At 55.2% G+C, this 138,545-nt stretch overlaps 2 protein-coding genes and 1 long non-coding RNA gene across 3 annotated transcripts; 1 reads left to right on the forward strand and 2 right to left on the reverse strand.

The window, feature by feature from the left end:
* Nucleotides 1-4,117: 4,117 nt before the first annotated feature.
* Nucleotides 4,118-5,961, reverse strand: SSTR2 (somatostatin receptor 2). Its single transcript, XM_068209961.1, has 2 exons — nt 5,782-5,961; nt 4,118-5,325 (listed from the first exon to the last, which is right to left on the reverse strand). Exon 2 carries the CDS (start codon nt 5,268-5,270, stop codon nt 4,155-4,157), a length of 1,116 nt encoding a protein of 371 aa, XP_068066062.1. The 5' UTR covers nt 5,271-5,325; nt 5,782-5,961; the 3' UTR covers nt 4,118-4,154.
* A 6,254-nt stretch (nt 5,962-12,215) lies between these two features.
* SLC39A11 (solute carrier family 39 member 11) lies at nt 12,216-99,061 on the forward strand. Its single transcript, XM_068209962.1, has 10 exons — nt 12,216-12,349; nt 13,543-13,656; nt 14,859-14,897; nt 20,454-20,612; nt 38,124-38,259; nt 61,316-61,486; nt 77,297-77,366; nt 95,910-96,008; nt 97,081-97,239; nt 97,625-99,061. Exons 2-10 carry the CDS (start codon nt 13,549-13,551, stop codon nt 97,701-97,703), a joined length of 1,020 nt encoding a protein of 339 aa, XP_068066063.1. The 5' UTR covers nt 12,216-12,349; nt 13,543-13,548; the 3' UTR covers nt 97,704-99,061.
* Nucleotides 99,062-103,785: 4,724 nt separating this feature from the next.
* On the reverse strand, nt 103,786-104,732 carry LOC137485303 (uncharacterized). Its single transcript, XR_011005259.1, has 2 exons — nt 104,340-104,732; nt 103,786-104,084 (listed from the first exon to the last, which is right to left on the reverse strand). It is a non-coding gene; the product is annotated as an uncharacterized lncRNA (long non-coding RNA).
* Between the last annotated feature and the right edge of the window lie 33,813 nt (nt 104,733-138,545).

Here is a 138,545-nt window from a genome sequence, read left to right on the forward strand (position 1 = left end):
GCTGTGTCAGTGAACAGAAAACCCCCCATGGCACATCCAGTATATACAATTTACATATATTTACAGTCAGCCATCCCGTCCCTCCTCCCTGACACGGCGTTGGGTGGGATGGATGGATGGATGGAGGGGACAGGCTTTGCATCTCTCGGCATCTCCTGGCTGGATCGCTGCTGGAGGAGGATCCTCCCAGTCTGGCCCTCCTGTTCTGGCTTTTCACAGTCCAGGTCCTGGAGCAAGCAGAGAGTGGAGCTGCAATCCCTCAGGATAGCCAGGTGCCAGGCTGGATGTCCGAGGCTGGCAGGGAAGGGCAGAGGTGCCCTGGGCTGGGCAGCAGCAGGTCCCGTTCCAGACTCGGCAGTAGGAAGGCAGCTTTGGGGTCTGCTGTGTCCTTTGCTCGTGCCTCGCTGGTGATTCCCCCTTGAAGCAGCAGCAGGGAGGGGATGGAGACTCTCCCTGAGCACTTTGGAATCGGCTCTGAGGCAGGATTGGAGCCTGGGAGCTCTCCTCACCTGGGGTGGGGCTGGATGGGGACCTGGGCAGTTCTGGGACCTCTCGGTGGAGTGTCCCACAAAGACAAGGCTCTTCCCACTGTGGCAGGGTGGGGAAACCCCCCGGACCCACAGCAGTGCAGTTCAGGAGGAGATTATTTCAGTCCAGGGCAGCGCTGGAGCCGGCACGAGGAGCTGCAGAGATGCTCTGGGAAGGCTCCAAGTCCAGCCCCAGCCCCTCCTGCCCACCCGAGCAGGATTTGGCTCTGGAGCACAGCGGGGCACTGGCCAGCAGAGTGCCCAGAGCCAGGCTGGGTCTGAGGGGACACCGGATGATGCCCAGCCCAGCCACAGCCCTGCTGAGGAAGGGGACAGCAGGGGGCCTCCATGCAGGTCAATCCCGTGGGACAGGGGAGCAGGGGAGCCACCCCTCAGCCTCTCTGGGGGAAGCAGCAGTGAGGAGGAAAAGGGGGAATTGGCTCCCATGGGCTTTGGGGAGGTCATGCTGGGACTGAAAGGCTGGTGCAGGAGTGACCCAGATCCCTGCACCAGGCATTCCGGGGAGCTTGTGGCACACCCCAATCCGTGCTTCCCATCACCTGGGATTTGGGAAATCTTCCTGCCTCTCCAGGCAGGAGCTGTCAGTACTCCCGGCTGCCCAGGCCAGTCTGTGTGTGAAACACTTGCAGGCTCAGTCTCTTGGCTCTGCAGTCACCGGCAGAGATTTCTCATCCCACTGCCAGCAGCCCTGCGAGGCTTTGCAGAGCAGATCCAATCTGAGGTCAAGTTCCCACTAAAATCAAGTGGCTGGGAAGGAAAACTTCGTTACCGGCAGCAGCAGCAGCGGGGCTGATGTTTATTAGTCAGCAATGAACAGCAGAAGGTTTTATTTTGCTGGTTTTACAGCCGCTGGTGGGCCGTGGCTGCAGCTCCCTCCCAGCACTCCAAGGCAGCACATTTTGCTTTCCTGCTCTTTTTCCTTGGTGAGCTGTGGAAAGATGGCCAAGGAGAGCCCTGGCAGTCCCCGGGAGCCACCTCGTACCCCTGCCCTGCTGCATCCTGCCTCAGTGGCCTTTGGGATGTTGGTGGCAGCGCCCCACGCCCCTCATTCCTCACCTGCAGCCCCGTTATCCCCATCCCAGAAAAGTGGGGACACATTTCAGATCCTACTCTGAGCACCCAGAAGTGTCACTGCCTGGGGGTTTGCCAGGGCAAAGCTGGCCTGGGCAGGGAATTCCTGGGATTTCTGTATGAAACCAGCACAGAGGGAGGTGCTCCCCGCTGGAGGCTCCTGCTGGGGACTCCTGTGGCGATATAGTTGGGAACAGGTGTCCCCCCCTCATCCATCGGGATTTTGCTGGCAAGGCTTGCACGGACACGGCTGGGCTGGAGTCAGACACGGGCAAACCCGGGTTTGGCCAGGCTGCAGCTGAGAGCTGGGGGCTCCACACATCCCCTCCCCACTGCACGCCGCTCTCCACGCACACACCTCCCCCACGGAGTGCCCACGGTGGCACTGACGCATCGCTGCGGCGGTGACACCGAGCCCAGCCCCGCTGCCGGCCCTCTCCGGGCGGCGTTTCACCGTGCCCCGAGCTGCTGCTGCAATTCCTGCAGCGTCAGCAGGGACCCGCCGTGCCCCAAGCCCGGGGTCAGCCGCACTCCCCACGCCAGGGCCATGCTCGGTGCCCAGCGAGGAGACAGGGAGGTGCCACACGGGCACCTGAACGCTGGCACTGCTTCTCGGAGGAGCAGGAAAGAGTTAAAAGCTAACAATTGCTGACATGGCTCTGCTTTGTCTTGCAGTAAATGCAGCGTCCGACAGAGGCAGGAGCAGGTACCCAGCCTGGCACCGAACCCTTTCTGGGGAGCGGGCAGGGGTGGCACAGCAGGATGGGATGCCCCAGGCTGGGATTTGCTGCAGGAGCTGGGCAGAGCCATGGGAAAACTTCAGCCAGAGGTGGTGCTCTGGGATGGAGCATCACCTGGCTGAGCAAGTGGGACCCCAAGGCAGGTGGCACCTGGTGCAGCCTCACCTCCCACACTGTTTGTACTGCGGGGTGAAGGCTCCATTCTGTTGGTGACTGTGGCACCAGGGTGGGCTGGCACAGGGCGGGGTGATGGCTTCATTCTGCTGGTGACGGTGGCACTAGGGTGGGCTGGCACAGGGCAGGGTGACCGAGCCCCGGCTGTTCCCTCCACCTAAACCCCCCGCGTTCCCACGGCTCAGCTCTGGAACAGGGGCCTGTGAACGGATCCGGCCTCTGGCGCAGCAGCTGCTCCGGGTGCTCCGGCAGGAAGCCGGCACTTCTCCCTCTCCCCTGGGCTTTCCCCGCAGCTCCCGCAGCGCCGGCCAAGGAGGGGCTCTGCTGGGGGGTCAGAGCCCCGGGTTTGTGCCGAGCTGGGAGGGCAGCCAGGGACAGGGACAGAGCTGAACGCTTCGGGACAGTCTTGGGAAGGCAAATCGAGCGGATGTGGGGCCAGCCCCGCCACCCCTCACACAGTGCAGGATCCAGGGGGATGGATCCACGCTGCCCTGCCCTTCCTCATCCCCTGCTGCTGGGAGCCCCGTTGTCTGCTCTGCCCGCTCCCTTCGGCTCTGACAAGGGTGGGGACCGAGTCCCCAGCACCCCCTGCCCGTCCCCATCCTCTCCAGCGTGACTTGCCTGGAAGGAGCAGGGAGGTGTCACCCCAGAGATCCTCGGAGCCGTGGTCGGACAAACCCCGATCTCAGCCGGGTGCAGGAGCCGCTGGCAGCGCGCGGTGCCCGTGCCAGGCTTCTCCAACGTGTCATCGCTGCTGAAACACTTCCAAGGATTTCCCAGCAGGGAGCGAAGCGCTCGTGGTGCCCGGAGCAGCGGTGGCGGCCGCCAGCGCAGCGTGGGACCGGCCGATGCGGGCGGTGGGAGGGGCAGCGGCTACCGGGGAGGGCCAAGGGGGACATTCTCCATCCGAGGAAAAAATCTGCGGGCGGGTGACGCCGCGGCAGGGGCAGGGAAAGGGCTCTGCAGCAGCGGGACACGGCAGGGCTGGAGGAGGAGGGTGGCGTCAGAGGGGCTGCTGCGGGGGCAGAGCTGCTTCCCGCGGGGAAGGCACCTCCGTGCTGGCGTGTCCCCTCCGGGCAGGGCGGCTGCGGCAGTCACCCAGCACGGGGAGGCGGCAGGGCACACGGCGGAGCAGGGAATAACCCGGGGAAAACGCAATCCCAAACATCCTGGTCTCCTCGGGAGGGACATTCGCCGGCAGCTCCCAGCAGGTCGGTGCGTCCCCGTGTTGTCACACACCTGTGGCCTCGGCTCCTCCTGAGGTGCCCCGGTGTGTCCAGGTGCAGAGCCCCGAAGCCAGCCGGCCGCGAGGGTGGCACGGGGGACCCAGCAGAGCCGCCCCGGCCGTACCTGTGCCCACGGTGGCACTTTGGTGTCGCCACGAGTTGTCTTTGTTTTCCTGGCGAGGCGGCTCCTCCTGACCCGTATCCTTCCCAGCACTTGAAAACCAACCCAGCAAAGAGGAGCCCAGCAGAGGAGCCCCGAGGCCACCGTGCGCTCACAGCCGTCCCCTCAGGTGGCATTCCTGCCCTGACCCCGTGCTGCCACCCCCCTGCTGCAGCCGGGAGCCAGCGGGAAGGGGAGGGGCGCAGGCAGGACAAACCCCGCCGTCCCTGTCCCCTCAGATGCTCGTCTGCAGGTCACCGTTGAGCAGGGTCCTCTGGGTTTCCGTGGTCTCGTTGAGGCGGGATTTGTCCTGCTTGCTGTCGCTGCGGTCGGCCTCGTCCATGCCGCTGACCTTCACCAGGCACAGGACGTTCTGAAAGCTCTTCTTGAAGTTGTCGGACAGGAAGGCATAGAGGATGGGGTTGGCACAGCTGTTGGCGTAGCTCAGGACCACCACGAAGTCGAACATACCCTTGAGGACGGGCGTGGGCACGATCATGACGGACACGGAGGAGACGTTGAAGATGTAGAAGGGGAGCCAGCAGAAGATGAAGACAGCGACCACGATGGACACCATCCTGGTGACTTTCTTCTCAGACTTTTTCCTCTTGGAGGAGCCCACCCTGATGCCAGAGGACTTGACTTTGATGATGATGAACAGGTAGCAAAGGCAGATGATGGTGAGAGGCACCAGGAAGCCCAGGATGAAGGCGTAGATGATGAATCCCGTGTACCAGGCGCCCGACTCTCCCGGCCAGATGATGGTGCAGCTACTCCTGCCGTGGTTGTGCTGCACCCCAGCATAAATCATGATGGGCATGATCACCAGCAGGGAGACGCCCCAAACGGCCACGTTGATCATTTTGGCTGTCCTGGGCCGCCTCCACTTGGCAGATTTGATGGGATGGACCACAGCCAGGTAGCGGTCCACGCTCATAACCGTCAGGCAGAAGATACTGGTGAACTGGTTGATGCCATCCACCGTCATGACAATCCTGCAGAGGGCTTTGCCGAAGGGCCAGTGCACCAAGGCCACCTGCATGGCCAGGAAGGGCAGCCCGAGCATGAAGAGCTCGTCGGCGATGGCCAGGTTGAGGATGTAGATGTTGGTGATGGTTTTCATCTTGGCATAGCGGAGGATGACGTAGATGACCAGCGTGTTGCCGCACAGCCCGATGATGCAGACCACGAAGTAGATGAAGGTGAGGATGGCGTTGCTGGTCAGGTCGAAGTGCTGGCCTGTGGTGTTCTGGGAGGTGTTGGTGGGCGTCTCCAGGGAGAAGTTGTCGAAGGGGGAGACTGGGGAGAACCAGAAGGCGGTGGCGTTGGGCAGCTCGTACTCCAGCTCCATGGCTCTCCCTGGGCACTGCTGGCTCAGAGGAGCTGAGATGTCATCTTCCCTGGTTCTGGGGAGAGAGGAGAAGATTCTAGAAATCGGGGAGTAAATAGGAATGAAGGAATTCCTGGGGAGGATCTGTCCATCCTGCTGCCAAGCTCAGCGGGAGAGAGGCTCCCTGCAGGGGGGGTTCCCAACCCACCTCCCCATGTCCTCTCCTGGAGCAGCCTGCCCGAGCACGCCACAGCTCCTCCTAGCTCTGGCGATCCCGGAGCCTTTACGACTCCACAAATCCAACCGGTGCGTCCCGGTGCGTGCGACTGATGCCCGGGAGCACCGAGCGCGGGGGGAAAGCCTCCTCCTCTCCCGGCCGTTCGGCGGGTGCAGCCCCTTCCCTCCCAGCCGGCACCGGCACGCCGAGCCCGGGCGGCTCCGGTGGGCGACGAACTCGCCGCGAGGAGCCCCCCAGCCCCGGCCCCGTCTCTCCGCTGCAGAGGGCACCGGGCGGTGCTGCCCCGCCGCTCACCTGCTCCCGCCGCCGCCCGGCCCGGCCCGGCCCGGCGGGCACCGGGGAGGCGCCGGCAGCGCCGGTGCTCCGCTGGGCTCCGCTCGGTTCCGCACCGCACGGCTCCGCACGGCTCCGCGCACCCGCTCCCGGCGCGGCTCCGCCGCTGGACCAGCGCACCGGCTGCGCCCCGCCCCGCGCGGGGCGGCTCTGCGGGGCCGGGGCGGGGACAGCCCGCAGCGCCCTGCGCTGCCCACCCTGCGCTGCCCACCTTCCCCTCACTGCCCACCCTGTGCTGCCCACCCTGCTCTGCCCTCCTTTGCCCGTGCTGCCCACCCTGCCCTGTCCACCCTGCCCTGTCCACCCTGCCCTGTCCACCCTGCTCTGTCCACCCTGCCCTGTCCACCCTGCCCTGTCCACCCTGCTCTGTCCACCCTGCCCTGTCCACCCTGCCCTGTCCACCCTGCTCTGTCCACCCTGCCTACCCACCTCCCCACACTGCCCACCCTGCTCTGCCCACCCTGCCTGCGTTCCCTCTCCTGCCGTGCCCAGCCTGCCTCCAGCCCCACTGTCCAGCTACATTTTGGTTCCAGCCATGGCCTCAGCTTCTTCAGAGCCACCAGGGAGAGGGCAACGTGTTGGCCATGCTGTGACCCCACTAGAGGGTGACCCAAAAGGCTTCTGAGAGCCCCAAAGGAATGCTGGAAATGCCTTGGCCCCAGGAGTTTGCGTCTTGCCTCCACATCCAAGCCAAGGCAGGTCCTTGCTGGTCCTCCCATCTGGGAGAAGTCAGAAGGTGATGCTGAAATATTTGGGGTCTCTGGGGACTTGTGCAGTACAGGTGGCTCCTGCCACAGCCTCTCCCTGGACGAGGAAGACCAAAAAGGAGAGGTTTGGGGCAGATAACCTCTGCCCTGGTTTGTTTAGGATCTTGAGAGCAATTAAATTATCTCTATTCCTGCCCCCCTTCCCATCACTTGTCCAGGAGACAATAGAGAGCAGGAAATTAAGAGTGGCTGTGAACAAAGAGCCCCGCGCTGAGGCTGCCGAGTGCGGCCGGGAGCTCCTCGTTTTCACTTCGCCATCCACTTCCCCAGGCGGATCTAAAGACATCAGGTCCTGGAGCACCGGCAGAGTCGTTATCAGCCTCATTAATCTTTAGGAGGCAGGAAAAAGCTGCTTCTGCTGAAGATGATGTGGGAATTAATGTCCCGGTAATAGTGGGAGAGGAGGGAGGGGGTGAAGGGGATCTCGGCTGGTGTGAGGGGGATCGGATCTTTGGGATGTCCCGAGGAATGGCAGTCCCTGGGTGGCTGCACCGGCCCCCCGGAGGAGAAAGGAGAGCCCAGGAGAGGGGTTTGGTGCCCTGTGACCTGTTCAGAGCTGTTTTATCCTCTCCTGGCTGGTTCCTGTGCCCAGCAGCGATGCCCTTCTCTCGGCAGTGGTGACCGTGAGCATTCCCAGCGCTGCCTCCTTGAATCTCTCCCCGGAGCAGGTGACACTGCCGCGTCCCTCCCCGGGTTCCTTGGTCACCAAGCCCTGGCACCGAGACCACCCCAGCCCGGCTGGCAGGGGCCTCTCCCGGCTGGAGAGAGCCCAGAGGGCTGGAGCAGCAGGGCAGGGGGAGCACAGGGATCCCGGGGTGCTCCCAGCTCCTGGGGCTGCCTGGGGAGCAGCAGGGCTCCAGGCTCTCCCTGCTTTGCACTTCCACCTCGTTGGGAAGCCAGGGCCAGGGAGCTGGGGGAATCCAGCCAGTTCAGCCTGGCTGAACCCAGATCTGATCTTCATTAAAAACCCCATAAAATTAATGAAATGATGGCCCGGTGGGTGTTGAGGAGCCGATCGGAGCTGATTTCCATCCAGGAGGAGGGCAGCGGCAGCTGCCTGAGTCAGGAAGCCATCCTTGAGCCTTTTGAAGTTTTGTTTTTTTTTTTTTTTTTTCATTCTGTCTAGATTGGGGCTGAATTAAAGCCCAGTGCAGAGTCTTCTCTGCATCCCTGGGTGGTCCCTGGTTTGGAGGGATGCTGTACCAGCAGCTGGTTTGGTGCTGGCAGATAAACTCCTCTTTGTCCTTTTGCCTGGGAAGCATCCACAGCGCTGAAAATCACTTTACTGGCAGGGCTGGAGAGACGAGGAACACACAGCCCCTTCCCACACGGCCGAAATAAACCCTGGGAGAGGGGCACGGGGGTTATGTGACCACAGAGAGGCTTTAAAAGTGCTTCCAAGCTTTCTGCCATCCCTTCCCAGCTGTTCCACAAGAGTCCCTGTGGAAAACAGAGCTTTCGACCCCTGTCCTGGAAATGAGTGTTGTAAGGAGCTGGGGCTGGGATGCCAACGGAGGGGTAGGGTGAGCTGGCCTTTCTCCTGGATCCATGGCAGGAAGGCAGGAATGAAGGGGCTGTGTTGGGCTGGGAGGGGGTGCAGCTGCTGTCCCCCAGCACGGGAAGGATTTGCTATGCAGCCAGCCCGAGGATTCCTGTGGCTCTCTCGGATTTGATGATCTCTCTTCAGAGAGCCGGCCCTGAGCAGCTCTGTGATGCCCCGGCCCCCTCCTCCCCACTGCCCTCAGAGGGACCCCGCTGTCCCCTGCGGCCGTGGGGACAAAGCCAGCCCAGGCAGGGGTGACCGTGCTTTTTCTGTCCCAGGGACACTCGGGCTGGCACTGCCCTTTCCCTGCCTTTTCCCTTCCCAGCTCCAGCTCGGCAGCCCCGCGTGGCTTCGGTGGCTCTGCTGATTCCTGCCTGGAGGCGGCCTGGCTGCGTTTCAGGGATGCCCGGGCTGGGGGGAGGCTTCGCTTTCTGCTAATTAGCCAGACAAGCAGTCTGGGCCATGTCCCCGCACCCCGAGGCGCGGCAGGACCCGGCTGGTGGCTGCCAGATCTAATCGGGAGCGTCTGCAGCGCTGATGGATGGCGGGGGAGAGGCGCTGGCGCCGTCACCTGCGCCTGGGGCAGCATCCGCACCTGCCGGGATCCAGGGCAGTGCCCACCCCCCGGGATCCAGGGCAGCATCCAGACCCTCCTGGGATCCAGGGCAGCCTCCACACCCAGGATCCAGGGCAGCACCCACAGCCCCGGATCCGGGGCAGTGTCCACCCCTCGGGTTCCAGGACAGTGTCCACCCCCCGGGATCCAGGGCAGCATCCACACCCGGGATCCAGGGCAGTGCCCACCCCCCGGGATCCAGGGCAGCATCCAGACCCTCCTGGGATCCAGAGCAGCATCCACACCCGGGATCCAGGACAGCCTCCACACCCGTGTTCCAGGGCAGCATCCACACCCGGGATCCAGGGCAGTGCCCACCCCCCGGGATCCAGGGCAGCATCCACACCCGGGATCCAGGGCAGTGCCCACCCCCCGGGATCCAGGGCAGCATCCAGACCCTCCTGGGATCCAGGGCAGCCTCCACACCCAGGATCCAGACCAGCCTCCACACCCAGGATCCAGAGCAGCATCCACACCCGGGATCCAGGACAGCCTCCACACCCGGGATCCAGAACAGCATCCACACCCGTGTTCCAGGGCAGCATCCACACCCGGGATCCAGAGCAGCCTCCACCCCCGTGTTCCAGAGCAGCCTCCACACCCAGGATCCAGAGCAGCCTCCACACCCGGGATCCAGAACAGCCTCCACCCCCGTGTTCCAGAACAGCCTCCACCCCCGTGTTCCAGAGCAGCCTCCACACCCAGGATCCAGAGCAGCATCCACACCCGGGATCCAGAACAGCCTCCACCCCCGTGTTCCAGGGCAGCCTCCACACCCCCCATCCCTCTCTGTACCCCGGGGCTCTCCCCTCCACACCCCGTCCCGGCTCCTGCTGCTTCCAGACCTCCCCGCAGCCGGTTCCTTCCTCCCCCTGCCTCCCTCCCCTTCTCGCCCCGCCGTTATTTGCCTCCCTAATTGGTTTATTGATCTCTGGAGGGCCGGGCAGGGCTCGGCCAGAGCCGCCGCTCGCCTTGCCGGTGAATCATGTCCCGGAGCGCTGACACTAATGAGCCTTTGGCAGCCGCGGCCCGAGATCCCGGCTCCTGCGCCGGCTGTGCCTGGCTCGTTGGAGGGTCCTGCGATTAAACCGGGGCTGAACAGGCTGGCTTTGGCAGCCGGGCTTTGTTCCAGCTGGAAATGTCACGGCTGGTGACAGCACGCACTGATCCGCTCCTGCTCCCGCTGGGACTCCGCGCTCGCCCGGCCCTGCAGGGCGATCGTCGCGTCCCTCCCGGCCAGCCCCAAGCCGGAGAGAAGGACAAAAGCGTTCTTTTGTGCCCTGTGACCAATAGGGGACCTGAGCCCGTGGCATGGGACCGTGACCCCGCCTGGACCTGCCCGGCTGCTCCCCTGCCCCGTCCTTGGGGACGGCCCCGCGTGTCCTCATTCCCTGTCTCGCCATCCAGGCTGGCTCCAGCCGCCGCCCCAGCCTGGCACAGATGGATTTGGGTTGGGCAAGAGCCCAGCCTGCACGGAGGGGACACTGCAGGGACACGCTGGCCGTTCCCAGGGACATCCTCAGCCGGCAGCGCGTGGTGCCAGCCCTGGGCGGGATGTGCCTCTCTGCCCCAGACAAAAAATCCCAAAGGATTTGGGTCCTGGCTGCCCCAGAGCTCCCTGGAGCTGCCCCTCGTAAGGTCTCGGTCACCCCGATGGGAGATGGCAGCGGATTTGTCCCCTTTGGGTGTTTAATGTGCATTTTAGGGGCTCTGGGTCTGCTCCTTCCCTGCTGAACAGGCAGGGCTCAGGGGGGAGCTGCCAGCCCTCCTGCCCTGGGCTGTGACACTGAGGGGACAGGCAGGGCTGTGACACTGGCACAGGCAGGGCTGTGACACTGACACAGGCAGGGCTGTGACACTGGGACAGGCAGAGCTGTGACACTGGGACAGGCAGGGCTGTGACACTGGCACAGGCAGGGCTGTGACACTGAGGGGACAGGCAGGGCTGTGACACTGGGACAGGCAGGGCTGTGACACTGAGGGGACAGGCAGAGCTGTGACACTGACACAGGCAGGGCTGTGACACTGAGGGGACAGGCAGGGCTGTGACACTGACACAGGCAGGGCTGTGACACTGGGACAGGCAGGGCTGTGACATTGGGACAGGCAGAGCTGTGACACTGACACAGGGCTGTGACACTGAGGGGACAGGCAGAGCTGTGACACTGAGGGGACAGGCAGGGCTGTGACATTGGGACAGGCAGAGCTATGACACTGGGACAGGCAGGGCTGTGACACTGGCACAGGCAGGGCTGTGACATTGGGACAGGCAGGGCTGTGACACTGACACAGACAGGGCTGTGACACTGACACAGGCAGGGCTGTGACACTGACACAGGCAGGGCTGTGACATTGGGACAGGCAGGGCTGTGACATTGGGACAGGCAGGGCTGTGACACTGAAGTGTCCCCACACACAGAAGTGACACTGGGGAACACGGGTGGCAGTTGATTTTGCTGATGCTCCTGCACAGAGCCACCACGGCTGTCCCCATTGCCACCCACACGTCCCCAGGCAGGGCCATTGCTGCCAGCCGCCCCCAGCCCGGTGCAGCGTGTCACCGTGTCCCCAGGGCCAGCCCTGCCGGGTCACAGCTGTCCCCAGCCCTGCCAGCACGCCGTCACAGCCGGCCGGGGACCCCCAGGGTGGTGGGGGCAGCTCTGTGTGTCTGTCCCTGTGTCCCTCCCAGCTGGCAGCTGGCCCTGCAGCTAATGAGGGATGCAGCAATTACGGGGCCAGATTGATTAAATCCTAAATCACGGAGCTTTCAAACGGCCCTGACCTTTCCCAGCTGGGGCAGCGGGGCTGAGCGGAGGCTGTGTCACAAAGCTCATGAAAACGTGTCCTTGTGCCACCCCTGCTCCGTCTGGCGTGGCACAGGAGGGGACACCGGGCTCTGTGGCCGGGGGCAATCGGTGACAGCGCTGCCTCTGCCCCCAGTTTGGGGGTGTCCAGCTTGGGCATCAGGAGGAATTCCTTCACGGAAAGGGTTGTGAAGCGTTGGAGGAGCTGCCCATGGAGTGCCCATCCCTGGAGGTGGCACTCAGAGCTCTGGGCTGGGGACAAGACCGGACTCGGTGACCCCAGAAGTCTTTTCCATCCTCAGTAATTCCGGGATTCTGTGACACCCATGAGCGGACAGGCGACACTGGCTGCACCCCCCCGAGTGACAGCGACGGCCGCTAGCCACGGAGCCAGCTCTACTCGCCCCTGTGCGCTCCCCCACGCTTCCACGTGCTGCTCATTAACGTTGCTAATGAGCGGCGCTGATCACGGGCGCGGCCAGCGCGGGGGTGGCAGTAAGGGAGGGCTCTCAGGGCACTCCAGTGCCAAGGCGGGGCTGTGTCCGGGGGTCTCTCTGCAGCGGGGGGGAGGCGGTGACGGTGACAGTGACAGTGACAATGACAGCGCCGCCTTGTCGCGCCCGCCCGCGCCGCCCGCCCGCCTCGCTTCGTGCCCGGCGCGCCCGCGCCAACCGCAGAGCCGCGGGCGGCCCGCCCCCGCCGCGCTGCCATTGGCTGAGCGCCGCGGGGGGCGGGGCCAGCCCGCGGACACGTGTGCGCACCCGGAAGCGGCGGCGGGACCGGCCCGGCCCGGGCGCAGGTACCGGGAACGGGGCCGCACGGCACGGCACGGCACGGCACGGCACGGCACGGCACGGCACGGCACGGCACGGCACGGCACGGCACGGCACCGCACCGCACCGCACCGCACCGCACCGCACCGCACCGCGGCCCGGGCTGCTCCAGCACCCACCGCCTGTCCGCGGGCCCCGGCACCGCCCCGGAGCCCCAGGTGAGGGGGTTCGGGGGTCCTGGCAGCGGCCGGGGCGTCGCGTTTATGGGGTTCGGGGGTCCTGCGGTGAGTCGGGGGCTCCCGGGCTGCGGGTTTTGGGGGTCAGGGGTCCTGGGGAGGGATTGCGGGGGTTCTGGGGCTGGCTCGGGGGGCCCAGGTTTGGGGGCGTCGGGGGTCCGGGGGCTCCAGGTTTGGGGGTCCTGGGGTTGGCTGGGGGCTCCAAGTTTGGGGGTCCGGGGCTCCAGGTTTGGGGGTTTGGGGGGCTCGGGGGTCCGGGGGCTCCACGTTCGGAGGATTCGGGTGTCCTGGGGCCGGCCCCGCGGCTGGAGGGCCCGGGGGTGGCGGTGAAGGTTTGGGGGCGGATTTGGGGGATGTTTGGGTGCTCCTGGGTGGGCTGCAGGACCCCCTGAAGGAAGGGGAGTTTTCCTGGGGGCCTGGGGGGGGTCTGAGCCGGGCACGCACCTGCAGGGGCTGGGAAAAGCCCTGGGACAAGGCTGGGGGCTGGGAGAGCCTTTGAAGCTGGTGCATGTGTATTTCTTAGGTATTCACATATAAATCTGGCAATGCCTGAATATTCCGTTTATTTGGTATAAATGCATCCATGTAGGCGTGTGTCATAAATCCATTAATGTGGATTTCCAGCCTGGGTGTATTTCCATGGCACAGCCGCTCCCTGGGCCGTCCCGGGGGCTGTGTTGCCCTTCTCCCCTTTCCCGAGGTGCTGGGAGCAGGTCCTCTGCAGGTGTTCACCTTCCACACCAGGAAGACCGGGCTGAGGGCACAAAAAGGGGCCTGGGCGAGGTCTGACCCCAAATCCCGCTGGGGCTGTGCTCCAGGTGGGATGTGCTGGGTCCCGCTGAGCTCGGCTTAAGTTACAAAGCCTCGCCTAAGGGGGAGAGAGGAGCCTGGTTGAGCTGGCTGTGAGCCCTGCGGTGCAGGGGGGTTTGGGGGGGATTTGGGGGCTCTCTGGCTGTTCTCCCGAGGTCGGTCCTGTCTCCTAGGCCAGCATGATCCCGGGGCTGGGGCCGGTGCCGCAGGCGCTGCTGGGGACGCTGCTCACCTGGGGGCTGACGGCGGCGGGCTCGGCGCTGGTGTTCGTGTTCTCCAGCGGGCAGGTGAGCCCTGGGGACCCCGCAGATCCCAGTCCGAGGGCAGGTGAGCCCTGGGGACCCCGCAGATCCCAGTCCGAGGGCAGGTGAGCCCTGGGGACCCCGCAGATCCCAGTCCGAGGGCAGGTGAGCCCTGGGGACCCCGCAGATCCCAGTCCGAGGGCAGGTGAGCCCTGGGGACCCCGCAGATCCCAGTCCGAGGGCAGGTGAGCCCTGGGGACCCCGCAGATCCCAGCCCGAGGGCAGGTGAGCCCTGGGGACCCCGCAGATCCCAGCCCGAGGGCAGGTGAGCCCTGGGGCAGCGCCTGGGATCCCAGAGCTCCCACAGGATCCTGATTCAAGGGCAGGTGAGCCCCTGGGATCCACCCCTGAGCCCCCAGGGTACCCCTGAGTCCCTGGCATCCCATAGGATCCCAGTCCAAGGGCAGGTGAGCCCTGGCTTTCCTCTTCAGCCCTGGCATCCCACAGGATCTGGGCTGTGCCCTGCTCATGGCTGGCTTCTCCTGTCTGCTCCCAGCTCTGAGGGGCAAGAAGAGGAAAAATCCAGCTCCTCTCCCACCACACAGGAGGGGAAGGAAAGCGAATTGCTGAGCCTGGGATGTACCTGGGATGTGCTCCTGGGGCTCTGGAGCCACGGGCAGGGCTCTGGGTTGGGAGCAGCAGCTCCCCTGCCTCTAACCTGGTTTTGCTGCCACATTTCCAGGGCAGGATTTGGGTCAGAACAAGAAAACTGGGAAGTTTAAGTCATCCTGGATCCAAATTTAGAGGCCCCCTTGCCAGGGTGTTCCAAATTGCCCAGATGGATTTATTATTTATTATTTATGCCTTGTGATGATTTATTCAGGAGGTGGCTGCCAAGTGAGGCTCCCTTTGGAGGAGCACTTTGGTTTTCTTCCGTGGGGAGGGGGCAAAACCTGCCCTGGGGTGGCAGGGACACCTTCCACTGTCCCAGGGTGTCCCAGCCCCAGTGCCCAGCCCGGCCTTGGGCACTGCCAGGGATCCGGGGCAGCCACAGCTGCTCTGGGAATCCCATCCCAGGGAACAACTCCTTCCCAGAATCCCACCTAACCCTGTCCCCTGGCAGTGGGAAGCCATTCCCTGTCGTTCAGAGTCCCTCTCCAGCCTGGTGACCCCTTTCCCAGCCCCCCAGCACGGTGGCAGTGCTTTCACCACCAGTTCAGGGTGGTTTGTGCTTGTTTATTTTCCAGAGGCGGATCCTCGATGGGAGCCTGGGCTTTGCTGCAGGGGTGAGTGCATCATCCTCCTCCTCCCCTCCATCCCGTGCTCTCTGCAGCCCCTCCACGCTTGGTTTGGTTGCCCACTGGAGTTAAAATCCCTTGGAGGATTCCCTGAGGGCAGGGAAGGGCTCAGGCTCCTCCTGGCTGAGGGTGGAGGTGGCGCCTGGACAGGACGGTCACGAGGCCACCGAGCTGCCCGTGCTGCCTTTGGCTCCCTGCACTCAACCCCCCCCGTTTCCTTGGGGTTCTGGGGGCACTGGGATGGCCAGGAGAGCTGTGCTGGGGGCTGCTGGCTTTGTGCTTCCCCGTGGATCCTTTAAACCTTGGGAGGAGAGGGAAGAGAGAGCTGCAGCTCTCCGTGGAGCCTGCATGTGGAGTGTGGGGCTCCTGGCAGCTTTTCCTGGAGGAAAAACTGGAATTTGAGAGCTGTGCAGGGGCTTGGCACTGCCCAGGTGCTGGGACCTCACCCAGACTCATTAAAGATGAGTCCAGCTCCTAAACCCCACCCTGCAGGTGCTGGAGGGCACCTGGGATGTGCTCTGGGGGTAGGTGCCCCTCCCCACCTTTGTGCTGGGGTCACCTGGGCTCTGCCAGGTGCCCCTGGCTGTGTCCTGCCAGGGCAGGTGGCACCTGGGTGCCGTGGTGGGGGACAGCAGCTGGGTTTGCTCCCTGCAGGGGGAGGATCATTCCCCTTGGTGGCTCTAGGGGCTCCTTGGGCTGACATTTCTGCAGGAATCCCACCAGGATGAGAACTGGCTGTCCTTGCTGAGGCCACCAGGTCACCCTGCCAGCAGCTCTGACTCAGCCCTGCCTGGCCCAGGTGTGGCTCAGGAAGCAGAACTCCTGCAAACATTTGCTTTTCCCTCAGCCTTTTCAGCTGGCAGGGCTCGGGGCAGGAAGGGGGAATTGTTCCTGGGGTGCCTGGAGGGGCCAGGCAGCCCTGGGGACACTGGGGACTGGTGACACCGGGGCCAGGCAGCCCTGGGGTCACTGGGGACTGGTGACACCGGGGCCAGGCAGTCCTGGGGACACTGGGGACCGGTGACACCGGGGCCAGGCAGCCCTGGGGACACTGGGGACCGGTGACACTGGGGCCAGGCAGTCCTGGGAACTGGTGACACCGGGGCCAGGCAGCCCTGGGGACTGGTGGCACCGGGGCCAGGCAGCCCTGGGGACACTGGGGACTGGTGGCACCAGGGCCAGGCAGCCCTGGGGACACTGGGGACCGGTGACACCGGGGCCAGGCAGTCCTGGGGACACTGGGGACTGGTGGCACCGGGGCCAGGCAGCCCTGGGGACTGGTGACACTGGGGCCAGGCAGCCCTGGGGACACTGGGGACTGGTGACACCAGGGCCAGGCAGCCCTGGGGACACTGGGGACCGGTGACACCGGGGCCAGGCAGTCCTGGGGACACCAGGATCCCCCTGAGTTTGAATTTTCCCAGCTGGCCATTGTTGCCATTGCTTGGCCAACAGCTCTGTCTCATCTTTTCCCTGCCTCAAAAGGGTTTAACAGCACAAGGAACATTTTCCTTCCCCCTTTTTTTTGCTTTCCTTCCCCCTTTTTTTTTGCTTTCCTTCCCCCTTTTTTTTTGCTTTCCTTCCCCCTTTTTTTTTGGCTTTCCTTCCCCCTTTTTTTTTGCTTTCCTTCCCCCTTTTTTTTGCTTTCCTTTCCCCTTTTTTTTTTGCTTTCCTTCCCCCCTTTTTTTTTTGCTTTCCTTCCCCCTTTTTTTTTTGCTTTCCTTCCCCCCCTTTTTTTTTGCTTTCCTCCCCCCCTTTTTTTGCTTTCCTTCCCCCCCTTTTTTTTGCTTTCCTTCCCCCCCTTTTTTTTGCTTTCCTTCCCCCCCTTTTTTTGCTTTCCTTCCCCCCCTTTTTTTGCTTTCCTTCCCCCCCTTTTTTTGCTTTCCTTCCCCCCTTTTTTTGCTTTCCTTCCCCCCCTTTTTTTGCTTTCCTTCCCCCCCTTTTTTTGCTTTCCTTCCCCCCCTTTTTTTGCTTTCCTTCCCCCCCCTTTTTTTGCTTTCCTTCCCCCCCTTTTTTTGCTTTCCTTCCCCCCCTTTTTTTGCTTTCCTTCCCCCCCTTTTTTTGCTTTCCTTCCCCCCCTTTTTTTGCTTTCCTTCCCCCCCTTTTTTTGCTTTCCTTCCCCCCCTTTTTTTGCTTTCCTTCCCCCCCTTTTTTTGCTTTCCTTCCCCCCCTTTTTTTGCTTTCCTTCCCCCCCTTTTTTTGCTTTCCTTCCCCCCCTTTTTTTGCTTTCCTTCCCCCCCTTTTTTTGCTTTCCTTCCCCCCCTTTTTTTGCTTTCCTTCCCCCCCTTTTTTTGCTTTCCTTCCCCCCCTTTTTTTGCTTTCCTTCCCCCCCTTTTTTTGCTTTCCTTCCCCCCTTTTTTTTCTTTCCTTCCCCCCTTTTTTTTCTTTCCTTCCCCCCCTTTTTTCCTTTCCTTCCCCCCTTTTTTTCCTTTCCTTCCCCCCCCTTTTTTTTCTTTCCTTCCCCCCCCTTTTTTTTCTTTCCTTCCCCCCCTTTTTTTTCTTTCCTTCCCCCCCCTTTTTTTTCTTTCCTTCCCCCCCCTTTTTTTTCTTTCCTTCCCCCCCCTTTTTTTTCTTTCCTTCCCCCCCCTTTTTTTTCTTTCCTTCCCCCCCCTTTTTTTTCTTTCCTTCCCCCCCCTTTTTTTTCTTTCCTTCCCCCCCCTTTTTTTTCTTTCCTTTCCCCCTTTTTTCTTTCCTTTCCCCTTTTTTGCTTTCCTTTCCCCCCCTTTTTTTGCTTTCCTTCCCCCATTTTTTCTTTCCTTCCCCCATTTTTTTCTTTCCTTTCCCCCCCTTTTTTCCCCCTTTCCCTGCTGTTTGTGTTCTGTGGTTTTGCACAGAGTCCCTGGAGGAGCTGCAGGAGCAATCCCCCTCCTGGGCCAGCCCCGTGCTGGGCAGGGCTGTGGAAGGTGCCCTCACCTGTGTGTGCTGGGGCTGGGCTGCTTCTCACCCTCCTGGCAAACCCTGCCCTGCTCTGGGAGCTGCCAAGCCAAAGAATGCAGGATCAATTCCAAATGGCTCTGGAGCTGGGCAGGGCTGTCCAGGTGACCCCAGGGAGGGTGGCCTGGGGTGCAGGGAGCTGGTTTGGGCTCCAGGATGCTGCAGGTGCTCTGGGGGTGCTGGGGTGAGCCTGGGCGTGTGCTTAATTGAACTGGGCTGTACTGGGAGCATCCTGGCAGCTCAGGCTGTCCCTGCTGGTGGCACAGGTGTCACCTGGGCTGCTGCAGGGACCTGTGCAGCTCCTCCCTGCAGCCCTGCCCATCCTGCCTTTGCCTTTTCCCTGCCTCAGTTCCCCCTCTGGAAGTCCCAGCTGATCCGGGGTTCTGCATGCAGGAGCCTCCGAGGTGATGTGTTTCCATAGAGACAAAGCTTTGCTTGCTGGGGCATCTGATGGAAATTCTGCCTTTTCTCTTAAATCTTCATATCCTTAAATGAGATTTTTAAATTTATTTTCCCCCAGCCGTTCTCTGTGGTGCTGCAGGGCTGGGTTCAGACACCAGGAACAAACACCTGCAGCCCCTTTCCCTGCAGCCTGGCACAGCTTTTCCTCTGCCTGGGCTGCACTTTGGTTTTTCCCTGTCCCAGGTGCAGCAGGAAACCCTCCTCAGCCCTCCCCAGGCACTCTGGAATCAAATATTCCCTTAAAACAGCACCAGGGATTCACACAGCTCTGCTCAGGCTGCTTAATGGAGCCTTTATGAAGCCAAGTGGAAAAGTTTGGCAAGAAAAGTGCCCTGCCAATGTCTTCATCTTCCACCTGCCTTTCCCATCTCCTTTTCCAGGATTTCCTGCTGCCCACCTTTCCCTTGGTGTTCCCATTCCCACCCCAGGGATCCCACCAGGCCTTTCTGCTTTAATGCGGGATTTAACTGTAGCCCAGCAGGGTGCGTGGGCTCAAGGTGTGAAGGTCATGGCTCAGTTTATTCTGAATTTTAACATAAAAGCTCCTGTGTGGCTCCACAGCCACGGGGGCAGTGCTGGATCCCTGGGCTTGGGGGCTGAGGAGAGCTTGAAGCCCAGAATTTGGGGGATTCCTGCACTGAATCCTTGTGGAAGGAGATGCCCAGCCCTGGGAGAGGTTTGGGATTAAATCCTGCTGTGTTTGGAGGGATTCCTGTCTCCTGGCACTCTTCTGGGCAGGGTTTGGGCTCCCCCAGTGATGCTTTGTGTTCCTGAGCTGCCTCCTGCCTGTCTGTGTTTTCCCAGTCCTGCTGGATTCATGGCATCGTGGCATCTTTGGGGCACAAAGGCTGTGAAAATGCCCCAAATCCACTTTGGGTCCCTGGCTCCGTGGGGCTGGAGCAAGGGGAAGGTGTGGAAAACCCCCCTCTGGTTCCATGTTTGTTGATCCAGGGGGATTTTCCTCTTTTATTCCTGCCTTTGCCACCGGCTGGCTCGGGGACACTGGCGCCTGGGTGCTGTCCCTGGCTGGGCCCCTGCAGAGCTTGGAGATCAGCGTGGATTTGTCCCTTAACCCGGGTTGTTGGCAGGATTCCTCTGCTTTTGTCACTCCTGGGACCAGCCGGACCCGGGCTCTGACCCTGCCCTGGGTGGGCAGGAGCTGGCTGCTCCAGGAGATCCCAAATCTCCCTAAATCCCACCCTGGGCTGAGGGCAAGCTGCTGAAGGGCTCCCTTGCACCTTGGAGTGTTCTGTAAATCCATGACAAAGCCTTCCACCACCTGGGGTGTCGGGGTTGATCTGCAGATCACAAAGAAATGGAATAAATCCCTTTTCCTGCCCCTTGGGCTGGCTCAGAGCTGGCTCAGCTCCCCAGGAGCCCTGAGCTGTGGGATCCTGGCAGGATCTGGGGGCTGAGCTCTGTCAGGGCTCTGTTTGCCGTGGGGAAATGATATCTTAACGTGAGCTGACAACATAATTCTCCAGAGCCTCTCCCTGCAGCCTGTGTTGCCACGTTGGGGTGTGTGGTTGTTTTTTAAAGGAGGTGGCATTTGAAATATGAGGTTTGACAGCCGTGCTGAAGCCTGACATGACAACCCTCGTTCTTCTTACTCACAGCCAGCTCAGATTTACACAACCCCCCAGGGACTGGTGTCTGCAGCAGAGGCAGCTCCTTCCTCCCTCCTGAGGAAGGGCTGGGGCTGGCAGAGCTGGGCAGCAGCTCCTCTTTGGGGTCTTTCAGCTGCAGGAGAGGAGGTTTGGGTTGGAAGTTGGGAAGGAATTCTCTGGGAGGGTGTTGGGACGGTGCCCAGAGCAGCTGTGGCTGTCCCTGGGTCCCTGGCAGTGCCCAAGGCCAGGCTGGACAGGGCTTGGAGCAGCCTGGGACAGTGGAAGGTGTCCCTGCCGTGGTGGCACTGGATGAGCTTTAAGGTCTTTTCCAGCCCAAGCCATCCTGGGGCTCTGAGCATCCTGCCAAGGGAATTTCCTGTGGTTCAGGGGCTGCTGGGCAGAGCTGGGCTCACCTTTCCCCCAGCATCCTCCTGCTGCAGCCTCTGGGGTCCTTCTACTGTGTCCTGCACCCATTTCTCCTTTGGGATTTCAGCTTCCCTTTCAATCCCACGGGGTCTCACCACTCCCCCTCTGTCCCCAGGTGATGCTGGCAGCATCCTACTGGTCCCTGCTGGCCCCGGCCATCGAGCTGGCCGAGGAATCCGGGACCTTTGGGGCCTTCTCCTTCTTCCCGGTGGCCGTGGGCTTTGCCCTGGGGGCAGCGTTCGTGTACGGGGCCGACCTGCTGCTGCCACTGCTGGTGAGTGGGAATTGTGGGGCTGGGGGCTCCTCCGGGTGCTGTCAGTGGGAATTGTGGGGCTGGAGGCTCCTCCGGGTGCTGTCAGTGGGAATTGTGGGGCTGGGGAATCATCCCAGTATTCATCAGTGGGAATTGTAGGGCTGGGGAATCCTCCCTGTGCTGTCAGTGGGAATTGTGGGGCTGGGGAATCATCCCAGTATTCATCAGTGGGATTTCCCAGTCTGGGGGGTTCCTGCCCTTGCTCCAGCTGCAGGGAAGAGCAGCTGCTAGCTGGGCATGGATGGATTCTCCCCCAGATTTAATGATTTTGTGATTTCCCCTGGCTCTGGCTGTGCTGGATGCAGCTTTAGACTCGCTGAGCTCTGGATGTTTTTTTAATCTTCCTGTTTTCTTCCCCCTTCACACCTCTGCTTTTGTTCTTTTGGCTGGCAGCACTCCTCAAGCAGCTCAGGTGTGACCTCGTGTCCCAGCCCAGGGGCTTCATGTGCAGAGCTGCCAGCCCTGGCAGTGCTGCTCAATCCAAGCAGGCAGCCTGAGACTGCTGCTAAAAATATAAATAAATGGGGAGCTGGTGGATTTCTGCAGCTGGGAAGGCAGGAATGGTGCAGTCACTGAAGAGATTTCCAAACATTTCCAAGGAGATCCTTCCATTTTCATATTTAGCTGAGGGGGATTTTATTGGCCTGTGGCTGTGAGGAAGGAATGGGAGGTTTTTAGGAGTCTGTAGCACCAGAGGCTTTTCCTTTTTCCTCCTCCTTTTTTTTCCTCCTCCTTTTTTTTCCTCCTCCTTTTTTTTCCTCCTCCTTTTTTTTCCTCCTCCTTTTTTTTCCTCCTCCTTTTTTTTCCTCCTCCTTTTTTTTCCTCCTCCTTTTTTTTCCTCCTCCTTTTTTTTCCTCCTCCTTTTTTTTCCTCCTCCTTTTTTTTCCTCCTCCTTTTTTTTCCTCCTCCTTTTTTTTCCTCCTCCTTTTTTTTCCTCCTCCTTTTTTTTCCTCCTCCTTTTTTTTCCTCCTCCTTTTTTTTCCTCCTCCTTTTTTTTCCTCCTCCTTTTTTTTCCTCCTCCTTTTTTTTCCTCCTCCTTTTTTTTCCTCCTCCTTTTTTTTCCTCCTCCTTTTTTTTCCTCCTCCTTTTTTTTCCTCCTCCTTTTTTTTCCTCCTCCTTTTTTTTCCTCCTTTTTCCTCCTCCTGACAGGATCACAGCTCCAGTCAGGTGCATCCTCAGCTGGGAGGAGAATTGCTGGATGTTGTGGGGTCGCTGGATGTTGTGGGGTTGCTCTGTCTTGGTTTGAACAGACAGGTGTCTGCTAAGAAAGGCAGGATCCTCCCCTGAAATGGAAAATGCAAACCCCTTCCCTCTGAATTATTGTAATTTTTGAAATTAAGGGGCTCTCAGGCAAAGATATGGGAGCAGGAATAACAACTTTTTATTAGGGAAAAATAAAAATAAAATAAAAATGCAGTAATACAAACCCACACTGCCAGAGTCAGAGCAGGCCCTGGCAGCCTGTGGGTCGGGGTGGTGGCAGCAGTCCCATCCCATGGTGGCTCAGCCCTCCTGCAGTGCCAGCTGTGCTTCTGCTGGAGCAGGGATCCTGCACAAGGCTGGAGTTTTCCTCTGAAGCTCCAGGGCTGGTGTGGATGGGCCTGGGCTTCCTCTGGGAATGCAGTGGGGCAGAAAGCTGCTCCTCTGGGAATGCAGTGGGGCAGAAAGCTGCTCCTCTGGGAATGCAGTGGGGCAGAAAGCTGCTCCTCTGGGAATGCAGTGGGGCAGAAAGCTGCTCCTCTGGGAATGCAGTGAGGAAGAAAGCTGCTCCTCTGGGAATGCAGTGGGGCAGAAAGCTGCTCCTCTGGGAATGCAGTGGGCAAAGGCTGCTGTGGTGTTCCAGGAGTCAGATTGTATCCAGGTAGGAATGCTTGGCTCCTCCCCTGGGCAGAGCCTCTCCCCATAGGTGATGGAATTTTATCAGCCATGCAGGGACACCCACTGGCCCATGGACAGAAGATAATTAATAATTAATGGTCCATGAACAGAGGATAATGAATAATTATTGGCCCATGGACAGAAGATTATTATCATTGGCCCATGAACAGGAGATAATTAATAATTAATAGCCCATTAACAGAGGATATCTCCTCGAGGGAGGATTGGCTGTGGCAGAGATAATGAAAACTGCCCAATGGACAGCAGAGAACTGCCCCAAAACACACCCCAGCCTGAGACACACTCCCATCCATGCCAGTGGGTGAAATGCCCCTGCTGAGACTCTCCTTCCTCTCCTCGCCCTCTCTGGGTTTTTTGGGGCTCCCAAACACTCTGCAGGATTCAGGAGCTGCTCCTGGATCCCCTGGGAGCTCTTTGGCTCCGAGCTCTGCCCTTTCCTGCTGCTCTCCCCATCCCAGGGTGTCCTGCTGGGCTGGATGCTCTGCCTTGGGCTGATGTTTCCAGCAGGATGGAGAAGCAGCTGGAGCACAAACCGCACTTGTTCCTGGTGGCTGGAGTTGGTACTGGGTGTTTACTGGGGGAAGTGAAATTCTCATGTGGGGAAGAGCGGGGTGGAGTGACAAGGACGGGCAGGGAGGGTGCTGGCCTTGCAGGGAGCAGTGCAGGTGTAAAAACATCCAACATATCCTCAAATCCAGGTGTAAAAGCATCCAACATATCCTCAAATCCAGGTGCAGAAACATCCAACATATCCTCAAATCCAGGTGTAGAAGCATCCAACATATCCTCAAATCCAGGTGTAGAAGCATCCAACATATCCTGAAATCCAGGTGTAGAAGCATCCAACATATCCTCAAATCCAGGTGTAGAAACATCCAACATATTCTCAAATCCAGGTGTAGAAACATCCAACATATCCTCAAATCCAGGTGCAGAAACATCCAACATATCCTCAAATCCAGGTGTAGAAACATCCAATATATCCTCAAATCCAGGTGCAATGCTGCTGGGAGCTGAGCTGTTGTCTCCTGGCTGGTTTGCTCCATGTGGGACATGCTCATCCCATGGGAATTCTGCTGCCTGGGACGTGGCCAAGGAGGATTTACACCCTCAGTGGAGCTGGGGGAGGGTTTTTATCCCAAAATAATGCTGCTGTGTGTGTTTTCCTCCTGGAAAAGGGGCAGGAGCCACCCTGTCAGGGTCTGTTTGATCCAAACCCTGCTTTTCCTCCTCCCTGGATGCCTTGGGAAGGGTCAGGAGAGCTGGCAGAGGGTGGGGGGCTCTGTGTCCCCTGCCTGGAGCAGCAGGAATGGCTCCTGGAGCCGGGCAGTGGCTCCAGGATGGGAATTTTGGGATGCTTTGGGAAGAGAACGGAGACTCGGCAGGTTCTGGGGAGAGGCTCCAGCTGAGCGAGTTGAAATGAAAAACCAAAGTTTGGTGAGGCTTGAGTCAGCCCTGGGCTGGGAATGTGCTCTGGGGCCATCTCCCTTCCCCTGGAGCCCGGATTCCTCCCGAGGGCTTGTGACTCGGTTCCCTCTCTGTGCCAGTGGGGCTGGGATGCTGCTGGGGCAGCCAGGGCAGGAGGAGGGAGCTCTGCCCACCTGGCACAGCTCCAGGCTGGATATCAGCCACCTCTAAAAGCTTTTATCGACTCCCTGTCAGCCCAGCCCTGCTCTGCTGGCAGCCAGAAGGGTTTTCCTCCTGCCTCAGCCCCGCTGGAGCTGGGGCACCGCGGTGTTTGCTCGTGGCAGAGGAAGGGTTAAGCTCCCAGCCCAAGTGGTGAGGATCCCGAGCAGCTGGAGTCATTCCATTCCTCACAAAAGGCAGATCTAATCTATTACATCTCTATCTTTGCTTTTTCCCCGGGTGTTTGTTCATCCCCCAGCTGAGGAGGAGATGCTGGTGGGGCTTGGCAAACCTCACTGGGAAATTCGGGGGCACTTGGAGGGCGAGAGCACGGCAAAACCATCCCAGGGGGTTCAGAAATGGGCTCTCCTTTATTTCCCCAAGTCTCCTGGCGAGGAGCCTTCAATTTAACCAGGATTTTTCTTTAAACGAGGCTTTCAGCTGGTGCTTGAGGAGGTTTTGGGTGCTGATGGGGCTGGGTGAGCCTCTGGTGCCTTTCCTAAAAAGGGTTTGGGGCTCAGTGCCTTCACTGCCAAGACCCAAAGCCTCTGAGGCAAAGTTTACTTAAAAATGCAGTGCAGCAGGTCCCTGATGGCTCAGGAGCTATTTTGGATCTACTGAAAGGCATAAGAATGCTGGAATTAAGTGTTATTATTCTCATCCTTCAAATCTGTCTTGCAGCTCTGCTGCCTTGGGTGGGTTTTGTTCAGAGTTTGGTGTTTTATTGGGTTTGGGATGTGCTGCTTGCCCTTCCTGGGGCAATCCCAGGAGAGGCCAGAGGATTCCCCCAGCCCTGGCTCTGCTTTGCAGGCAGTCCCTGGCTGCTTTTGCTGCTGGATTTTCACGTGCAGGTGGAAATTGGAAGCACTGCAAGTGTCAGGAGCTGGCCCAGCTGCCCAGGGTGGATCCCCATCCCCGAGGAGTTCAGGATGTGGCACTTGGGGACACTTGGGGACCTGGCTGTGGTGGCCTGGGCAGTGCTGGGGTGGTGGCACTGGGTGTTCTCAGAGGGCTTTTCCACCCTGAGTGATTTTATCACTCTCTGATGTGATTTTATCACTCTCCCTGAGCTGCTGAGTCCCCAGGAGCTATTCTGAGGTGTTCCCAAGCCCTCATGGTTGGGGTCTGGGGGCTTTGGGTGCAGTGGAGCCCCCCAGGAGCTCCCTGGCTCCTGCTTTTAATGGATCACCGCCCCTGGGCAAGCAGGAATTCCCTGCTGGGACTGGGACAGGAGCAGGGAGAGGGAGGAATGCAGCTGGTCCTGGTGGGAGCTGCAAACCCCCACGAGCTGCCCCAGCCCTACCTCAGCTCCTGCTCTTCCCACTCCTCTGCCTGCCTCTGCTGCCATCATTACTAAATAGGATAATGAGGCTTAATCAGCCTCATCTCCTCTCCCTCCAGGCTTGGTGTTGCTCAGGAACATCTGTGTGCACAGGGAGGAGCTCCATCCCTGCCCTGTGGGGTCTGGGGGTCTCCTGGGGAGCAGGGGAGCAGTGCAGAGGCTGCAGGAGCAGCAGGAGTTAATGAATAATCCAGGCCCAGAGCTGCTGGGCCATCACTCAGCTCTAACCAGGAGCCTGCCAATACCTGGGGTGTAAAAGATGATCAGGGAGGGAGGATGGGGAGCCAGGGCTGTAATTCCAACCTGGAAATACCATCTCCATTGGATTTTAGTGTTTTTTTTTTTTTTTTCCTTGTCTGCTGGGTACAGGTTTGGTGGTTTTGTTTTGCTCCTGAGCACAGAGGAAATCAATAAAGCCTCGTGTGATGGGCAGAGCGTTCCTTGGATTTAAACAAACAGCAGCTTTGTTTAAAAGTGCCTTTTAAAAAAAGCCTTTTGTGGGGTGGGTGTTTATTCCATGGGTGCCCCTCATCCCACAGACCCAGCACAGCCAAAATCCCTCTCTGGCCACGGTGTCTCACCTGTCTTGGGAACAATTTGGGCTCTGCTCTGCAGCTGCCCCGAGGTTCCCCTGAGCAGGGTGAGGATCTGCAGGGTCAGGATGCTCCTGGTGGGATCTGAATCCCCTTGGCCCCCTCCAAACAGGATTTTTTTGGTGCTCCTGCCCTTTTCTGGACGTGCACATCGTGGCTTGAAGGCTCTTTGGGAGTGTGGTTTGGGACTGGATGTTTTGCACAGTGAATTTTGGGCTATTTTGGGCAGGAGCTCTTGGGAAGGCTTTGGGAGCTCGATGAAGAGCCCTGAGGATCCTTTCCTCGTGTCTGGCTCTGAATGTGCCTTCAGGGTGAAAATTTGCCTTCTAAATCTATACAAGTCCCTTTTTGGGAGGGAAAGCTGGGAGCTGTGCGCGGAGGAGGCTGCAGGAGGAGGAGGAGGAGGAGGAAGGACCATCAAGGCGTAGCTGCACATTGTTTAAAATTGCAATTTTTCCCTCAGGCCTAAACCACAGCTGGATTAGACCATGGGGAGCATCTTTTTTTGGGAGAGGGGGGCACTAGGAAGTGATTCCTGGTAAATACCTGCATTTTAGGAGGAATTTCTTCCAGGAAAAGGTGCCAGGCATTGGAAGGAGTTGGAGTGCCCATCCCTGGAGGTGTCCAGGGGAGGCTGGAGGTGGCACTCGGAGCTCTGGGGACAAGGTGGGCATGGGGCACAGCTGGGACTCTTGAGGCTGGAAAAGCCCTCCAAGATCTCAACAATTCAGGGATCTGGGGATTCTCCCCGTGCTGGGACAAGGCAGGGCAGTCGTGGGTGCACTTGGAGGCTGCCTGGGGTCCTCCTGTCCCTGCTCCTCCCTCCAGAGCTGGGAAGCTGCTCCTGCCTCTCCCCTTCTGCTCTGATGTGCTGGGTTCATTGTTGCAGGAGGCAGGGAGAGCCTGGCGAGCTGCAGGGTCTGTGCCTGCTGCTGATGGATCATCAGCACCCAGATTCCTCTGATGCAATCTGCCGGAGGTGCCCAGCTCACATTCCCATTTTAATGTGCTTTTTCCCCCCTCGGCTGTGACTCCCAGCAAGTTAATTAGCTGCACAGCCTCATGGCTGGGCTAGGTGGAGGGCTTTCAAGGCAGGATTTTCTGCTTTGTTAAGTTTTGGAGCGTGGGGCTGGGGTGGAGCTTTTCCTTGCTGGAGGGGGAGGATGGAGCTGGGGGCTCCTGCATTCCTGCTTTGCTCAGATTTCCTTTGCTCAGGGCAGAACAAACAGCAACCCTTGTGTTTGTTTGGTTTTGTGGAGCCCTGGCCCTTTTCCACAGGCTCGGGGAGGAAGGAGGGATCTGCCTCTGAGGATGAGCAGTTTTGTTTTTTGGGAATGCAGCAAAGCCTCCCATTGGGAAACGTCCTTCCCTTCCATCTCCAAATAACCCGGAGTTACCTGGGCGTGGGTTTAATTAATTTATCAATTAACCCCAAGCCAGAGGTTATAGATCCATGAGCGATTGATCCCTGGCTCCTGTCCCAGGTGGGATTTCTGCCATGAAAATCCCTGGTGCTGACCACCAAACAAACCCAGCCTTGGGATCCTGGGGAAGACTCAGAAACCCCAGAGGTTTCTTCTCAATCTGTTTTTCCATGGGATCCAGGGAAAACCTGCCTGCTTCCCACCCCTGCCCTGCCCCTGTGCAGCAGCTGGAATCCAGTGGTGGCTGGAGAGGTCGGAATTATTTGCCAAAAACCCCCCACAAAACCCTAATTATCCTAATTTCTACCAAAGCATTTCATTTTATTAATGGAGGTAAAGGCTTATTTACTGCCGCAGTGCAATTTGTCAGCTGCTCTTAATTAGAATTCTCTCTCATTATGCATCAAGCATTTCATAAAAGCATTATCATTTTCATAAAAGCATTATTTGGGAAGCCCCAGAGCTGGAGCTGCAGAGCTCCTTGATCCTGAGCTTGAATCCCCTCCCACCCTGGTCAGGTTTGTGGGATCTGGAGCACTTTGATGGGCTGGGCTGAAAAATCCCTCTGGGAAAAAGCAGGGACTGAGAAAACCTGGCTTAATTCTTCATTCCACCAGCTCCTGCTCTGCAGGGAGCCCTCTCCAGCATTCCCCTCTCCATCCTGAGCCTCTTTCCCCTGGAGCAGGAATTGCTGGGAGGCTGCTGGTATTCCATGGGCTTTTCTCCCCTCCCAGCTCTGATATTCCATGGGTTTGTCCCTCCCAGCTCTGTTATTCCATGGGCTTGTCCCTGTTCCTAGCTCTGATATTCCATGGGCTTTTCTCCTCTCCCAGCTCTGATATTCCATGGGTTTGTCCCTCCCAGCTCTGATATTCCATGGGCTTTTCTCCTCTCCCAGCTCTGATATTCCATGGGCTTTTCTCCTCTCTCAGCTCTGATATTCCATGGGCTTTTCTCTTCTCCCAGCTCTGATATTTCATGGGCTTTTCTCCTCTCCCAGCTCTGATATTCCATGGGCTTGTCCCTCCCAGCTCTGATATTCCATGGGCTTTTCTCCTCCCAGCTCTGATATTCCATGGGCTTTTCTCCTCTCCCAGCTCTGATAATCCATGGGCTTTTCTCCTCTCCCAGCTCTGATATTCCATGGGCTTTTCTCCCCTCCCAGCTCTGATATTCCATGGGCTTTTCCCTCCTCCTGGCTCAGCCTTTGCTGCCTGAATTTTGCTTTCTGCTTGGGCCTGGCTCAGAATGGTAAAAGGGAAGTTTCCCACGAGGAGGAGGACGGAAGGATCTCCTCCTTGCCCTCCCTCTGCCTCCTGCACCAGCCCCTGTTTATCCGGGGCCGTGGATGCTCCCCCAGCCGTTCTTTGATCTCAAAATGTGCCTTTGAATTTGCTCAAAGCATAACCCCAAATTAATTCCTCCACGGTGAAAGGCAAACCTGCCATTAAGGTGTCAGGGGAAGCAGCAGGAGAGGTTCTGTCACTGCCTGGGGGGAGGCAGGGAGGGGGAAGCTGCTTCCGTGGGGATCCCCACGGCTCTGGAGCTGCAGGGGAAGCTCTGACTCAGTGTGGAGTTTGTGCTGCTTTTTTTTGGGTTTTTTTTTGCCAGGGTTGGGATTAAATGTGTGAGAAGGTATTTCTGGTTGGGACTCAGGTGTTTGTTAGTTCTCATCTGTGTCACAGTCTCACAAACCCTGAGTTCTGCAGCACTTCACTCTGACAAACTAAAACTGGAGACACAGCTTTCTTTCCACAAGGATTTTTAAGGATAAAGTGTGTAATTAAGAAATGACATCTAAATTATTTTTACTTTTAACCTAATAACTAACTACCTGTGGTCCACAATGGGGGCTTTTTTATCCAATTACACAAAACCACCCAAACCCATGGAGAAGGAGGTGAAGGAGCAGCCTCAGCCCCAAAACCTCCACCTTGCTTTATATCTATTACTGCATTCTAAACCCCCAAACTCTGAGTTTTCCCCATGTGATATCACACACTTCTATTCAAACTCCACCCCACAATCCCAGTTCCATCATTCCATTCTGGAAGCTTCTTCACGGCCTCAGGTCAATGCAGTGTTCTCCTGGGGCTCAGTGCCTGGCAGCACAGAAAGCCTCAAATTCCTACAGGGCAAAATCCCACAAAGCCCATCCCTGGGCTGTTCCTGGAGCTCGGGATGAGGAGGGGGAGCTGGAGCTGCTCCTGGAGCCTGGGATGAGGCACAGGGAGCTGGAGCTGCTCCTGGAGCCTGGGATGAGGCACAGGGAGCTGGGGCTGCTCCTGGAGCCCGGGATGAGGCACAGGGAGCTGGGGCTGCTCCTGGAGCCTGGGATGAGGCACAGGGAGCTGGGGCTGCTCCTGGAGCCCGGGATGAGGCAGGAGGAGCTGGGGATGCTCCTGGAGCCCGGGATGAGGCAGGAGGAGCTGGGGCTGCTCCTGGAGCCTGGGATGAGGCAGGAGGAGCTGGAGCTGCTCCTGGAGCCTGGGATTAGGCAGGAGGAGCTGGAGCTGCTCCTGGAGCCTGGGATGAGGCACAGGGAGCTGGGGCTGCTCCTGGAGCCTGGGATGAGGCAGGAGGACCTGGAGATGCTCCTGGAGCCTGGGATGAGGCACAGGGAGCTGGGGCTGCTCCTGGAGCCTGGGATGAGGCACAGGGAGCTGGGGCTGCTCCTGGAGCCTGGGATGAGGCACAGGGAGCTGGGGATGCTCCTGGAGCCTGGGATGAGGCAGGAGGAGCTGGGGCTGCTCCTGGAGCCTGGGATGAGGCACAGGGAGCTGGGGCTGCTCCTGGAGCCAGGGATGAGGCAGGAGGAGCTGGGGCTGCTCCTGGAGCCTGGGATGAGGCAGGAGGAGCTGGGGCTGCTCCTGGAGCCTGGGATGAGGCAGGAGGAGCTGGAGCTGCTCCTGGAGCCCGGGATGAGGCACAGGGAGCTGGGGATGCTCCTGGAGCCTGGGATGAGGCACAGGGAGCTGGGGCTGCTCCTGGAGCCTGGGATGAGGCACAGGGAGCTGGAGCTGCTCCTGGAGCCTGGGATGAGGCAGGAGGAGCTGGGGATGCTCCTGGAGCCTGGGATGAGGCAGGAGGAGCTGGGGCTGCTCCTGGAGCCTGGGATGAGGCAGGAGGAGCTGGGGATGCTCCTGGAGCCCGGGATGAGGCAGGAGAAGCTGGGGATGCTCCTGGAGCCTGGGATGAGGCAGGAGGAGCTGGGGATGCTCCTGGAGCCTGGGATGAGGCAGGAGAAGCTGGGGCTGCCGAGGCCTCGCTCACGTCCGCAGGGGTGGCTGAGGATGCAGAGGAAGCCGTGTGTTTCAGTAATGGAATTAGGCACTGCTGCCACGCTCCTGCCTCTTCATTTGGGGGCTGATGGATGGCTGGCTGAGCCCTGTGCATCCTGCCAGAGCTCCCACACCCCACAGCTCGCCCTTCCCCAGCTATTCCCTCTGCAAAATCCTTGCTGAGGGAATTCTGGGGAGGAACGAGCTGTTAATTGAAGGTTTGTTTGCTTTTTCTCTCACCCTAGCAAAAAGCCTGTGGAAATCCACGTGGGAAGGGGGCAGGGAGTGGGAAAAGGGGTGGAACTGGTCCCTGCCAGGGTTTAACAAATGTGTGCAGAACGGCTCCTGTTGATCCCATCTGCTTATTAAAATCTCAAACAATTAAAATCTCCCGTCGTGGGGCTGCCTCCCTGGCACAAAGCTCTCTGAGGGTGCAGGGGGTGTGAGGAAAATAAATACCCCCCAGGAAAATACCCCTCGAGGTCTGCCTGTGGCTGGAAGAGGCAAATCTCCTCCCAGCACACAACTGGGAGTGCAGGTCCATCCTCACTGGTTTTGCTGGGCTCGGATTCTCTGCTCGGAGCAATTACTCCATTGAAAAATGAATTTTGCTGGTTGTGGTTGAGGCTTTTCCAGGGCTCCTGGTGGGAGGGAGGTTGGTGACAGGAAGCTCCTGATGCTGCAGGGATGGGGTTTGTTTGTTGTTTTGTTTGGCCAAAGCAGGGAAAACATTCCTGTGCTGTTGTTTTGGCCGTGGCAGAGGTTACAAAGCCTCGTGCTGTGTCAGAGAACCATCCCAGCTTTCCCGGGGGGCCTGGGAGTGTGTCCCCTCCTCCTGCCCTGCCAGCAGCTTTCCTGCTGTGTTCTCCTCCCTCCTGGGGAGGGAAAAGCCCCAGATGTGCCAGGGGGGAACCCCACGGGTTTATTTTTAATATTTTATTTGGCTCAAGTGTTGTTTGAGCCACAGGATGGGTTGGGCTGTGCCCACCTGCCTGGTGGGGCTGGTGCCAGTGATGTTCCCTGCCCCTGTTTTGGGGATCCAGCTGGGCTGGGCTGGCTGGCACAGGCTCCAGCACCCCTGGATTGGAAGGGCTTTGGGATTCTTTCCCCCCCATTCCTGATTTTTCAAGGTTTGGGGGGGATTTTTGGTAGCTTTGCCTCCCTCCTGCTGGTTCTGGGGGGTTCTGGTGCTGCCAGCTCAGGACACTGCTGCACATCTTGGCACTGCCAAGGCTCAGCTGGCAGCTCCCAGGGCTGGGGCAGCTGCAGTGGCACCCCCCGGGCTGTCCCCAGGCTGGGGGTGACACAGAGGGAGGGGAGTGACTCCCCCTGCCCTGCCAGGCTGCTGCCAAAGCTGCAGGGAAGGAGCAGCAGCCAGGGCTGATAATCAGCAGCGAGTAAAGCACCCCTGCCATGAGCTGCAGGGAAGCTGAGACCACCCTCCCCTACACCCACTTCACTTCCCCGGCTGCAGCTTTTAGGGAAAGCTCCAGAGCTGCTCCTGGAGCAGATCTGCTGCAAAACTCTGGGGTTTCTGGCTGTGGGTGCCCCTTTTCCCAATCCCCACGGCTCCAGGGCTCCTTCCTGGTGCTTGTGGGGCTGCAGGAGCCAGGCTGGGGTGCTCCACGTGGGAGGGGGAGAGGCTGCCTGGAACAGAGCTTGTTGGTGCTAGAAATGAAGGGATGGGACAATTTTCAAGCCAAGAACGATTGATTGCTCAGATAAACATCAGTCTCAGAGGCTGTGAGATTCTACAGGAGCAAGCAGTCGGCCATAGCTCAAGAGCAGTCACAAGTTTGTTCTTTACAAGGGGATACAGAGCTTTCTAACCCAATAGACAGTTGTTACAGGGTTCATTTTGCTTTTCTAACCTGTCACCTTTGCTTCTGCTGTACTGCAGATACCTTTGTCTAATGGCTTCTGTCTCACTTGCACACATATTATTTTATTATAACTTCTAAACTCCTATTTTATACAACCACACCCCTGCATTACAAACCCTTCACCCTCTTATCAATGCAGAGTCTCAGTTACTTTAGGCACATTTTTCTTACAACTACAGAAACAGAAGTTTGTGATTTTCCTGCTTACTGTCTGTGTATTGTATTTTTACATCAATCCAAGCTTCTTCCAAGGCTGCAGATCAAACCCTTCAGTGTCTGTGGAAGTTTCTGATTTCCACAGAGTTAAAGAACAAAGCAGGGATTTATTAAAAGGCCTCAAAGGATGCACCTCGGGCAGCACAAGAGCCCAGCCAGGGCTGCACCCAAGATGGATGATGGGTCACGAGTTTTCTCACTTTTATAAGTTCTGCTCCATTTCCATGTTGGGTTCATTGTCCAATTCCAGCTCCAAGTTGTGCAGTGCCATCCTCCCAGTTTGCTCTCCTCAGTTCCCTGCTGTTTGCAGTTTTGGGGCTGAAGCTGCAGCGGTGTCCTTGGATCTGGGCTGGAAAGGATTGTTCTGTGTGCCTGAGCTGTGAGGAGAACTGCTGACACTTGACGTGGAGGTCAGAGTCGCACACCAATGCACTGCAGAGTCTGGGAACTGTAACAGCTCAAGCTGAAGGCATCATTTCCCCCTTTAGAGGCTTTGCTGCCCTGGGCTCTGTCCAGATGTTCAGGAGCAGCCCTGAGCCACCCTCTCCTCTTCCCTTTCTGCTGCTGGTCCCTGCTGCGTTATCTCTGTGTGTTATCACTTACCGAGTGTGAAACAGGAGCCTCTGGGCCCCACCTGACCCAGGATTTTTACTGTGCCTTATCTCTGTGTCTGCTCCCTGGCAAGCTGGGGATATGATTTTTATTCCTCTTTTACAGAAAGCAGTAAAATGGATTCTGTTTCTCTTTCCCACCGTGGTGCCTTCTCCATCAGCTGGGGCTTTGCCGAGCCTTTTCCAGGGCATTTTTCCCTGCTAAAATCTTGCACAGGAGGAGCAGCAGCTGTGACCCTCCTGGGCAAGCAGCACCTCCAGCTGTGGGGCTGAGGGATCTGATCACTCTCAGTCCATCAGGATTTCTTTATGAATTCACTCTCCTCCCTTGGCCTGGAGGAGAAGAGCAGATTATTTCTCAGAGGTGTCAGTCTCCAATTCTTTTTAAAATTGCCTTCAGATCAATTAACATCTTGGGCAAGGGGACGTGATCCCAAATCCTTGCTTTGCCTAAAATGATACTATTATTTTAATTTAAAAGAATACCCATTTTGTATCAAAAAGGATCCCTTTTTTCCCATATAAAGGACACCTTTTTCCCATATAGAGGATTTTTTTCCCTCATTTTCTTCTCCACACAGGGTCAGGCCAATCCCACAACTTCACTCCATGAGCAGAGGAGTGCAGTGGGAGCTCCCAATCCCAGAATAGTTTTCCTCCAAGTTCTTCCTGTCCAAATCTCTCCCTGCCTCTTGCTTTTTGCAATAATCAACCCCCGTGGTTATTTCAGCTGACGCTAATTACTGCCATGAACTAATTAATGCCAGTTGCCTTTCCTCTTCTCTCTGCAATGTTTTTTAACCCACTGACACATTCCAATTAAGGGCCTCCTGCAGGCTCCGGGCTGGGATGACTCAGAGCAGTCTCGGCTGGGATCAGTCGTGTGCTTTCCTGAAGGTCACCAATATTGTCACAAATTGTCCCCGGCAGCAGGGAGGGCACCTGCCCTTCCCAAATCCAGCTGCAATCGCCTCCCTCTGGGTGCAGCTCTGTGGGTTTGGTGTTTTGGGGTGCTGCTCCTTCCTGGAGGTGAAAATCCGTTTGGCTTTAGCAGGAGCAGGGCAGGAAGGATGGGGAGAGGCTTTGGGTGAGGCATGGGGGGACAGGACACAGGGAATGGCTCCCCACTGCCAGAGGGCAGGGAGGGATGGGATATTGGGAGAAATCCTTCCCTGGGAGCGTGGGGAGGGATGGGATGGGATTCCCAGAGGAGCTGTGGCTGCTCTGTCCCTGGCAGCGTCCCAGGCCAGGCTGGATGGGGTTTGGAACACCCCGGGACAGTGGAAGGTGTCCCTGCCCAGGGCAGGGGTGGAGTGGAATGGGATTTAAGGTCCTTCCCACCCAAAGCATTCCAGGATTCTGGGACAGGATTCCATGACTCCCTCACCCTGCAGCAGGATGAGCTCCCATTCCCAGTCCCCTCATTCCTTATCCAGGCAAAACTCCCCTCTCCCTTTGCTGGCTCTCAGCACCCAGGTTTTGCTGGAGAACTCCTCCTTCCCTCCCGGCTCCCCCAGCTGCTGCAGGAGCTGCCAGCTGTGCTGGGAGGGGAGGCTCTCCCACATCCTGAGGGATTTCATCCCCAGCTCCTCAGGCTGGCCTTGCTGGGTCAGTGGAGGTGAGAGCTCCGGGCTGAACTGCAGATATGTCATTAGTATTAATAACCCCGCTCAGACTCGTTATGCAAATGAGAGGAGAGGAGCCAGTTGAGTAATTCATCTTTAACCTTTATTTTGGGTTCGTGTGACCCCCCCAGTGAGGCTCCTGTTGCTGCTCTGGCTCAGGGTGCTGGGTTATCTGCTGCCCTCAACCCCACAGCTACACCCCTGCTCCTGGGGGTGACTCCAGGGGATCCCACCTGGACATCCCTCCCTCTGGATGCTCCTGGGGGTGCATTCCCAGCCCTGCAGGGAGGAGGGGACTCGGGGTGACACCAGGTCACAAACCACTGCCAGGGACAAGTTCTGTGCTCCTGTGCCTCTAATCCCGAGGTTCCTCCTGCTGTTGTAGCTCCAGGTGGGTTTGAGGAACCTGAGGACATCCAGAAACACCGACCTGGATTCCTTTTTGTCAGGAGCTGCAGTGACAGGAAATAGGGAAGGGTTTCCCACTGCCAGAGGGCAGGATTGGAAGGGATATGGGGAAGGAATCCTTCCCTGTGATGGTGGGGAGGGGCTGGGGTGGAATTCCCGAGGAGCTGTGGCTGCTCCATCCCTGAATTGTCCCAGGCCAGGTTGGACAGGGCTTGGAGCACTGGTCTAGTGAAAGGTGTCCCTGCCTGTGGCAGGGGTGGCACGGAATGGACTTTAAGGTCCCTTTCTATAGTCAAAATGTGGCAAATCCCAGCTCAAGGAATAAATGATGATGTCTGGCTCCAGATCAGAAGGCTGAAGGACAGCTTTATCAAAAGGGATCCCTTTTTTCCCGTATAAAGGACACCTTTTTCCTATATAAGGGACACCTTTTCCATATATAAAAGACACCTTTTTCCCATATAAAGGATATTCTTTCCCTCATTTGCTTCTCCACACAGGGTCAGGCCAATCCCACAACTTCACTCCACGAGCAGAGGAGTGCAGTGGGAGCTCCCAATCCCAGAATAGTTTTCCTCCAAGTTCTTCCTGTCCAAATCTCTCCTTGCCTCTTGCTTTTTGCAATAATCAACCCTCATGGTTAATTCAGCTGACACTAATTACTGCCATGAATATACTATTAAATTAATATACTATTAAAATATACTATTTTAATAATATATTAATACACTATTAAAAGGGATAATATACTATTAATATACTATTTAAAGAGCTACTATCCTGTTCTACATACTGACTTTTTACTTACCTATCAACTAACTCAAACTCGTGACTCTGCTGAGAGTCTGAGCCACAGCTGGGTCCCATTGGTCACTGAACTTAAACAACTTTCACTAAAGTCTAATCAAGTAATCACTGCAGGTGAACAATCTCCACACCACATTCCATGTGGGGAAAACAAAGGAGCAGTGATAAAGATTGTTTTCTCTTCTCTCTGTGCTTCTCCTGAGAGACAGAATGGGAATGTCACATCTTTCCAGCCCGGGTGACACACCTCGGTGCAGTGGTGAGGAGCTGCTGCGACACATCCTTGTTGTGGAAAATGCATATTTTATAATTGGCTTTTCACAAATATTGCAGTGAATATTATGTGTGTGATGGTAGAGAGTTATGCTGTGTGGCAAGCACATTTCTCCCTCTCTCAGGATTTTTTCATAGAGGTGCACAGAGAGAAGAAAGAGAAAACAATTTCTATTTCTGCTCCTTGTTTTTCCCATGTGGAATGTGTTTGGAGAATTGTTTCCCTGGGGTGATTGCTTGGTTGGATTCTGGTGAGGATTGTTGGAGCTGATGGCCAACCCAACCCACCTGAGTCTGGACTCTCAGAGAGGGTCAGGAGTTGAGTGAGTTAGAGATATAGTTAGAACAAGTAGGTTTGTAGTTTGAATATCTTCCTTTAAATAGTATATTAATGTGTTATAGCATAGTTATAATAAAGAAATCATTCATCCTCCTGAGCTGGAGTCACACATCAGCATTTCTTCCCACCGGGTTCACCTGCATTTACAATAATGCTGTATTAATTCTCTTAAGTAGTGTGTTAAATATAGTTTTAGGTTATAACATATTGTTAAATTAGAAACTCTGCAATGTAAGATATTTTTACTAGCTCAAGAAAGGGATGAGATAATCAAGAAGCTTCACAGAGCTAACAGCGACAGGGCACACAAAGAGTTACAGCCTCCTTACCAGAAAAAACAAACATCCTTCCACCTCTCTGTCTTTATGGAACCAGCAGGATTAAGGGGAAGGAGTTGACAAAAACCAGAAAAATTCTTAATTTGCAAGGAATCTATGCATCATGTATGAGATATATGAATATGCAACAGGCTGTTGCATTTAAGGGTTGTTCCTTTGCTCACAAGGCAGGTTTTTGGCAGCTCAGTGCCCAAAAACATCCGGACATCCGAAATTCTTTGCTTTTTATTGTCTCATAGTGTCCTAATCCTCACCGTCCAAATGTTTATTACTCTAATTTTATTACTATTTTAATAACTATTTTATTACTAATAAACTTTTAAAATTTTAAAAACCAAGTGGTTGGTGTTTTTCACACCATCAATCCCCATCAGTCCCACTGCACGGGGCTGGACTGGGCTGGGGGCAGCTCTGGGATGTCCTGACGTGTCTGTGTTGCCTTGCAGGGGCTCTGGGATGTCCTGACGTGTCTGTGTTGCCTTGCAGGGGCTCTGGGATGTCCTGACGTGTCTGTGTTGCCTTGCAGGGGCTCTGGGATGTCCTGACGTGTCTGTGTTGCCTTGCAGGGGCTCTGGGATGTCCTGACGTGTCTGTGTTGCCTTGCAGGGGCTCTGGGATGTCCTGACGTGTCTGTGTTGCCTTGCAGGGGCTCTGGGATGTCCTGACGTGTCTGTGTTGCCTTGCAGGGGCTCTGGGATGTCCCGATGTGTCTGTGTTGCCTTGCAGGGGCTCTGGGATGTCCTGATGTGTCTGTGTTGCCTTGCAGGGGCTCTGGGATGTCCTGACGTGTCTGTGTTGCCTTGCAGGGGTTCACTGGCCCTTCCCACGCCGCCCTGGCCCTGAGCTGGGAGCAGCGAGCCGTGAAGGAGAAGCAGGAGCAGGACCCTGGCGGGGATCTCCGGAGCGAGCCGAGCGTGAGGAGCGAGCTGGCCATCAGGATAGGTAGAGCTGGGCTCCAGCCAGGCAAGCATCCTGTCATATACCACCCCCAGAGGGCACAGAGCCCCTGCTCCCCTGGCACCGGGGCTGCCAGCCCAATTCCCAGGGTTTGCCATGCCCAGGGTCCCGTCCCTTCCCTTCCCTTCCCTTCCCTTCCCTTCCCTTCCCTTCCCTTCCCTTCCCTTCCCTTCCCTTCCCTTCCCTTCCCTTCCCTTCCCTTCCCTTCCCTCCCCTCCCCTCCCCTCCCCTCTCCTCCCCTCCCCGTCTCTCCCTCTGCTGCCTCTTGTTCCTTGGGCTTCTCCTGCAGCTCTCAAAGCCACTTGCACTGTCTGGGCCGTGAATTATTGATCAGGAGCTCTCTGCTGTGCTGGAGGAGTGAAACCCTGGGGTTATTTCCAGCTCTGCCTCTGCCCCTGTGGCCTCTCCAGTCCCTCATTCCGGGGGTGAATCCAATCGCAGCTGCCAGAGGGTGGAACACACAGAACACACGGCTCTTTCCTCCTTAAACAGATTTTAAAGAAGGAATTTTGGGTGCCTCTTTGGGCTTCCCGAGCCCCCAGGGTGTGCTTGGGGCGGGTGGTGGGGACACTTGTCCCCAGCACAAGTGGCTCTGCCTCCACTCAGCAGCTTTCCAGGAGACAAAGCAAATGCAATTTAGTAAATGAATTTTATTTCTCCTCTGATTATTTGCTTGTAGTTGTGGTTTAAAACATCGCGAGTACAGCTGGGAGCAGATTGATTTGAAGGAATGGTCCTTCCTTTTGCCAGGAGCAGCACTGCTCCCCTCTTAAATCTGCCTCTTTTGTTTAACCACATTGCTTAAATGCACGTTTCCCTAAAACGCTGCAAATCCTCGGGACTGGAAGCAGCAGCCTGGCTCTTTCCAGAGGGATGGGAGGATTTTTTTCTGCTCCGTACAATGAGCTTTGCATCCTGTGAGTCCCTGGGAGGCAGCTGCAGGGGGGTTGATGTTTTTGTCAGGTGGAAACTTCCCATCTCAGGCACAGTTTAATTTTATTCTTGAAGGGAAAGCAGAAGTGCTCAGCCCTGCAGTTCTCAGCAGCTCGAGCTGCTGAGGTTTTTATGTTTCCATCTCCTTTTGGTTGCAGACAATAACAGTGCAAATGGTTTTGGGAATAGAAAATTTCCATTAGGCTGTGTTGTTTTTTTCCTCTCTCTGGGGAAATGGTATTAAGGCCCTACAATACATTAATTCTTTTATTGTCTTTTCCTTTTCCCCCCCTTTCTTTCTAGTGAAATAAACTCGGTATTTTCACAAGATAACCCCAGCCTTCCAAGAAAGCTGCTTTCCCCAGGGCTGGGTAGCGCCTGCCTGGCTCTGGGGAAGCTCTGGGAACATAATGGGTGTTTTCAAAGTCTAATGGGTACTAAGTGGAATATTTCAGGCTTAATCACTGTTGAATCATTGACCCTTCCTTCATATTTACATCTTTTTAAATCGCTAAAGCTGTGAAAACAAAGGAAAATCCCAAAGCAGCAGCTGCCTGTTCTGCCTCCGTGCCTGGGGAGGGATGGGGGTGAGGAGCAGGGAGCTGGGGTGCGAAGGGCTGGGAAATGTGGGAATGTGCCTCTCTCCAGGGCCCTGCCTGTGGGGCTGGGGTCTCTGTGGGGCTGGGGATGCATTTTGAGCCTGCCAGGGGGAGGCTTTGGGCTGTGCTCACACTCCGAGCTGTCACCAAGCCAGGAGGTTTCCTTCACACCTGGCGGAGGGAGGTGGGGGAAAGGTGGGAGTTACACCTGTCCTTCACCTGCTCTGGGGAGAGAAAAAGCCTCATTTGGGTTTTTCCCCTCGGTCAGCAGCGCTGTGGAGCAGCCCAGGCTATGGAAGGTGGCAGGGATGGAATGGGATGAGCTTCAAGCTCCCTCCCAACCCAAACCATTCCATGGCTGCTCTTCCCCCTCATCCCAAATCCTTTGGCTTTCCGTCAGTTGTTTTTGCTGGGGCTCTGCTCCAGCCCCTCTCCAGCCTGTCCTGAGTAGAATTAAGACTTTTTGGGAGTTGCTAAAAGCTGCCTGTGCCTCGTGGCTGCCTGGAGTAAGGTGTGTGTGCATCCCTGGGAAATGCAGGATGGGTGGATTCACCCTGAATTGCACTGAAAAGTCTGTCTAGACCGTTTGATGAGTGGGATAATCACCAGGCGTTAATTACTCCAAGGGAGAGAGAATCCAGCCTTGTCTCTGATAGCTCTGGGTAGGCAAGGGCTGTCATTTGTGCTTGGGAACAGCTGGGGATGGAGCTCCGGGGGTTGTTCCCAGCTGGTGGAGCCCTCTGGGGTGCCAGGAGTGTCCTGGCTGGGCTGTGCCCACCCTGCCCTGCTCCTAAAGCCCTGCGGGCAGCCCAGGGCTGGGGCCAGCCCATCCTGCTGCGTTTTCCAGGTGCTCAATCCAGAGGAAATGGCCAGGGCAGGGTCACCGCGGGGCTGGAGGCCAGGCTTGACCCCGCTGTGTCCCAAAGCAGTTCCCAGAAAAGAATTCCAGGCAGCAGAGCACCTGGAAAGCCGAGCTGTGACTCAGGACAGCTGGGTATGGAACAGCTGATGCCTCCTGCTGCTGATTCAGATCCCGAGCCCGTTCTGGAGCCGAGTGGGAGATGCTGCTGCCTGCAGCATCCTCATCCCCCTGCAGCTGGGAGAGCTCTGGGGAGCTGCTGGGGCAGAGCAGGGCACAGCAATGGGGGTGCAAAGCTGGAGAAAACCCCAAATCTCCCTTTGGTGCCCGGGCAGGAGCTCCAGGGAGGGAAGGGCAGTGGGAATTTCTGTGCTGGCTGCTGAGCTCAGCTCCAGAGAAATGTCTGAGGAAGCAGCAGCAGCTCTGCTGCTCATCATCCATCCCCAGAGCCAGGGATGTGTGTCTGGCTCCTGGAGAGAGATTTTACAGGAGCATGGAGCGACAGGACAAGGAGGAACAGCTTCAAACTGACAGGGAGTGGGCTGGGATTGATGTTTGGGAGAAATCTGTACCTGGGAGGGCAAAATCCATCCCTGGGAGGGCAAAATCCATATCTGGAAGGGCAGAATCCATCCCTGGGAGGGCAAAATTTGTCCCTGTGAGGGTGGGGAGGGGCTGGGATGGAATTCCCAGAGAAGCTGTGGCTGCCCCATCCCCAGAAGTGTCCAAGGGCAGGTTGGAGCCACCTGGGCTAGTGGAAGGTGTTGATCCCATGGATCAAGTGGATCATCTTTAATTTCCCTGATCCCTGGTGCCTGTTGTGCCTCTGGCTGCAGCAGTGTGAAGTCACTGCTGTTACTGAAGGCAGGCAGGCTTTGCTGGAATGACTCAGTTGGCTTTTGCTGGGCTGTGATTTAGGAGCTGGTGCCCTGGCATCCCTGCCTGGCTGCTCAGGGAGCAGATCCAGATGGATTTCGTGCCTGCAAAAACCACCCCGTGTCTGCAGCAGCGTCTGTAAGGAATGACATTTTGTTGAGCTCGTTACTTAGATGAGCTGGGAGCTCTGGGGGACCTGCAGGGAAACCTCAGTACGTAGAAATTGGTTTTTTTTCCCCTTAAATCTGAGGCCCAGGTGGGGATTTGGCTGGGGAAGCCCTGGAGCAAGGCTGGGTGGGCTGGGGACCCCCCAGGGCCAGCTCTGCTCTGGTGCCAGGACCTGCTGGGCCCCTTACAGCAGCATCACCCCCTCCCTAAGCTCACTCTTGCCTTTTTTTGCCCTATTTTTCCCCTCCAAAGGAAGTTTCCATGCACCAGGGCTGCCTGAGGGGGCTGCACAGGAGAGGAAGCAGAAGCTGCATCTCTTTTTCTCAGTGCACTGGAGTGTGCTGGGAGGAGCTGGGGAGATAAGAGGAGACCAAAAACCCTTGGGAACCAACACAGAGAGAGAGCACGAGCTGAATTTTGGGCTTGGCACTGATGCTTGAGGCAGCACATCAGTGGGGCTTGTCCTTAGAGCCAAAAAATTCCCACTTTCCCCTGTTTCTTCTGAGAAAGAAGGGAAACCCTGAGGGGAAAAGCTGCCCAGCAATGCCCAGCTCCCCTCGCAGGAGCAGGGGCAGCTTGCTGCTGCTCAGCCTCTGGATTCTCTCCTCATTCCCCCCCTCCCTGAGCAGAAGCAGTGGCTGTGAGGGAGAAATGATGGATCCAAACCCTGGGGATTGATCGGGGCCATTCAGCCAGAGCCTCCTGTGTGCATCCAAAAGGTTCATTAAACCCTTGTGGCTTATATAACGTGAAACTCCTGCTTTAAAAGAGTTAAAAGGGGGAGTTAAAAGTCCTTGTGACTTATGTAAGGTGAAACTCCTGCTTTAAAAGGAGTTAGAAAGGGGCTGTTGCCCAGTTTTCCAGGATCCCAGCTCTGTCTGGGATAACTTGGACACGTTCACACCGTGCTCCTTGCTGCTTTCACAAGCCATCAATCCATCTGGAGGGCTCAGAGCCAGCCTGGGTGATAAATGCCCGCGGCAGTGTCTGTATTGATTAAAAAACATCCTTAATGCCCCTTTCTGAAGCGGTTCAAATGGTTATTGACCGTCCCTGTCAGCCTGGGTACCGTGCCTGGCTTTTATAGCCCGGACTAAACGTGGATTTATGGAGCCAGAGCTGCAGAGGAATAAATGAAATGGGGGCACATCATTCCTGCTGGGGTGATGAAAAGCCTGCTGCACTCAGGGATCTGTGCCCCCATCGTTCCAGTCCCTGCCCTGCTCCTGGGATCAGGAGTTTTGAGTTCATTTTGAAAAGCCACCTGGTGGTTGCTGCCCTCTGCTTCTTGGATTTCCTTGCAGAGGACCCAGCTCTGCAGCGAGTGAAGCACCCAGAGCGGGTTTTTCTGGATAGAAAACTGTTGGTTTTGGGTGTTTTTTTTTCTCCTTTATTTTTGTTGAGGTTGGGATTGAAGGTATTTGAGATGATAGTTTGTGTTTGGATTTAGGTGTTTATTGCTTTTTATTAATGTTATAGTTGTACAGTAGTGAGTTTTGTAGTTTTTTATTAATAAGGTATAAAATGGTTAATTATTTTCTGTTATAAGATTTTTAAGGTTAAATTATCTAATTAAGAAATTATACTTACATTATTTGCACTTTTAATTTAATAATTAATTCTTCAAAGTCCGCACTGCAGACTTTTCTGTTCAGTTATAAACTACCACCTAAACTTATAAAGAAGGTAAAGAATAACTTGTTTCTGCCTTAAAACCTCTATTTTGCTTCATGTTTGTTACTACATTCTAAACCCCTAAACTTTAAGTTTTTCACCCTGCGATATTACACACATATTCATATTTGTTACTACATTCTAAACCCCTAAACTTTAAGTTTTTCACCCTGCGATATTACACACTCCTAACTAATGACACACTTGTAATTCTAGTGTCAGCAGTCAATTTTGGAAGCTTGAAATGAGGATTTCCAGCCCGTGATCCCTCAGGAAATGCCAACCTTCCAGTGGGAGCCCTGGCTCTGTGCTGGGAGCAGGGCTCTGGAGATGGGATCTGTGTGTGGAGCAGCCAATCTTTCATTCCAGGGGCTTTTGTTCATCCAGGAGCCTGATGAAACTCTGAGTGATGAGCTGGGGAGGCCCCACGCTCTGGGGGTTTTTGTGGGACCACTCAGGAGCCTTTTCCCGAATGGATCCTCACTTATCACCCCACTGTTATCAAGGAGGATTCGTTTCCTGGCTGCACCTCCCAGTCTGTTTAATTCTGCACCTGGATGAAATAAATTCCTCAGAAACTCCTCTCCGTGCCCAGCAGCTCTAGGGGCTCCTAGATGCTGAGTGTTTTAAGCAGACTATAAATTAAAATGCTCTAAACAGATACAAAATTCAAAGGTGAACTTTCTCAGCGTGAACTGTTCTGATTTACTTTTCCCTCGGTTCCTGTTTCGTAGCCTAACCAGTTTATCATCTAGATCAAAATGTCAGAGCTCCTGAAGAACAGGGAGTTTCTAGCTGACATGAGTGGCAGTTATTTTGCATTTAAAAACCCGTTCTAAAGGCAAATCTGACCTGTGATGTCTGGAGAATAGCTGAATTGGAGCTCACTTGCTGCTTCTTCTCTGAGTGGGGGGAAGTTTAAGTCTGCTACAGAGAATTAAGCACTCCAGTGCAGCTGCTCTGAGGAAAACCCTGAAATTTCAAGGTTTATTAAACCAAACCAACAATTGGTTTGCTGCAGCCCCTGGAGTGGAGCTCGGTTTGGCTCCATTCGGCCAGCACAGGAATTCATTTGTGTTCTGGAGCTGGTTCTTCGGCTGGGAATGATTTGGAGTCACCCTAAGGAAGGGCTGGAGGGGTGGAGTGGGAGAAGCAGGGGCTGGGAAGTGTGGGGAGCCCAGCAGCCCAGAAGAAAGGGTTATTGCCCAGATTATTGCACCTAAACAACACTGTGAGGGTAGTGGAGGGTGTGAAAAAGCACTGCCCAGCTGTGCCCAAGCACAGGGGCTGTGGATGCAGGTGTGAGGTGGGAAATGGGCTGCCAGGGGGGTGGGAGCGATCCCAAAGTGGAGCTGTGGGGGCACTGGAGTGGCCCTGAGCTCCTGGGTGTGTGTGGAGCAGTTTGGGCCATGTCCTGGAGACAGAAATATATAAAAGCACAGTCGTGCTCTGCCGGGTTCTGACCCCTTTCCTGTGCCCCGTGTCCTTCCCTGCAGCGGCACCCCATGGGATGAATTTAGGTCCAAAAAAGCCTGAGCTGCTTTGGGATTTTGACTCCTCTCCCTGTGCCTGCTGCTGCTTTGGCTGCTGGGACCACGCTGGCTCTGCTTCTGCTTCCTCAGCTCTGAGCACCCCCAAACCTCCTCAGCCTTGGGGTGCTCAGAGGGGTTTGGGGGCACCTTGGGCCGTGGTTTCATTCCCTAAAAGCACCCGGGGTCTTGGCCAGGCTGCACAAAGGGCTCCTGAGCTGCTGGGGGTGACAGCACCTACGGGCAGCCCTGGGCTCTTGGTGGAGCTGGAAAAATGGATGAATTTCCCTCTGCCCTGGGAAAACGGATGAATTCCCATCTTGGCTGGGATTTGGGGTGAGCTCTCCCAGCTGGTTTTGCTCTCACACACCAGTTTAACTCCAGTTTGAACCAGAGCTGGGCACTGGTGACTGGGGAGCTGCTGGGGTAGAGCTCATCCTCCTGGAGCTGGATGTTTTTTCCTCCTGCAGGAGCTGGGATCCTTTTTCCTCCCTGGAGATTGAGATCCTTTTTCCATCTGCAGGAGATTGGGATCCTTTTTGCATCTGAAGGAGCTGGGATCCTTTTTCCTCCTTCATGATCTTGGGATCCTTTTTCCATCTGCAGGATCTTGGGATCCTTTTTTCTCTCTGGAGCTGAGATCCTTTTTCCTCCTGCAGGATCTTGGGATCCTTTTTCCTCCTGCAGGAGCTGGAATCATTTTTCCTCCTGCAGGATCTTGGGACCCTTTTTCCTCCTGCAGGAGCTGGGATCGTTTTTCCTCCTGCAGGATCTTGGGATACTTTTTGCATCTGAAGGAGCAGGGATCCTTTTCCCTCCTGAGGAGTTTGGGATTATTTTTCCTCCTTCATGATTTTGGGATTATTTTTCCTCCTTCATGATCTTGGGATCCTTTTCCCTCCCTGGAGCTGAGATCCTTTTTCCATCTGCAGGAGCTGGGATCCTTTTCCCTCCTGCAGGAGCTGGGATCCTTTTCCCTCCTGCAGGAGCAGGGATCCTTTTCCCTCCTGCAGGAGCAGGGATCCTTTTCCCTCCTGCAGGATCTTGGGATCTTTTTCCCTCCTGCAGGAGCTGGGATCCTTTTCCCTCCTGCAGGATCTTGGGATCCCTTTCCCTCCTGCAGGAGCAGGTTTCCTCTCCCTGAGTGGCTGCTCTGATGTGATTTCTGCTGTGTTTTCCTTCCTATCTGATTTCCATTTCCACACGTTTATTTCCCTGGCAGCTCCCAGTGTCCTGAGCATGCTGTTCATGCCCAGGCCTCCCTTTTATGCCCTTGCACGTGGTATATGGCACAGGATGATGGAATATGCCTTTTCCCTAAAAATCAATGCTGTAGTTCCTCCTCCCTCCCACCAGGAAGCTCTCCCAGATACAAATATTGATTGTTGAGCTAAAAGCCATGTTTAGATCATAATTACCCTTTAAATCAGTGGGGCTGGGGGGTTTGCACCATAATTGCTCTTTAATTCAGTGGGGCTCATGGATTTGTGCTCAAATTGCTCTTTAAATCAGTGGGGCTGGGGGGGTTAACTTTAATTATTCTTTAAATCAGTGGGGCTGGGGGTTTAACTTTAATTATTCTTTAAATCAGTGGGGCTGGGGAGTTTTCACTTTAGTTATTCTTTAGTTCAATGGGACTGGGGGTTTTCATTTAAATTATTCTTTAAATCAATGGGGCTGGGGAGTTTTCACTTTAGTTATTCTTTAATTCAATGGGACTGGGGGTTTTCATTTTAATTATTCTTTAAATCAGTGGGGCTGGGGGCTTTCACTGAAATTCCTCTTTAAATCAGTGGGGCTGGGGGGTTTTCACTTTAATTATTCTTTAAACCACTGCAGAGCTGAGGGGTGCCCTGGGATGGAGCTGCCCCTTGGATAAGGATATTTAGGAGCTCAGATAATATTTTGGAGGAGCCTCTGCTGTGGGACATCCCGTGGGATGTGGCTCCTGCCCAGGGCTGTGTGGGATGGAGGCACTGAGCCACAGAGGGTGTCTGACGCAGAATGGGAATTTTAGGGCCATTCCAAATCAACATTTTTTTGCTGGAAACAAAATCCCAGGCTGCTTTTTTCCCAGGTTTCTCCTGGCTCAAGGAAAGGTGGTGCCTGCTGGCTCAGCAGCGTGTCTGTGCCCTCCTGAGCTGTGCAGGGCCTGAGATTCCCCCCAGTCCTGGCTCTGGACAGCACTGGGAGCCCCAGGAACAGCGGGGTCTGCTCATCCCTTCAGCCCTGGGATTCAGGGATCCCTGGAGCAGGAGGTTCCACACAGCTCCAGGAGGGTTTCTCCCTCTTGGAAGGCAGAAGCTCTGTGAGGGGCAGGGAGGGCTCTGCTCTGAGCACACCAAGGCTGTGACTGAGGCTTTGTTGGCCTCTGCAGTGGATTTAGTTCATTTATTTCATTCCTGCTGTGGATTTATTTCCTCTGAATTTCCAGCCAAGGAGGGATGGAGCCATTTCCAGGGAGGGAACCCTGGCTCAGATCATCCCCCCCTTCATCCTCCTTCCCTTTTGAGGCTCTGGAGCAGCTGCTGTGCCTCCAGGCTGCCTGGTGCTGCATCCCAAAGGCTCCCGGGGGACACGGATCAGCCGGGTTTGTGCTGGGATTTGGGACTGGGGGGAGCCCCTAGCTCAGCTCTGTGGCACATCCCTGCATCAAATCCCAGTTTGTGCAGCCCCCAGGAGAGGTGCAGGATAAATAACCCCAGTTAAGAGGAGCTCTCTGCCTTCTGCAGTGAGTTCTGCTTCCCAGCTGAGATCCTGCCCAGCACAGCACTTCCCTCTGCACCCCCTGGCTGTGGGGTGGAGCTGGATGAGCTTAAAAGTCTCTTCCAAGCCATCCTGTGATTCCATCCCTTGCCAGTGGATCTCGGCAGCTTTCCATCCTCTCCCAGGTGGATCTCAGCAGCTTTCCATCCTCTCCCAGAGGGATCTGAGCAGCTTTCCATCCTCTCCCAGGTGGATCTCTGCAGCTTTCCATCCTCTCCCAGGGGGATCTCAGCAGCTTTCCATCCTCTCCCAGGGGGATCTCTGCAGCTTTCCATCCTCTCCCAGGGGGATCTCTGCAGCTTTCCATCCTCTCCCAGAGGGATCTCAGCAGCTTTCCATCCTCTCCCAGGTGCATCTCAGCAGCTTTCCATCCTCTCCCAGGGGGATCTCAGCAGCTTTCCATCCTCTCCCAGAGGGATCTAAGCAGCTTTCCATCCTCTCCCAGGTGGATCTCAGCAGCTTTCCATCCTCTCCCAGGTGGATATCTGCAGCTTTCCATCCTCTCCCAGGGGGATCTCAGCAGCTTTCCCAGGAGGTGGCTGGAGATGAGCTGGGGTTTCAGCCCAGCACGGGTTCCACCAGGCTGCCTGGGTTTCTTGGGGCTCTTTCCCCCGATTTGGTGCTTGCAGTGGGAACTGCACGGGGCCAGGCTGAGGGAGCTGGGGCTGTGCTCCCCCGAGGCTGCACGGAGCTGAGCAGGGATCTCCAGCTCTGCTGTCCCAGGCTCACCGCTCAGCAGGCTGGGGAAGCGGGGGCTGCTGGGATGGGAGTGTGTCCCCTGAGTGTCCCCATCACCTGGGCATGGCCTCTGGCTGCCTGCAGGGGGGAGGTGACAGCGGGGTTTGTGCTCAGCTTCTTGGGCCAAAAAATGCCTTTGGTTTTTATTTTACTTTGCTTTTTCCTTTTATTTTTTCCTTTTATTTTTCCTTGTTTTTAATTTATTTTTTTAAATTTTATTTTATTTTGGTTTTTATTTCACTTCTATTTTAATTTTTACTTTTTATTTACTTTGATTTTGATTGATTTTGATTTTTATTTTGATTTTTTCCTTTTGTTTTTCCTTTTGTTTTTATTTTAATTTTTTATTTTGGTTTTTATTTTACATTTTATTTTAACTTTTTATTTACTTTGATTTCGATTTATTTTGGTTTTTCCTTTTGTTTTTCCTTTTGTTTTTCCTTTTGTTTTTCCTTTTGTTTTTCCTTTTGTTTTTCCTTTTGCTTTTCCTTATTTTAATTTTTTATTTTATTTTTATTAATTTTACTTTTTATTTTTACTTTTTATTTACTTTCATTTTGATTTATTTTTCCTTTTGTTTTTTCTTTTGCTTTTTATTTTATTTTGGTTTTCATTTTACATTTTTGGTTTTTTTACTTTTTATTTACTTTGATTTTCATTTATTTCGATTTATTTTGACTTTTATTTTGATTTTCCAAGCCCTGCTGCTTTCTCATCCGTACTGTTGTCAGCTTCAAGCAAAGCTCTTTATCTCTGCCCCTGTCTTATCTGCAGGGCCCAGAGCTGAGCAGCTCCCTGCCCATCTGGGGCTCCTCCAGCAGCTCAGAGCTCACCCCGGGCCCCAGTTTCACCCTCCTGGGTGATGCTCAGCGATCAAACTCCAACCCCAGGGCCTCTGGAGAGGGGGAGCAAAGCTGGGATTTCTCCCCTTCAAAGGCCTGGGATGGATCTGTGGCAGCAGATGGTGTGAACTGCCTGGAAGTGGGGATGAGGCAGCGCTGAATTGCCAATTAAGCGTAATTAAAACCGGGCTTATTTGTTTCTTTGGCTGCCAAGGGGCGTCGCTTCCCTTTGAAGCAGGGCTGGGCCCTGGTGCCTTCCCTGCTCCCAGCAGCTGGCAGGGGATGCGGGGCATCTGCAGGAGATGCTGGCATTTCAGATTCGTCCTGGAAGTGGTTGTGGGGCTTCTCCCAGCCAGAATCCCTCTCCGGGTTGGGAATGGGGGCAGTCCCTGGAGTTCCATCCCAGGAAGAGGCACTTTGGGGGAATTATTTTGGTTTTGTTTGAAATGGAGCTCTGAGTAACCTGGGAAAGGGAAAAATCCCTGCCCATGGCTGTGGGGTGGAGCTGGATGAGCTTAAAGGTCTCTTCCAAGCCATCCCATGATTCCATCCTCTCCCAGGTGGATCTCAGCAGCTTTCCATCCCTTGCCAGTGGATCTCAGCAGCTTTCCATCCCTTGCCAGTGGATCTCAGCAGCTTTCAATCCTCTCCCAGGTGGATCTCAGCAGCTTTCCATCCTCTCCCAGGTGTATCTCTGCAGCTTTCCATCCTCTCCCAGAGGGATCTCAGCAGCTTTCCATCCCTTGCCAGTGGATCTCAGCAGCTTTCCATCCTCTCCCAGGTGGATCTCAGCAGCTTTCCATCCCTTGCCAGGTGGATCTCTGCAGCTTTCCATCCTCTCCCAGGTGGATCTCAGCAGCTTTCCATCCTCTGTCAGGTGGATCTCAGCAGCTTTCCATCCCTTGCCAGGTGGATCTCAGCAGCTTTCCATCCTCTCCCACGTGGATCTCAGCAGCTTTCCATCCCTTGCCAGGTGGATCTCTGCAGCTTTCCATCCTCTCCCAGGTGGATCTCAGCAGCTTTCCATCCTCTGTCAGGTGGATCTCAGCAGCTTTCCATCCTCTCCCAGGTGGATCTCAGCAGCTTTCCATCCTCTCCCAGAGGGATCTGAGCAGCTTTCCATCCTCTCCCAGGTGGATCTCAGCAGCTTTCCCAGCAAGGTGGCTCGGGGGTATTGGCTGTGCCCAGGGTGCTGGGTGCCAAATCCCTGCAGAGTTTCCATCCTTTCCTGCTCCCTGTCAGTGTTTTCCTGGTGTGAGGCTGTCAGACACATGCACACCCCTGGTGTGGAGGGAGCAGAGGTGCAGCAGGAGCAGCCTGGGCTGCTGAGTGTTGAGGCTGTTCTGTGGCAAGGCAGCTGAAGGCAGTTTGGAGTGATCCTTTCTGGGAACACACGAGGCAAATGGAAAGAGGAGGATTTTTTTCCATGTGTGCTCCCACCCTGCTCAGCTCCAGCTGAGTCATCCCTGCATTCCCACCTCGGGCTCAGGGACATCCATTTCCTTTGGATTCTGAGGAGGAAAAAGAACACAGCTCCTTCTGCCATCAACCCCAGGGCTGCTTCAGATCCTTGGTTTTTATGGATTTTGGAGTGGTGTTTGCTGCCCTCCCCCAGCTCCAGGGGATTTGGGATTGGGGTGAGGATGTGCCTGGGATTTGGGATAGGTGTGAGGATGTGCCTGGGATTTGGGATTGGTGTGAGGATGATGCTGGGTGTGGTTTTGTCCCCTCTGTGGGGACAGATGTCCAAGCCCTGGAAAGTGGCATGTCCTTCCTGTAGGGCTGGAGTGAGGGAATCCCCCTGGTCCCCCTGCAGCCACCCTGGATTTCTGGGCTGGAGCCACAGCCTGTTTCTGCTTCTGCCAGAGACAGGAGTTCTCATTTCAGACCTCTTCATCCCAGATCCATAAATCAGAGTTTATGGAAGGAAAAATCCCAGGCCCTGAGCCTGAGCCTTGTCTTCCCGAATCCTCCCTTTGGCCACGTCACTCCCAGCCCTGGCTTTACTTTTGTCCCTAAAATAGGAACATGGAACCCTGAACAGGGCTGGAGAGAGCTGCTCTGGGAAGAAAACCAGGATCCTGTCAGGAATGTGGGAAGTGGCTCCTGCTCAGCCAGCAGGGCTCTCTTCAGTTCCCTCCCTGTCGGTGTTTTCCTGCTGCAGGTTTTCCCGGTGGGAGATGGGGAATCTCCCGCTCTCCTCCCCGTGGGATTTGTTGGGATCCAGCCCCTCTGTGGGGGTTCAGGGATGTGGCTGTTTAACATCCCATGGGATCCCACCAGCGGCTCCTCTCCAGGCTGTCCTGGTCTCTTCCCAGCCCACAATCCCTTTGAGATCCAGTTTGTGTGCAGAAACCCGACAGTTCTGCTGGAACTGGAGCCCGTGTGGATCAAGGGGGGGTGTGTGGTTCCTTCAGGGGGGTGTGGAACCACCAGGGTGTCCCACTCCCAATCCCACCTGCCTGGATGATGGATTGTGCTCCTGGAAGCAGACTCATGCTTTGGTTATTCCTGGAGAACAGGCAAAAAATCCAATCTGTCTGTCCCTCCAGAGGGAGCTGGGATTGATTTTGTGAGTCCAAGGGCTGAGAACAAAGGAGCACTTTATTTATTTTCCTCAGAAATCGATTCCTTATTTTATTTTCCAGCTCTGAGAGGGGCCCCTTTTCCCAGGTGCGTGCCAGCCCAGCCAGCCCCAGCCTGGGAAGTTGGTGCTGCTTCCCTGCACTGGTGGGGGATGAGGATGGGAACTCCAGATGTGTCTCTCCAGATGTGGATTTATCCCAGAGCACTGGAAGCTGCTGAGCAGCAAATGCAGCCTGGGACTGGAGGAATTCCTTCTAGGAATTGGCTTGCAAGGAGCTGGTGTGCAGGGAGAGCCAGTTTTAAACTGCCAGAGGGCAGGGATAGATGGGATGTTGGGAAGGAATTCCTGGCTGCAAGGGTGGGGAGGCCCTGGAAAAAAAATTCCCAGAGCAGCTGTGGCTGCCTCTGGATCCCTGGAAGTGTCCAAGGCCAGGCTGGAGCAGCCTGGGACAGTGGGAGGTGTCCCTGTGGACCTGGATGGGCTTTGAGGTCCCTTTCCACCCCGATTCTTCCATAATTATGGGCACTGCTCCATTGGGCACTTCCATCTCTGCTGAAACCCCTGGGATCTAATGCTTTTATCAATTTATTTTCATTTTAAAATTAATTAATGTGCAAAGAGAGTTCTTCAGCTGAAGGCACCGTGTCCTTTTGGAATGAAAGGAGCAGTGGGTGACTTTGGATAGTGGGAATGCCAGGAGAAAAGAAGGAGAGGAATTATGGAGAGCAAGAGCTGAGCTGCTCAATTCCTGTCCCTGGTGTGGAAGTGGTGTAAGGAAATGGTGAAATCCGAGTGGGAATAACCACAGTTCTGTTCTGGGATTCCAGCATCTGGGATGTGTGGCTGTGTTTGTCCTGGTGGCTGCTCCTGGAGCCTGTGCCAGCCCCAGTTCCTGCTCCGTGGATTTCCATGCTTCAGCTCTCATTACAAAAGGCAGGCAGGAGGGGAGGCGAGCTGGGAATAAATGGATTAAATCAGGTGTGTGGGGGGCAGTGCTGGGGGCACAGCTGGGGTGTGTGCAGGTGTTCCTGGGGGTGCTGGGATGGTGGCAGGACCATGTGGGAATGGCAGGAGAAGGCTCTGGGGGTGCTCAGGGGCAGCAGCACCAGCCCCAGCTCCAGCGTTATCGTCCCAGCCTGGTGCTGCCTGGTTCCTTAACAGCTCCTGATAAATCCCACTTTTCTTTTCAAGTGGTTATGAGAGGTTTTCCTGCCTTCCCTCAGAGACTCTCTGTGTCTGATCCCTCTCCCAGCAGAAGCTGCTCCTTGCCAAGGCTGGGAGGCGTGAGCGTGGCTCAGCCCTCAGAAATGAGTTGATTAAATGAACTGGGATGTGTAAAATTTAAAATTTCAGCATCAAATGATTCAGCCAAGCACTTCCTCTGTTGGGAACTCTTTCAGGAGCTCTTGGAAGGGAGCAGGAGTGGGTTTGCTCAAAGGACCTGGTGCATGTAATGACACTGAGCGTGGTGCCACCGCTCCTGCCCCAGGACTTCATCCTTAAACACGGAGCTGTGGGGTCAGGGAGGGTTTGGGAATTAATCCTGTGAGCTGCCAGCCCGTGGCACCCAGGGACCAGCAGCACCTCGTCTGGTCCACGTGTTGTCACCACGTGCTGTGGCACCTGGGTTTGGTCCTTCCCTGGGAGCAGCCCTGGTGCCACCGTCACCGTGAGGTTCTGTGCCTTGCCAGGGAATTTCCCCCACCCACTGGGGAGTTGTGGGGGTGCTGGAAGCTTCTGAGGCTCTTCGTGGGCTGGGTTGGTCCTGGAGTGATGTTTGAGGAGGGATTTGGATGTTGGGCTCTGGCTGAGGTTTGAAGAGGGATTTCTTGGTCAAGCTCTGAGCGATTTTTTTTGTGGTGGGATTTGGGTGTTGTGCTCCAAGTGACATTCAGGAGGAATTTGGGTGCTGTGCTCTGGGTGATGTTTGGGGCGGGATTTGGGTGCTGTGCTCTGGGTGATGTTTGAGGAGGGATTTGGGTGCTGTGCTCTGGGTGATGTTTGAGGAGGGATTTGGGTGCTGTGCTCTGGGTGATGTTTGGGGTGGGATTTGGGTGCTGTGCTCTGGGTGATGTTTGGGGTGGGATTTGGGTGCTGTGCTCTGGGTGATGTTTGAGGAGGGATTTGGGTGCTGTGCTCTGGGTGATGTTTGGGGTGGGATTTGGGTGCTGTGCTCTGGGTGATGTTTGAGGAGGGATTTGGGTGCTGTGCTCTGGGTGATGTTTGGGGTGGGATTTGGGTGCTGTGCTCTGGGTGATGTTTGGGGTGGGATTTGGGTGCTGTGCTCTGGGTGATGTTTGGGGTGGGATTTGGGTGCTGTGCTCTGGGTGATGTTTAGGGTGGGATTTGGGTGCTGTGCTCTGGGTGATGTTTGAGGAGGGGTTTGGAGGTCGAGCTCTGGGTGATTTTTTTGTGGTGGGATTTGCTGCAAGTGCCATTCAGGAGGAATTTGGGTGTTGAACTCCCTGTGTTTGGTGACTGGGACCCCAGTTTGGTGCAGGAGGGAGCTGATGGGGCCAGTGCCGGTGCTGGCACGGCCCAGGCTGGTGCTGGCACAGTCCAGGTGCTCCAGCACCCTCGTGCCTCCAAGCTCCAGCCAGATCCCAGGAATGATCCATGGGAGCCAGTGGGAGTCGGTGCTGCTGAGGGGAGCAGCCTTTTCCGGGAGCTCCTGTGCATGCCTGGCTGCATGACGGCCCCAAACAAACCCCGAGTCTCTGTTTACGTTCCTCTGAAAGCCTCGGCACAGGCAGGCACCTCTCTGATCTGCCAAAAATGTTGGAAAATGAGTTTTTTTCCGTGTTGGGGCTGCAGTCACACACCCTGCACAGGGGGGTCCTGGCTGTCCCATTCCCACTGGATCCCAGGGCTCTGGAGCATGGGAAGCCTGTGCTCTCTGCTCAAGCACCCTGAGCCTTCCTAGCAGTAAATAAAAGCTATTTTTAAAAAGAAATCCTTATTTTGACCATAGTTGGGCAGCTGCACGGAGCCTCTTTTCCAGCATTTTTGTTGCCTGAGTGTAACCTTCCCAAGGATTGGTTTTGCCCAGCTTTTCCCTGGCAGTTTGGTTTGCAGCTCTGGTGGGATCCGTGCTGCCAGAGGTGTGGATCCCAGGACTGAAGCAGCTTTCCCTGTACCTGTCTGCAGCCATCCCCCAAGACGTGCTGTGCTTAATTGCTGGCACTAATTAAAACCTCTTCTGGAGGTGGGAGATAAGAGCAGCAGCGCTTCCTGTGTGGCAGCAGATGCTCCCTAACACCCATCTGCTCCTCGGCTTCCAGGCCCTTCTGTGCTCCCTGGAATTCCTCCTGCAGTGGGAGAAGGATGAGGAAAACAAGGATGTGGGGAGGTTAGGAGGAGGAGGAGGAGGAGATGGCAGCAGGGAATGGATTTGGCTGTGAGGGGCACTTGGAGAGCAGTGACACTGATGGCTTCAGCCCCAGGAGCTGCCAGAATTCCTTGGAAAAAGCCTTTAAAACAGGGAAAGCTGAGGGAAGACATGGCTGGAATCCTTGGGAAAAGGATTCTTTTAAAACAAGGAAAGCTGAGGGAAGACATGGCTGGAATCCTTGGACAAAGGATTCCTTTAAAACAGGGAAAGCTGAGGGAAGACATGGGTGGAATCCTTGGAAAAGGATTCCTTTGAAACTAGGAAAGCTGAGGGAAGACATGGCTGGAATCCCTGGGAAAAGGATTCCTTTGAAACAGGGAAAGCTGAGGGAAGACATGGCTGGAATCCTTGGGAAAAGGATTCCTTTAAAACAAGGAAAGCTGAGGGAAGACATGGCTGGAATCCTTGGGAAAAGGATTCCTTTGAAACAGGGAAAGCTGAGGGAAGACATGGCTGGAATCCTTGGAAAAGGATTCCTTTAAAACAAGGAAAGCTGAGGGAGGACATGACTGGAATCCTTGGAAAAGGATTCCTTTAAAACAGGGAAAGCTGAGGGAAGACATGGCTGGAATCCTTGGGAACAGGCTTTAAAAACCAGGGAAATCTGAGGGAAGACAAGGGTGGAATCCTTGGGGAAAGCCTTTAAAATGGGAAAAGCTGAGGAAGGATGTGGCTGGAATCCTTAGAAAAAGCCTCTAAAAAAGAGGAAAAGCTGAGGGAAAACAAGGGTGGAATCCTTGGAAAAAAACCTTTAAAACAGGGAAAGCAGGGCTGGAATCCTTGGGAAAAGCCTTTAAACCAGGGAAAACTGAAGGAAGACATGGCTGGAATCCTTGGAAATAGCCTTTAAAGCAGGAAAAGCTGAGGGAAGCTTGGCTGGAGTCCTTGGAAATAGCCTTTAAACCAGGATAAGCTGAGGGAAGTTCGGCTGGAATCCTTGGAAATAGCCTTTAAACCAGGAAAAGCTGAGGGAAGTTCGGCTGGGTGTGGATGCTCCTGGTGTCCTGTGGGGCTCCAATTCCCCAGGCTCTGGATTTTGATCCAGTTTCTCATCTGAGGCTTCCTCCTGGGCCAAAAAAGCAGGAAAAGGAGAGGCTGGAGAGAGGGGTGGGCACAGGGGCTGTGGGAAAAGCCTTGAGAAGCAGGGAAAGCTGCCGACCCTCCCTCAGCCTTTGGGTGTGGGGGATGCTCCTTCCCGGGGTGATTCCCCTGGGATCCCCATCCAGGGTCTCTGGGGGTCCATGGGGATGCTTCAGCTGGCTGGCTCCGAGCTGGAGCCCAGGTGGATGAATGCCAAGGGCCCCATTCCCTCCATCTGCTCCGAGCTAATGGAGCATCCAGGGTTTGTGGAGAGGAGCTGAGCACAGGGCTGGGATTGTCTGGTGGAGCCTTTGGGAATCAGAGAGATTTTCCAAGTGATTCTGATTTATCTCAGCTGTTAAGGGTGAGATTTCACTGTGACTCCTTTGTGATCCTGGGGAAGGGATGTCAGCTCCTGGCGTTGGCATTTCCTTTGGGGAATTGTTCCTTCTCCCCTTCCCCATGCCCAGACAAGGGTCAGTGCAAGCTGTTCAACTCTCCTGCTTTTCCTGGGGCAGCAATAACCCAGAATTCCAGCTGCAGGGAATAAGGGGTGTTGTGGGGCTTGGAGAGGAATTTGGAGCAGCTTTTTTGCTGCTCTGCTGCTCCCTCCAGGTGTTAGCTGAGCTTTGAGCGGCCGCGCCGGTGGAGTTGGAATTACACAACAGAAGAACATTTGAGGCTTTTCTGCCTTCCCCATATTCATCAACACCAAATAATTTCCACCATCAGCCGGCAAGCAGCAGTTAATTAGGGATTTTAATAAGTCTGTGGTGCATCTGTGCTTGGCACTGCCTCTCCTCCCCTTCTCCCACACCTGAGAGATGGGAGCTGACAAATCTGAACAGGGGAACCAGTTCACCTGAAGGAAGAATTCCTGGAGTCCCCAAGCTTGGAGATCTCTGCAGAGCTTTGTTGGAAGGATTGGATGAGGAAATGAGTGGGGGAAAGGTGGAGGAGCTGGGAATGGTTTTCCTTCCAGCATCTCCAGCCAAGGGAAGCTCCAGATTGTCCTTGGTGAGTTTGTTCCAGCACAGAGAGAGGAGATGTTGCCTGGAGAAGGAGCCTGTGCCAGAGGGGACCAGCCCCTCCTGCCCCCAGGCTGTCTGCAGGGGTTTTGCAGCTAAAGCAGGACTAAAAGAGGTCCTAAACCCCCTCAGAGGGGCTGCGTGGGCTCCAAAGCTGTGTGGGGGAGTCTGGGGAGCCCACAGCCCGGAGCACTGAACTCCAGGGCTTAGGAGAGGTTAAAGCCAGGCCTAAGTGGGAGGAGAAGGGCTCTGGAGCAGGTGTGGAAAACTGGAGAGCTCCACGGGTGTGGATTTGGGAGCTGAGGGAGTGCAGGAGCAGGGGTTTGGAGCTCAGAGTCAACAGAGCTCGGTCTGTTTGTGCACCAAAGCTGAGCTCACGGCTAATGCAAACAGTTTTCATTAAGGAATAATCAAAAATAAAAAGCCATTTCACATGCTGATAAGGAGCCAGTCGGTTTTTTCACTTCAGCAGCAGTTTAAGCCACGCTCAAAGCCATTTATCTTTTCTCCAGCACTGGCTGCAGAGGATATGAAAAATGCAGCAGGCTGCACGTATGTAATTAAACTTTTGGCAGAATCTTTGCCCCGCAGCTTTACTAAGAAATTCAATAATGATAAATCGAGTGGAATATCTAAAGGACTTTTTGTGAACAAGATTTAAAATAATGTCTGTGGCACGGGGAGTTATTTGCCACCTAATTGTCTTGGCACGGCTGTGGGAGCAGCCTGTCTGTGGTGTCAGCTCTTCTTTTACAGCCCAGCCCTTGTTCTGCTCTTATCTCCACTCCAATTTGCCATTGAGGCTTTCCTGATTCCCAGCCAAGCCCGTGCTTGTCCCTAATGACTGTTTTGTTCCCCCAGCCCGGCGTTTCCAGCTGGGAACGCTCCTGGCTGCGAGGCTGTCCCGGTCCCTCCCGAGCTGGCAGTGGTGGCATCACTGCTCTGTAATTATCCTTTCCTTTTTATCCTCTTTTCCAGCAGCACTTGGAAGTGGAGCCCATCCCTTGAGCCGGCTCTGTGTGGCACTCCTCTGAAAACGATGCCGGGATTGTCTCCCTGCTTTTGGTGCTGCTGCCTTTATCCCTGGCTAATCCAGGCATCCTTTGTAGGAGGATGATTTTGTGTTCAAGCTGCCCCTCCAAGCCCCTCCTCAGCACTTCCCCTGAAAAACCTGCACCAATTCTTTTTCATTCCCACGGGTTTTCCCTGTTTTCCTCACCCCCGTGGCAACGCCCCCCCATCCTTTGTCACCACTGGCCTTGGAGGAGCTTCAGATTTCCTCAGAAAATGCAAATTTTCATAGTTTTTCCCCCAACAGGACCAAGCACACTAATTAAAAATAATAGATAAAATATAAAATAACCATTAACAAGGTATCTGATCGAAGTGAGCTGGGACTGAGCACCTGAGGAGGTGGCAGTGAAGCAGCAGAGCTGGGCTGGGCTTTTGGTTTTGTTGGTTGGCTTCAAACTGAAGGAGAGGAGGATTAGACGGGATATTGGGAAGGAATTCCTGGCTGCAAGGGTGGGGAGGCCCTGGAAAAAAATTCCCAGAGCAGCTGTGGCTGCCCCTGGATCCCTGGAAGTGTCCAAGGCCAGGCTGGAGCAGCCTGGGACAGTGGGAGGTGTCCCTGTGGAACTGGATGGGCTTTGAGGTCCCTTCCCACCCCAATCCTTCCATAATTATGGGCACTGCTCCATTGGGCACTTCCATCTCTGCTTAAACCCCTGGGATCTAATGCTTTTATCAATTTATTTTCATTTTAAAATTAATTTAATTAATGTGCAAAGAGAGTTCTTCAGCTGAAGGCACCGTGTCCTTTTGGAATGAAAGGAGCGGTGGGTGACTTTGGATAGTGGGAATGCCAGGAGGAAAGAAGGAGAGGAATTATGGAGAGCAAGAGCTGAGCTGCTCAATTCCTGTCCTCATGGTGGGGGTGACACTGGATGAGCTTTGAGGTCCCTTTCCCCCAAACCATTCCATAATTCCGTGATTCTGTGAAAATCTGCCCTGGCTGTCGTGGTGTTTTATGGCACACCTGGAGCTTTCTGGGGTTTTGTCACATGAAGGTAGCTTCTTGCTGTTATGCCCTCCCTGGAAAGCCTTTGGTGCCAGAGGGGGATTCCTGCCCCTCTGCATCCCCATGGAAGCTGCAGCTCCACGGGGAGCTTTGGTGAGCTTTGGTGAGCCCATGCCCAGTTCTGTCCGCTCTGTGGGATGCCCTGGGCAGGGCCAGCTGAGGATGAGGCTGTTTGTGGGGACAGGGGACGTGTGCCAAGCAATTAAATGAACCCAGAGCTGTGCTGGGAGCAGGGAGTTTCATGCCGGGGCGGCCGCAGCCTTGGCTGCCCCTCTGCCAGGGCTCGCCGTGCCAGCATTCCCACAGTGCCTTGGCCAGGCTGCTCCGTGGGATCTGTTTGTCCTTGTCCTGCTTCAAACAATATATTTATCCTTGTCCCCGCGGGCTGGAGCGGAGCTGGGTCTCTGCCGCCCAACGTCACAGCCCGGGCTGGCGTTTGGGGACAGCCGGCTCCGCGTGGCCGGTGACAAGGACAATATTTGCCTGGGCAGCATCTTGCTGTGTTTGCAGAGTGATGGTGACAGTGGCTCTGTGCTGGGGCCAGCCAGGGGTGCTGCTGGCACCTGTGACACCAGGGAATGCACCTGGGCCCGCTGCTGCCCAGGGGGAGCTTTTGGCTCTCACCTGGTTTGTGGGACCAAAAATCCGGGGGATGTGGCCTCAGCTGTGCCTGGGGAGGCTCAGGCTGGGATTTCCTCGTGGAAAGGGTGGGCAGGTGTTGGAAGGGGCTGCTCAGGGAGGTGTCACCACCCCTGGAGTGGCCAAGGAGTGACTCAGTGCTCTGGGGATGAGGTGAGGATCGGTCACAGGCTGGACTCGATGATCTTGGGGGTCTTTTCCAAGCTGTGGAAACACCTTCAGTTCCTGCCTGTGTTCCCTGTGTTTTGGGAAGCCTGCAGGTGTCTGGTTTTGTGTTACAGCTGCCATGATGTGCGGTGTTGGTGACACCTCTGCCTTCCCAAGGTGACATCCCTGGATTTGCAGCAGCCTCAGGTGCTCAGGTCCTTAACTGGCTCTGGAATCACACTCTGAGATGTGTGATGTGCCAGTGGGCAGCAGCCTGCTTCCACGTGCCAGGGCAGCGCTGGCATCCCATCAGAATGATTTCAGACAGCTCTTTGCACTGCCCAGACAAAAAACCTTGGAGCTGGGGGGGTCAAGGAGCAGGAGGGAGAATTTTATAAATCCACAGGGGGAGAATTTTGGTGTCTGAGTGTCGAATCTTGGATTGGCTGGGGGAGGCTGAGGAAGCTGAGCTCATTTCTTGCCCTGGTTGTGCTGAAGGTGCTGGGTGGGCTTTGCCTGGATCCTTCCACCCCTCCCAGCCTGGATTTGGGCTTGGGTTTTTGGGGTTTGCTTCCAAATAACTGATTGGAAGAGAACTGAGAGCACCAAATAACTGATTGGAAGAGAACTGAGAGCCTGGAGTTACCCAGGGATCCAAAGGACAAATGTGTCTGGTAGTGGAAGAAATAATGGTTAAATGCAGCTGTTTTGGGAGGGGCTGAAGTCCAAAGGAAGTTTTGGGGCTTTTCCTTCATCGGTAAAGGCCATGGAGCAGCAGCCCTGCCAGGTTTGGGGCAAGATCTCACTGTGGGGCTCAGCAGCTCTGCCCCCATCACCCTCATCCTCCTCATCAGCCCCAGAGCTTGGCCAGCCAGGCTGGAGCTTTGCTGGGACCAGGATCCCTGGAGGAGGAGGAGGAGGTAGAATCTTGGGGTCTCCCTGAGCTCTGCAGTGTGGGGAACCCCCTGCTCTGGTTGGTTTTATTCCTTTTCTCTGCTTTTTCCTTCAGGGAAGGGGGGCAGGAGCTGCCCAGCGGTGCGCTCCTTGGCTGACCCCGGTGTTTTGTGTCCTCTCCTTGGCTGACCCCAGTGTTTTCTGTCCCCAGACAAGGCTGAGAACGGGGAGCCCTACCAGAGGAGGAGGGGAGCGGGGCCCCCCCTGCCCGAGGACCCCCCAGCATTCCCAGCAGCCCGGGACGGAGCCCCCCAGGCCGGGAGCAGCAGCTGGAGGAGGATTATGCTGATGATCCTGGCCATCACCATCCACAACATCCCAGGTGAGCCCATCCCTGCTCCCAGGCAGCCCGATCCCGCGCGGATCCCACCTCCCCCGGCCCCCTGGCAGATGGCACTCGCTGAGTGGGCGCCTTTGGCCCGGATCCCGTTCCAGATTTTGTGGGGCTGAGCCACGTGGGGCCTTGGCAGCAGGAGCCCCGTGGGGAGGGGGCTCGGGGGGAGCCTGGAGCAGCTGCAGCCTGCCTCGTGCCAGCCCGGCGTGGGTGGGAATTGTGATTCCTGAGGGTGGCTTGGGAAAGGTGGCAAACCCTGCTCCCTCTGAGCCTCCCTCTGCCTGTGACCAGCCAGAGATCTGGGATCAGTCTCTGCAGGGGGATCTGCAGCTGGGGTTCATTTCCTGAGGCAAGGCGTGGATGGGGACAGTGGGTGGGGAATTGTGGAGCTGCAGGTCCTGCCAGGCTGGGCTTCGTGGGGCTGACAGAGGAGGTCAGAGGGTGAGGAGATCAGTCTGGGACAGCTCAGGATATTTGGCTGCTTTGCAGTTCTTAGGGATGTTGGAAGTAAAATAAGGCAACCTTTTCCAGGGCTTCTCTCGTGGCTTCTTCCCCCTCCCTCCTCCTCCTCTCCTTCCCTCGCCTTTCCTTTCTCCCTTCCCTGCTCTGTGCCTGGCTCAGGCTGCCTGGGTGCAGGGAAAAGCTTCTGCACCTGTAAATCTGGGAAGAAACCACGAAGGTTTTGGAAAGAGCCGTGTTTCATTGGATGTTGGCAGTGTGGAGCTGATGGGCTCGGGGCTCCCTTGGACCCTCCCACGTCACCCTGTGCCTGGTGGCTTTGAGAGTGACTTTATGCCGTGCCAGGACATCCATCCTCCATGCCCCAGGGATGTCCTTCCGCGGTGGAATCCCAGCTCCTGCCTTTCCCTGGCAGTGACAAAATCCAGGGGAACACGCGCAGAGCTCCTGGCTGCTTTCTCCTCCTCCCTTCCAGCCTCCTGCTGCTCCTGGGCTGGGAATTGCCTCCTTCCAGCTGGCTGTGGGCACCTCTGGCTGCTCCTGGTGCCCCCCTGGGGCAGGCAGCTGCCTGGGGCTGGGCTATCCTGATAAGAAGCTGGGAGTTAATGATTTGCTGCTCTTCTTGCATCACCAGCACGAGCTGTTCCTGGGCATTAACCTGCTCCAGTTTGTCAGCAGCAGCAAAACATTTCTCCCTCCTCATCCTTCTTTTTTTTTTTTAATTGATTCGAGGGGGATAATTTGGGTGCTGCAGTTCAGCTCCAGGTGTTGCTGGGGGAGGAAGGTGCCTGGCACGAGAGGTGAGGAAGGAGCTTTAAATGAGCCACACACTCCAAAAAAAAAAAAAAAAAAAGGGAAATGTCTGCACTGAGTGAAGTGGAATTGGATTTCATCCCTCAAACGAGGTGTCAGGGAGGGAAGAGGCAGGTGGCACCTCCCTGATTCCTGCTGTCACCAGCAAAAGGGGAGAGCTCTGCAGAGGGGTGACCAAAGTGGCACCCGTGGCTAATGCTGACGTGGCCCTGAGACGCTGAGCTGCCCTGTCACTGCTCCTCCAGGAGCACAGAGCCACCTCTGCAGGGTCACCGAGGCTCTCAAACTCTCCCTTGCATCTTACAGGCCACAACATCAAAGCTTCACCCCCAGAGAGGTGTGAGAGTGGGGCTCAGGCCCTGCTGGGGCTCGGCTGGTAGGAATATAAAAAGGTTAAAGGCTTTAGAAAGTGCAAAAAGGCCCCAGAAAGCAGACATAAAGCTCAGAAAGGCTGGGAAATTTCAAAACCTTCTCATGGGAAGCTAGGAAGTTAAGAACCAAGTGAAGACATTGATATTTATCATAAGGAACAAGAAAGAACAAGAACATATTGATAGTTAAGATGTGAAAAGTCCTGGATATATGCTTTGCAAAGACAGAAAAAGTTTCAATCTTAAATAAGGGACCCACGTGTCCATTATTTAAGGGCTGGCTCTGTCCCTGCTGAGCTTCCAGCCCCAAATCTCCCCCAGGGGCTGTCCAGCAGCCCCACGGTGCCGCTGGTGACACTGGGGCCACTCAGCAATGCCAAAGCCCTGAGCCACACCCTCCTTTCCGTGGGGATTTGTCCAAAATCACCTCCAGTCCCAAATCACAGAGGTTGGAGCTGAGGCTGCCGGCAGCGCTCGTGCCCTGAGAAATAATTCAGGCTGTGGAGAAATCATTCAGGCCGTGATGAAATCAGGTGAGCAGCAATCTGGGGCTCTGAATTCCTTCTGCTCTCCCAGGGAAAGCACCGGGGTGCCTGCTGCAGGCAGGGCTTGGAAAGCCAGGGAGCTGTGCCTCAGTCAGCAGCCCTGCCAGGGGAAAGGCTGTGAGTGAAGTGGGATTTAATTGAAATGAGCACGGGCTGCTGCAGGGTGAGCACTCCTGCTGCTGGGGGTGCTCTGAGCCCTGGAACATCGCTCCCTGCTCCTCAGGGAGTCCTGGAATGGTCTGGGTGGGGAAGGACCTCAGAGCTCACCCAGTGCCACCCCTGCCATGGGCAGGGACACCTCCCACAGTCCCTGGGATGGAGCAGGCACAGCTGCTCTGGGAAATCCATTCCAGGGCCTCCCCAGCCTCACAGGGAACAATTGGTGCCTGACATTTCATGGAGATCTTCCCTCTTTCCCTTTCAAACCATTCCCCCTTGTCCTGTCACGAGCTGCCTGTGTAAAAAGCCACGCTCCAACTTTTTTTACAAGCTCTTCTAAGGAAAACCAGCTTTTATGAGTGCTTCGAAAGTACTGAAAGGGCTCTCTCCAGAGCCTGCTCTTCTCCAGCTTCCTCTGGCAGCAGCTCCTGGCTCTGCTGCTCCCTCTGCTTCCCCGGGAGCCCTCTGCACTCCCACCGAGGGTTTTCTGTCCTTCCTGTGCCTCCAGAACTCCTCCACATCCCTGGGAGAGGCTGGGATGCTGCAGGAGGGGATACACCTCGCCCTGGTGGGGCTCTGAGCTGCCCCTGATGGGCCGGAGCTGCTCTGAATCCTCACTCCCACCCCAAACTCTGCCTCAGTTTCCTCTGCCTGCTGTCCCAAGCTCCATCCCTGCTCTCCCCCCGTGCTGGTGGGGGATGAGTTCCCCTTTTATTGCCAGCAGGGAATTGTTTTAGGGACTTCGAGCCTCTTTTAGGGCTGAGCTGGCTGGGTCCTGGCAGTGCCTCTGCCTTTGTTTGCAGGCTGGGAGCAGCTTCCTGTGGCGGGGAGAGCGTGGAAGCCCCAGCCCAGCCTCCCACAGTCACTGCGTGTTTGTGCAGGAAAGGCTGGATAATTTGTTCCAAAGCTGGGAATGCCAATGGAAAGGATAAATTGATAATGACAGGAGATGCCAAACTGCAGACTCTTGCTGCTAATTAATATTCATATATGCCGGCTTTAGCAGAACATTAATTATGTATTTAATCAAGCCCTGTTTATTCTGGTTTAGCTTTGTACCTTGGGTGGCTGTTACGCTGAAGACTTCAGATTAATTAAAATGTTACTGCTGTATCACAAATAACAATTAGCGAGGTGTGAGCTGAACAGCCTTCCCTTTGTGCTGCCCGGGGAGGGGAGGGGACCCTGCCAGGGTGGGGCCCTGGCACCAGGGCTGGACTCTGGGAAGCTCCCGGGATGCTCCTGGGATGCTCCCAGAGGGCTCTGCCCTGCTCCCAGCTCAGGGCTGCCTCTGCTGCCTGGTTTCGGGGTGCTCTCCTGGTTTCAAGGTGCTCCGGGAGAGGACCAAGGCTGTGTTCTGCTCATCTTCACGCCCTGGGGCTCTCCCTGGAGCCTCAGAATTCCAGAGCCACTGAAACTGTAGAAGCCAAGATCAGTCCGACTCGGTGCCCCCCTTGTCCCCAGCCCTGGGTGCCACTTCCAGGCCTTCCCTGGACACCTGCAGGGGTGGGGGCTCCAGCAGCCCGTTCCAAGGCCTGGCCACCCTTCCCAAGGAGAATTCTTCAGCCTGAGCCTCCCCAGCCCAGCCTGAGGCCGTTCCCTCTCCTCCTGTCCCTGGAGCAGAGCCTGACCCCCCGGCTGTCCCCTCCTGCAGAGCCACAAGGTCCCTCCTGAGCCTCCTTTTCTCCAGGCTTGCCGGAACTCACCCCCGGTTGGGGTGAGCCCGGAAAGGTGGAAAAGTCTCTCCTCCAACCCGTGTCTCCAAAGAAAGACTCAGTAGTCTTCAGCCGTCCGGTCTCAAGGTAGTTTATTGTGTGTTCTCTAAAAGATTTCTCCCTGAGCTGCTGCGGTCCGTCCAGCAGTCAGACAAGGGCACACTCCGACACCCAGGGGGCTGGTGCCTTCTTTTATATCACACATTATGTGTTAAATGTTTACACTTTCCCCAAAGCCCATCACCTGTATTGAACAGTGACTTTCTACTCTAAAGCAATCTGTGAGTGCCAACATCACCAAGAACATGGAGGTGAGGAAGGAGAAGGAAAGAGGACAGGGCACACCCAAGTCCCTGCATCTTAGAGCTTCTGACCCCCATGTACAAAACTCAGACCCCTCTGTACAAGGCCTAAAACCCCCCTGTACAGCACTCAAAAATCCTTCCTCTCACTTTGTGACTACTTCTACTATAATATCTAAACTGATGTGATTTCTTGTTCTTCCTGCAAGGTTGGTAAATTGTTCCATGGATCAGGCTCAAAGCCACAGGGGTCTGTGGCTGCATTCCAGGGTCTCAAACGCTTCTGACCTGGGCCTGGAACATCCAAGAGTGTCCAAGGGACATTCTGGGTTCTGGCATCTCCCCCTCCTGTTTGCACCAAGACCTGCTTTGCCCCTTTGCTCATGACCTGCCAAATGCATAGAAAAATGCATGGCAAAACAAGCAGAAGAACTAGCCTCTTTGCAGCTCCCTCAGCCTCTCCTGGGGCTCCAGCCCCTTCCCAGCTCCCTCAGAGGAGTCACAGTGATCATGTGGGGACTTCTGGTGGCTCAGCCAGACCTGGTGTCCCTCCCTGTGGCAGGGAGGGGTTGCAGGTGTTGGTGGTGACAATTCCCTGCCTTGCTTCCCCCTGGCTGGTGGGAAATGTGTGTTCCCCATCCTCCAAACCCGCTCAGGTGACAGCAGGGACCTGTCCCATGCCTGCCTTGGAGCCTCCGTCCAGGACAGGCAGCAGGGCTGCTGCAGCCAGGCACAGGTGATGCTTCCAGCCCCCAGCACGTTGCCAAGAAAACCTGGAATTCCCGTTTTTCCTTTGTGCTGTGCTGGGCAGAGCCGGGTGGGCCCAGCCTGAGCCCATCCTGGGGTCATCCTTTGCTCCCTGCAGGCACAGCCTCATTCCTCTGCCCCCAGCCCAGCCCCTCTGGGATTTTTCCTGAGTTTCTGCCTCCAGCCCAACCCCTCTGGGATTTTTCCTGAGTTTCTGCCCCCAGCCCAGCCCCTCTGGGATTTTTCCTGAGTTTCTGCCTCCAGCCCAACCCCTCTGGGATTTTTCCTGAGTTTCTGCCCCCAGCCCAGCCCCTCTGGGATTTTTCCTGAGTTTCTGCCTCCAGCCCAGCCCCTCTGGGATTTTTCCTGAGTTTCTGCCTCCAGCCCAACCCCTCTGGGATTTTTCCTGAGTTTCTGCCTCCAGCCCAACCCCTCGGATTTTTCCCAAGTTTCTGCCTCCACTCCTGAGCAGAGGGGTCTGGGAAGGAGTGAAGGGATGTGGCGGAGCCACCAGGTCACAGAGTGAGGTGGCACTGGCATCCCCTGCTCACCCCCAAACCTCACAGAGCTTTCCTCTCCAGTTCCCAGTGCCAGCAATCCATTAACGAGCTGGGATTGATTTATTTTTAATGAGCAGGAGCCACGGGAGGAGCAGGGAGCTGTGAGCTGAGCGGGGAACAAATCCCTGCCAGGGAGGGCCAGGAGGGGAGAGGGAGACCCTTTGAGGTGCTGACAGCTCTGGGAAGGTGACTGACACTCCTGGGAAGCTGCTCTGGCTTGGGGGGAGATTCCTGCACGCCCAGGTGACAGCAGCCAAGTTCTTTCCCCTGGGATTGCATTTGGAGTTGGCAGCAAGAGGCTGTGCCCTGCTTTGGCACTGCCTTGGTGGCATTTTGGGGGTCCCCCCTTCTGTGCTGGCCCAGCAGGGACAGATTCACCCCAAAAGTTGTAGGGTGGGTTGTGAGCAGAGCTTGGCATGAGGGGCAGCAGGGGGAGCTGGTGTTGGGTTAAGCCCTTTTCTGACCCAGAGATGGGGCAGCTCAGAGGTGTTTTAAAGACTTTTATTCCATTTTCAGCCTCATGAGAAGGGTGAGGCAGTACAGGTGTTACAATTCACACCAGAAATCAGAGTCAGAAACACATCACAATCAGAAACCAACTATTTCCTAATTATAATCCATTATAAGTGGTTTTTTGGTCTCAGCTTTTGCCACACCATGCTGCAAGCGCCTTAAAGCCAATCATCCAAAATCACCCCTCGTGGCTCCTGCTCCAGTGCATCTTTCCCAGTTCTATTTCTCCAGAGTACCCAGTCTTTTTTGCAAGGCTGTGCTTTCAAACGTGTTTCTATTTCTATTTCTCTCTCAATGTCTGTCCCATTCCATGGCATTTGAGTCAGCATTTCTGATCTCAAGGTTTGCACACAGTGTGAGCCTTCTGCCAGGCTTTGAGAGTTGTCTACGAATCCATTTCCCACCTTTCCCCCTCTCTCTGGAATAGAAATAACTTCTGTGATGGTTTTGTTCATTCATTGTTGTGTGTAAGCACACAAGGTATTATCATTAACGTTGTTATTTTAGCAATCAGTGTATAAAAACATCGAGGGGTGCAGGTCCCCTGCTCCTGTCCCTGTCCCAAGGCTGGCCCCGAGGCACAGCTTGTTGCCCTGATTTTTAAAAGTGTTAAGTTTGCTTTTATGGTTCTTTTGAAAATTTTAAAGTTCCTTTAGAAGTTTTCTATACCTTCTGACGTTTACATAATTCTACTGGAGTTGTCACGCACTGTTCATGTAAACAGTGGTTGTTTTACATTCTTTGTGGGAGGAGGGAATTGATGGGCTGTTGGTTTGACCAGTGTGGTTGAAAAGGTATCAATTTCACCCTCCAATCCACTGGCACTTTTAGAATTCTCTACATTACGAAGTCAGAAATAAAATTTACTCCTTTTCTCTTTTAAACTTACCAAACTTCTGCATACTCATTTCGTGCCCAGTAACAACAACAGGGAGCTGCCACCTGAGCTGGTGACAGATTTCAGGCTGGCACATCCTGGTGCCACCTCCACCAGGTGTGATGCTGGGAAATGTCACCCCGGTGTCACCTCGGGGCTCAGCCTTGGCCCTGGGCTGCCCGGTGACCTGCTGCCCTCGGCGTGGTGGCGTCAGGCTGGGGACACCAGGGATGGCTGGAGCTGCCTTTTTTTTTTATGGCTTCTCCCAATTTTAGGCAGTTTCGTGTCCTTGCTGTGTCTCCTGCCTGATGGCTGGCTGGGGAGCAGCACTGTGGCCTTGGAAAAGTCAGGGAAAGAATTCCATTCCGCCCCATCTCTGGTGCTGCTTTTAACTGGCTCACGGTTGCATTTTGCCTTGCCAGGAAGAAGGAACACGGGGGGGAAATGTTGTGAAATAAGGGAAGTGGGAATCTAGTGGAAAAGTGTGAAAATAGTTAAATAAGGGAAGCAGGATCCTAGTGAAAAAGAGGGAAAATAGGAAAACAGTGACACAAAGGAAGCAGGATCCTAGTGAAAAAGAGGGAAAATAGGAAAAGAGTGACACAAAGCAAGCAGGATCCTAGTGAAAAAGAGGGAAAATAGGAAAACAGTGACACAAAGCAAGCAGGATCCTAGTGAAAAAGAGGGAAAATTGGAAAATAGTGACACAAAGGAAGCAGGATCCTAATGAAAATAGGGGAAATGGGAAAATAGTGACACAAAGGAAGCAGGATCCTAGTGAAAAAGAGGGGAAATGGGAAAATAGTGACACAAAGGAAGCAGGATCCTAGTGAAAAAGAGGAAAAATAGGAAAAGAGTGACACAAAGGAAGCAGGATCCTAGTGAAAAAGAGGGAAAATAGGAAAAGAGTGACACAAAGGAAGCAGGATCCTAGTGAAAAATAGGGGAAATGGGAAAGTAATGACACAAAGCAAGCAGGATCCTAGTGAAAAAGAGGGAAAATAGGAAAATAGTGACACAAAGGAAGCAGGATCCTAATGAAAATAGGGGAAATGGGAAAATAGTGACACAAAGGAAGCAGGATCCTAGTGAAAAAGAGGGGACATGGGAAAATAGTGACACAAAGGAAGCAGGATCCTAGTGAAAAAGAGGAAAAATAGGAAAATAGTGACACAAAGGAAGCAGGATCCTAGTGAAAAAGAGGGAAAATAGGAAAATAGTGACACAAAGGAAGCAGGATCCGAGTGATAAAGAGGGAAAATAGGAAAATAGTGACACAAAGGAAGCAGGATCCTAGTGAAAAAGAGGAAAAATAGGAAAATAGTGACACAAAGGAAGCAGGATCCTAGTGAAAAAGAGGGGAAATAGGAAAATAGTGACACAAAGGAAGCAGGAACCGAGTGAAAAAGAGGGGAAATGGGAAAATAGTGACACAAAGGAAGCAGGATCCTAGTGAAAAAGAGGGAAAATAGGAAAATAGTGACACAAAGCAAGCAGGATCCTAGTGAAAAAGATGGAAAATAAAATCAGGCAGGCAGAAGCAGGGTGCAAAAGAGGGAAAATGGGAAAATAAGGGATGCTGAACATCCCACAGGAGGAACGTTCCACATCCCTCCAGCCTCCAAGAGCTTCCATGGCAAGCCCAGAGCGTGAGGGACTCTCAGCTGTGGCTGTGCTGGGGACCTTTTCCTCAGGCAGCTCGTTCCAAACTGGGAGCTGAGTCCCTGCCTGGGGTGGGGGGACCAGGGGGGAGCCCAGCATTGTCCCCCCAGTGCCCACTGTCCCCCCAGTGCCCCGCTGGCCACGGCCAGCATGCGCAGTGACTCCATGCCATCCCTCGCTCCTTGGTGCCAAGCCCAGCTCCTGGCATCGAGGGATGCAGGTGTTGGTGTTGTCCAAAACTGCAGGAACCTTCCCAGCAGGGAGGAGGGAGCTCCTCAGAGGGGTTTGTGCCTGACCTGTGGGGTTTGTACTTCACCCATGGGGTTTTTATCTGACCCATGGGGTTTTTACCTGATCTGTGGGGTTTTTACCTGACCCATGGGGTTTTTATCTGACCCATGGGGTTTGTGCCTGACCTATGGGGTTTTTATCTGACCCATGGGGTTTTTACCTGATCTGTGGGGTTTGTGCCTCATCTATGGGGTTTTTATCTGACCCACGGGTTTTGTGTCTGATTCGTCGGGTTTGTGCCTGATCTGTGGCATTTGTACCTCACCCGTGGGGTTTGTGCCTGATCTGTGGGGTTTGTACCTGATCCATGAGGTTTGTGCCTGATCTGTGGGGTTTGTACCTGACCCATGGGTTTTGTGCCTGATCTGTGGGGTTTGTGCCTCATCTATGGGGTTTTTATCTGACCCATGGGGTTTGTACCTCACCCGTGGGGTTTGTGCCTGATCTGTGGGGTTTTTACTTGACCCATGGGGTTTGTACCTGACCCATGGTGTTTGACACCTCCCAGCTGAGCTCCCTCAGCACCTGGAGGGTTTGTACCTGATCCATGAGGTTTGTACCTGACCCATGGGGTTTGTACCTGACCCATGGGGTTTGACACCTCCCAGCTGAGCTCCCTCAGCACCTGGAGGGTTTGTACCTGATCCATGAGGTTTGTACCTGACCCATGGGGTTTGTACCTGACCCATGGGGTTTGACACCTCCCAGCTGAGCTCCCTCAGCACCTGGAGGGTTTGTACCTGATCCATGAGGTTTTCATCTGACCCATGGGGTTTGTACCTGACCCATGGGGTTTGACACCTCCCAGCTGAGCTCCCTCAGTGGTGCTGGCTGAATCCCTGCTGTTCCCAGCTGGAATTCTGGGTGCTGCAGCTTTTTAAACCCCAAAGCAGCCCCACAGGGGTCGGGCAGAGCCCACCCCCTGTGCCAAGGGCTGCTCCTTGCCGAGGGGAAGCAGATCCTGGCGTGAAGCTGGGCTTGGGGGTGAAGGGAGGGGGCTGTGCAGGGCAGCAGCAGCGCAGGGGTTCCGTGCTGTGCTGGCAGATTGGAGTTCCTGGGAAGGGAGGTGATTTCCAGGCTGCTTGCTTTGTCATTAGCAAAAATTGATTGGATTCATCCTCCTGGGACAGGCACTCGGCCTCCCGAGGGAAGGGCAATGAGTGCCAGATTGCATCTCAATTATGAACAGCACTGATTATTGGTATGAATATTCTCCCAGATCCATTAAAAGGCTGGGAACATTCATTTGGAATGATGGGGTTTTTATTTTTTTCGTGGGGCTGTTGAAATTGAGGCTGTTTTCCAATTGTTGGCTTTGATGAGGATTTGGGAACCCACTGGGGCTCAGCAGAGCGTGAGAACAGGAGCCAGTTTAGCTGCACCCATTAATCTGTGCCTCGTCTGGGTGATGCCTCTTCCTGGAATTCCAACATCCCTCCTGCCCTGCCTGTTCCTGCCCGCTCCTGGGCACCCGGAGCACCCCCATTCCTGCTGGAAGGGGTCATTTTTAGTAAGGAACAGGAGGAAAAGGCCTCCCTGCAGCGTTGACCCCAAGGAAGATGCAGGTAGGGGGTGTTGCTGGGGGCAGGGAGCTCGTGGGGCAGCAATTCCATGGAATTTCAGGGAAGTGGAGCAGAGTGCTGGCCTTGGGGCTGCCTCAGAGGGCTGGAAAGATGCACATTGCAACATCCACAAACTTTTCCCAGCGTTTCTGCTCTGGGGAGAAAATCCAGCTGGAGTTGGCTCCCGTGGCAGCTCCGTGGGAATTCCAGAGGGAGTCAGGGATGAGCAGGGATGGCCCCTGAGCAGGGGGAGGAGAGAGCTCCGAGGGGATGGAGACAGAGCCAGAACGTTCCACGGCACTGACTGTGGGGAGCAGCAGGAGCTGGGAAAGGTCCCGTTAATTGTCACCTCCCCAGCAGGGCTGCGACCTCTCCAGGGACACGGGGGACAGCCCCAGGTGACAGCCCCAGCCATGTGGGATGCTCTCACTGAGGGACACAGGTGACATCCCCAGGGCTCAGGTGAGAGATCCAGGTGTCATCCCCAGCTGTGGGTGCTGCTCTCAGGGAGGGACACAGGTGACACCCCCAGGGCTCAGGTGACACCCCCAGGTCTGGGTGATGCCCTCAGGTGAAGGACACAGGTGACACCCCCAGGGCTCAGGTGACACCCCCAGGTCTGGGTGATGCCCTCAGGTGAAGGACACAGGTGACACCCCCAGGTCTGGGTGATGCCCTCAGGTGAAGGACACAGGTGACATCCTAGGGCTCAGGTGACATTCTCAGGTGAAGGATGCAGGTGACACCCCCAGGTTTGGGTGCTGCTCTCCCTGAGGGACACAGGTGACACCGCCAGGGCTCAGGTGACACCCCCAGCCATGGCTGCTGCTCTCAGGCTGGTTTTGGCTCTGTGGCCTCCAGCTCAGCTCCCTCAGGGCTCCCCCTGCTCCTCCCAGGCAGCTGGAGGCTCTGCACGGGGAGCAGCTGAAGGAAATTCCATGTTTTCCAGGGTGGGAAGTTTTCCTGCCAGCCTCAGCCTGGTAAGGAGGGGACAGGGGAGTCTCTGATGTCCCCCTGTCACCAGCTCATCTGTCAAAAACTCATTTGGAGGCAGCCAGTGACAGGCACTGATAACACATCGGTGTTTTGTCAGCAGCAGCAGCCACAAAGGTGACAAAAGGCAATTAAATCTAGGATTTTCACCAGCTGGAATGAAATATTCCACTGAAATATGCATGTGGGAGCTGCTTTCCTGCCTTGTCCCCATCAGATCTCAGGTCTGTCACATTAAACCTCACTGAGCAGTGGCCTGAGAAAGCATTTACGTGCTGGGAATGAAACTTTAAGTATCTCAGATGGATTCAGGTGCTGTGGGGTCAGGAGAGCTCAGTCCCAGCAGGGTCAGTCCCTGCTTTTAGCTCAGTCCTGCTGTGGTAATTTGGGAAAGAGTTTTCTGCTTCCAGAGAAGCATTTCCAGGATGGAGGAGTTCTGGGACAGTTGCTTGAGTTCTTTAAAACCAGGTGGAGTTCTTTAAAACCAGGTGGAGTTCTTTAAAATCAGGTGGAATGCCTTAAAATCAGGTGGAGTTCTTTAAAATCAAGTGGAGTTCCTTAAAATTGGGTGGACTTCTTTAAAATCAGACTGAATGCTTTAAAGCCAGGTGGGATTCTTTAAAATTAGGTGTAATTCTTTAAAACCAGGTGGAGTTCTTTAAAATTGGGTGTAATAATTTAAAATCAGGTCGAGTTCTTTAAAATCAGGTGTAATTATTTCAAATCAGGTGGAACTCTTTAAAATTGGGTGTAATAATTTAAAATCAGGTGGAGTTCTTTAAAATCAGGTGGAATGCTTTAAAGCCAGGTGGGATTCTTTAAAATTGGGTGTAATTCTTTAAAATCAGGTGGAATTCTTTAAAATTGGGTGTCATTGTTTAAAACCAGGTGGAGTTCTTTCAAATGAGGTGGAATTCTTTAAAACCAGGTGGAATGCTATAAAACGAGGTGGAGTTCTTTCAAATGAGGTGGAATTCTTTCAAGTCAGGTGGAGGTCGAGTTGTCAGCTCCTGCTCAGCTGCTGCAGCTCCAAATTGAGGATTGAAAGGAGGATTTGCTTTTGTGGGAGGAGGAGAAAAGAGGAAAGGGTGGGATGAGGATGGGCTGGCTCCTGGGGGGGTTAAACCAGGATTAGGAATAAGCAGGATTTCCTCCCACCTCCCACATTCCACCTGAATGCCCACAAACCCTCGGGTGGTGGGGGACCTACAGACTTGGCAAATCCCTGGAAATCTGCTTCATCCTTGAGCAATAATGGCAAAATGATGTTTCCTGGAGGGCCCTGGGCTTCAGTCTGCAGGGAAAAAAAGCTCTGAGTGGCAGTGCTTAAACTCTTGGAGAAATCCAAACCTCATTATGGCAAGATTAATTTCCCACTAGGAACTTAACAGCTCTTCCAAGAGCAGGATGAATAATGGATGAGACCTTGGCAGCTGGAGAACCTTCCCTCCCCCTGTGCTGGGCCAGGAGAATCAGCTCCAGAGCCCCTCTGGGAGGGGACAGTGGCACCCCCAGCTCTGGCAGGACCTGGGGGGGTCCCTGTGCTGTGGGATGTGCAGATCCTGCAGGATCTGGGAAGTGTTTGGGCTCGGTTTCAGCACAGAGATGGATTTCTTGGGATGAGCTCGGGGTGTCCGTGCTGGTACCCACAGTGCTGCTCATGCAAAGGGGCTTCTCAGCATCCCAAACTCCCCTTTTCTCACCAAAAAATGGCATTTCCTGCTGTTAAATCCAGAATTCCTGCTGGAATTCTGCAGGCACTGTCCTCTGCTGAGCCCTGCTCCCCTCACCTGCCCTGAAAACCCCTCATGCACAGCTGGGGGGTTTTGTGGGAAGAAGATTTTGACAAATCCTGCTTTTCCTTTCACTCCTGCCTTCCCTCCAAACCTGAGATTTCTGTGGGATTTGTGAGTTGCTTCTCATTTTCCCATTTCCACAGATCCTCCTCTTCCTCCTGCTCCATCCCACACTCCCTGCTCCATCCCACGGTCCCTGCTCCATCCCACAATCCCTGCTCCATCCCACAATCCCTGCTCCATCCCACAATCTCTCCTGTATCCCACAGTCCCTGCTCCATCCCACAGTTCCTGCTCCACAGGATCAGAGCTTTTCCAGACCTCTGAGCTGCTGGGATGTCCCTGCTGTGCCCCCCCTGACCCCACACTTGGCCGGGAGGGTTGGAGGGTTCCTTGGCTGCTCTGGGATCATCCTTGGCTCATTTGGGATCCGGGTCCATCCTGGGGCGTGGGGACGTGGCCGAGCTGCCGTGTCCCTTCCTCCTCCTCCTCCTCCTCCCCCTGAGCTGCAGCTTCTCCCTGAGCAGCTCAGCCCTTCCCCAGCACCATCTGCTGCCTCCCATGGCCCGCATTTGGGATCTGCTCCCAGGAATTTAGGGTTTCCCTCTCCGCAGCAGGGACTCGTCCCTCTGCCAGAGCTATTTCTGCTCCTCACCCAAAGCATTTGGAAGGGGAATTACTAAAAAAGGGCTTTTTCCCTTTGAATTCTGCTCCCTGGGTGAGCCACGCTTCCAGAGGGATCTTTGGGAGGAGCGGTGCCAGGCCTGGATTCGTGGGGCTCCATGGCTGGACGGGGCCCAGGCAGGAAATTCCTTTTTCCAGGGTTGTGCCCCGATGTAGGAGTCACCTTCAAAAGGACAAAAGCCCAGAAGTTTTTCTCCTCATTTTGGTTAAAAGACACCTCATAGGACCTTGGGGACTTCACCTCAAACTTAAGGACACCCAATTGGGCAGCAGCCAAAAAGTCCCACCTGAGCAATTCCCTAGAAAAAGAAGAGGAAAAAGAAGTGAATCGCTTTTGTGAAGTGTTTCAGCAGGAGCAAGAAGCTCTTGCCCTGGCTCAGTTTTTCTCTGTAAAGAGCTTTTTTATTTTGCCTTTTATTAAAACTGTTCTGCTTCCAACACTGTCACGGGAGCCATCCTGCTGCTTTTATGTCACCTGAGGTAGCTGAGCTACCGAGGGTGTGATGTTTGTCTCCGAGAGCTTATGGGACCTGGCTCGAAGAGATAAAACATTACCCCAGTCCTGCTGAGCCCCCCAGGGCACCCCTGCCCTGGCTGCTGCCCTGTGTCCTGCCTGGGTGATCCGGGGACAGTGGGAGCACTTGGCAGGAATGTGTGACCCCCAGGTGTGGCACCTGCCACCTGTGCCCCTGCCCGGGGCTGGAACCCACTGGGGCATTTTAGGGCCTTTTTTGGGGGATTTTTGGGATCTCCTTGCCCTCCAGCTCCGTTTTAGGGCTGGTTCTGCTCTAGTTTTGCCCCTGCCCTTGGCTCCAGGCTCTGAGGAGCTGCCAAGTGTTCCAGTTGAGGGCTCAGGGATGGGGATGTTGTGATTATCCCGGGGAGTGCTGCTTTTCCTGGTGTTTCCAAGGCAACTGGGAACTCTCAGGACCACAAATGGTGCACGTGGTGTCCTTCCCCTGAGACTCCTCCTCCAGTTTCCCACCTGTTGGAATGCTCACCTGAGCCCCTCCTTGGGGGCTGTAAAATCCCTCCAGTTTTGGTTCTCTCCTCTGAACATTCCCCCCAGCCCTTGCTGGGAGGGGAGCGAGGCCACCAGGCTGGAAAAAACACCAAAAATGGGGATTTTAAACTAAGGGGGATAAAATACTGAGGCTTTGGTGCTTTCTGAAAATCAGGTTGGTTTTTTTTTTTGTTGTTGTTTTTTTCCTGGGAAGGCTTTTCAGCTTGGGGTTTATGGGATTAACTGTATTTAAAATTATGGGATTAGCTGTAAAATACAATAATCTGCAAGGTAGGAATTTTCTCGTGGAATTTGGGTTTCCCTGTGCTTTGGAGCCTGTCCCTACGGGTGTTGTGCTGGTTTTGGGGCACAGAGAGAGGGGAGGGGGCTTTGCTGGGAGCCTGGTCCTGGTTTAACCCAGCTCCTGAAGGATTCCTGGGAGAAGCTGGGCTTTGGCTCTTCTGGAATCCCCCAAGCTTGGCTGAGCCTGAGCCTTTTGGAGCAGCTTTGCTGTTTTGCACTTCTTGGCTCCTTGGTGAAATCCTATTCCAGCTGCTGGGGATTGGGATCTTTTCCCCTTCTCTGCACTCATCAATCCAGAAGCTTCTCCCCGTGCTGGAGAGCAGCTTGGGTGCATAGTGGGAATCCCTGGGCAGTGCTGGATTGAATTCAAATCCAGGATCCCCCTGGGCTGGGCTCAGGGCTGCACCTTACTGGTCCTGACTGGTTTTTCCCTGCTGTTCCAGAGGGCCTGGCAGTGGGAGTTGGCTTTGGGGCCATTGGGAAATCCGAGTCTGCCACGTTCCAAAGTGCCAGGTAAGACCTGATCCTGCTTTTTGTGCATTCCTTTGCCTCTTGGAGCTTGGCTGTCCCATCTTGTCCCGTGCTGGGGGCGTTGGAGATCCGTGGATTGATGAAACCTGCCTGGAAGCGCAAGGGTGGCAAAGGGAGTGGAAGAAATTCCTGGTGCTGCTGCATTTTCCTCACCCCGTGCTGGCCAGATGTGAGAAAAGGTTTCTGGTGCTGATGGTCCCACAGTGGCTCCGTGGTTTTGCCTCTCTGGGCTCGCTGGAGCTGGGGAGAGGCAGCTGAGTGTCCCAGTGGGTGCTGCTGGCTCTCAGGAGGTGCACCCAGGGATTTTGGGGTGTTCATCCTGCTCCCTTCTCCCTGTTGAGCATCCCTGGGGATGCTCAGCTCAGCACTGCAGCTGCTTTGCTGTGGGGAGCTGCAGAGGAGAGGGCAGCAGGAAGGGAGGACTGGGAGCTGGGGATGTGTAAATCAAGTGGAGATGGGGGAAACCTCAGCCTGGTAAATCCCTGTCCTTGGAGCTGGCAGCAGGAATGGTGGAATCTCCACCCTCCTCTTCCCAGTGCCCCTGCCTGGTGTCTCCATGTCTCCCTGCAGGATTCCTTCATCTCCTCCTCCTCCTGCTGTCCCACCTGAGCTGGGAGCAGCGTTGCTTCCAGGCAAGATCCCTGGCACAGGGAAATGCGGGGATTTTCCCTAAAAGCAGCATCCCCAGGGTGGGAGCAGCTGCTGGGAAGCATCTGGTGGCTTTGTGTGCCATTCCCGCCAGGCAGGGCCACAGCACTCTGGGACTGGTGGCAGGGAAGGCTCCTGGTCCTCTTGGCATCCTGCTATCCCCGAGTCCTGGCATTCCTGCTCCTGCCAGAACTCCCAGGAAAACCCTTCCGTGCTTCCCACCTGGGGCATCATCCAGTGTTGTAAATGCAGGTGAACCGGGTGGGAAGAAATGCTGATGAGTGACTCCAGCTCAGGAGGCTGAATGATTTCTTTATTATAACTGTGCTATAATACGTTAATATACTATTTAAAGGAGATACTAAACTACAAACCTACTTGTTCTAACTCCCATATCTAACTCACTCACAACTCCTGACCCTCTCTGAGAGTCCAGACTCAGGTGGGTTGGGTTGGCCATCAGCTCCAACAATCCTCACCAGAACCCAACCAAGCAATCACCCCAGGGAAACAATTCTCCAAACACATTCCACATGGGAAAACAAGGAGCAGAAATAGAAATAGTTTTCTCTTTCTTTCTTCTGTGCTCCTCTATGAAAAATCCTGGGAGAGAGAAGAATGTGCCTGCCACACTGCAGCTCCTCCAGACTCCGGGATTTTGGGCACTGGGGACGTGTCCTGCTCCTCCCAGCAGGGGCACAGCACCCGCTGCCCCCGGCAGGGCTGGGCTGGGCTGGAGAGGCGGGAGGAAGGGATAACAAACCCGGAGAGGCGGGAGGAAGGGATAACAAACCCGGAGCGGGGCTGGAGGAGCTGCCGAGCCTTTCAGGAGCTGCTGGCACCTCTTGGTGGCCGCCTTGCAAACGGCACCTCCCTGCCAGGCTCCCCCCGTGCCCTGCTCCTCCCTGCAATGTGCACCCACCTCTCTGGCCCAGCCACCTTGTTCCTGAGGAGAACGGCATCAATTTTTGGGAGAAATTCCTCCCTGGAATCCCTGAAGTGCCCCAGGCCAGTCTGCTCCAGCCTGGGATAGTGGAACGTGTCCCTGGGTTGATCTTTGAGGTCCCTCCCAACCCAAACCATTCCATGATTCCTGCTGAAGGATTTGTGGGGTCCTACAGCTGATTTTGGATCCGTCCAGGTTGGTTTTGGGTCCATCCAGGCTCATTTTGAATCTGTCCAGGTTGATTTTGGGTCCATCCAGGCTCATTTTGAATCTCTCCAGGCTGATTTCAGATCTATCCAGGCTGACTTTTGATGCATCCAGGATGATTTTGGGTCCATCCAGGGTGATTTCGAATCTATGCAGGCTGATTTTGGACCCTTCCAGGCTGACTTTGGACCTGTCCATGCTCATTTCAAATCTATTCCAGGATGATTTTGGGTCCATCCAAGCTGATTTTGGACCTGTCCGGGCTGATTTTAAATCCATTCAGGCTGATTTTGGATCTATCCAGGCTGACTTTTGATGCATCCAGGCTGATTTCGAATCTATGCAGGGTTTTTTTGGACCCCTCCAGGCTGACTTTGGACCTCTCCAGGCTGATTCTGGGTCCATCCAGGCTGGTTTTTGACACATCCAGGCTGATTTCGGATCTATCCAGGCTGAGTTTTGATGCATCCAGGCTGATTTTGGACCTCTCCAGGCTGATTTTGGGTCCATCCAGGGTGATTTTGGGTCCTTCCAGGCTGATTTCAAATCTATGCAGGCTGTTTTTGGGTCCATCCAGGCTGATTCTGGGTCCGTCCAGGCTGGTTTTTGATACATCCAGGCTGATTTCGGATCTATCCAGGCTGAGTTTTGATGCATCCAGGCTGATTTTGGACCTCTCCAGGCTGATTTTGGGTCCATCCAGGGTGATTTTGGGTCCTTCCAGGCTGATTTCAAATCTATGCAGGCTGTTTTTGGGTCCATCCAGGCTGATTCTGGGTCCGTCCAGGCTGGTTTTTGATACATCCAGGCTGATTTCGGATCTATCCAGGCTGAGTTTTGATGCATCCAGGCTGATTTTGGACCTCTCCAGGCTGATTTTGGGTCCGTCCAGGGTGATTTTGGGTCCTTCCAGGCTGATTTCAAATCTATGCAGGCTGTTTTTGGACCCCTCCAGGCTGACTTTGGACCTGTCCAGGCCGATTTTGGGTCCGTCCTGGCTGATTTTGGGTCCGTCCTGGCCGATTTTGGGTCCGTCCAGGTTGATTTTGGGTCCATCCAGGCCGATTTTGGGTCCATCCAGGCCGATTTTGGGTCCGTCCTGGCCGATTTTGGGTCCATCCAGGCCGATTTTGGGTCCATCCAGTCTTCCCAGCCCCTTCTGTGACCCCACAAGCTGTGCCCCACATCCCAAACCTCCAATTCCCGTCCCTGGCTGCCACAGATCCCACAGGGAGAAAAGCAGGATACTCCAGCTTTACTCACTGTGTTCCCCTAACCTCTGGGGATAAGAGGCTCCTCATAAAGCCAGCTCTGGAACAAAAGGAGTTTTTCCCCCCCAGCTGCTACGGGGAAGCTGAAGCAGCTGGTGCTTTCCTGGATTTCCAAAGGCATCAATCACACGGGATGAAAGGTGGAGCAGGAAAATCCCAATGCAAAGGGGATCAGCAGCAGAGGGGGCAGGATCACTGCCTGCCCCGGCAGCTCGGGAAATGGTTTGGGAATCTCCAGGGGGATTTGAGATGGTTCCTTGGTGTTCTGGAGGTTTGAAAAAGAGCTGGAGTAGATATCTTTTTATATAGATTGTATTTATATAGAATATAAGTGATATTTTAAATTAGATAGAATATAAATTATATTATAAATTTTATAGAATATTAATTATAGTATCAATTCTATATAATGTATATTATATCATATTATTAATATATTATAATGTTATAACGTTATATTATAACGTTATATTATAACGTTATATTATATTATAACGTTATATTATAACGTTGTTATATTATAACGTTGTTATATTATAACGTTATATTATAACGTTGTTATATTATAACGTTGTTATATTATAACGTTGTTATATTATAACGTTGTTATATTATAACGTTGTTATATTATAACGTTGTTATATTATAACGTTGTTATATTATAACGTTGTTATATTATAACGTTGTTATATTATAACGTTGTTATATTATAACGTTGTTATATTATAACGTTGTTATATTATAACGTTGTTATATTATAACGTTGTTATATTATAACGTTGTTATATTATAACGTTGTTATATTATAACGTTGTTATATTATAACGTTGTTATATTATAACGTTGTTATATTATAACGTTATATTATATTATATTATTTTTGTCCTGGTTCTGGATATATTATATATATTTATATTATATATATTTCTATAATGTTATATTTAATGTGAGGGGTAGTGCTGGCTCTGGACACATCCAGAGGGAAAACTGCTCCTTGGACACAGCTCTGGGTCAGGATCCCCCTCACATCCATTCCTTTGAAAGAGCATTTTAATGGAGCAGCTCTGTGCCTCGGTTTCTCTCCGTGCCTCAGTTTCCCTCCGCGCCTCAGTTTCCCTCCGCCTCCATTCCACTTTTCCTTCTTCCTGGGTGGGACTGAGCCCTGGCAGCGCCGGGCTGAGCCTCTGGGGAAGGCTCCTCCTGCAAAGCTGGGCCTCCCCACCCTCGCAGGGAGCAATTCCTTCCCGAAATCCTGTTAGGATGAGGTTCCTGACGCTTTGTGGGGATCCCAGAGGGCTGTTCCAGGGGTGTGTGAGCAGGGCAGGTGCAGCCCCACAGGGATGGTCCCAGTCAGGGGCACATCCTGGCATTCGCTGAAACCCCAAAAATGAGAATTAGGGAGAAGGGAATGTCACATTTAACACACCTGGAGCTTTGATGTGCTGGATCAGCTCAGCCATCCCGGGATTCTCCATCCTGCCCATCATTCATGATCCCGGGATTCTCATTCCTGTCCATTATCCCAGCTCATCCATTATCCCGGGATTCTCCATCCTGTCCGTCCTCCAGGATCCCACGATTCCCCATTCTGCCCAGGATCCTGGGATTCTCATTCCTGTCCATCATCTCAGCTCATCCCGGATCCCGGGATTCCCCATCCTGCCCATCCTCCAGGATCCTGAGATTCCCCATCCTACCCATCCTCCAGGATCCCAGGATTCTCATTCCTGACCATCATCCCAGTTTGTCCAGGATCCTGGGATTCCCCATCCTGCCCATCATCCAGGATCCTGGGATTCTCATTCCTGCCCATCATCCCAGCTCATCCCGGATCCCGGGATTCCCCATCCTGCCCATCCTCCAGGATCCCGGGATTCCCCATCCTACCCATCCTCCAGGATCCTGGGATTCTCATTCCTGTCCATCATCCCAGCTCATCCAGGATCCTGGGATTCTCATTCCTGCCCATCCTCCAGGATCCTGGGATTCTCATTCCTGCCCATCCTCCAGGATCCCAGGATTCTCATTCCTGTCCATCATCCCAGCTCATCCCGGATCCCGGGATTCCCCATGCCGGCCCATCTCCCGGCCCTTCCCGGGATTCTCCTGAGCGTTTCTTTGCTGCCCCCGGGTGTGCAGGCTCCGTTCCTGCGCCCCGGCTCCTCCGGGATCCTCCGGGGGCTGCGGCTGGATCGGAGCCCCCGGCCGGGATTTTCTTACGTGGGGAGAACCCACGGAGAGGCTGTGCCTGGGAATGGGAACGGGAACGGCTCCCCAGAGGGCGGGGTTGGGTGGGATACTGGGAAGGAATTGTTCCCTGTGAGGGGCTGGCAGGGAATTCCCAGAGAAGCTGTGGCTGCCCCATCCCTGGAATGGGGTTTGGATGCGGTTTGGGGCAGCTGGGATGGTGGCAGGTGCCCCTTTTGGGGTGTTCAGTGTTCCCATCCCAGGCAGGAGCATCCCTCGCTGCGGTGGGACCGTGCTGCTCCTGCCCCACTCCCTGCAGGGCTGGGAATGTTGGGAATTGCCGCGGGGTGGAAACAGCGGCTCGGGACAAAGTGCTGCGGGGACAGGAGAGGAGCCAGTGCCAGGGCAGTGCCAGGGCAGTGCCAGGGCAGCGCGGGTGTGCCCGGGAGGGGAAGGTTCCCTCCAGCTGGGAACGGGGAAGGCAGGAGCTGCTCCTGGCCGCCTTCCAGGCAGGAAGGTAAAGAGAAGGGCAGCCATGGCTTAAAAAAGCTGCTCGGCCTCCTCCTGTTCTCCACTGAGCCGCGGGGGAGGGCTCCTTCCCCTCCCCATCCCCGGGTGGCTGCTCGAACAGGAACCAGATGGGGCTGGAGCTGCGAGGAGCAGCACGGGCGGGACGTGGGCAGGGGACACTCAAGGGACACAAAGGGGACAGGCAGGGGACACAAAGGGGACAGGCAGGGGACACAAAGGGGACAGGCAGGGGACACAAAGGGGACAGGCAGGGGACACAGAAGGGACAGGCAGGGGACACAGAAGGGACACACAGGGGACACAAAAGGGACAGGCAGGGCTGTGTCCCCTGCTCCCCTTTGCCAGTGCCCTTCCCAAGGCTGGATGGAGCAGCAGAGGGACCAGGCCAGGTCCCTGCTGCTGCCACACCCCCGTGTGTCCCTTCCTCTGAGTGGCTTCAGAGGATGGAGGCAGCAGCAGGGATCCCTGGCGTGATCCTGAGCCCTCATCCCCTGGCCTGGGGTGCTGGGAAGCTCCAGGGGCTGGCATGGAGGGGATCCCACACTGGCACCTGCAGCATCTCCCCTCCCGTGTGGAGCTCGTGGCTGGGATCCTGGGACCAGAAGGGGAATGGGGTCCCTGGGCTCTCTTTTCCTGCCCTTTTCCCATCAGCAGCTCTTCCTTTGAAGATCAGCACAAGGGGCTGATTATCCCCTTCCCATCCCACCCCATCGTGGGAGCAGAGTGTGATCCTGAGGAATAGCTGGGGTGCAGGAGCCTCCCAAATCCTGAATCTCCCAAATCCTGAATCTGCCTCTTCCAAATCCTGAATTTGCACCTCCTGAATCTGGATCTCTCAAATCCTGAATGTACCCCTCCCAGATCCTGAATCTCCCAAATCCTGAATCTGCCTCTCCCAAATCCTGAATCTGCCTCTCCCAAATCCTGAATCTACGTCTCCCAAATCCCGAATCTGCATTTCCCAAATCCCCCAGGAGCTGCTTGCAGGAGCTCATCCCCGTGCTGGAGGCGAGCACACAAAAGCCAAATCCCTTTTCTTATGGAGCGTTGCTGCTTCCTGAGTTTTTTTTTTTTTTTTTTCTGTCAAGGAGAAATTTGCCATAAAATTAATTTCCTCGGGCAGGATTGCAGGAACTCAGGAGTGTGCAGAGGGAACAGAAAACTGCTGGAAAAAAGCTGTGCCAGGGAATTTGCTTTTAACAGGAGAAAGATTTGGGAATGTGTTGGAGGAGGAGGAGGGGGATGTGTGGTGAGCAGAGCCTGCACCTTGGCTGGCTGATTCGGGCAGGAAAAGGGAATCTGGTGCACAATTAACTTGGAACCACCTGGATTTCTCTGTCAGTCCCTGGCTGGGTGATTTCCTCCTCTGTCAGGAGTCCCAGCTCTGTGTTCCCAGCAGATGGGGTGGATGTTCCCTGCACCCTTGGCTGATTTTTCTGCCTGCCAGTCGTGGTTTTGCCCTGGCTGAGCTGTTTTCCAGCTGGGATGTGAAGGCTCCAGGGATGCTTTTCCAGTGGGGATGCTCTTCCAGCGCCCCGTGCCCCATCCCACAGCCCTGGGGTTATTTTAGAACCCCTTGTGGCTATAATTTCAAATATTTGACCAAAAGCTGTTGTTAAGGCTGGGATATGGAGCCTGGGGAATGCCAAGCCCTGGATTTTCATTGCATTTTTTGCTTGGATCTTAGGAAGATCACATGGCATTGGTGCTGCAGGATGCTGGGACACCTTCCCTGTGCTCCTCTGCTCCCATCCCAAATAAAGCTGGGTCAGGGCAGCGTGGGCCTCACTGTTCCAGGGAATAACTTGGCTGCTCGCAGGCTAAAAAATCCCTGTGAGTCTGACTCGGACTGAAAGATAAATAAAATAATAAAAAATAAATATATTAAAAATATATTTTGTATAAAGAACATATAATATCTAATATTTATCTTATATATAATATATGATATATAATATATTATATAGGATATATATGATATGATATATTATATATGATATATAATATATAATACATAATATATAGTATATATAATATATAATATATAATATATTCTATATTATATGTTATATATTATATAATATAATAGATAATATATATTATATAATCTATTATATAATATATATTTTATTCTATATAATGTCTAATATCTAAATCAAATATATAATATATGTAATATATTATATATTTTACATATAATACATTATATATTATAGGTATATTTTCCTAAATTATATATAGTAATAGTAATAGAAATAATGATTATAATAATAATAATAATAATAATAATAATAGTCAGAGATGGATTTTCTGCACTCTCCCTGCCCAAAAGCACGTGGAGTTTTTCCTTTCCAGGGCAGGAAGCTCCTGTCCCTGTGCACGGAATGCAGAGGGGTCTGGGCTGACAGTTCCCATCCCAGGGCCCATCCTGGGCATCCTGCTGCTCCTCTGCATCCATGTCCCCGTGGCACTCGTCTCCAGCAGTTTGGGATCGGTGCCTGGTCTCACAGGGAGCCAGCAGCATTCCCAGATGTGCCTTTTTCCCTGGAAAAGCCCTGCCAGAGGCCAGCCTCAGGGGAAATGCCCTAAATCCCTCGGAGCAGATGGGCGCTGAAGGGCTGGGAAGCAGGATGAGCTGTTTTGTCAAGCCACGGTCCCGCTGGACACAGAGAATTTCGGCAGCTTGAAAGCCCTGGAGGCAGATTTTTGGCCGAGCTCTGCCTCGGGGTGGAGCGGAGTGTGGATTTTTGGGGTGTTTTGTCCCAGGGGACCCCTGAGCTCCCTCAGTGCCTGCGGAGCGGCTGGGGACAGGGCTGGCTCCCTCCTGCCCCCAGGGCTCGGCTGCAGCTTGGGTTGGGGTGAGGAGGTTTGGAAGTCACCGGAGATGGGACTTTCCAGCTGGTTCTGATGGTTGTGCTGTTGGTTTGTCTCGTTTTGTACATCGGTGAGAAGGGCGAGTTCGGCTCACTTCTCTACAGCATAGTTTACAAGGTTGCCAGGTGTTTAGTTGCAGGTTTTTTTAGGATTTACTGACTAATGAAGCATTACTAACAGGGATATTTATGGTTTTGACTTGATTTTTAAATATTTCACCTGATAGACTCATGTTACAGTGTCAGCTTTCTCAGCTAATTCTGTTATGACAAACTTACAGTACTGTATTTTAAATTCCTTGTTTATTTTTGTAATTACTTTCATTTTTTCTATATCTTAAACTCTGAAACTTTAAACTTTATTTTACTTAAGTATATATATAATGTGTATATATAAAAATATATAAAATTTATACATACATAAAGATAAGTATATCTTATATATATAAATATATATTAAATATACTTTAATCTATAAATCTACATTCTCATTTCTAGTGCCTAAGTTTAGAAGCCTTTTCTAAGGTCTCACATCAAATCTCATATTTAATTTTAAGCTTTAATTTACAACCCAAAAGTTCTAAAACTTCTTTACATTTCCAGTTCTATCAGGTTTGCTCCAGGGCTGATCCTGGCTCTCCGTGGATGCAGGGAAGGGGGAAATTATAATATATATATAATTATATTATATTATATTATATTATATTATATTATATTTTTATATATAAATATGTATTATATGATATGTATATATATTTATATAATATTACATATATATGTATATGTATATATATATAGAGAGAGTATATATATATTGTATATATATAGTATATATATATAGTGTATATATATATATATATATATATATAGAGTATATATTTCTATTTATATAATATATATTTTATAATTTTTGAGTTGTATTCTGGAGCAGAGTTAACCTGGGTGTGCCCAGCTCAGCCTGCTTTGGGTACCCATGGACCATCCCACCCCCATCCTCAATTCCCTCCATGAAATCTCTGCTGGGACAGAGAGGAAAGGAGCAGGGAAGTGATGGAAACAGAAATATTTCCCCCCCTGGACGATGCTGGGGATGTTTCCTCCAGCCCAGCACAATGGTTCCCATTCATGCTCCCTTTGCTGGGAATGCTGGCCTTGTTTGGATCTGTTGTGCCCACGGATTGTTTCCTGTCCAGCTCTGGTGGAACAGACAGCAGAGGAGCTTCGGGCTGACAGGCAGACTTTGAGCAGGGCTTGGAAAATATTATTCCATGGGACAGCCTGTGCCTCCCACGCTGTGTCTCTCAGGCTGGGGGGGAAGAAAAAAAAAAAAGAAAAAAAAAAGGTTTGATTAATGTAGGGAGATTGAAACCAGGCGAAAATGTTATCCTGTGTTTTCTGGGGATGAATGGAAATCATTGTGGCCGAGCACACAGTGGGGTTTTCTCTCTCACACTCACAGGATCTGGCTCTGCTGGGGCTGTATTGTGAATGCAGGTGAACCCGGCGGGAAGAAATGCTGATGTGTGACTCCAGCTCAGGAGGCTGAATGATTTCTTTATTATAACTATGCTATAATACATTAATATACTATTTAAAGGAGACACTAAAATACAAACCTACTTGTTCTAACTGCCGTATCTAACTCCTCACAACTCCTGACCCTCTCTGAGAGTCTAGACTCAGGTGGGTTGGGTTGGCCATCAGCTCAAACAATCCTCACCAGAATCCAACCAAGCAATCACCCCAGGGAAACAATTCTCCAAACACATTCCACATGGGAAAAACAAGGAGCAGAAATAGAAATTGTTTTCTCTTTCTTCTCTCTGTGCTCCTCTGTGGAAAAAATCCTGAGAGAGAGAAGAATGTGCCTGTGACAGGGATGGATCCAGAGGAGCTCAGAGAGAGCAAAGACCCACAGATGGGGCTGGATCCTGACCTCTGTCAGATCCCAGGAACAGCTCCAGGAAAATCCCCCCCAGAGCTGAGCCAGGGAGATCCCCACCTTCCTGGGATCCCAGAGAAAGGGAGCAGAGCCCAGCCCTGGCTGCAAACCAGGGGGAAATTGCTCATTAAACACATTTTAATTAGCCTGGCCTGCGGGGGCTGTTCCTTAGGGAGCTGGGAGGTTCCTGCAGGGCTTTTGGAGGGTGGGGTGGCCCCGGGGGTGCCCCAGCTCAGCTCTGAGAGGTTTGGGGAGCCCCAAAGCAGGGTGAGGCTCCTGAGCTGCACCCTGGATCCTGCACCTCGGCCTGGAGCCCTGGGAATTCCATCCCTGCCTTTGGCATTCATCCCTCTTTTTACACATCCCTAGTTTTACCCACATCCCTGTTTTTATCTCTAGATTCAGCTGGGCTTTGATTCCCTGGGAATCAATTCCTCTTTCCAGGAAGGAGAATCAGGTTTGTTAACCGCCCTCATTCTCCTCCCTTTACTTTTATTTTCTGTAAGGAACGGGGCTGTGTGATCCAGGCAATAAATCCCTAAAAACCTCCCCCGTCAACCATTCCCCCAGCCCAGCATGTCCTTTACACTGGGATTTCATGGCACATCAAGTGATTTTCCATGTGAAATGTGTTCCCAGTTTGAAGATTCAGACAAAAAGGAGAGAATTGATGTTTTCTGCATGGAGCCATAAACATTAATTGGGAATTTTTATATGTGCACCAGAGTCCCAGCCCTGTTTTTAGACCACCCAGCTTCTGTGGGTGTCTAATTAAAAAAAAAATATATTAATAACCTTTATAAAGTTCTATATCTCCCTGCAGCTCCAGCCCTACCCCAGATCAATGCAGCCACCTTGTTAAATCCCACTTTATTTAGGGCTGGCCCAGTGCGAAAATGTAAAAATTGAAATTATTTGCAGGCTGATGCTGTTTAAAATAGAATTAATGAGGTCTCACATGAGGATTGTCTTAAGGTATTTAAAAACAGGGGGGTAAGGGCTTAACTGGAACCTCCTGGTGCTGGTGGGAGGTGCTGCCAGGGAAGGATGTCCTTGGTTTTCTGCTGGAAAATGGAGGAGTTCCTGTCAGGAACCAGCTCTGGTGAGGTGGGAGCTCTCTCCCTCCCCACAGACTTTGCTTTTTAGGGTTGTTGCAGATCTCTTGCAGCAGTTTGGGGGCCTTCCTTGGTCTTCAGCCAGCTGAGGCTGACCCTGCCTCTGGAAAAGGGAGTATTTGGGAATATTTGGGATGTCTGGTGTTGATCCCTTTCCTTGGGCAGGATTTTAGCCCAGTAAGCAGGATGGGGGTGACACTGGGAAGGGGCAGTTGTGGTGTTTTATCCATTTCTGCCCTGTTCCAGGCCAGGCTGGACAGGGCTTGGACCATCCTGGGATTGGGGAAGGTGCCACAATTCCCTGCCTATGGAGCTGGGTGAATTTTGAGGTTCTTCCTGACCATTCTGTGATTTTATGCAAGCATCTGTGAGCTTTTAATCTTGGTAAACCACAACTGTGCAAGTATAAATGTGCCTGTGCACTGGATCTTTCTCCTGTGTGCTGTGGGAGCAGGACGAGGGCAGTTCCACCTCCTGCAAAGGAATTTTCCAGGAAGCAGCTCCAGGGCTTCATCTTCTGCTCAATTTCACATTGAAAATCACTTGATGTGCCATGAAATCCCAGTGTAAAGGACATGCTGGGCTGGGGGAATGGTTGAAGGGGGTGTTTTTTAGGGATTTATTGCCTAGATCACACGCCCCGTTCCTTACAGAAAATAAAAGTAAAGGGAGGAGGATAAGGGAGGTTAACAAACCTGATTTGCAGCCCTGGAGAGCTGGAGCCTGGCTGGATCCTGAGCTCCCAGGCCAAGTTCCTGCTCTTGGACAAGGTGCTGAGGCTCCCTCAGCTTTTCCTGCTGCTCAGCAGGGCAGGAGGAGCTCCTGAAATGTGGCTTTGTGCTTCCCACCCCAGGGCAGAGCTGAACCTTCACCCCGTGCCTGAGGCTGACTCAGAAATCAAACAGTCCCTGAAGTGAGCAGGCAGATAAGGAGCAAGGTTTGAAAACTGCAGGGGAAGAAACAGTCCCTAAACAATGGGATCCATCCCTGGGGTCTGGCCCTGGATTCCCTGCCCTGACATGGGGGAGCTCCACTTTGTGTCTCCTGGTGCCCGCCCAGGCCAACAGGGAGGTTTTGAACCGGGCTGGGTCCTCTCCAGGGCTGGGCTGGGCTCTTCTCCCGCGTGACAAGTGACAGGACAGGAGGAGATCGCCTCAAGTTGCACCAGGGGAGGTTTAGGCTGGATACTGGGAAAATTCCATCCTGGAAAGGGTGCCCAGCCCTGGCACAGCTGCCCAGGGCAGTGGTGGAGTGGCCATCCCTGGAGGGGTTTAACAGCTGTGTGCATGTGGCACCTGGGGACATCAGTGGTGGCCTTGGCAGTGCTGGGGGGAACAGCTGGATCTGGTGAGCTGCAGGGTCTTTTCCTTAATTCCGTGATTCTGTGTTCCTGGGATGGCTTTCTCCCGAAAATCCACAGCTGGGGGAGGTGAGGGATGAAGGCACACAGGGGATGTGTTCTCCATGGAAGGGGGTGGTGGCCAGGGCAGCACCTGCGGCTCCCCTGGGGAGGCCTTGAGGAGGCTCACGTGGGACAGAGCTACAGAACAAAGCAGGGATTTATTAAAGGATCTCCTCCATGGATCCACCTTGGGCAGTGCAAGAGCCCAGCCAGGGCTGCACCCAAGATGGATGATGGGTCACGAGTTTTCTCACTTTTATAAGTTCTGGTCCATTTCCATGTTGGGTTCATTGTCCAATTCCAGCTCCAGGTTGTGCAGTGCCATCCTCCCAGTTTGCTCTCCTCAGTTCCCTGCTGTTTGCAGTTTTGGGGCTGAAGCTGCAGCGGTGTCCTTGGATCTGGGCTGGAAAAGGATTGTTCTGTGTGCCTGAGCTGTGAGGAGAACTGCTGACACTTGACGTGGAGGTCAGAGTCGCACACCAATGCACTGCAGAGTCTGGGAACTGTAACAGCTCAAGCTGAAGGCATGGGGGTGGCCTGGGTGACATCAGGGTGACATCAGGGTGACATTGGGGCCGGTTCTTCCCGGGAGGCTCGGGAGCAGAGGGAAGGAGCAGCTGTGTGGAACACGGTTTAACAGGTAGGGCAGGTCTGGGGAAAGGGCCCCGGGAGCTCCTTCCCACCTGCGAGCCCGGATCAAACACCTCGGCGGGCGGCCCGGGGGCAGCCGTGATGTAATCGCGGCAACCCCAAACAATCGGGCCTTTCACGGGACGATAACAATCCCAACAGTATGGAAGGGCTGCCATGCAAGAATACACATGCACATTCTCCACTGCGGGGAACTGAAAGCCCGAGTGAAAAGGGGCTTGTTAAGAATATGTAGCCTGCTTTCATAATCACCCCGTCAAAGAATAGGCCCTTGAAAACAAGGCTTTAGGCTTATAGAAGGCTTTCTGTGCCTTGACCTTGCAAATACGCAGAGATGCCAACTTTTTTTTTTTTTGCAAGTGAACTTGGAGTCTCGCAGCGTGGTGCCGGAGCAGTTGGCAGGACAGGGGGGCAGGAGGTCTGGCCCCGGGGTGTTCCCGGGGGACACGGAGCTGTTCCCTGGGGGAGCCCCACCAGGAGGGCATGGATTTACCTTTCCTTCCCAAAAACTGGGCTCTGCTGCGTGGGAGGATGAGCCAAGACCAGGGCAGAGCTCACCTGCGGGTGACACGTGTCCTGGAGGTCCTGTGCCCAGCTTGGGGCAGTTCTGGAGGACGTGGCTGTCCCATGGCTGTCACCACCCTGATTTTACAGACGGGGAAGTTGAGGCAGAGCTGGGAAAGGCAACGCATCCAGTGTGTGTTGGTTCCTTGATGCTTCCAAGGACATGGAGGCTGTTGTACCCACGTGGAGGAGTCACCCAAGTGACCTTTCCGTGCTGGTGACAGAGCCACCAGCAGGACACTCTGGTGCATCCCCAGGCAGAGTCTGGTGTGATTTTCCCTGGATGTGTTTCCGTGGGACCAGCTGAGGTTTGTAGGCTGGGGAGGAGCCGCAGGTTGTCCAGCTGGACACAGCTGCCCCATCCACAGAATCCCAGGATCTCTGAGGTTGGAAAAGATCTCCAAGATCACCAAGTCCAACCTGTGCCTGATCCCCACCTTGTCACCGGCCCAGAGCACTGAGTGCCACATCCTTGGGCACCTCCAGGGGTGGCAAAAATCTGACCCGATGGGATCTGACTCCACCACCTCTCTGCCACTTACCCCACCTTTCTTCTCCTCTCCTGGGAGACCCCAAACCCTTCACCCACGGATTTTTGTGTTGGCTCATGCCCGTGTCCCTCTCCCCCGTGTCCCCCGTGTCCCTGTGCCACCCGGGGCCGGACTCTGTGCCTGTGTTTTACAATGTATTCCCTTGCAGCCGGGGGAAGCCTTCCAAGAATCCCCACCTATTTCCGTCAAAAGGCGCCTTTGTTCCCCTGGACACAATGCGGCTTTGATTCCTCCTGCCCGCCCCGGGGCTGCGGGAAGGTGTGAGCTGTGCACGGCCAGGAGGGACGGGACATCCCTTGGGATGGAGGGATGGAGCATCCCTCGGGACGGGAGAATCCCTCGGGATGGAGAATCCCTCGGGACGGGAGCATCCCTTGGGACGGGAGCATCCCTTGGGATGGGAGTAGCCCTTGGACTGGGAGTAGCCCTTGGGACTGGAATATCCCTTGGATTGGGAGTATCCCTCGGGATGGAGCATCCCTTGGGGCAGGAATATCCCTCAGGATGGGAGTATCCCTCGGGATGGAGTATCCCTTGGGGCAGGAGTATCCCTCGGGATGGAGTATCCCTCGGGATGGAGTATCCCTTGGGATGGGAATATCCCTTGGGATGGGAATATCCCTCAGGATGGGAGCATCCCTCGGGATGGAGTATCCCTGGCAACAGGAGTATTCCTTGGGATGGAGTATCCCTTGGGATGGGAATATCCCCTGGGATGGGAGCATCCCTCGGGATGGGTTTATTTGGAGCACTGGAGGTGAATCCCCTTTCCCTCTCCTGGAGACAGCAGGGGTGGCCCCGAGGTGCCCTTGGGGCGGTGACTGAGCAGGGCACGCGGGAAGGTTTGGGTGTTCCCACGCTGGCACGGAGCTCTCCTCATCCCAGCGGGATCGGTGTCCCTGGGACAGGCTCGCCTGGCCCCGCAGGCGAGGCCGGGAAACGTCCGTGGTGGGAGGAACGCGTGGTCCTTGGGGACCGGGGCTTGCTGAGCAGATCTGTGTGGAACAGGGAAGGGCTGGAGGCCAGGAGGAGCCGTGGGGACGTGCCCAGAAGGTTCCTTCTGCCCCGAGGAACGGGGAACTCCCCGCGCAGGGCCAGCGGCGGCCTCGCTCCAGTCCCTGGTGGCCTCTGCTCCGTCCCTGTCCCACGCTGAAGCAGCACCGTGGGATCACCCACATTCCTTGGGAAAAGGGATAAAATCCGGCCCTGGGCTGGGCATTCATTGCAGCCCCAGCGGTAGGGCTGGGACTGGTTCCTGGTTTTGGGGAGCCTGGGTGGATTGTCCTGGGGTTATTCCTGGCTTTGGGAATTCCACATGGATTGTCCTGGGGTTATTCCTGGTTTTGGGGAGCCCACATGGATTGTCCTGGGGTTATTCCTGGTTTTGGGAATTCCACATGGATTGTCCTGGGGTTATTCCTGGTTTTGGGGAGCCCACATGGATTGTCCTGGGGTTATTCCCGGTTTTGGGGAGTCCACATAGATTGTCCTGGGGATATTCCTGGTTTTGGGGAGCCCACATGGATTGTCCTGGGGTTATTCCCGGTTTTGGGGAGTCCACATGGATTGTCCTGGGGTTGTTCCTGGTTTTGGGGAGCCCACATGGATTGTCCTGGGGATATTCCTGGTTTTGGGAATTCCACATGGATTGTCCTGGGGTTATTCCCGGTTTTGGGGAGCCCACATAGATTGTCCTGGGGTTGTTCTTGGTTTTGGGGAGCCTGGGTGGATTGTCCTGGGGTTGTTCCTGGTTTTGGGGAGCCCACATGGATTGTCCTGGGGATATTCCTGGTTTTGAGAATTCCACATGGATTGTCCTGGGGTTATTCCTGGTTTTGGGGAGCCTGGGTGGATTGTCCTGGGGTTATTCCTGCTTTTGGGAATTCCACATGGATTGTCCTGGGGTTATTCCTGGTTTTGGGAATTCCACATGGATTGTCCTGGGGTTATTCCTGGTTTTGGGAATTCCACATAGATTGTCCTGGGGTTATTCCTGGTTTTGGGGAGCCCACATGGATTGTCCTGGGGTTATTCCTGGTTTTGGGGAGCCTGGGTGGATTGTCCTGGGGGTTGTGTGGGGAGGAGAAGAGGAGGAGAGCAGGGACAAACCCCTGGGTTTCTCCTGGATCTGTCCCACTTCCATCCCTTCCTCCTGCCCCTCGGGGGTCAGCGTGGGGGTCCCTATTCCCGGTGGGATCGGGATGGGGGGGAGCTCCCCACCCTTCCCACACAGACCCCTCCATTCACGGCTCCCTCCCCGTTAATTTGTTGTGGCCAGGAGCAGCAATAGCTGCTTTGTGCTGAGCGAGGCAAGGAGGAAAAAAAACCCCAGAGCCCAGACAGCAGCTCCAGTGTTTTCCAGCAGGGATGGTTTTCCCCCTCCGTCCTCCCTCTCTTTGCCCGGAATAATGTTTGTGATTGTAATGGCCTGTCCTGCTCAGGGAAACCCGGAGCCTCTCCCCCTTCCCCTCCCCTCTTCTGTAAACCCTGGGAGAAGTTTAAACAACCCGGAGAGGTTTTTCTCACCGGGCTTATTTTACTCATAGGAAACGAGGGGGTGAAAAAAGGGAGCTGGCAGCTGTTGGCAGAGCAGGAGCTGAGCTTGGGAGAGGCTCTGGGATCTGTCTGGAGACCCCTCAGAGCCTGACCCCTCACTGCTGGAGCCCCCCCAGGGTGGTCTCACTCTTGGTGTCCCCCAGGGCCACCAACACAGCCCAGCAAAGCTGGAGAAACGCTCCCAGTGTGGAATAGGGATGTGTGAGGAGCCCAGGGCACAAACACGAGCCCTGCTTGGTGCCTGAAACATTCCCCAAAATTCCAAAGCCCTGCAGAGCTGCAGGGGTGGGAGGTGGATGTGCCAGCCATGCACAGCTCCAGCAGGGACCCAACAGGAGCTGCTCAGGGAAGGAATTCCTCCCTGTGAGGACAAAATCCTTCCCTGAGAGGGTGGGGAGGCCCTGGAATAGAATTCCCAGAGCAGCTGTGGCTGCCCCTGGATCCCTGGAAGTGCCCAAGGCCAGGCTGGACAAGGCTCGGAGCCACCTGGGATAGTGGGAGGTGTCCCTGCCATGGCAGGGGGTGGGATGGGATGAGTTTTAAAATCCCTTCCCACCCAAACCATTCCAGGATCCTGGGCTTCCATGACTGATGGACAGCCCTGCTCTCCCCTGCCCCGAGTTTGACCCTGCAAGTCCAAGTGTTCCCTTTCCATGGGATGCAAGAGGGGGAAAAGAGAGAAAGCAAAGCCCTGTGGCTCTTGGGGTCCCTCTGGCAAAGCCCCCCAGGAGGGAGGAACCTCAGCCCTCCCTCAAGCCTGGGCTGCTCCAGGTGCCCAGGTCTGGGAATGCTGCAGCTCCCGGGAATCCTCGGGCTGGGATCCCTCCAGGGGCCTCCCAGGACAAGTCTCTTCTCCTCCATCTGGTCCCAGCTGCTCCGTGGGCTGGTGCTGGAGCTGCTGGAAGCTCTGGAGCTGTTGGAGGCTGGAATTTGCTGGGGTCCTCTTCAATTTGGCCACTGGGGCTGGGAACGCTTCCACTGAATCCTTAACGGTGTCCCTTTTTCCCTGCTCCCAGCAGCCTATCCCGGGCTGAGCTTTGTCACTGACATAAAGAAATGGATCTGTTTGTGCTTTTTTTAGGAACTTAGCCATTGGGATTGGGGTGCAGAACTTCCCGGAGGGCCTGGCTGTCAGCCTGCCTCTGCGCGGCGCTGGATTTTCCACGTGGAAAGCCTTCTGGTGAGCTCTGCCTCTGCTCCCAGGGAAAGGAGCCTTCACCAGCCCCTCCTCCCACTGATCCCCCCACACCCATGTGTTGTTCCATCAGGGAGTTGCCCTTGGGATGGGCTTGCTCTAGATCTGCTGTGTTCCCTCTGGTGCTGGCAGTGCTGCAGCTTTCCAGCACTGTCCTGCTCCTTCCACACCCTCCAAGCTCAGATCCCAGCCCCTGGATCCCAAGGGATGAATCCCTGATCCCCACAGATCACCACATCCCAGGGGAGGAATCTCTGATCCCAACTATTACCACATCCCAGGGCTGAATCCCTGATCCTGACACATCATCACATCCCATTTCAGTGCCTGTGCTGAGCTCCCAGATCCTGCACTGCCTGTATTATTATTATTATTTAATTTTTATGTCACTTCATTTTTCTTTTCCTTCAGGCTGGATTTCAACCCCACTTCTATTTTTTTCCACTTTTCCCTGAGGTGCAAAAGCCAAGGGCACAAACCCTGGGATCAGGAGCTGCATTCCTGCCCCTGCCCTGCTCCGGGTGATGGATGGAGGGCAGGGGGAGGATCCCAAACTGCTCCAAAGTTTTGTTTTCCTTTCCTCCCACTCACCTCCTTAAGTGCTGGGACTTGCAGCAGCATTGCTGCTGCTGGGAAGGGAGTTCCCATGCTCCAGAGAGGTGGGAACAATCCTAGAGGGAAAGAAAAGGAGTGGGAAGAACGTGGCTTTATCCTGCTCGAGGCTGTGGCCAGGTGTCCTCTTTGGGACTGAGTTGTGCTGATGGGAAGTGTTTCCTCTGCCTGGGAGCTGGATCGCCAAATCCCACAGAGCTGTTGGGGGCAGGAATTAGATCCTGCCTGGAAAATTCAGCTGGGTTAGGTCTGGGTTAGGTCAAACCCTTTCCTGTTACCATAATCCAGGTGCCTCAGCCAGGCACGGCCGGTGTCCAACTCCTCCGGGGCACCGGGAACGGGGGGACAGCGGGGATGGGGTGGTGTGAGCCCCGTGATCCCTTCGGGATGGCTGTGCCAGCCCTGCTCCAGGGCTGCAGGGATGTTTTGGCTGTTTTCCTGGCAGGTATGGGCAGCTGAGCGGGATGGTGGAGCCCCTGGCCGGGGTCTTGGGTGCCTTCGCCGTGGTGCTGGCAGAGCCGCTCCTGCCCTACGCGCTGGGATTCGCCGCCGGAGCCATGGTCTACGTGGTGATGGACGATATCATTCCCGAGGCACAGACCAGGTGAGACCCCCCCTCGCCTGTGGGGGGGTCCCAGTTACCCCTGGGAACAAGGAGTGTCCATGGGAAGGGGGAGTTTGGGAGCAGAGGGGATATAAACACCCAGCCAAGGCCTGGGGAGGGGAGATGGGCTCTGCTCCTTGGCTGGGTGGAGGGGCTGGGAATCCTCCAGGGAGCGAACTGAGAGAAAAGGGGAAAGTCATCCCATGGCTGGAGATGGGGTTTGGGATCCTGGGGGGGTCAGGATGCAGCCAAAGGATTGCTGTGCTCCCTCCCCGTGCCAGGGAATGGCCCCCACGGGCAGGGGGGCCCGGGAGCATCGGGGCTGGGATGGGACACGAGCAGCGCTCCCTCCTCCAACATTCCCCTCTCCCCTCTCTCCCTGCAGTGGCAACGGGAAGTTGGCATCCTGGACCTCCATCCTGGGCTTTGTGGTGATGATGTCCCTGGATGTGGGGCTGGGATAGGGCAGTGCTGCATTCCCAGGAGGAGACAGCAGAGCCCCGCGCGCCGCGGGATCGGGAGCCGGACACGCCTTAGCCCGGGACTGGATCTGTACATAGATTTTTGGGATCTGGTTTGGTGTTGATTTCCTCTGATTTTGTATCTCCCCCTCCCCTCCGAGTTCCTGGCAATGGTTTCCAAGCACAAATATGGGTGGGTCCTCCCAGATCCTGGTTTGGTTTTCCTCTTGGAAAGGGCGTTGGATGACTTGGGCCGGTTTCTCCAAGGAAAGGCATTTGGGATTTTGATCCTCTCTGTTCTGTCAGAGGTTGGGAATTCCTTGTCCCGTGTGGAGGCTAGTCTGGGGTTAAGTACTGAGGCCTTGAAATGGAGTAAGCTCCTTATGGAGTCTGGAATTCCACCCTTTTTTGGGAAGGTTGAAGGCATTAGGACTGTGATAAGCCATGGGATCACAGGTCTTCCACATCCTGCTGCTCCTCGGGAATGCTGCAGGGAATTGCTTTGGATGGATGGAGATGGTCCAGGCAAATAAAGATGAATTTTCTTGGGATCTCTGCAAAAGGGAAATGTCATTTTTTCCTGAATGTATCTCAGAGGGGCACTGCTCCAGTGCTCTGGGGTTTTCTATGGGAAGAACACCAGGAAAGGAGGATTTGAGTGTTTTCCATGCAATTCCATGTGGAGCTGTCCAGTCTTCCCAAGGGGTTCTGGATTTCAGCTGCTGCTTCCAGTGATCAGAACTCCCTGAAGAGCCAAGCCAGGCTTGTCCTGCTCACCCTTCACCTGCAGGAAGAGCAGGAGCCGAGCCAGCACCGGAGCATTCCAGGATGAATGAATGAATCCCTCAGGATGGATTCATTATCCCACCTGGAGAGCCAGAGCCATGCATGGAGGTTCCTGCCTCTTCTCCTGATGCCTCCCAAGCATTTCTTGTGGAATGGCTCTTCCTGAGCGCTGAGGATTGATGCAGGCTGAGGAGTGAATCCTGCCCATCCCTGTGCTCCAGGGAGGAGGGAGTTGCCAGGCTTGGAAGGATGCTGCAAATCCCAGCTGCCCCTCGCTCTGATCTCCAGCACAAAGGGCTTCCCCAGACTCTCCCGTGGGAATAAGGGGATCACCTGGCTGCCTCCTGCTGCTCAGTCCCTCTGGAAGTGGGGCTGGGATGTCCCGGATCCGCCTTCATCCCGCCGGAGCCAAAGGGAACAGGTTGGAATAAACCGAGCTCTCCATTTGGTTTGGTCCTTGTTCTTCGGATGGGTTTCCTTTGTGTGTCCCTCTGGATGATCCAAAGCTCCTGTTTGCTGATGGATTTGACCTTTTAACTGTGATTGCTTTCAATAAATGGGAAATGGAGTTTGCATGGAGTTGTTTCGATGCCATAAATCCAGGGATTTGCTCCCCCTCCCTCCACTCTGCTGGGTTTCCTTCCTCCAGCCTCACTGTTCCTGGCTTCCCAAGGTCCTGCCTCTTGCCTGGGAAGGCAGCTTTTTTGGGGCTGGGAAAAGAGGGGGAAAAGCCATGGAGAGGCAGTTTCACGCTGGGTGTGCATCCCTGGGGCTGAGCCAGGTCCCTCCAGGCACAGAGGAAATTCGGGAATTCAGCCTTTAGCAGGATAAGCAGGGGGGTCAGGCCCTTCTTTTTAAAAGGTGAGAGCTGTCCCTCATCCCAGGGCAGGAGAGGGAAGGGATCTGCCACAGCTGGGAATCAGAGCCCTTCCAGTGTCCCATTCCCAGGGCTGGAGCACCTCCCACTTCTCTCCCTAATTCCACCCATGCTGAAGGCTCTGGGAAGCTTTGAGCCCTCTGTTTCCAGCTTAAAAACCTTTAAATCCTCCGGGATGTCCATGGCTTGGGATTCTCCAGCCTGTCATGGATGGTTCCTGGTTTAATTCCTGGCGTGTGGTGCCAGCTGATACAAAAAAAAACCAAAAACAAACAAACCCATTAGAGAGTTCAAGGCAGCCTTGTAATCAGATTTCTGGGAGATAATGCCACATAAAGCATTTAATCCTGCCTGGATGCAGCCAGGCCAGATGAGGATGGAGCCCTAGGGAAGGATCAGGGAGGGAGGGAGGCAGAAATCCCAGAGGAAAATCCCTCTTTCCTATTTGTCCCCTGGAGGGAAATGAAATGATGTCCCCATTCCCTGGTGTGAGGGGGAAGCTGGCATGGGGCCAGGGCTGAAATTACCCCTGTGGGCAAGAAATGTCCATGGAAAAGTGGGATTTGGGAGCAGAGGGGATATAAACACCCAGGCGAGCCTGGGACAGGGAGATGGGCTCTGCTCCTTGGCTGGAGGGAAAAGGGGGAAGTCAGCCCATGGCTGGAGATGGGGTTTGGGACCCTGGGGGTCGGGATGGAGCCAAGGGATTGCTGTGCTCCCTCCCCTGCCGGGGAATGGCCCTGGAGCCCCCAGCCTGTGTCCCTGCCCCTGGAGAAGGGGAGGAGCCCCTGGAACAGCCCTGGGTCACAGCTCCTGCTGAGCACAGGGCAGGTTTATCCCTCTCTTTCCATCCTTCCCATGGGAGCACTCAGCCTTTGGGGGGTTCGAAATGTCCTGTGAGCTGCTCACGAGCAAAATACCACATTTTAGCTGGGGATTTCTCCCCCCCTCCTTTACTAATTTTTCAGTAAAACCTTTAGATTCTTGGGTTTGGTTTTAAAATCATAAAAACTTTTAGCAGTGGTTGGAGAGAAACTTAAACTGTGACCCCTCTCCAGTTAAAACTTCAAACCCCCCAAATAAATGTTCCTTTCCTTTCCTTTCCTTTCCTTTCCTTTCCTTTCCTTTCCTTTCCTTTCCTTTCCTTTCCTTTCCTTTCCTTTCCTTTCCTTTCCTTTCCTTTCCTTTCCTTTCCTTTCCTTTCCTTTCCTTTCCTTTCCTTTCCTTTCCTTTCCTTTCCTTTCCTTTCCTTTCCTTTCCTTTCCTTTCCTTTCCTTTCCTTTCCCTTCCCTTCCCTTCCCTTCCTCTCCCTTTCCCTCTTTTCTCTTTTCTTCTGTATTTTCTCTTATTTTCTCTTTTTTCTCTTCTCTTCTTTTCTTCTCTTTTTTTCCCCCCTTTTTTTCTTTTTTTACCACCCCAATCCCCCAGCCTGTATCTGTGGCCTTTTTGCTGCTGCTTTTGTGGATGTTTTGGGGTTTTCCAAGCCCTGCTGATGAATGGGGTGACCTGAGAATGGGAAAATAATGGGAAATCCCCTGATTCCTCCCAGCCCCGGGAGTGTCTGTGCTTGGCACTGGAGGTGCTCTGCTGCTGCCTGTGCAGGAGCTGCTGCTCCCAGGGCTTGGCCAAGCACCGTGGCTGTGGAAAAGCCCAGGAATGCAGGACTGGGTGGATTTTCCTGCTTTCATTCTGGTTTTTTTTTTGGTGGTTTTTTTTTTTTTTTTTTTTTTTTTTTGTGTTTCAGAGGCCGAACCATGGAGGCGCTGCCTGGGACCAGCACCATTGGTGGCTGGTGAGGAGATGGTGGAGGAATCCCCAGGGAAGCCCCCCTGGAGCCAGGGGGGATGAGCTGGGCTTGGCCTTAAATCAATCCCAAGTGGAGGATGGAGGTAGCTGGGAGCAGGGCACTGCCTTTCCTTTTTCCTTTTTCCTTTTTCCTTTTTCCTTTTTCCTTTCCCTCATGACCTTGAGGTGAGGGAGAGCAGGTTTGGATGGGATATTGGAAGGAATTCCTGCCTGGGACTGTGGGGAGGTTCCCAGAGCAGCTGTGGCTGCCCCTGGATCCCTGGAAGTGTCCCAGGCCAGCCTGGGGCAGTGGGAGGTGTCCCTGCCCAGGGCTGTGCGGGCAGTGAAGGGGAATTTCCTCCTGAGGGGCAGGAACTGCTCCCTGGGACAGGGACAGGAGCCAGGGAATGCTGGGGCTGTGTCAGGGCATGGGGATGGATCACAGGGAAAGGCTCTTCCCTAAAGGGTGCTTCCCCTAAAGAGGCTGTTGGGCACTGCCCAGGGGACCCAGGAACATTCCCAAGGCTGCCAGAGCTCCAGGAGGGTTAGCCAGAGCTCCCAGGGATGCTCAGGGTGGGATTTTTGGGGTGTCTGGGCAGGGGTTGGACTGGATGTCCCCTGTGATAGTCCCTGTGGGAGTGGATGATCCCTGTGATGGTCCCTGTGGGAGTCGATGATCCCTACAGGGCTGGATGATCCCTGTGATGGTCCCTGTGGGGCTGGATGATCCCTATAGGGCTGGATGTCCCCGGTGACGGTCCCTGTGGGGCTGGATGATCCCTACAGGGCTGGATGATCCCTGTGATGATCCCTGTGGGAGTGGATGATCCCTGTGATGGTCCCTGTGGGAGTAGATGATCCCTACAGGGCTGGATGATCCCTGTGATGGTCCCTGTGGGAGTGGATGATCCCTATAGGGCTGGATGTCCCTGGTGATGGTCCCGGTGGGATTGGATGATCCCTGTGGGGCTGGATGTCCCCTGTGATGATCCCTGTGGGACTGGATGATCCCTATAGGGCTGGATGACCCCTGTGATGATCCCTGTGGGGCTGGATGATCCCTATAGGGCTGGATGACCCCTGTGATGGTCCCTGTGGGGCTGGATTATCCCTATAGGGCTGGATATCCCCGGTGACAGTCCCTGTGGAGCTGGATGTCCCCTGTGATGGTCCCTGTGGGAGTGGATGATCCCTGTGACGGTCCCATGGGGCTGGATGTCCCCTGTGACGGTCCCGTGGGGCTGGATGATCCCTATAGGGCTGGATGTCCCCGGTGACAGTCCCTGTGGGGCTGGATGATCCCTATAGGGCTGGATGTCCCCGGTGACAGTCCCTGTGGGGCTGGATGATCCCTATAGGGCTGGATGTCCCCTGTGACGGTCCCTGTGGGAGTGGATGATCCCTGTGACGGTCCCATGGGGCTGGATGTCCCCTGTGACGGTCCCATGGGGCTGGATGTCCCCTGTGACGGTCCCTGTGGGGCTGGATGTCCCCTGTGACGGTCCCGTGGGGCTGGATGATCCCTATAGGGCTGGATGTCCCCTGTGATGGTCCCTGTGGGGCTGGATGATCCCTATAGGGCTGGATGTCCCCTGTGATGGTCCCGTGGGGCTGGATGACCCCTGATCCCTCCCAGCTATTCCCTGCTGCCGGTGGTCCCTGGCAGCCCGGCGGTGACTCAGGGCGCAGGAGCGGCTCTCGGGGATGCCAGGAACGAGCGGGCTCTGCCGGGCGGCCCGTGCCGTGCCGGGGGCTGGGAAGGCGCAGGCGGCTGCGGTTTGCAGGGCAGGGCGGGGACAGCAACCCCAAGCGAGGCTTTGCACGCAAAGGAACAATAATCCCATTATGAGCCCCGGGGCGAGCGCGGCTGGAGCCGCTCGCGGTGCGAGATGCGCGCCCGGGGTGGATCGCGGCACCTGAGTCACTGCCTGGAAAGGGATGGATTTCACCTCCCGCCCCTCCCTCGGCACGGCAACAATCCGGACCTGCAGACAGAATAAATGACTCCTATTCTTCGTGCGCGGCTTTGTTGGGCTTGGCAGGCGCGCCGCAATTAAAGCCGAGCGCTCGTGCTCGCCTCCCGGGGCTCCCCTGCCCCCTCCCAGCCCTCCTGGTGCCCCAAGCCCAGCCTGGAGGTTCCTCCTTCCAGTCCCAGCCTGGGCCTGGGGAGTGGAGGGAACACGGGGAATTTCGGCTCAGGGTGTCCTTTTCCCAGGGCAGATGTTGTGTCGGGGGTTCTTGAGTTTGGAGAGGAGATTTTGGAGAATCCTGGAATGGGTTGGGTTGGGAGGGACCTTAAATCCCATCTGGTGCCACCATCCCATGGGCAGGGACACCTTCCACTGTCCCAGGGTGCTCCAAGCCCCAGTGTCCAGCCTGGCCTTGGACACTTCCAGGGATCCAGCGGCAGCCACAGCTGCTCTGGGAATTCCATCCCAGCCAGGAATTCCCAGTTCCCATCCATCCCTGCCCTCTGGCAGTTTAAAGCCATTCCCTGTGTTCTGTCCCTCCATGCCTTGTCCCCAGTCCCTCTCCAGCCCTCCTGGAGCCCTTTTAGGCCCTGGAAGGGGCTCTGAGGTCTCTCCAGACCCTTCTCTTTTCCAGGTGGAACAATCCCAAGTTTTAATTTAGTTGCAGTTATTTTTCAGGTATTTACTGGCTCTCTCTCAGTAGGTTTGTTTAGTCTTGCATGGTCAACCAGCCCTTGAACAGCTCTGTGCTTGTGTCCGTGCTGGATTCCTGGGATTGCAGCTCATGGATGAGCTCCTGCTTCCCTTTCTCCTGGTTGTTTTACCTAAAATCCTTCATTTTCACCGTGCCACCTCAGGGGGATGTTCTCCATGTGCTTCCTTAGGAGTTGTGTGAGGTGGGAAAGGTGAAATCCCATTGGTCCCAGAAGGATTCCAACTCCACTTCTTCAACCCACAGGGTTCTTCCTAATGGGAGAAGAGGGAAAATCCCCCCCCCACCCCACCGTGGGATCTGCAGCTGGCCCAGCTCCCATTTTAGTGCCTCATTTCTTGTTTTGAGGCTTTTACAGCATGCAGGGTTTGTGTGAGAACAGGGGGAAAACATTCCTGGTACAGCCTTGTTGAGATTTCTGGGAAGTGTTTTTTGTGCCTCATAATCCTACCAGGGGGATCTCCAGAGCAGGAAATGGAGCCTGAAGGTTTATTTTAATATAATCTTACAAAATGCTGATGATAACTGAAAAGCTTTTGTGTCCAGGGCTGGTTCCTGAGGGGAAATTGTTTCAACCTCTGGCTGGTGCCTCTCGTGTTCCTACAGGAACAAGGAAAACGTTCCTGACCAGAGCTCCCAGCTCATCTCACACGATCCCTCTGCTGTGCCTGGAGCAGAAACAAACCCAGCTGGAAACGGGGTGAGGGGAAGAGAACCCTGGATCTGCTCTCCTTTGGCTGCAGAATAATTTCCCTGCCATAAAATCGCCAGCGGGAGCCAAGGGAAGATGAGGTCATAGGGAAAAACACGGGTTGGGAAACAATGGAGGGAGGTGCTGGTAACGGCTGGGGTGGGGATGTCCCACAGCCCCGGGCATCCCGGGGACCCCCAGCTCCTCCAGGGAACCCCAACCTCCATCAGAACTCCCTTTTCTTCCAGGATCCCAGCTTCACTGGGACTCCCAGTTCACCCAGGACCTTCACTTCCACCAGGATCCCAACTCCACTGGAACTCCCACCTCCTCCAAGATCCCCTCTCCTCCAGGATCCAACCTCCTCCAGGACCCCCAGCTTCTCCAGGATCCCAACTCCTCTGGGATATCAGCCTGTGCTGGGCACCCCATCTCCTCCAGGACCCCAATCCCATTGAACTCTCCAATCTCCTCCGGGACCCCAATCCCACTGAATTCCCCCATCTCCTCCATGACACCAATCCCATTGGAACCCCCCATCTCCCTCAGGACCTCAGTCCCATTGAATTGCCCCCCATCGTGCCATTCCCAATCCCATGGAACCCCCCATCCTGCCATTCCCAATCTGCAGCGCTGCTCCCCCCAGCTCTGTGCAGGACACACCATCAGCATTCCCAACCCTTCCTTCCCCTTTCTTTCCCAAGGCTTAGACTCCAGTGGAGGCTGGAGCATCCCAGTTCCTCCCACCCTGATGTGTCAGGCCAGGCTGGCAGCAGGGGCAGGAGTGAGGTTGGATTTCAAACACAAATCACAGTTTACATCATATTTGGCTTTTTCCTTTCCTTTTCCAGGCCGTAATTTATCCCAGCTCATCTCTGCTGGTGGATGGACAAAAATCCAGGAGGATCTGCAGGTCCCTTCCCTGAATCCAGCATTGCTGTTGTGTCCCTGGAGGTCAGAGAGCGCCGGGAATTTGGGGGAGATTTCCTAAATCTTGCCTTGGTGAGGATTTCACCAAATCCCCCCAGTTTTGGGTGGAGAGAAAATCCTTTGGAGAGCAGGGAGATGAATGCTGACACCAAGGAGCCCCCAGGGCCCTCCCGAGTCATTAAACAAATTAACTGTTAGCGGGAGGAGGCCCCTGTGATTGCGTGTGAAACCCCCGGGGGCTCGGTAATTGCTCTGCAGCTCTGGGTGGAAGAGACAAAGGGATTTGGGGGAATTTTGGGGGGATTTTGGGGATTTTTTTTCCTCCCCTGGCGCAGCCAGCAGCAGCTCCAGCTCTTTTTGGATCCATGGAGCGCTCGGAGATTTGGCTGTGTTGGAGCAGAGGCTGGGATGGGCTGGGATGAGGTCCCTGTCCCCGGGGGAGGTGTGGGGAGAGCTCCCAGTCCTCCCCGGTGCGCTCCAGTTCTCTGATGGACCCTGGCTCCCAATCCATGGCCTCTGCCACTGCTCCCGGCTCCGGCTGCTCCACCAGGCTCCAGAGGAATATTCTAATTTAATTGGAGATGTGTTTCCCTCTGAGAAGGTGACCAGAGCCACCCTCCACAAAAAAAAACAAAAAAAAAAACAAACAAAAAAAAAAAAACCTGCGTGGGGTATCCCGAGCTCCCGTGGCTCCAGAGAGGTGTGAAATTCCCGAATTCCGGTTTCCAGGGTTGTCTGTGCTCAGGCAGGATGAGAGCCCATGAGGAGAAGCATCGGGAGCCTCCACGGGCACGGGAATCCTCAGCTCCGGTTTTCCCAAGCTCCCTGTGCCCGGCAGCTCTGCCTGGGACATTCCTTAGGGATAGCAACCTTGGAGCCCTTTGAGTTATCATTTGATCAGCGCTTCTCAGATCAGGATATCTGATCATCCCAGCGGGAAACATCCCTGCAGCTGGAATGCCGCCAGCCAGGAGGGGATGATGCCCCTTCCAGAGTCAAATGGAATCCAAATGATTTGATTTGGATTATTTAATACAGCCAGGACCAGCTCCACAGTGCTGCTTAGGGAGGGATTCCCATGGGGAAGGGGATGAACCCCGCGGGGGAGGTGGGAACTGTCCGAGGGGAGGCTGAGATTCCTTCCCCGGTGGAGGTGGCTTCCCTCTGCTCTTTTTTCCCTTTCCCTCCCCCTCTCCCCGAAGCTGTCCCAAACAAGTGCTGGTTTCTGGCACGGCCTTTCCCAGCTGCACAAAGGCTGCCTTGTGCTGCCGAGCTCCAGATGTTCCTCATCCCACAAAAACTCCAGCACCAGGTACCTGTTCCCCTGGAGCACCGGCTGGCCTGGCAGGGAGGGAGCTGCCTCCAGCAGCCCCTGGTCCCAGAAATATTGAGCTTTTTATTCTGGCTCTAATTGTGGTTCTCCCTCAGGATCTCATGGAGGTGTCAGGAGTTCCCTCTCCTGTGGGCCCAGGGCTCCCACCTCGGGGACACAGGTTGGAGACAGGCTGGACCCCACCCTGTCCATGGAGCAGGTGAGCCCAGGAGCTGCACAAATCCAGCTGGGGGTCGGGCTCTTGTCCCAGGTGACAATGATGGGATAATGGGAAACACCCTCTGTTTGCACAAGTGGAGGTTGAGGTTGGATATTGGGAAAAACTTCATGGGAAGGGTTGTCCAGCCCTGGCACAGGTGGTGGAGACCCCATCCCTGGAGGGACTGAAAACCGTGTGGATGTGGCACTTGGGGACAGGGTCCGTGGTGGCATTGGCAGTGCTGAGGGAAGTTGGACTGGGTGATCTTAGGGGGCTTTTCCAACCTATTCTGTAATTCCAGGGATGCCTTTCTCCCCCAAATCCACATCTGGGGGAGGTGAGGTATGAAGGCACACAGGGGATGTGTTCTCCATGGAAGGGGATGGTGGAGGAGCAGGTGAAGGACATGGTGATGGCGAGGGCAGCACCTGGGGCTCACCTGGCCAGGGCAGCACCTGAATCCCGCTGGGGCTGGAGGAAGCTTCTGATCTTTGGGATCCAGGGTGGCAATCCAGGGAGCAGCTCCACCCTCTCCTGCCGGGACAGGTCACTGCAGGGCTCTCCTGGCCGAGGACAGGGAGTGACACCTGGAAAACGCTCCCCAGCCATGGCAGTGTCTCATTCTCCTGGGAAACACGCCGGGGCAGGAGCAGGAATGGCTCCGGAGCAGGGAATGGCTCAGGTGGGGAGCAGATCCCGTCCCACAGCCCGGGCACAGAAACCTCTCTCTGTGGAGCACAAGCTCTTCTCTGTCCCCTCTCCCTTCCCTTCCCTTCCCTTCCCTTCCCTTCCCTTCCCTTCCCTTCCCTTCCCTTCCCTTCCCTTCCCTTCCCTTCCCTTCCCTTCCCTTCCCTTCCCTTCCCTTCCCTTCCCTTCCCTTCCCTTCCCTTCCCTTCCCTTCCCTTCCCTTCCCTTCCCTTCCCTTCCCTTCCCTTCCCTTCCCCTTTTGTCCCCACACATTTCCCTCCATGCCATTGTCCCCCTGCTCCCTCAGCCCATCCCAGCCAGGAGCTGCTCTCGGGGCCACCTGTTTTTTCCACGTCCTTTTCCAGGACACCTGATGTATTTATTTTCATTGCTGGTTTGTTTTCTTTTTTTTTTTTTTTTCTGTTTCTTTTTAGGGTCTATTAAGCTGATTCCTCCTTCCCGTGCCCTGGGAGCCGCGGTTAATGAGTAACCACAGCGAGCTCCGAGGCAGCTGCCTCACACAAACCGACCGAGGCTTTTTTGGAGCTGCATAAGGGAACGTTTGTTCTGCAGCCTCTCAATGGATCCTTGTGCAGGAGGCAAGGAGTGTGGGGAGAGAAAGAGAGAGACACTAAATCACTGCCCTCCTCCTCCTCCGGAGCTCAGCCCTCAGCCCGTGTGGCTGGTGGTGCCTTTTCCTCAGAGATGGGGGCTGAGTCACCTTGGTGGGTTCAGAGAGTGGATTTATCTCCCCAGCCGAGCACACAGTGGACTTTTTAGCTTTAAGGCTCCTTTCGAGGGGCTTAGGGATCAAACACTGAGCCCATCCAGATGCTGGTGTTGCAGGAATTGAGATTTTCTGTGTCCCTGTCCCACTGAGGAGCAGGTTTGGCTCTGGGGGTTCATCATTTTACCTGTTCCTTTCCTCTGCTTTGGGATGATGGTGATTTTGGGGGGTTTATCTGATATTTGCCGTGGGGTTTGAGGCTGTGTCCCTTCCCTGGCTGATGGGGCAGGGTCTGGAAGCTCCGTGCTGTGTCCCAGGTGTCCCGTGTGACCTTGGCCATGGCATTTAAACCTCTGTGCCCTGCTGTGCCCGTGTCTCTGAGCAAACAGGTGACGCTGTGCCTCTGCTCAGCCCTGCCTTTGTCCTCTGGGAAGCTCCTGGAGCCTGGCTGGGATCTTGGGAGCAGGCAGAGAATTCCAGGTCCAGGTACGGTGTGGAACGGCTCTCCTCTCTCTGTGGCTCCATAAAAAGGTTGGGAAGAACTCCAGGACCATCAAGTCCCACCTCAGACCCAACACCCCCTGTCAACCAGGCCTGATGGAGAAGAGCCACCTGTGCTCCTTTCTGAGGGACCGGGACTCTGGGCAACCCCCTGCAGTGCCTGGCCGCTCCTGCAGGGAAGGAATTTTCCAGAACATCCACCCTGAGCCTCCCTGGCCCAGCTCGAGGCTGTTTCCTGTCCCCTGTTCCTGGGAGCTGATCCCACCTCACCCCCTCTGTGAGGATCTGAGGGGCTCAGAGCCCAGGGCAGGCGGTGGCAGCGGATCCTCCCCATGTTCCTGGAACCGGGACCACTCCGCGTTCCTCTGTCCCCAGAGCACAGTGGGGTGTGGAGGGGACAGGAGCGTCCCCGAGGGTTCCCTGCTCCAGCTCCCTCTGAGGATTCCCAGTGCTCCTTCCCAGGCCTGTGGGCCAGGCTGGGATCCAGCACCAGGCAAGAGCTAAAAACACAGAACCACATTTTCCTCCTCTTTTACAAACCTCAGCTTTGGGGCTTGGGTTTAGTTTTATTTTTCTTTTTTCTTTTTTTAATTTGGGGATTGGCTGCAGTTTTGGGGAAAGATTGGGGCTGTTTGTGTTTTACCTGCCACAGCTCCCTGGAGCAGCAGCTCTTTATTGGCTCCCGCAGCACTTGGCACTCTCAGCACTGGAAAGAAAAAGCTTTTTGTTCCCATATTTCCATATATTTATATGGATTTAACTGGGTTGGGGAGGGTATTTGAAGGTCAGAGGACTTGCAGAGGTTACCGTGCTGGCCAGGCCCTGGGAACAGGGAACAGCCATCCTGTGGGAACTCAATCCCAGCTCACCCTTCCCTGTCTCTTTATTTTCCCAGTGCTGCCCATCACTAAACACTTTATTTTCTTGTTTCTCTGGGAAAAACCACCAGCAAATTCCACAGTGTGGATTTATGGATGTGCCATTCCCAAGCTGGGGTGGGAAAAGCAACACGAGCTGGGGCTGTGACCCCAAACTGCTCCACAGAGCGTCGGGACCAACAAGATTTCAAGAGAACTAAGAGTTTTCCTGGCTCCCCCTTCCCAGGGCCGGGCTCTCATCACTTCCCAGAGCTTTCCCTGTTTTCCTGGAGGAGTAAACAACGCAGTCCTTCCTCCTTGGCAATTCCTGGCCATCGGGAGTTCCGTATTTTGGGAAGATCCTTCTGGAGAAGAGCTGGTCCATCCTCTTGGTGGTCTCCTTGGGAGCTGCAAAACCATCTCTGGAGTGAGGAACAAGACTTCCCTTCCCAGCAAAACCAGGAAAACCCTTTTTCCAGGAAAATCCTCTTATCTTTCCATCAAAACCCACTTCCCTTCCCAGGAAAACCCTTTTTCCAGAAAACCCTCTCCCCTTTCCAGCAGAACCCTTTCCCCTTTCCTTGGCCCTTGCACTGAGGATTTCCTCCCTTCAAAGCTCCCCCAAATCAGATCCAGCAGATCCAGTGGCCACGCTCCCATGTTGGATTTGATATTTGCAGGGTGGACTTGATGATCTCGGAGGTTTTTCCCAGCCTGGGTAATCCTGGGATTCTGTGCTACCCACGCCACCAGGGAGCTGCAGATCCCTGGGGGGTAAAGGAGATTCCAGCTGCTCCCAGTGGATTTTTCACACCTTGGGAACATCTGGCTGCTATCCTCCCACCCCCAGGCTCTTCATTCCCTGCTCCATGGGTAATCCTGCTCCTTCCCTGCCCACCCTGCATTCCAGGGCTTTTCCCTGTGGCTCAGGAATGCGGGACAGGAATGCTGTGCTCTCCAAGGAGCCGGGACAGGCACGCCTGGCACTTCCCACAATGCCAGCATGCTTGCAGGGCCGGGCTGCCCCACCTGGAGCTGGATTCCATTCCAGCATCTCCCGACACCTTCCACCAGCACGGTGGCACAGCCAGGGCTGGGAGCATCCCAAAAATCAGCGTCAGGCTCCTCTGGGAATGAGTCCTGCAGCTTTCCATGGGAATTCCTTCTCCTTTGGGGGGTCTCTGGGTGGCGTAGAGGGGCCTGAGCAGCACCCAGGGGCTGTCGTGGTGCCTTACACCCATCAGAGGGTGACACAAAGGCTGTGGCAGAGCCTGGGAGAGCTCCAGGGTTGGTGGTTTTTTTTTGGGAGATGATGTCTGACAGCTCTGTGTCCCATGGGCTCTTGGCTCTGAAGGAAATGCCACTGAAAAAGGGAATAAAACCTCAGAATTCAATTCCAGAACCGGAAATTTGCCTTTGGAAATCCCAGACATCCAATCCCACAGCTCTGTGAGCCCATGGGAGCCCTCTGCACACCCAGCTCAGGTGGTCCTGGATCAGTGACACTTCCCCCTGTCCCAGGCTGCTCCAAACCTCATCCTACCCGGCCTTGGACACTTCCAGGGATCCAGGGGCAGGATAAGCTCCATCACTTGCAGCCTTTTCCCAGCTCTTTCCTCTCTGTGAGCCCTGTTTCTGCCTCTTGCCAAACAGGTTTGAATTTCCAGACCGTGGCTATGAAAACGCAGCTCAACCCCCTCCTGCACAGCGCTAAAATATGGCTTTTTCCCCTTTTTAATATCCCCTAAACGATGACCTTTTCCCTCCTTCAGCAGGCAGCCAACACAAGCACAACAATGTGATTTGTGCAGCGTTTCAGCTGTGGTTTCTTCAAGAAATTCATCTGCTCTCGAAGCAATTACGGGCAGGGAAGCATTTCCACTCCGGCTTCGGGCCCTGAAAAGCTGCCAGGAGATATTTTTTCCTTCTCTTCCTCTCTCCCTCTTGCTCCCTCAGCCCCCCTTGTCCTAAAAAACTTCGGTGGTTTCGATTCAGCAGCAATTCTGGGATGGCAAATCCCAGCCTGGTGCAGGTGGGAAGGGGCTGGATCGGTGTCCCTGTCCCTGCTGGGGTGGGACATGTCCCACCCGGACCAGGTTTGTGCAGGATCGTCCCCCCTAAGCAGCACCTTCTTCCCCCTCCTCTCTGCCACAGCTCCTGGAGGGGACACCGGGCACGGTGCCACCCCCTCCTCGTGCCTGCTGTGCCCTTCAGGACCTTCCCCACAGCACTGGGGGTCCAGAGGGCAGAGGGAACCTGCGGGACACGGCTCTATCCCGCTGGGTGACTCTGCCAGCACCCAGGGCTTGGGAGAATGGGCCTTAAATGAGCCCCGAAGTCAACAGCACGGTTAATTGCTCATTCATTCCTCGGGTGGGTTAATAATTAAGTTAAATTAATAATTGGGAGAATAATTAAACAAAACAATAACCCATACCCGGCACGATTGAAGCGCTCGCTGTTCGTGCCGGGGTTTTGGGGTTACTCATTCACTTTAGGGCCGCTGTGGCGTCGGGCTGGCTGCGCCAGGGATGCGGCTCCAAGAATCCCGTGGAAAACCGGACTTTTCCAGCAAAACCATCGGTTCTTCCCTCCCCTGGAGAGCGGCGGGGTCCCGGTGAGGAGCAGACCCGCCCCGACCCCCGGCTCCTCCCGAACCGCCCGCGGACGGACAGACGGAGAGAGGGAGGGACAGAAGGGCGGAGGGAGGCGGCTCTAGGCCGGGGGAGGAACTACAAGTCCCGTGAAGCCGCGCCGCCCGCCCGCCGCCGCGGGGCTATAAAAGGGGGAATGGCCCCCGGCAGCCGCAGTATCCCTGGCTGCGGCGGAGCCGCTCCCGCTGCCCATCCCGGCGCTCCCGGGGATATTCCCGGTGGGAGCGGGGCGATATCCGGACCCGCGGAGCGGGCTGGGGCTCTGCAGAAGGAGGATGAGGAGGATGCCGCTCGGCGCACCGGGGGAGCCGCGGCCCCGGGGGGCTTGGGGCGCTGCCGGTGGAGGTGGAGGTGGGTGCCCCGCTCGGCTCGGGGGGTGCGGGGCTCCTGCGCCCTGCGCTTGCTCCCCGGCACTGGGGGGGGCTGTGCTGGGCACTGCGGGTCCCCTCGGTGCCCGCACCCGCTGTCGCTTCTCCCCCTGTGCCATCCCCTTTGTGTCCCCCCCTCTGCCCGGGGTCGGAGCTCCGGCCCGGGATGCTCCTGGTGGAGTTTTCCCCTTCTCTCCAAGGAAAAGCGCGTGGCCGCTGTTTTCCTTCGTCGTTTGCGGGTTTTTTGGCGGTGGTTTTTTTTTTTTTTTTTTTTTTTTTTTTTTTTTTTTTTTTTTTTTTTTAAGTGGGGTTTTTGGTTTATTTTTAGGGCTTTTCCCTTCCCTGCCGTGGGAATTCGTTCCCCAAAAGTCTGGCCCCGGGGCAGGTGCTCGGGCGGGGCTTTGGGCAGTGTCCGCAGCCCCTCGGAGCCCGTCCCTCCCCGCCGGGGTGTCCCAGCCCCGGGGCGAGCCGGCTCGCGGCTGCCGATTCGCGGGCTCTGGGATGCACAAGAGCACTTTTGTGTGAATCCTGGAAAAAAAAAAATATATGAATGACTCCCTTCTTTTGCTGGCTACAACAAAAAGACCACACCAGTCTAGACCTGCAGCCGACAGCACAGACAGAAATTAGCGCTGTCTGCTCGCGGGGACCCGGCGTGGCCAGGGGAGCTCCAGCCCGGGATCCCTCCGGAGGGCTGGGGCTGCCGCTTTGGGGAAAGGATGTTTGAGGTTACTCTGATGGGCACCAGAGGAGGTTTTATTGCCCGGACATTGTTGGTGTTGCTCGCTGCTGGCTCGGGATTTCCTCCGAAGGCTTTGGAGGCTGCGGGAGTTGCTCAGCTCTTGCTAATTGAGACATCTTTTTATAATCACGGGCGCAGCCGCGGGGAGGGAAGTGGGGGCAGAGCGTTGGTGACTCAGGCCTCGGGAAGAGGCTGCGTTTTGCTTTGCCCGGGGTTGTGGAGGGGAGATCCCAGCTGGGAAACTGGAGCAGGGCTCCCAAGGACCGCGGCCCTCTCTGCTGGCGGGCAGGTGATGCTTTCAGGACGCCAAATTTCTCATTTCCCTGTAGAACTGGGCGGGGGGGGGAAATCTTCCTGGTTCACCTCAACCTTTCAAATATGAAAGTTAAAATTTAAGGCATCACCCCCAGGTGTGGGATCTGGCATGTGGGGGGAGTTGGAGCTCTGAGATTGAGGCAATCACTTTGTGTTCTCATTTTCCAAGGCTTTGCTGCAAAACCAGCTGGATCTGCTCTATCAAGATTTGGGGTTTTTTAAGCTTACCAGGTGCTTTCCATATTCAGGTGTCCCAAATCAAAGGTTTGGGAGATATGGCACCCCTCAAACCGCATTTGATGCGGTGGTGATTGCCCCGTTTGGGGCCATGGAGAGGCAGCGGGGTCACTCTGGCTGTGGGAATATCAATCCTTTGGGAAGAGGCTCCCAGCTGAGGTGTAAAAAGAACCCCAAATCCCAATTCTTGTGGGGTCAGGAGGAGGCAAAATCCCCCCGTGAGCAGGAGTGGTGACACCTGTGTGGTGGTGTCTCCCGAGGCAGGAGGGATTTTGGAGAGGGCTGAGGTGTCTCCCAAGGAAAAAGGGATTTTGGGGAAGGCTGACCTGGGCAGGGGGAGCATGCTCAGGTGCTCTGCTCTGGCTGGTCTCAGGAGCTGCAGGTGCTTCTCCTGCCCAAGGGATTTGGGAGCAGGAGTGTCACTACTCACTCTGCTGAGCCAGGAATTCAGGGCTGTGGAGTCCAGCAGGATCCTCCTGCCTGCTGAGACAGGGAGGAGATCCCAAATGGGCTCATCCCACTCTCTGGGGTGTTGGCAGGACCTGGTTTGGAGGTGCTGAGCTGGGGCTGTTCCCCTTGGATGAAGGATCCCCCAGATCCCCCTGGAATGGCTGGGACCTGCTGGAGAAGGTGGATTCAGCCCTGAAGGGCTGGAAAATGAGGAATGTCCCAGCAGCCTGGGACAGTGGGTGGCCACACGAGCAGAGCGGTGTCACCTGCAGTGTTTGGGGGACAGCTCAGAGTTAAGCGGGGTTTTGGGGGGCTCAGGGGTCTCTAAGCTCAGGTGCCACCTCACCTGCACCTGGCTGAGCTGGGCTCGGGGTTACAGGTGCAGCGAGGGCTTGGGGAATGTTGGGACCTGACTTTTTTTAGGATTGCTCTGCCTTTGACATCTGGAAGCTCCCAGCTCGGACCTGGCTCTTCCAAGGCTGAACTTTTTCCATTCCCCTCCTGCCTGGTTTTAAATCTATTCAATCCAGCAGCATCCCTTCTCCTTGATGATTTTTAACAGCAGCTGGCTCTGATCTGGACAGTTTTGGACGCAAACTCCTCCATCTAGGAATTCTCCTGGATAAGGAATGATCCTTAAATTTTCAGAGATCAAAAGATTTGGGCCACACCCGCGCCCCAGACATCGGGGGATCACGGCAGGAGCACAATGCAGCTTGCTGGGGGGTTTGGGGGTTGTTTGAACTTTGAACAGAAGAGCAAAGCAACAAAAGAGAGGGCGAGGAGAGCCCAGGGCTCTGCCAGTGCCTGGAGCTGCTTTACAAAGCGTGGCCTTGTTCAACCGGGCTGCTTCCACCAGGAAAGATGGGTTTGAAACGGAAATGAGGGGGCAAAAAAGTGCCCCGCGTTGGTGTAAACACGGCATGGAAGGGCTTTTATGATAGAATAAATACTGCTCCTTTCCGGGGAAAGCTCTCAGCGCGGGATTAGGCTTTGCTGCCTCACGACTCCCTGGGCGCTCTCTGCGCCTCTCTCCTGCTCGCGGCCTGATTTTAGCGCTCCCTTTTCCCTTTTTTTTTTTTGGGTTTCCCCCCATCTTTGGCACCACTGGAATTGCAGGAAGCGCTTTCCCGGCCGGGGCGGGCGGTCAGGGCTTGTTGTCACCTCGGGCCCCTCCTGGGTGTGATCTCCCCCGGAGCTGATGAGGTGCGAAGGCCTCGGCCGGGGTTGTGCTGCTGCCGTGCCCTCAGAGAAGGGAACATTTTTCCAATTCAATTGCCTGCTCCTTCTGCCAAGCCGCAGATGGTTTTTTTTTGTTTTTTTTTGTTTTTTTTTTTTTTGAGGGCTAAAACCTAAGCCTTTAAATAAATGTGTTTGATCCCTGGGTGGTTGTGCAGCTTTCCTGAGGGGGAAAAAAAAAAAATCAATGTCGGAATGGGTTTTGTATGGGGAGCAAACGCCGTCTGCTCGTGTTGTTCCTGAAGCTGATTGCTCCGGGGGTTTATTCCTGCTTTTTCTCCCTGGCAGGGGATCAGAGCTGCAGGAGAACCTCCCGAGGGCTCTGCTGGGTAAAGCTCAGCCTAAGGCAGCCCTGAGCCTTGCTGGGAGCAGGCCTGGATCAGCAGGGCCAGAGGGGATTTGTGCCGTGCAGGAGCTTCAGGCTGGCTCCGAGGGTCTGCCCTGGGCTCCTGGACCCTCCTGGATCCTCCTGGATCCCGCTGGGGCTCCTGGATCCTCCTGGATCCTGCTGGGGCTCCTGGATCCTCCTGGATCCTGCTGGGGCTCCTGGATCTCCTCAATCTCCTGGACCCTGCTGGGCTCCGGGGTCCTCCTGGGTCTGGGCTCCTGAATCTCCTGGACCCTGCTGGATCTCCTCTATCTCCTGGATCTGGACTCCTCAATCTCCTGGATCCTGCTGGGGCTCCTGGATCCTCCTGGATCTGGGCTCCTGGATCTCCTCAATCTCCTGGACCCTGCTGGGGCTCCTGAATCTCCTGGACCCTGCTGGATCTCCTCTATCTCCTGGATCTGGACTCCTCAATCTCCTGGACCCTGCTGGGGCTCCTGGATCACCCCGAGTCCTGGTTGGGGTCGGCTGGAGAAGCTGCTCTGGTGTCACACTGTTCCCGGTCTGGGGTGGCTGCGGCATCACTGCTGTCACTGGAGCTGCTTCAGCTCCTGCTGCTGCTCCTTTACGCTGCGCTCTCAGGCCAAAGCAGGAGGGGTTTTGGTAGTTTTTCCTAAGTCTCTAAGAGAAAAGATGTTTTTGGGGTGTGGGGTCCTGCTGGCAGGCAGGAGGTTAGGATATTAGGAAAAAGTTTTTCACAGAAAGAGTGATAAAGTTCTGGAATGATCTGGGGAGGTGGTGCAGTCACCGTCCCTGGGTGTGTTTAACAAAGCCTGGATGTGGCACTGGGTGCCAGGGTTCAGTTGAGGTGTTGGGCTGGGCTGGACTCCATGATCTTGGAGGTCTCTTCCAACCTGGTGATCCTGTGAATTCTGAGGTGCAGCCAGGGGTGCTTTGGGAGCTGTGGGGTGGCAGCTCAGGGGGTTCCTGTGACACTGTCCCTGCCCATCCTCGTTCCCTGCAAACAAACCCAGGGCTGGCACTGCCCCAGCGCCAGGGAAGGTGGCCCTGGAGGGGCAGGAGCTGCTGCCAGCACTGGCACCTGGGCTGCCAGTGACACCAAGAGGCAGGTGCCTGTCCCTGAGGCTGGAACTGCTGGAATTCCAGCTGACAGGAGCTTCCCTGCAATTCCAGAACCTGGAGAGCAGGTCCCTTTCCTGCTGGGGGGTGTGGGATGAGCTCCAGGAGGTTTCCTCACAGCCAGCTCCTCCTGGGCTTGCCTTGGTTCTTGTTCAGCATTTCCCGAGCAGCTGGAGGGATCCTCTGGGGCTCCGTTTGGGGTTCTGGGGATGCTGCACTGCAGCCCCTGGGGTGGGGTGGGGGCAGGAGGCTCCTGCTTGGCTGGGCTTGGGGGGGACCCGGCCACCAGTGGCCACTGGGAGGGAGTGGGAGCTGAATCCATCGCCCCGGAGGGGATTGGGATCTGTGGTGGAGTCAGGCTGGAGGTGAAGCTCCCCAGCCAGAGCCGAGCTCCTCTTCCTGGGCTGTGTGAGGCTGAGGGTGTGCAGAAAACTCCCCGTGTGCTGGGGAGGAGGAGCTGCTCACCTGGGAGTGCCTGGCAGGGCCCTCTCCAGCTGTTTTCCGTGGAAATGCCATCCTCTGGCTGCAGGGATCCGGGCTGTGTCCCTGGGGACAGCGGTCCCTGCAGCCCTGGCAGGATGATGGCATCTGTGGGTATTTAATCCCTGCTCCTGGGACAGGAAATCCCTGCTCCTTTAATCCCTTTTTGCTGCTGAGGCAGGAGGACCTGGAGGCAGGAAAAGGTGGCTCGTGGAAGTGGCACCTGGCTGTGGGAGGGAGGACAAGGACATCTCCGGCTGGCAGGGTCCGGGCAGTCCCCTTCCTAAAGTGACCCTCATGCCACCCCTGTGCTTGTCCCAGTGGGATCTGTGGGATGTGCCCAGCCCAGGGCTCGGAGGGGGAGGGAGAAGCTTCCCAGCCCAGCGGCCTGGATGGGGAATAATGCTCCCTTTTTTATGGCTTCTTCAATTGTTCCTGAAAATCCTTTTTAAAAGGAGGAAAGTTCCTTCCTTCCTTTCAGCTCCCGGTATCTTGAAGAATTCGCTCCATTGTGAGGGCAGGACAGAGACCCTTCTATGAGGGCTCTCCTCGAGCCCCCCTCCCCGTGCCCCCTCCCACCCCATCCCAACAAGCCCCCATTCTCCTCTGAAGAGGGTCCCTCTGTCTAACGCCAAGTAACTCTTAAGGGTAGCATTTATCCCGGGGCACTCAGCTCACAAAGAGTGCTGGAGTGTCAAATAAACTCCCCGCAGCCTGCAAAGAGCAGAGGAAGAAAACACAAAACCCCCTTTCTTTCCACCCCTGCGGGGAAACAAATACGGACTTTGTGCCGGCGGCAGCGGCGCCCTAACGAGCCCGAACGGGGCTGCTGCGAGCCCGGCTGGCCACGTGAGGGGCTCCGGGGGGACCTGGCACACGGCAAAGACTCCAAACCCCCCCAAAAATCTGCTGGCTGTCCCCGCTCCCGCTGCTGCCATGGCTTGGGCTGGGGAGGAGCTGCTGCTGTGCTGGGGTTGTCACCAGAGATAAGGGACAGCCACATCCTCTGAGCCCTGCCCAGACCCTCGGAGGGCTCAGCTCCCGTTCCCCACGGGAATTCAGCTCGGGAGTTGTCACCTCTGGGTGTTCGCTGCGGTTCCTGCGAGGAATCGATGCCGGGCTCTTTTCCCTGCGTGGATTCGAACAGGAATCCCGTGTGCCAGGAGCCAGTGGGACCAGTCCTGGGCGAGGAAGTGGCCAGCGCTCCCTGGGGCTGTGGCCACTGCACGGCCAGTGCCTGTGCTCAGCAGCAGCAGGGAAATCCAGCTGGCTCCCTGGGTCTGGCACCCTTTGGGCGCTGAGTTTGGGGATCTCTTGCAGCCCTGCTCTGTGGGATGTGCTCAGGTGCCCCGAGCAGAGCACGGTCGTGCTGCGGTGGCCGAGGTCACTCCTGTCCCTCATCCTGGCCTTTGTTTCTCCACAGGTTTCGTCATTCCTGCAGGGACAGCTCCCATCGGCCCCCGGAGCTGCTGGAACCTCGTTGTGCCAGCGGTGGGGACACCAGGACAGGAGTGGCACTTGTCCCATCGGCCAGGGAAAGGCTCCCGAGCCAGGATTTGGCCCTGGATGATTCCCCTGCGCTGGGATCCCGAGCCTCGCTTGGGGTTTGGATGCTCCCTTCTGTCTGCAGCTGGGAATGGCACGGCTATGCCTCCTGCTCCTCCCAAATCCCGTGGATTTACTGCTTTTGGCATCGTCCAGCTGGGACTGGCTCCGGCACAGGGAATCTCCCGAGGGACAGATGGGGAAAAGCAGCACTTATTACAGCCTAAAGCTACAATTCCCTCCTTTTCTGGGCTACTCTGAGCATCCTGGCTCTGCAGGAGGAAGGATTCCATGCACTCCTGGAGGACAAATCCTGCTGCTCTGATGTGAGTCAAGAACATATATTTTTCCTTTTTTTTTTTTAAGCACCTTCCTGTTGGACTTCTTGAAAAATTGTATTTTTTTCTGTCTTGAGGAAAAAAAATGCTCAATCCAGGGAGCTGCTGTGAGGGAATGAGGGAGCAGACAGGGTTGTTCTGACAGCTGGACCCGCTGCTTTAATCAATACATGAATTTTTTCATGCCATTCCAGCTTGAAATCCCCAATAGGAGTTTTCTTCCTGGAGTTTTATTGCTGAGTAATGGATAAAAAGATTAAAGGCTGCAGCTTCCCAGGAGGTTTTCCTTTCTTTCCTTCCGGAGGGGAATCCTGATGGTTTTCCACTCTCCTAAGCCAGTGGTGGCTGCAGGGGGACCCTTGTCAGGGTCACTGGGGACAACGTGTGGCTTGTCCTGAGGGGCTCCTGGAGGCTCCAGGGGAGGAGCTGGAAGGCTCCCTTTGGAAGGGGAGGCTGCTGTGAACCTCCTTGGGATGGAAAATCCATTTTCCTGCTAGAAAATGATACCAGACTTTGGACTTTGAGGGGACTTGTGCTGGTGTTGTCATCTGACTGTGACATGGGACAAGTGCCTGAAGAGCTACTGGGGACAGCTGGGGGACTGAGGGTGTTTGACCTGGGGGAGGGAAGATGGAGTGGGATTTCTTGGGTGGGGAATGAGCTGCTGTTGACCAGAAATCCAGGAGGATCTGGTCTTTGCTCTTCCCGGAGGGGACAGATGAGAACCTTGAGCTCTGAGTGGCTGGAGCAGCTCTTGATTTCAGTCTTCAAGCACAGCAACATCTGTTTGAGCAGAGCTGAGGCAGTTCATTTTCCTCTCGGTCACTTTCTGAGTGGTGCTGGTGCAGCTCAGACTCTTCCCAGTCCCTTGGGACCGGGGCTCTCCCCCGATGATCCCACAGACTGTTGCTCTCCCCGTGATGATCCCATGGACTGGGGCTCTCCCCTGATGATCCCATGGGTTGTGGTCTCCCCTGGTGATCCCATGGACATACCAAGCCCTTGACCTCATCCCTTTCCAGCAGGAGTCTCCCTGTGCCATCCCTGCCTCTGGAAGGCAGGGAAGAGGAGGAGGAGGGATGAGGTGCCCATGGTCTTGCTGTATTTCCACATTTTCCAGCTGAGCTCTTTGGGCTGAGTTAGGCAGGGATTTTGTCGCTGCACTGGTGTAAAACAGCCCAGCCCTCCCTGGCTCCTCTGTGAGGTGGGGCCGGGCTGATAGTGGGGTTTGCTTTGGATTTTTTGCATTTTCCCCTTTTTTTCTGTGGGCTGTCCTGTGGTTTCTGGGTCTGTGGTGCAGATGTGGATGCTTGTAGTGGCTGAGTCCTGTTGTGGTGCTGCACTTCTTCCTGGAATGGTTTAGATTTTGAATCTTAAAATTTATCATGTACCAAAGATAAGAGACACCTTCCTTAGCACAGGTTCCTGTCCAAGCTGGCCTTGCAGCCCTGCAGGAAGGATGGATCCAGCTGCAGAGCTCCTCACCTGGAGCTGCAGGCCAGATCTTTATCAGGATCTTCAGCAATCCCTTTTTAAACCCTGGCTGCAAAATCCTCCTTGTCCCGGACACTTTGTCACCGTCCATTACTCAGTGCAGGTCGGTGCCCCGGCCATCCCAGAGCAGGAACTGTCCCTGAGGGATGCTCCAGGGAAGCCCAGGGTGGCTGGGGACAGGTGAGGTTTGGGCTCAGGGAATCCCACGTGCAGAAGGTTTTAGGGACTCCCTGAGGCTGCTCGGCCCATGGAATCACAGAATCATTCCGGCTGGAAAAGCCCTCAAAGGTCAGGGAGTCCAGCCAAGACCACCACCGACCCATGTCCCCAGTGCCACAGATTGCCTTTGGAAGGGATTTCCTATGGATCCACCGCGGGTCGGGGGCACATCCCAGGGGCGGGATCCGGGTGACGGCTTGGGGGCACATCCCGGGTGGGAAATGCGGGATCCTGGCAGGGTTCCAGCGGGATTCCAGCGGGATCCCGGCGGGATCGGGGCTCTCTCCCGGGCTCGCGCTGACCCCTGGCGGCAGCGGCGGCAGCGCCTGCAGTGCCCGGCGGGGCCCGCAGGGGGCGCGGGCTTCTCTGGGATCGCAGGGAGTGGGATGGGATGGGAGGGACCTTAAATCCCATCCTGTGCCACCCCTGCCGTGAGAGGGATGCATTCCGCTGTCCCAGGCTGCTCCAAGCCCCTTCCCACCTGGCTTTGGACACTTCCAGGGATGGGGCAGTCAAGAATTCCTTCCCAATGTCCCATCTATCCCTGCCCTCTGGCAGTGGGAAGCCATTCCCTGTGTCCTGTCAGTCCATTCCTTGTCCAAATCCCCTCATCAGCTCCTCTGGGTCTTGCTCAGGTACTGGAACGGGTTTTACATTTTCCCCGGAGGCTGAACATTCCCAGCTTTCCCAGCCTGGCTCTGGAGCAGAGGTGCTTCAGCCCTGGAAAAAGGTGTAAAAAACCCATGGAGCGACCAATATCATTGGGAGCAGCAGTAAAACACCGCAGGGCTGCTCCAGACGAGGTGGGATATTAGGGAAAACCCATCCAGGGGGGTTTGGCTGTGTCAGAAACCGCACGGGAGGTGACAGCGGCTTTCAGTGAAGCCACGGGCGCTGCTGGAGCTGCGTCCCACGGCCGCTGGATGGCAGCGGAGCTCCGCGGCATTCCCGATCTGCGGCATTCCCGCTCCCGGGGCTGCCTCCTGTCCCCTGCTCCCGGGGCTGCCTCCTGTCCCCTGCTCCCGGGGCTGCCTCCATCCCCTGCATCCATCCCCCGCATCCGTCCCCTGCTCCCGGGGCTGCATCCATCCCCCTCATCCATCCCCCGCTCCCACCTCTGTATCCATCCTCCCTCATCCATCCCCCGCTCCCATCTCTGTATCCATCCTCCCTCATCCATCCCCCGCTCCTGCTCCATTCGTGGCTCCTACCCCGCGGGGGCACCGTGGGTGCTGCTTCCCGGGAAGGGAATTCCCAACCTCCCGGGATGCCCATGGAAGCACAGACCCCAAACCCAACTAGTTATTCTGGAGTTGGACTTGATCTTTGCGGGTCGCTTCCAGCTCTGGGTATTCCAGGATTCTGGAGAAGCCCAGTTGGGTTCTTGACTCCCCAGAGCAGAGTGCTGAGGGAATGAGGATGAAAAGGGAGCAGAGCTGAGGTGATAAATGTGACTTTTATGGATCTGCCTTTAGCCAGAAACCTGTGGCACTTGGGAAACCTTAAACTTGGTCTGGAGCGCTGCTGATCCGTGAATGTGGGATGTGGGGAGCCTGTACAGGGGCAGGAGGACGCTGGGTGAAGTTTACTCGGGATGTCTCCAGCATTCCCAGAGCTCTGCTTCTCATGGGATGGTTCAGCGTGCTCCCTTCTCCCAGAGAAAAGCTTGGAAAGTTCCTGCTCTGCCTCTGCCTTTCCCTCCCTTCCCCAGCTCCCCGGGGAGAAGAGGGATCGGGATCTGGAGCTGGGGCTGGCTCTGCTTCCACACGGCTGCGTCTGGGCATGGGTGAATTACTGCGGGATAATCCCGCGTCTTTGGCTGCCTTGGAAGCTCTTCCTGAGCAGTCCCAGGCTCCTGGGCTGGCACTTCCCGAGCTGAAAGGTTTCCCTGAAAGGTTTCCCTGTCCGGGCTCCTCCCGAGCTGCAGCCAAGGGCGAATTCCAGCGGCGATACCAGCCCCGGGCTGGGTTTCCATGGTGAAGGCATTTGGGGTTTGCTCTGAAAAGCCGGGTTTTTGGGAAGTTTTTAGCCGGGAATGGCACATTTTGTCCATCCCCGGGCTGCTCCCTGTGGGGGAAGAGCTTTGAAAGGGCCCTGAGAGCCTTGGGGACAGCCCAAGCTCAGTTCTCACACTGCTGTGCACTCCAGGAGTCCCCTCTGGCCCTGGGATGCTGGGATTTGTCCTGTGATCTGCTTTTCCTCACCCACGAACTGTTCCAGCTCCTTCCCCAGCTCCTTCCCCAGCTCCTTCCCCAGCTCCTTCCCCAGCTCCTTCCCCAGCTCCTTCCCCAGCTCCTTCCCCAGCTCCTTCCCCAGCTCCTTCCCCAGCTCCTTCCCCAGCTCCTTCCCCAGCTCCTTCCCCAGCTCCTTCCCCAGCTCCTTCCCCAGCTCCTTCCCCAGCTCCTCCTGCTGTTACAGCCCACACTAAACCCGATTTATTTCATTTTCTGAAGTGCTGCTTCAGGCCCTCCTGTGTGGAAGCCAAAGGAAGATGTTGATCCAGGGATTTTGCATCTGAGGAGTTGCAAGTTGCACCCCTGAGTAAATGAAGCTTATATGACTTCATCCCCTTCCAGCCTCACGTGTGTCCCTGGGAGGGAAAAATCTGCTTTAAAACTTAATTTAGGCTTCCCAAATATTGCTCACCTGCCTTTCTAACAGAAAGGAGTTCTGAGGTGATATTTTTGCCCTTCCTGGGCTGCATCTGCCCAGCCAGGACATCTCCAGTGCCCTGGGAGCTGCGCTGCGCCCTTGGCCTCTGGAATGCTCTTTTCATTGATATTTTCTGGGAACAAAAAATGCCGGCTTTGTATCCACTGCCCCTTTCTTTGCCCACGCAGAAGGGGAGGGAGGAAAAAACGACTCAAATATTTTCTTGTAACAAAAGGCTGCGGGTGAATCTGGATCAGCCTCTGCTCCGTTTCAGGCCAAATCTCCAGGGTTTTCAGCGGAGAAATTAAAACACTGGAGCTTTCTCTTTTCTCCCGCAGAACAAACAGGAGCGGTTCCCACTTCCTCCCGCTCATAAACAAAACCAGCCCGACGTCTCCAGGAGAAACCCTGCCAGGAGACTTTCCTTTCTAATTGTTTGATATTGTTTCAGCTCTGATTAGTATTCGGGAGTGCCTTGCACACGGGCTGCAAGTTTCAGGAGCAGGCTCTGAGCAAATCCTTCCCTCTGCTTCCATCCCCTCCTCTCCGTGCCCCTTCACCTTCTTCCTCCCTCCCTCTCCCTTTTGCTTTGTTTCCCTGTCCTCCTTCCCGGGCTGGTGGTAGCTTTTGGCCACCAAATGCGTGGCAGGGGATTGGAACTGGGTGATCCTTCAGGTCCCTTCCAAGCCAAACCATTCCATGATCCTGTGAAACTGCTGCTTTTCCCTTGGAAGCTTTGCTGCCCTTGCAGGAGCTGCCCCAAGGCTCTCCAGGCTTGGCTTGCCCTGCCCTGCTCTGCTGCAATTCCTTTGCTTCCAGGCTTTTCCCTGCCCTTGGGAAGAAGCCTGGCCTGGCCTGGCTGCAGAGGGATTCCCTCTTCCGTGAGGAAAGGGCAGGATCAGATTTGGGAATGCTCTAAAGCAGTAAAGGGTGCAGGGGATGGCTCTGGGATGGAATTTGTCCCACACGGGGAGATCTTCTCCTTCTGTTTCCATGAAATCTGTGAAAAGATGGAATCCTGGGAGTCCTGCTGGCCCTTGGCTCCGTCGTGGGACCGTGACTCAGCCGAGTCCCTGGGGAAGCAGCCACTTGTTTTTCCCACCTCCAACATCCTTCCCAGGAGCTGCTGCCCCCATCCCGCTGTCCTCAGCCCCTGCAGGAGTCAGGGAAGTGCTTTCCCACATCCCACAGGGCTCGTAGCTGCCTCTCCGTGTGCTGCAGATTAGGAAATGGGGATGAGAATATCCCGGGATGGGGAGGGGCCGAGGGCAGGAGCAGGAACCAGGGGGGGTTTAAAGGGTGAGGGAATTGTGGGGTCCCACTCTTCTGGCAGGGATGAGCCCAGCTCTTCCCTCCTCTTTTTTCCGGGATGAGCCCAGCTCTTTCCTCCTCCTTTTCCAGGATGAGCCCAGCTTTTCCCTCCTCTTTTTGCAGGAGGGCATCTGTGGGATAAAAGAGCTCCTTTGGGGTGGTTTGGAATGCTCCTCTAGGAAGTTCTGGGAGGATGTGGAGTGTTTCTCCCACCTCCCCTGCAAGTGATGGCCCCAAATCCCCTCCCAGCTGCTCCTGCCCTGCCAAATCCCCTGTGCTGGGACCTCAGGATGCTGTTGTTCTGGGATCAGCTCTGGAATCCTCTCTGGAACCAGTTTGTTGGTAGTCTGGTGTTCTCCTGGGAATGCTGGGCTCTGGTTCCATGACTCAGCCTCAATTTCTTCATCCCATAAACAACCACGGGGGCTCTGGCTGTTCTCACGCTTTTCCTGCCTCTTTTCCAAGGATTTTGGAATCCCCTGGGGCTGGAAACCCCTGTTGCAGGGCAGGTGAAGCGGTGTTTGTGTGCTTTTCCTTGATCCAGAGGGAAAACTGAGGCTGTGAGGGGTGAAAGAACCGATCCAAAGTCACGTGGGAACGGAGGGATCCGATGGGTTTGGATCCTTGGCTTTGGGAATGGCTGAGCTGAGCTGTAGGGAGAGGGATCCCAAGGAAAAGGTGCTGCAGGAGCTGAGTTTGGGGAGCAGTTCTGTGCCCAGCTGCTTGCAGGCTTTGAGCAGCTCCAGGCTGATGCTCCTTTGGGATGAGAGATATTATCCTGTTCTTACAGCAGGCACACCGGGATTAGGGCTGGGATTTCCTAAAGCCTCCTGCTTAAGGAGAATGGGAATTGCAAGTCCTTAAGTTCCTCAGGAGCTCCTCTGTAAAATTCCTGGCTGGGATGGAATATTGAGCTCAGGATCTGTCACATCCAGTGCATCCAGTCTCTCCAGGAGAAAGCCACAATGGCTGAAAGTCCCTCAAAATTTTAAAATTAAATAACTTCAACTTTAAAATTAAAAAAAAAAATTAAGTAACTTCAAAATTAAAATTTTAAAATTAAAATTCCAGCTCCTTCCTCCTGGAGTTTTCCCTTGAGTCATTCCCATCTTATTTTTCCTTATTTTTCCTGGTATTTTTCCCCTGTAGGTGGGAGTGACCTGGGAGCAGCCACGGGATGGGGGTGATAAGCAAATCTTGGGAAACAAAGTTCAGGCAAATCCATGGGCAGGTGGAGAGCAGCTTCATCTGGGTGGGGACACATCTGGGAGGGGAAGGAGCAGTTCAGGATTTTGGAGGGCACCTGCACAGGGGAGGCACTTTTTGTTCTTTTGGAGCTGTTGCTCAGCTCTTCTCTGCAGGTTTGAATTTTTGGGTGCTGCTTTTGCATTCCTGGGGAGAATGCCCCTTTTCCCTGGGGAGATGCCCCTTTTCCCTGGCAGGAGCGTTGGATGATGCTTTCCACAGCTGCTCTGTGTTCAAACTACCCCAAATCGTTGGGCCAAGGCATCGGAGCTCTGTGTGCAGCTTTATCACAAAGTCAAGCCAGAATCAGGTTCTGGGCCAGGGCTGTTTTTCCAGCTGGGCTGTGGGAATGCCTGGCTGTGGGGCCATGGCTTCCCTGCTCTCCCAGGCTGGCTGAGGATGGGAATGCTCCAAGTTGGAATGTCTGAGGCGGGACAGTTTGGCATTTTGGAGCTTTTTGGGGCTGGGTGAGAGGCAGCAGCTTGTGTTGGATGGTTGGGAATAACTCCCAGTTTATCCAGTTAAAAATCCTAAGGGGTGGGAGCTGCTAGGACTTTTCACTGGGATAAAGCTGGAGCATTCTGTGCCGAGGGGTTTTGGTGTCTTTTGCAGAATTTGGGGAAATAGCTCCATGCTGACTTCCTCTGCTTGGCCAGATCTTCTCTGGATGCTCCTAAACCCAAATCCCAGAACTCCTCTGTGTGTTCCTAAACTCAGCTGTCTCTAAATCCAAAAACTCCTCTGGATGCTCCTAAATCCAGCTGTCTCCAAATCCCAAAATTCTGTATGCTCCTAAGCCCAGCTGTCTCCAAATCCAAAAACTCTGGATGCTCCTAAGCCCAGCTGTCTCCAAATCCCCAAACTCTGGATGCTCCTAAACCCAGCTGTCTCCAAATTCCAAAACTCCTTCCAGGAGATCTTGGCAGGGTGGGGAGGTGCTGGGATTTGCAGTTCAGCAGGGTGGGGAAGCCTTCGCTGTGCTCCTCAGCTCCAGCCCTGCTCCCTCAGCCCCGTGCCCATGTGCAGAGGGGATCTCAGCTCCAGCTCCCCTGGAAGATGAGGAGATTTTGGAAATGTACCCAACAAAGCCACTCGTTGTTCCTAATTTGAGGCCTGCTGGGAGGTCCAGGTGAGGAGAGGCTGGGCTGGTCTCTGCCAGCCCAGGGCCAGGAGCAGCTGCTGGGAAGGAGCTGGGACACCTCCAAAGTTCCATCCTGGTGCTGGGAATGTCCAGGTCAGGAACAGGGATTTCAGCAGGAACCCCCCTTGGAGCAGGACCTGCTGTGGGTTCCATCTCCAGCCCGGAGTGGGAGCATCTTGACACCACCTGCCCAGAGGCATTGCTTCATTTTTATTATTGTTCTTGAACTGATCATCTCCAGTGTGACCCCAAAGCAGCCCCTGGGGTTGAGCCACGGGGGTGGTGGCTCGGGGCAAGTGAGGATGAGGGATTTTGTGCTCCAGGGTTTCTTGGGCAGGTGAGAATGGGGGATTTTGTGCTCCAGGGTTCCTTGGGCAGGTGAGAATGGGGGATTTTGTGCTCCAGGGTTCCTTGGGCAGGTGAGAATGGGGGATTTTGTGCCCCAGGGTTACTTGGGCAGGTGAGAATGGGGGATTTTGTGCTTCAGGGTTCCTTGGGCAGGTGAGGATGGGAGGTTTTGTGCTTCAGGGTTCCTTGATGGGGGATTTTGTGCTCCAGGGTTCCTTGATGGGGGATTTTGTTTTCCAGGGTTCCTTGCCCAGGTGTTTGTGCGGCTCTGCGGGAGCCCGGCTCGTAAAGCGGTGCTCAGAGAGGATTAAGGGGTAATCGTGGTTATAAACAACTGCCGGGCTCTTTAACACCTTCCCTGATGTGCTCCCTGCCCTTCCCCGCGCATTCTTGGCTCTGGGATGCGCCCTGGGGTGGAGCTGCTGGGCCGGACTTTCCAAACCCCTCCGGACACTCCGGGGGACAGGGACAGGGGGCTCTGCTGGGGCTGTGCCCTCCCCGTGCCCTGCTCTGCCATGGGGCTGGGGGGAGAGCCGGGAGAGGCTTTGGGGGATCAGCAAACGCCTCAAAGCGGGGAGGGTGGGTTTTGGGGACCCAGCACTGCATCCATCAAGGTGGTGTAGAAACAGCTCCTGCTCCAGCCGGGACTTCCCATCTCCCAGGAGAAGGGAACTCCTCATGCAACAGGGGGGAAACATCCTGGGATTGGGGCTTGTGGCATTTGGGACATGGTGTGAGCCCTTCCCTCAGGCTGAGCAGATCCCATGGGGACATTCCCTGCCTGGAATTTGGGAATGGTGTGAGCCTGTCCTGCAGGGAGCTGAGCAGATCCCATGGGGACATTCCCTGCCTGGAATTTGGGAATGGTGTGAGCCTGTCCTGCAGGGAGCTGAGCAGATCCCATGGGGACATTCCCTGCCTGGAATTTGGGACATGGTGTGAGCCTGTTCTGCAGGGAGCTGAGCAGATCTCACTGGGCCATTCCCTGGCTGTTCACCTGTTGCTTTTCCAGCTCCATTTCATCTCCCGTTGTGGAATTCCCCTGCAGTTCCCACATTCCCCCCTGGCTGCCCCTTCCCACGAGGATCGGGGTAATTAAACACCGGGGTAATTAAACATTGTCCAGGCTGGGCACAGAGCGACCCCGCTGTTTGCCCAGCAGATAAGGGATGGGAGATAAGGGGGTGTTTTCTGCCAGCCCAAGGACAGGGCCAGCCCCTGCAGGCAGGACAGGTCCCCTGGCCCTGGGGTGACACCTGTGGTGACATCTGGCAGGGCTGGCACTGCTCCTCCCATGGGCACAGCCGGCACCTGCGGCCGGAGCTTGAAAGGGAAGAAGAGGAGACCTCTGCCCTTGGGATGTGTCTGGCTGGGATTAAAATCCCACTGTTGTTAAAATCCCACTGATGTTAAAATTTCTCTGTGCTGTCTCCTCAGGGAGCTGGGGCAAAGGAAAGGTCTGGTCACAAATCGAGGTTCCACCTGCTGTGTTTTTCCCGGATTTTGCTGTCCCCACAACCACATCCTTCCTTTGGGAATGGTGCTGGGGTTCTCATTGCTGAAATGTCACCCTAAAATGCTGAAATGTCACCCCTGAATCCCTTGGGACGGGGCAATGCCAGCACAGCCCAGTTCCTCCTGCTCCCAACGGATGGGTGCCAGGGAATAACAAATTCCCAAGTTTTCCCTGAACCCCAAAGCCCATCCTGCTGGGTTTATTCCTGGTCTGTGCCAGGTTTGAGGTGAGATGAAAGGGCCCTGCCCCACCTGGGGCACACCTGGAGCACAGCTGTCACCTCCTGGCCCTTTATGGCCCTTTGTGGTGCCGCGGGCTGATAAGGGCTCACCTGGGGGGGTGGGGGTGTTTGATAAGGACTCACCTGAGGGAAGGTGGAGGCTGGGGTTGGTCCCTTCCCTGTCCCCGGGGCTGCATCACCCTGGAGGCAGGAGCAGCCCTGAGGACCTGCTCCTAAACTAAGCTCCAAGTGAGGGCTGGAATCCCCGGAGTTCCGAGCTCCAGGAGGGGGAGTTTCCTTTGCCAGGGGTTTTTTGGGATCCTCTGGGACGATGAAGCCGTGTGTCAGTGTGGGATTTAATCCTTATTTAAAGCTGCCTCTGGCAAGGCAGCAACACGTTGTCTGTGGGAAGCTCAGGAGGAAGAAAACTCCCAAATTGTGATTTCTGGATCCCCTTTAATTTCAGGGATTAGGAGCCCAATGCCTGCCTTTCTCCAGGCTGCCATGAGCGGGTTATAAATTCAGATTGCTGTAGGGGGAACGCTGCTGCCAGAGCTCTGCATGCTGTCCTGGCCTCACCTCCCCAGCATCCAGGGAATAAACTGCTCCCCTTGGCTCAGGACAGGAGTGTGAGCAGGAAAATCCATGAAATCCATCCCAGCCAGGCCCTGCTCTGCTCCCTCTGGATGGGCTTGGTGAGAACAGCCAGAGCTGGGACCTCTCCTGGCTCTAGGGTGACGGTTTTGCTTAAAATTTAAGATCTTGCTGTCAGCTGAGGGCTCTGCAACCTCGTTTTTCTTTTTTATTAAGCAACTTTGCAGCTTTTCTGTTTGTAAATTGAGTTTGATAACACAGCCCCGAAGTCTGAAGAGGCAGGAAGGAAAAAAAAAAGGAATAGAATCCGAATTTTCTCTGTGGTCAGATCTGAGGATTTATTTCACTTGGAATAATCCTGATTTTTCAAAGCTTGAGTGATCCAATTACCACGAGCTGGTGCCATCCTCCAGTGCCTGGGGAATCCTGCAATTGATGTGGGGTTAGCCTGGAGATCCCTAATTAAGATTAGCTTAACTCAGAGCTGCTTCTGCTGAACTTGGCAGCACAGGAACTTCCCTTTCCTCCGACACGAGCTCCAAAGTTGTTGGGAAGGACTTTTGGGGATGCAACAGAGCTTGCTGCAGGTTTTGGGGTCCAGCAGAGTGGCTGCAGCCTCTCCTCCATCCCAAAAAGCTCCTGTTGGAGCTGGGTCAGCAGTGGAGGATCCGGCTTTGCTCCAGCCTGATCCTGACCTTTCTCCCCAGCTCTCAGGATGTTTTTCCCGGTGTTTCTTCACAGCAGTTGATCCTGTCTGGGGCTGTTGGAGAGGATTGAGGTCCCTGAGTGCTGCCAGCCCGGCTCCCCTCTGCTGGCTCATTCCTGGGGGCACGGAGCTGCCGTGCCCGGGCCACGTGAGCAGCCTGGCTGGCACTGCCAGCTCCCATCAGCTCCTGGGGGACAAATCCTGGATTAGCAGAGCCAGGGGCCGTGCTGGGAGTGGAGCCCTGCTAATTAGGTTTATGTAACTGGGCTCCCTAATCAGGGAGGGCCGTGCTGCTTAATTGGGAAGCACGCTGGGGGCTCCGGTGGCTTCTGAGCTGCTGAAGGCTGGGCTGGGCTGCTGCAAATTCCCAAAAAAGCTCTTTAAACTAGCAGTGCAGAGCGTTGTTGCTGGCAGGATGGAGAATCCTGCTGGTTTCCACTTGTGGCTGGGACAGGAGGTGCCAGAGCATCCCAGAATATCCCGGGTTGGGCGGGACTCACCAGGTGCCTGCGGCTCTTGGTGCCGTGCAGGACATCCCAAAGGATCCCAGCTTTTCCCTCTGGAGCAGGGGCTGAGGCTCCCAGGAATTGTCTGCACCAGGAGGGATTGGGCTGATCCAGTGCCCACCCAGTGCCAGAGGGGTTTGTCCCCCCAGGAGTGAGCTCTGGCTTTTCCCAGGCCCAGACATGGGCAGATTTTATGGGAATTCTCTTTCCTGCCCAGCAAACTCCAGGAAAAATGACTGGAGCAGCCAAAGGCTGAAACATCCCAGGTAAAATCCCGGCAGCAATGGGATCTAGTTGGGGATTTTCCCTCCCCAGCTGCTGTTCCCCTTCCTCTGCCCATGAGGAAGGTGGCACAAAGGGATGTTGTTGGCACTGTGGTGCCAGGGGAAGCTGCTGGCCCTGGCACAGCTCTGGGGGATCCCAGGGAGAGGCTGAGCTGCTCCTTCTGCAGAGGGGGATGGAAGTTGGGATCTGCCCAATCCCACCTGGCCCGGGACACTTCCAGGGCTTGGAACAGCCCCAGCTGTGCCAGGGCCTCGCCACCCTCTGGGGAGGGATTTCTGTCGGGATCCGGGGCCCTCCTGAGCCTCCTCCTCCCTCTCCGTGGCATTCCCGTCCTTGGGGCCAGCCCGAAGGGATCCAGCATCCTAAAATGACAATTCCTGTGGCAGTGACATCCCAGGAGGGGGCTGTCCCTTCAGGACAGGCTTTTCCTGCCCCCCACTCCTGCCCATCCCACTCTCTGATCCCTGCGTGTCCGGCCCACCACCGATGGTGCTGCTGAGCTTTGATCTGCTCCCGGTGATTAAATTCCTATCATCCAGACTGACAGCTTAATATTCCTTAATATTCCTCAGCCAGGCCGTGCTAAATTAGTTGTGTCTGTCTTGCCAAAGCTGCAGAAATCTTTCTGACAGCTCCAGGCACTCTATACATTTCCCCCCGCTTTTTCCCCCCACCTCTTTCCGCCCTCCCTTCACCCCCCTTTTTTTTTCCCCATTTTCCCCCCTTTTTTTCCCTTTTCTTAGTGTACAGTAGGAGTTGTCTTTGCTCTGTTCAGGGAATCCTTTCCTGAGTTTCCCACAAGCTGCACCAGTGCTGCTGGAGTCACTCTGTGCCTGCGGAGTGGGAACAGCTGCCCTGGAGTGTGGGATTGGGATCTGCAGGGGACCAGGCTGGGGCTTCTGTAAAAAATCATGTTCTCATATTTTTGGAATGATTTCCTCTCTAAGTCTTGGTTTAGGTTGAATTGTTCTGTTTTGTGACTGAAGGCCTTGGGCTTTTTGGGATTCCTTGGAGCAGCTGATCCCTTTTGTGCCCATGTTGGATCTCCGCCGTTTTGGGGTGAGATGTGGCACTGTGGGGGCTCCTGAGCCAGAGGAGGAGGAGCAGATTTTGGTGAGGCTCCATTGGCAGCAAATCCATCCCAAATCTTCTCCCAGGACTGGACCAGCTTCTCCTTTGCTCTCCCCACAAAGAGGCAGCACCTTTGGGGTGACAGATGGGACAAGGGACATCCTGGAGGCTCCGGGGCTTGGCTCAGAGAGGTGACACCAGATCCACCTTGACGCAACCCTTCTCTGCCAAGGGTTTAAAGAAGGGGAACCCCCCCCACCAGCACCTTTCCTAATGGCCACATGGAGAGGCAGGAATTCCAAGGGCAGAGTTAATCTCCGGCAGGATTAGCCGAGCATGCGGCGTCTTGTCAGATGTGGGAGCAGTGGCCGAGGCTGTAATTCTTCCAGACAAGGGGGAGGTTCCTGCTGGAGCCCGGCCCTGCCAGGCGCTGCCCCAGTGACCCACTGAAGGCTGGGCTGCTGCAAATTCCCAAAAAAGCTCTTTAAACTAGCAGTGCAGAGCGTTGTTGCTGGCAGGATGGAGAATCCTGCTGGTTTCCACTTGTGGCTGGGACAGGAGGTGCCAGAGCATCCCAGAATATCCCGGGTTGGGCGGGACTCACCAGGTGCCTGCGGCTCTTGGTGCCGTGCAGGACATCCCAAAGGATCCCAGCTTTTCCCTCTGGAGCAGGGGCTGAGGCTCCCTGGCTCCCAGGGATCTGTGTGCTCCAGGAGGGGAGGTGGTGCCAGACCAGCCCATCCCAGTGCTGACCAGCTCTGTATGGGAAATTCTTTATTGTCACAGAGAATTCCTCATCCAGGAGCTCGGGATGCTGCTCTTGCTGCTGGAATCTTCTGGTTTTTGGAGAAGGAGGTGGCTGCAGCATCCTCAGATCACTGGGAGGAGCTCCCTGCATCCAGCCTTTGGGAGGTGCTGCTTTTGGCAGCTCTGAGGAGCCCGGCTTGGCTTTGGCAGGGCCTGAGCACACGGAGTTAATTAGTGGCTGTTAATTGTGCTGGGAGGTTGGGAATTGGACACGTTTAGAATTCAAAGTCGCTGTTTCCAAGTGTGGCAGCTCTGGTGAAACTCCCGTTCCAGCACTGGAAAAGGGGAACACCACATTTTGCCCAGGAAAAAGCAGCACTTTTGTAGCTTTGGTTCCTTTCCTTCACTCCTGAATTTGTTTGGAGTTTGGTCATTATCTGCTCCATCTTTGCTCCCCCACTGACAATATGCAAACCCCGGGCTTGGTTTGGAAACAGGGATGCAAATCCTGGGTAATGTGGAGGGGTTGTGGAGTCAGGCCCAGCCTGGCATCCCAGGAACCTCAACCCTCAGGGCTGGTGCTGGGAGGCTCCCACAGGGAGAGGATGTTTTCCATCACTTGACACCTCTCCAGCCTTGCATTCCAGCTGGGACAACGCAGAGCTTTCCTGTTATCGCAGAATTATGGGATGGTTTGGCTTGGAAAGGACCTGAAATCCCATCCTGGCCATGGATCCATCCCCCTACCATAGGAAGGGACACCTCCCGCTGCCCCAGGCTGGCCTGGGACACTTCCAGTGATCCAGGGACAGCTTCAGCTTCTCTTGGGATCCTCTTCCAGGGCCTTCCCACCCTCCCAGGCAGGAATTGCTCCCCAGTATCCCACCTATCCCTGCCCTCTGGCAGAGGGAAGCCGTTCCCTGTGTCCTGTCAGCCTCGTTGGCCCTGGGGACAGGGGTCAGGGTTGTTCCTCTGGCTCTCCAGCTGCTCCGTGGCTCTGCTTCCCCTGGTTTTTAGAAGCTCCCTGCAGGCCCTGGCAGGGGCTCTGAGCTCTCCCTGGAGCTCTCCCATCTCCAGGTGAACTCTCCCAGTCTCCAGAGCTGCTCCATCCCTTGCAGCATCTCTGTGGCCCTGGGACTTCCTTAGCAATTAATTATAATTATTTACTGCTGCTGTCGGTGGGTCCCTGAGCTGACAGGGCTGGGAGAGGCTGGAATGGCTCAGGGCTGTCCCAGCTGAGCCCTGGGGACACTGGGGGGACACTGGGGGGACACTTCTGCTGCTGGGTCTTCCCACCTGAGCTGGACCTGACTGGGGGGGAGTTTCTGTGCCTGCAAGAGGTTAAAACTTTGCCCCTGTGTTTACTTTCTTGGCTGCCTCAGTGCATAAAAAGCTGTCAGCACCTCAGGTGGGGATTTATTTGGGCATTAAAAAGGGCCCGGGGCGGGCGGATGCAGACACTCGGCAGCTCCCTGGAAAATGTGCCTGCAGCACAAACCCAGCCTCTGCACATAGCTCACCCTTTAATAAGTGCATTTAATTAAAGTCATATAACTTTTTTTTTTATTATTATTATTAAAAAGGAGGGAGAGGAGGGGAGGGATAATAAAATTAAAAAAATAAAGACGTGGGGCCTGCTGAGCTGCAAGCAAAGGTTGGGATACAAAGAGGGGGTTTAGAGTGTGGGTTTAATGGAAAAGTCATCAACAATGTGTTGTGTTGCTCCTGATTTCCCAGCCTTGCTTGGGGTTGGGGAGAGAATTTGAAGGGATTTCTGAATTTCCAGGCTGCCTTTCCCCCTCTCCCCATCCACTTCCTCGCTGTTGAAATTTTGCAGAATTATGAATTTTTCCAAGCCCAGTTGCCAAACGCTGTTGCTCTTGGATGGAGCCGCCATTGCTTTCTCTGCTTGTTTAACCTTTCCTTTCTTTTCCTTGGATCCGGGGCAATCCTGAAGCCCCCACGTTTGTTGTGAGCACCTCGAGGGCTTCACTGCAGCTCCCTGTGTGGGAGGAGGGGGAAGAGGACGAGCTTTGGGAAGGGGCTGTGGGGTGGATGAGGTTTTGGGATCCTTTATCCATGTGCTGGTCCCTGCTGGGGCTGGGGGGAGCAGGTGGCTTCCATCCCACGAGGTCGTGGTGGCCACCTTGAGGTGCTGCTCATCCCTGAGGCCTTGCCTTGCCCTTGACCAAGTGCTTAAGCCGGGTTTAATTCTCCGTGCAGGACAGGCTGGGGCTGTTTCATCCCTGCAAGTGCCCAAGGCCAGGCTGGACAGAGCTTGGAGCACCTTGGGATGGTGGAAGGTGTCCCTGCCCATGGCAGGGGGTGGCACTGGACAGGATTTAAGGTCTCTCCCATCCCAAACCTTTTGATGTTTCCATAAAATGCAGTTTTTCAAGGTTTTGGCGCTGCTGGTTTATGGGTGCTGCCCCCTCCGTCTCTCTGAAGGTTAAATCAGGTGGATTTGAAACCTGAGGAAGGGGTGTGGATACTGATGGATGCTTTCCTTGGCTCTGGAGGAGGAGCAGGAGCTTTGTGAGGTCGTAGTTGCCTTTTCCAAAAACACCCTGTCCACGGTAAGGATGGATTTTCCCCCGTGGCAATGAACCAGCAGAGATTCAATGGATGCAGGAATCAGGGAGTGCCCCCGGGAGCACCACGGGGGTCTGGGGTGCTCTCAGCTTTCCCGCTGGATGATGAAACCGGCTGGGAGGTGCTTTTTGCCTTCCCTTTGTGGTGGGACAGGCTGGGGATGGGACAGGCTGGGGACTGGTCCCTTTGCCCTGGGGCTGGCAGGGAGCGCTGGCCCCTCGGGGCTGCAGGGACAGTGGCCAGGGCTCTCTCCTGGTGGCCAGGAGGTCCCTGCAGGAGCAGGGGGAGTGTGGATGGCATTCCCTGGGGAGAGGGAGGAGCGGGATGTGGGGTTGGGATTGAGGTTTTTGGAGGATGGCACCGAGCGGGTCAGGAGCGTGTGAGTGCTCTGCACTGCTCCACCCACAGTGGTCCAGCAGAAATCCCACGGTGGTGAGGGCGTTTCTAGCCTTGCTCCCCAACAGATCCCTGCCCCATAAGGTGCTGGGTACCACGAGAGGTCAGACTGTGGCTCCCTGACCCTCAGCTCCCTCAGGAAGGATTGTCTGTTTGCTCCACGCAGAGGTGGCAGCTCCTCCAGTCCCAGAGCTGGCCCCGTTGGCTGGCACCAGTTCCCAGCATCTGCTCCGGGATCTGAGCTCCTGGGGTAGCCCCAGATCTCATCCTGAGCCCAAAGCCAGGTCATGTGAGTCCTTGTTTTCCTTCTCCTCTTCCCCCTGGAGCCGGCTCTGTTCCTTGGTGTTTCGCTGCAGAGGAGCCTTGCATTCCTCTGGATAATCCTGGGCGAGCAGGGCCTGGCCACAGCCTCGCAATTAAGCCGAGTTTCTCCTCCCTTCCATTCCCTGTGCCCTGGTATCCTAATTGGGAGTGCTGTGGGCAGCACACGGTGCCCTTGGCTGTGGCAGTGCCGGGGGGGGATTTGCCTCTGGAATTCCCAAAGCTCTCCCTTCCCTGCTTGCTTCGTTTGGTTTTCTGCCTGGCAGAGGGGACGAATTTCCTTCTGCACGGAGCTGAATTGATTCAGCTTCTCTACAAAGCTTTTGTCTTCCTCTCTCCAGCTCATTCCTGAGGTGCAGGAGCAGGAATTGTCCCCCTGAGGTGCAGAGGTGCCTGGGGAGAGCCAGGAACAGGGATGTGCATCCCATCAGCTCCCCCTTATCTCCCATTGCCCCTGATTTCCACGCAGCAGCCAAATGAACTCGGCAAGGAGAGGCCACAGCACGAGGGCCACGTGCCAAACCTTCCTGTCCCCCTTGGGAACCAAACCCAGCTCTCTGTGCCCCGCCCTGGCTCTGCTCCGTGTCCATGGGGTGAGGATGAGGATGGTGTCTGGGACAGCCCCGATGCTCCTCAGCACTGCAGCTCATCCCTGCCAGTGGTTGTGGGAACAAAGGAATTGTGGATATCCCATCCCTGGAATGTCCCAGGCCAGGCTGGCCAGGGCTTGGAGCAGCCTGGGATAGTGGAAAGTGTCCCTGGCCATGGCAGGGGTGGGATGGGATGGGCTTGTCCTGCTCTGAGGGAGAGATTTTCTCCCCCCTAGCAGAGCACCAGGATAGGACAGCAGGAGCTGTCATTCCCAGATTTCTCATGGAACGCTTGCAGAGCTATCCTGCCACGGCTGTGAGCACTCAGAGGGGATTAGCAGTGTTTTACAGGCTCCCTGTCCCAAATGCCTGCTCTGCTCCCAGCTGTGACCATCCCTGCACTCCAGCTGCATCCTCCCTGCCTGCTCCTTGTCAGGATCACGCTGCTGCTCCTCCTTTTCCTAATTTTCCTCCTGGAAGAGGACAAGGTTTCCCTCAGGAGCTGGGAATCCACCACACACACATCCACGTGTGCTTCTCCTCTCCTGTTCCATGGAACGTGGCTGGTTTTGACATTCCCAATTTATTCATTTCCCCGAGGGGACTTGCTGGGGACCAAAACATTCCGGCTCCGGTGCTGGGGAGGCGTCGCTGCCTTTTCCAGCCGTGCTGGGTGTGGGATGTGGGATCTGTGGGATGTGGGAGGGCGCTGCAGGTACGGACACGCAGCTGGGGCGAGGGAGGTTGCAGATGTTCCTGGAATTCCCAACAGGATCCCAACAGGATGTGTCTGTCGCGGGGGGAGGGCGCTTGCCAAGAGCCTGACATCAGGACAGGATCGTTCTCTGCTTTCTGTTCTCTGGGAATCCCGGGGCTGGGAGAGCACTGCTGGAATGGCTGCAGGGTGTGGGATGAGCCCTGGGCAGCAGCAGGTCCCAGCTCAGCGTCCCCCAGGCTCATCCCCAGCCCCACCATCTCTCCAAACCTCCCTTCCCTTACC

The sequence above is a fragment of the Anomalospiza imberbis genome, chromosome 19, assembly GCF_031753505.1.
Source record: "Anomalospiza imberbis isolate Cuckoo-Finch-1a 21T00152 chromosome 19, ASM3175350v1, whole genome shotgun sequence".
Classification (NCBI taxonomy): domain Eukaryota; kingdom Metazoa; phylum Chordata; class Aves; order Passeriformes; family Viduidae; genus Anomalospiza; species Anomalospiza imberbis.

Excerpts from the sequence above, each read along its gene's own strand:
- SSTR2 (XM_068209961.1), bottom strand. The coding sequence starts at position 5,270 with ATGGAGCTGGAGTACGAGCTGCCCAACGCCACCGCCTTCTGGTTCTCC.
- SLC39A11 (XM_068209962.1), top strand. The coding sequence starts at position 13,549 with ATGATCCCGGGGCTGGGGCCGGTGCCGCAGGCGCTGCTGGGGACGCTG. Across the intron at positions 61,487-77,296 it reads CACCATCCACAACATCCCAG|AGGGCCTGGCAGTGGGAGTT; the intron begins GTGAGCCCATCC and ends CTGCTGTTCCAG. Across the intron at positions 77,367-95,909 it reads GCCACGTTCCAAAGTGCCAG|GAACTTAGCCATTGGGATTG; the intron begins GTAAGACCTGAT and ends TGCTTTTTTTAG.